The sequence below is a fragment of the Triticum urartu genome, chromosome 3A (assembly GCF_056163025.1).
Source record: "Triticum urartu cultivar PI428250 chromosome 3A, HENAU_Tu73, whole genome shotgun sequence".
NCBI classification, from domain to species: Eukaryota; Viridiplantae; Streptophyta; class Magnoliopsida; order Poales; family Poaceae; genus Triticum; species Triticum urartu.
The window spans coordinates 655,344,687-655,488,865 of NC_141875.1; the positions used below are offsets into that span (position 1 = coordinate 655,344,687).

Consider the following 144,179-nt stretch of genomic DNA (forward strand, 5'->3'; position numbering starts at 1 on the left):
AATAAAAGTGCAGCAAGGTATTTTTGTGTTTTTATATATGATAAAATTAGACCCGGGGGCCATAGATTTCACTAGAGGCTTCTCTCTCACGCACATAACATACGGTGGGTGAAAAAATTACTGTTGGGTAACTGATAGAAAAGAGCATAGTTATGATGACATTCAAGGCAATGATCGTGTATATAGGCATCACATCCGAGACAAGTAGACTGACTACTGCCTGCATCTACTACTATTACTCCACCCATCGACCGTTATCCATCAATGCATCTAGGGTATTAAGTATAAAACAGAGTAACGCCTTAAGCAAGATGACATGATGTAAACAAAGTAAACCCAAACAAGATGAATAAAACCCATCTTTTAATCCTTATTATGGAACCAATACAAATATGTGTCCTTTCTCTTTCTGTCGCTGGGATGGAGCACCGCAAGATTGAACCCATCACAAATCACCTCTCCCATTGCAAGATAAATCAATCTAGTTGGCCAAACCAAACCGATAGATTGGAGAGAAATACAAAGCTATAACAATCATGCATAAAAGAATTCAGAAGAAACTCAACTAATATTCATGAATAATCTGATTATAAACCCACAATTCATCGGATCCCAACAAACACACCGCACAAGAAGATTACATCGGATAGATCATTGTACTGAAGATCGAGGAGAACATTGTATTGAAGATCAAATAGAGAGAGAAGAAGCCATCTAGCTACTAGCTATGGACCCGTAGGTCTATGGTGAACTAGTCATGCACCATCGGAAGGGCATCAAGGATTAATATGTAGTAGACATAACTACCAATGACCAAAGAAAAAGTCACGATAATATATGAGAAAATTGTTATACGAAGGACAAGGAGGATTTGAGGCTGAGAAATGACGAAAAATGGACGGCACCTAAAGTGGTGCTCGTTCAAAAGTACAATTGAAGTTTGAGATGAGAAACTCATATACATATATTTTTTGAATAATCACTCATATACATAATGAAAGCAAGATGCTTGAGTGTGGTACACATAGAACAAAAGATCGAGGTGGATTTCATTTAGAGTTACTTAATAGTCTATTTCTTATACCATATCTCTATCCCGTGAAATTCTCGAGCCAAAATATGGATGCTCACACCAGGTAAATCCTTAACCTTTCCTCCTCGTACTAATACTAAATAATGTTCTTGTAAATTATGGTCAATACCAGATATATAAGCAGTGATTTCAAATCCAGAGGTTAGTCATACTTTAGCAACTTTACGTAAGGTAGAGTTGGGTTTTGGGGGGCTGATAGTGGAAAAACCCACAAATTCTACCCCGCATTTCTAGCAAAATCTTTCGTCTTCGTTTTCGTCTCCGCTTGCTCGAGAATTGCCACAAGCGCAAATCCCTCTCGAACGTAGCTCGTCCTCTCTCTCTCTCTCTCTCTCTCTGCACAAGCAAAGAGCATCTAAAGATTTCAAACCAGTTTTAATTGTTGTTGATTTAGTATAAAGTATTGCGGTTGCAGATGTAAAGCAGATGATTAGAAAACGCAAGAATGAGAATTCATATGTGCCGTTTGGAACAGGATGAAAGTGCAAGGCAAAATAAGTAAGCTATTTCTTTTTACATATATAGTTTTACTAAAAGACTGTGATCACTATGGGTGCCTCATTCATCAAAACGACCATATTTGCTTCTCTACATGATTTAAAGTTGAATTAGATTCCACTGATGGATCCTTCTTGATTAAGGACGGCTCAGAAATTAGATTCTAGGAGGACAAATGGCTAGGAAATACCACACTCTGGGAACAATATCAGGCTCTATACAACATTTTATGTCACAAGGGTGATACTATCGCCACGGTAATGCAATCATTTCCGCCAAATATGACATTCAGAAGAGATTTAATTGGACGCGAACTCCAATCGTGGTACATCCTGCTCCAGCGGTTGTCCACGGTGCAATTGTCACATGGGTCTGATATATTTCAATGGAACCTACATGAGAATGGGCAATTCTTAGTGGAGTCTATGTATAGAGCGTTAATCCAGTCTGATGTGCCAGTTGATAATAACAAGAAGATTTGGAAGATGAAGATACCTCTTAAGAATAAAATCTTTGCGTGGTATCTTCGTCGCGGAGTCATTCTTACTAAAGATAATCTTATTAAGAGGAATTGGCATGGAAGTCCGCAATGTGTCTTTTGTCACCATGATGAGACAATAAAATATTTGTTCTTCCAATGCAAATTGGCTCGTTCTATATGGTCAGTCACCCAGATAGCTTCTGGCTTGTATCCTCCCTGTAGTGTTGCTAATGTATTTGGCAACTGGTTACATGGGATTGATCAGAGATTTAGAACTCTTCTTAGGGTGGGAGCACTTGCCATTATCTGGTCGCTTTAGTTATGTAGAAATGATAAGATTTTTAATGATAAAAGTACTTCTCTGATGCAGGTTATCTACAGATGTACTGGGACTCTTCGTTTATGGTCCGCTCTACAACACGTGGAGAATCGAGACTTGTTTACGGAGGTGTGTACACGATAGAAGGATACGGCGATGGATACTTTTGCCCAACATGGGTGGTAGCATGATCTTAGGATTGGCTCACCTCCATACATACTCTACATGTTTCTTTGTATTTCACCTTTTTATTTTTTATTTGTGCATGAGGACTTTGTTTGATTGTGTGCATCTTAGTTATGCAGAGACTGGGTGTAATGCTTAAACCTTTTAGGTAATAAGAGCAACTCCAATGGGGCGACCCATTTCGTCCGCGGCTATCCATTTGGGTCGGCGCGGACAGAAAAGGCGGCCCAACGCGCCGACCCAAACAGACGCGCGTTCGTTTTTCATCCGCGGGAGACCCATTCCCGACCCATTTTTAGTCTGATTTGCGTCGCCGCGGACACGCGACGGACGCGCACGCGGTCGCCTACTCCTGTCACCGGGCCCGCTGGTCTGTGGCACATTGGCCTCCCTCCGACCAACAAGCAACCCTCGCCCCCGCCTCCTCCGTCACCGACGCCGCCGCCCATTTTTGCAGCGACTCTTCCAGCGGCCGCCGCCTCCACATCCGCCCAGCAACGCCGCCCCTGCCCCTAGTCGCCCACCGCCGCCGTTTTGCCGCCGGGGAGCAAACTGGTTCCCGCCACCGCTTCCCCCACCGCATAGCCGCCCGCGACCAAGAAGACGCCTAGCCGCCCCCGCCACATACGACCGGCACGCTCGTCGAACGCCGTCACACTCGTCGGACGCTGCCAGGGCAGCTAGCTGGTCTGTGCGCACTGCGTCTCCCCTTGCCGGCTGTCTCCTTCTTCGACGCCCGCAAGTTGTTTGACAGTTTGCCAAGGTACGAAAATGGACTCCACCGACGAGTTCTTTTTCCACAATTTCATTTGTGACTACGACGATTCGTTTGTCCGATGACGAGGAGGAGATATTGGCTGCTGTGTTGGTCCATCACCACCTCAACAACCAGTGGCCGTTATTCCATGGCTCCATTCCGGGCCACCTTCCGGCGTTGAATCGTAACCGAGAGAGTGGGCATTTCCTTCTCTGGAAGGACTACTTTGATACAACAAACCCGTTGTTCAAACATCACAAATTCCGCCGCCGGTTCCGTATGAGTAGGCATGTTTTCAACCGTATTAGAGAGGGAGTGGTCGGCTATGATGACTACTTCGAGTGCAAAGAGGATGCCATCGGCAAGATTGGTTTCTCCTCTTATTAGAAATGCACTGCCGCCATCCGAATGCTTGTGTACGGAGTGCCTGGTGATCTCATTGACGAGTACGTCCGTATGAGCGAGTCTACATGCCTAGAGTCCCTGTATAAGTTCTGCAAGGCTGTGATTGCTGTGTTTGGCCCTGAGTACTTGAGAGAGCTGACAGCTGCAGATACAACCCGTTTGTTGGCGATGAATGCTAGCAGGGGGCTTCCCGAGGATGCTTGGCAGCATAGACCGCATGCACTGGGAGTGGAAGAACTGCCCTTCTGCTTGGCAAGGGCAGTATAAGGGACATGTCAGGGCTTGCACTGTCATACTAGAGGCCGTGGCGTCTCAAGATCTCTGGATCTGACACTCTTTCTTTGGCATGGCTGGATCACACAATGATATCAACGTGCTTCAGCGCTCGCCGGTGTTTGCTAGGCTTGCCGAAGGCAACAGCCCACCGGTGAACTTTACTGTCAACGGCTACAACTACGACAAAGGGTACTATTTGGATGACAGTATCTATCCTCAGTGGACCACTATTGTAAAGACAATACCCAACCCTGTTGGAGAGAAAAGGAAAAGATTTGCCCAAGAGCAAGAGAGTGCTAGAAAGGATGTCGAGCGTGCCTTTGGTGTTTTGCAATCTCGATGGGGCATCGTTCGGTATCCTGCTAATATTTGGAGCACGCAGAAACTATGGGAGATGATGACTGTTTGTGTGATCATGCACAATATGATCGTAGAAGACGAGCGCCCGGAACGTCTGTACGATCAAGGCTTTCAGTTTCAGGGTGAGAATATTGTGCCTGAGCATGGAGTAGCGGCAACATTTGAGCAGTTCACTCAGTTTCATGAAGACATGCGTGATTGGGAAACTCACGTGCAACTGCAAAATGATTTGGTTGAGCATATGTGGAATCATGTTGGCAACCAATAGATGTATCTTCTTTTATTCGTTTGCAAAACTATGTGAAACATTTTTATTTTTATTTGGCCTGTAAACTATACTATTTATTTGGGCGGACTAATTTGTTTGTTAAATTTTCATTTTATGTTGAATGCAATGCAAAATTGGGCGGCCAGTCGGCCACGCCTGCACATATGGATGGGCGTGTTGGACCTGCTGCCGACCCATATGAAAAAGAGGGCGGGGGCCGGGTGAGCGGGTGACCCAAACGGAAAAAAAGCGGACGAAATCGCCGTCCGTTTGGGTCGGCCCGTTGGAGTTGCTCTAAAGCGGGACCTTTTCGAAAAAGATTTCACTGACTTGTGGGCCTCGCGTGGCTGCACCTGCACGACGTTTGCTCCCATCCCACTAGTACGATGGGACGCAGGGCTGTGACGAGGGACGTCGCTTCCTGTCCAGGCCTCGGCCACTAGCTAGCACCAGCAAGGCGATGGCATCGCACGCAGCGACAAACTCCCAATCTGCAAACGCGACGAACCGGCACACGGGACATGGCGCCGCGGCCGGTGACTCATCGTACCACTCCTACTCCGCTGGCCAATGGTGCGTCGACACGACGACGCGCATTGCTCTTGGCTCGGGCCCGTGGTCAGAGCTGCCGACATGGTGCTTCCGGTACCCCACTCCCAGCTCCCAAAAGTGCAGTACAAAATGCGGCGCACCGCCGAGGCCTGCCTCTCCAGTTAGCCGGGAGCCAGCCAAATGGCGACGCGCGCCTCCACTCCGTTCGTCCAGGCGTCGCCGGCTGAGTGGTACGCAAAATATCTACCGTCTCTGTTGTTGATTTTTTTTGGAGATCGAGACCTGTGTTCTTGCATCGTCGCCGCCATCGGTCCGTCGCCTTGCTGGTCTCTCTAGATGCAGCAAAATTAGGTTGCCGCATCAGGTGTAGGCCGATTTAGGTAGTGCGTACAGTAATACAGATCTCATAAATAATGTAGATCGTGCATGCGTGCGCTGGGGGCGATGAGCTCGATCTGGTCGTAGCCTCGCGGCGGGTCGTCGTTGGTTCACCGCCGGCCCGTCCGTGGAGAGGGTGCAGTGCGGTGACCACCGTGTTTATTCGGCCGTGCCCACTAGGAGTAACGCCGGCGCGCTGGCCAGAACCACGGCGTTGGGCGCCAGCCGCGGACGCACGCACGCGCGCTCCGGCAGGAAGAAGCAGAGCACCGCCGCGCGCGAAGCACAGAGACAGAGACGTACGTCCGCGCGCTCAGGTTCGCCCGCACCACGCATGCAGATCGATCAGCCGTGTTGTCCACAGACCACAGTCACCGCTAATTAAGCTCGCTGACGCTGCTTTCGTCCCGTTACGAATTCGTTCTTTGCTTCCCTTTTTCGAGTCGAGTCACACACATGCATGGCTGCCCCTGTATGCCAACTTGCCAAGATTCGTGCGGCGTCTCCCTTTGCCTGTACTACTACATTCAATACTACATGTCCAGTCAGTCCAAGTAGTAGCTGCTTGCTTGACCCGGGGCACAGCCCAAGGGGCAACCCGCCGCCGTCGATAGTTTGCCTTTTTGGTGAAAGGCCTGTCGGCGGGAGGACATGCCCGATATGGAAGGGACGTCGCACAGTGACCCCGGGGCATATGACGCATATGTCCCTGGCAGGCAGCGTGACTCGACTCTCTGCCCGGTCGAAACGTATGCCTCTACCAGCGCCCGACGTTTCAACCGCGGAGACCCGCCACGCGACAAGGCGCGCGTGGGCACGGACCGGCGCCAGGCCCCAAGCTGCTGCCTGTTTATTACGACGCGGCTTCCTTCCTTGGCCTGGAGCTGCTATCTATCTTTGCCTCCTTCCCCCTTCTCTCCCCGTCCATTTGCTGCTGCTTCTTCTCGACTTTCTCCTCTCCCGCCCTTCAGTCTCTTTGCTGCTCGAGTTCTCTGCTGCTTTGGTTGATGTTGTTGCTCGTCTCATGGACAAGTGCTGTTGTTGATTTTTCATGATATGCACGAGCGGGGGTTTGATTTCCATCGCCGCGGCATGAGATGAAGGGTTCGTCCACAAAGCTCAACCTTTTCACGCGCGTCGATCTTCTGTGGATTTACCGTATGACACAGACTATATGTTGCGATGCAGTAGAGCGCACGTGAGCGAGGGCGTCCTTGCCCGAGGCCAAGAGGAAGGAAGGAAGGAGGACGGCGCGGCGCATCCACGGTTCGGTCCCGTCCCGGCGAGGCAATCGGTGCAGCGACCGCACCGTACGTGGTCGAGCTCGCAGATGGGCGTGCCGCCATTGCCGGCGCCGGCACCGTGTCAGGTGTGTTTTGCTCGCCCGTATTATTCCATTCCCCGATGTTCACACGGCCGATCTGTACACTTCGAAATGTTTTCTTACTCGGCCGGTTTTACAAATTAATTAAAGCACATCCACGAAAATATTTACAGTGTTACTAAAAATTGTTCATCTAGTGTAAAAAATGAACTGCTTGTGTTATTAAAAATTGTTCATCTAGTGAAAAAAATAAACTGCTTGTTTTTAGAGCTTAGAAAAATAAATATCTGCACAAATCTCAGTGTCAGATGGAAGGTACTCGAATTCTAGGTCAATTAAGAATTAGCAAATCTGTGAAATAAATTGCCAACTCTATGCATTATTCTTTTTTTCACAAATCCACGCACAACTTCTACGGAAAACTTACATGCTGCGAGAGAACCAGTAACCACCTGAAAAAAAACTAGGGAATAACTGACAGCAAATGGGACCAGTCCGTATGATTTTTGTACAACTAGTGTATAAGAATAACGTTGCTCTTTCCCTCAAAAAAGGGAAGAATGGCATTGCTCATATTTCTTCGGGATTAAAGCTGAACTTTGTTGTCTTGCCTCAACGCACTAGATAAACGAAAACATGCTTTCTGCATAACATGTCCATCGAGATTCAGCAAAACACTAATATCAAGAGGCCCAGCCCAAAGCCCAATCTGGTAGACCCAAAGAGAAAAGAACAAAGAGGCTGCAAATTCTGGAGCGGCAAATGCAACAGAAGGTAGGTCCACATCTCATCATCCAGGAAGGCTACTACCTTTTTTGACGGATTGCAAGGCTCCCACTTATTTCATCTTCTTTTTTTCGGGGAACCACTTATTTCATCTCACATCAGCATTATGGGATCACAAACCAGCCTTCACTTACTGACACAAATAAGTGCATTAGGTTATATATAAGGTGCATCCACATAAACTGATTTCCCATTCAGTTCCATACGACAGGAATAGCGAAGGATGACAACAGACTGATAGGTTCACATAAATATCACATATAGCTCGAACAAGGCACAAGGTAAAACAACCCACTAGCCTTTTATTGAATTTGCCCTTACTGCCATACACGTTACAAGCAGCAGCTCTGACAACTCTTTCATACCCAACTGGGGAAGAGTGTTGCATCAGGAAACAGAGCATTGCTTGTACCAAATGCAGATACATCACATGACTGCTCTCAGGTCCTTCCTCGCTTCTTCTGTCCCCTAGGACCGTTGGAGTTCTCACCACCCCTCGTGCTTGCGCCGCTATTTTGTTGCACCAACATCTGCACTCCAGCCAAATAAGAAAGCAAAGCTTGTAAATAATCTTGGTACATGGATACAGAGGATCTATTCTGATGTCTCCATTTTGTCTTTGTTTTTAGTTTGTACACTAAATTGCCTTGTAAATAGTCTCTGTATTGATTTAACGCTCCAACCAGGTTCTGTTTCAAAACTTAGTTTCCTATTTGCTGGTAACTGACAGGGATCTATTCTGATGTCTCCATTTTGTTCTGTCATTTCAGGCAGCCTGCAATGCAAACCGGCTTACTAATGCTACGGAATAACCTAGACAATTCTCAGATAAATGGAAAAGGAACCCACTTGTCACTGGCTTACGGTAAACTTCAAGAGTATCCTGATTCCAGTATAGCCAGAAGATATTTTGGCATCTGCTGTTTTGACATCACATGAATGTTCATACTTAACTTAGTCCTACCAAACAAAGCTTGCTCACAAGGTTTTCATTATCTTTGGCACGAGGTCAGATTTCTTTATGCATATGTGTGTCTGTTGCTTGGATCATATCCACAAGTACAGTTCTACTCAATCAAGGGCAGCACACAAACCTTTATGCCCTGTTTGGCATGGATACACTGATTTGAGCTAAATACCGATGCCATACATCCATTCCAAACAGGTTCTTATGCTGAATTTAGAAAATCTACTAGCAGTTGACTCCTTTTGAGTTACGATGAAACTATCAAAGGCAGTCACATCCATAGTGAAGTATCCAGTGAGCTTATTTTGCTCTACCTATCATTTACCAACACATAGGCTCTAATATAGCACACACATTCAGCCCATTATCTCAAGATCTAAGTACTTTATTTAACTTTGCTATAGTAGAATTGATAATAAAAATGGAAACTGCATACCCTACATCAGTAGATAATAACATTATATGTTCAGCAGGAATTAAGTTATGTCTAGTTAGGGCATCAAGAGCAAGACTGGAAACCAAGATAGTGATAAAGCTGTGAGCTACTGAATTAGTGAAAATAGCTGAAAACAGAGCCATTTTTCTGATGGAGCAAACCAACAGGAACCAGAGACTTGATGCATTGACACAAAACCTGATTACAGGTGTCAATAGAGCCATTGAAGTGTACCTTCTTGGATTTTGTATTCCTCAAAGCATCTGTCAGGAGTTTCTCCAGTTTCTCTAGCTTATTAGCATCTGAGACATCAGCATTGTTTTGAATAGACCTGCAGGATTGCACACAATCAGTTTGTGTAAAAACACAGTAAATAACATACTAGAAGAGATTATGAAAGGTCTCAAGGGCTACCAGGAAGCGATCTCTTTAAGCGTTGACTGTATGTTTGAAGGATCACCATCCTGGTCCCGAACCAAAATATTGTGTCAGAGATATGTAAGTATATAAACAATCATATAATTTGGATAACATGGATTCAAAATGGTGTAATTACAATTATAGTCTTAGGTTATAGAATATAAATGGCTTATTTGGATAAACTAGTAGCTACCCAAAAAACCTATATTTGTATTCATTTTGCTGGTCCTTGATTATAAACACTTCATCATAGGTGACATAATCCTTGATCACAGACACTTCATCATGCACATCATACTTCCATGGCAAATTCAGAAATATAGACTGATAGAATCCATGATACTTGACAGTTGCATATTCCACACCTAAACAAGCTCTAAGATATGCAATAAGAAAAGCTATAGATTATTTTACATTGTTGCTACTTGCATCGCCTCCATTCACATTCGTTCCAGCTCCTGCAAATCTCTGATAGCGATCATATGTACCTTCGATGCTGAAAACAAATGTACCACATTAACGTTTGGAAACTCACTGTACTAAAGCTGTAAGACTCTGACAGGCGATTTCAAACAAAAATATCTAAGTACTCAGGAGAAACAGTAAAATATGATTAATCTCTTTCTCTTTTATAATTTGGTGAAGACTGCATATAGGTCTTTCAAATAAAAATTTGGTGAAGACCTGCATGTAAGACTGACAGGCGACTTCAAACAAAAAAACTAAGTACTGAGGGCAAAAAGTAAAATAGAATTCATCTCTTTCTCTTTTAGAATTTGGTGAAGACTGCATATATGCCTTTCCAACAAAAAATTGGTGAAGACCTGCATGTAAGACTCTGAAAGGCGATTTAAAAAAAAATTGTAAGTACTGAGGAGAAACAGTAAAATAGAATTCAACTCTTTCTCTTTTATAATTTGGTGAAGACCTGCATGTAGTTTCATCATATCTCAACCTGTGCAAACAATAGCTACATAGTGTAAATTTAGAAACTTTTGTACCACTTTTCTCTTATAAAAGCCCCCTCCTTGGGCCCGAGTAAACCTGATGATGGACAGCCCAGCCCAATGACCCAGCCCGAGCCCGACCCAAAAAAATGGGCTGGGCCGGTCAGGCTTTGCCTTTTTGGCCGGGTTTGGGTTCATTTTACCGGCCAAAAGAGTATTTGGGATGGGCTTGGGCTTCCATTTTCGCGATTATCAGGCCGGGCTTGCACGTGCGTAGGCTAAACAATAGTGTTCAGTCAGGACTTTCGGCTTCACGCAACTTTTTGGGCCGGGCTCGGGTTTGAGAAAAGATATATTTTCGGGCTCTGGGCTAGGCTAAGGCTTGTAGTTTAAGGATCAGGCTTTGGCAAACCCGGCCTTAAACCCGGCCCGATATATGATTAGGTTTAGGCCCGAAGGCTGTTTGCCTCCCGGAAGACGTTTTCCCCTCGGCATTCTCCAAGTCTTCGCCCAAGAGTTTGGGCTTTTGGGAAAGATGTTTGACCTAGAGTACAATACCCAACATGTATGGTATTACTTGCCCCCGTCGGCTAAAACTTCTATCAAGTTTGTAGCTACGAACCATTATATGGATAAGATTAGTAAGGATGTTCATAAATACCTTCTAAGCATGTAGGTAAGAACACATATAAGAAGAGAAATTAAACCACATATACATTCCTTTCGAACAATATTATTGTCTCCCTTTTAGACTTTAGAGTGTGTCATCTTCACAAGCCCTCGCTCAATGTTTTTCTTTGGTTCCATAACGTTTGCATCATCCTTGGAGAAGGGCTAGAACAACTACAAGAAAACTAGGACCCTCAATAAGACCGACCTCTTAGCCACGTAAGATTTAGTTGATCTGGTGAGGTTGACTCTAAGAAGTTCAAGATATTTTCTTAGCCACCTAAGAGAAGTCACTTTTCCCAATAGAAGCATAATCGATAATATAGGGCTTCAAGCATTCCCTCGTAGAACTATCAAAATTGTAACAAACATAGGTTGTCAATCTACCCACTCCATTCGCCGTGGGTGCAATGCGGTGAGCTCAAGATGGTGGTAGGCAATTCGAGCAAAAGGGGGGCATCTATCTTCATAGTGGGTGGGGTTTCTATACTCCGAGGCGGATCGGGCACCAAACTTAGCTTAGATCTCCAGGAAAGCCCCTACATAGCTCAAGAAATAGTCCTACATGATGACCATTGTCAGTCGAAATGGATGGTACAACTTCAAGATGCATCACATTAAAAATGCAGTCGAATATGTTGATATCCTCAATATTCCTACTTCAGTATGACGCACAACAAATATGCTATCAAACACATCTACATCACCATAATGACTCTAGACTTATTGGGCACCTTGTTCATGAGGCAAGCTTGTGGAGTCTAGCATACCTGCCTAGGTCATGCACACCAACATCGTGTGGTGCACCACGAGGGTTTGAACAACCACTGTATTTGCAACTCTCATATGAAGTCCATGCACTTGATATGGTAAGGGTTCCTAACTCCAAGAAATGTTAATGACTACAAGCATACCTTCTTGTGAAAGCGCCCTAAAAGATCCATGGTGAAGTAATATTTAAGTCATTAACTTGCCCCGAAGAAACTTCTCACCCTATAACAAGTAGAGATGGGAGAAGTCCCCTGGTATACCCCAAAAGGAGTTTTACATGGATAAGCTATGTGATTGGTAATTCCACACTTCAGAGGTCACCAGTAACACTAAATGAGTCTTGAAGCGACCATCAAGTAATATGAGTTCCTATACATGCAGGAAATCATATTGGAAGAGGCTAGGCGAACTTGTGGTAACAATTGCATCAGAGTATGTTTTAGATAAAACCACCGTCAAGAGTTGATTGAAAGAAATGTTTCATTCGAGCTACTTTCTAAGATTCGCGGGAGGTAAGAAGCCATGGGAACTACCCCAACATTCTCATAACGTTGAAGATCCTCCAAGGGGAAGTCTCTCAAAGGATCATCCTATAAACTATTGAGGCTATTGAAGTAAAAAAGTTGAAGAAATGGTAAGCCACCATGTTGGGTTTCCCTGACGTTTATGAGCATGCCACAATAGTTTGTCTATGTCGTGAGCTCGATGTTGGGTAATCTCCCCTTCGTTTCTCTTATTGGTACCTCCTGTGTTGGACAGTCCCTCGAAATGAGCTGAAAGGATTCACCTTTTATAAATGTCTGCATGTCTTGTGTTGACAATGAACATGGAAGCCTCCCTAGGTTTTGAGACTTGCCTAGAGAAATCACTTTGCACTCACAAAGTCCGAGTAAGACTGCCTGAAAGGTGTAAAAGGGTTGGTGCATGAGCTTGGCCTTTGATGTGTACAGTCCACAACACAAGAAAACTATTGGATACCACTGCATCAGATGTGGTTGACTCATGAGATTGTTCTATGTCACTCATTTGTGCAAATCCGGGATGGATGTGAGCCACAAGAAAAGCAAACCCATGTGGAGATACTTTAACCACTCAGGAAGGACTCGTGATTGTATTGCCCCTATGAGGGAAGCATCGTTGTCAACGAAGCATGCTGTCAAGGGAGAGTCTTTGAGAACACCCCAAAAGGAGTCTTAAAGGGACAAGTTATGTGACTGATTCCACACTTAAGAGGTCACTAGTGACACTAAATTAATGTTGAAGTGACCATCAAACTACGCGTAGTTCCTATGCATGCATCACTAGCTTAATTATATTGGAGAAGGCAAGTGAACTTGTGGGAATAATTGCATTGGAGTATGTTTTGGACCAACCACCATCAAGAGCTAATTGGAAGAAACATTTGATTGAAACACTTCTAAGATTAGTAGGTGGTAAGAAGCCATAGCTAGTATTTCGCCACCCATCATAAAGTTGAAGATCCTCCAAAGGAAAGCCTCTCAAAGAATCATCGTTCAAACTATTGATGTTATTGTAAGATTAGGAGAAAATTTGAAGAAATGAGAAGCAACCAAGTTGGATTTGCCCGAAAGTTTATGAGCATGCCACAATATCTTCTCTGTGTCGTGAGATCGATTTCCATCTAAAATAGAGGGTAACCTTCCCTTATTATGTCTTGTTGGTACCTCCTATGTTCGGAAAGCTCTTGAAATGAGCAGTGAGTTCGCCTTTTTCAAGCATCCGCAATAGGATCCAACATAAATCTTCATCCTTGGGTTATCATTATTAACACAAAAGAAGCTTGGAACAACCTTTGAACTGAGATAGGCTCGATCTACCACTCTTCACTGTGACCTTTTGGAACACATACCACCATCAACTTTCTCTTCAACCTAGATGATTACAATATCATAAGCGTAGTATGAGAACAATAACATACCATGCTAGAAAACATGAGCCCATGCCTTAAAATCTCCAATGCAAGGGGGCTACGTTATTCAAGAAGCCTCGATTCCCATATGACCATACCATGATTCAGTGGACAAGAGCTACGATGACATTAAAATCCCCTCACAAAAACATTAGGACCCTTTGATTGTTTATTAGATGGCAACAAGGCATGATTGTGGGGAGCGCTTGCACGAATGTGGTGATGTATTAATTGGACTTATGCTATCAAGGGATCCCATGTAACGAGCATCGCGGTGGTCCAATTATTTTACAAGTGGCCACCATTATTGCTAGTAGATTGTCTCTACTACATATCCATCAGTATAAGAGTGTATGTCTGATAAATTGAAGGTTATGCTTAATGTGACCCCCCCTTGAATGGAATGGTGCAATTTTCATGCTCTGTCTCCATACCCAGAGGTGAGCAACAAATTTAAGTGCCTTTTGACCCTCTTGATATGAACTTTAGAGCCCTTTGGCTCAGAGACACCTCATAGTACGAATCTTAATATCAAGGAGTGACATCGAGGTGCATCGCAAATGTCAAGGCCAATAATGGGAAATGGGATGTATTTAGGCATGTGATGCCATACTTGGGTTAGCACCTCATGTCATTTAGATAGATGAAAATACTAATGCTCTATTAGTTTCTAGTGTTTCACAACCTTAGGGCTTCACCCGAGGGGCCAACCAGATAAATGCAATTCCCATAACCAATCAGGAGATGAAGAATCGTCATGTTTAGCTTCAGGATTAGGATGTCCATGTTTTTCTGTTGGAGGGCCTTACTGGTAGCAGTCCAATCCTTGTCGCTCTTCATTCGTGGCCCCACCAGGGGTCTCTAGCATGCTTGGCTACAGTTGGACATATGCAGGAGAAAAAGGATGAAGAAAGTTTGTCCTAAAAGATAAATGCCAGCACATGAGAAAATACACGAAAAGTGCATCTAAGCTAGCTAATGAGTTTTCATGATTAATGGTGAGACAACCAAGGGGACTTACTATTTTGTTGAGTCTATTTTTGTGGGATTAGAAAGGCATACCGGTTAGTCGACCCCGATTACACTGGTGGTGCTTCTATCTAGACAGAGTCGAGCACATCCTCCTCTAGGTCGAGCACCTTTCTGATATGGGCACGGGCCACCTGGTGTAGCAGTAGTGGGCCATGGGCCACTCATTCAACACCCCCTCAAGACGGGCTATACATATCTATCATTCCCATCCTGTCACACGCCAAATTGCATTCTTTAGTTCCTTATCCTTTTGTGAAGCAGTCTACATTATGTTGCCCTGAACTCACATGCTCTATCTTGATGATCCCAGCATCTAGTTTTTCTTTGATGAAGAATTTGTCTAGTTCCACATGCTTAGTTGTATCATGCTGCACTGGACTCTTTGTTATGTTGATTGCCGATTTGTTATCACACCACACATTCGCACAACTAGTCTTTAATATCTTTAGTTCTTCTAATAAATTTATGTTCCACAACATCTCACTTAGCCCTTGAGCAATAGCTCTATATTCAGCCTTGGTAGTTGACCTAGACAAACCAACTTGTTCCTTCTTCATGATACTAAGTTCCAACCAACACGGAAACAAAATCCCAAGGTTGATCTACATTCATCTATGCAACTTGCCCATGTTGAAGTGTATATGTAGTTGCCTTGCCTTCTCCATCAGTTCAGACTTTTGGTTGTGTTGGCTGCATGAAGCTTAACATGGTATCATAGCCTAAGGTCTTGGGCTCAAGTCCTCACTTTTGTTATTTATCCAAAAATTGTTGTCACCCCCGCTTTGTCTAAGTATATGCCTCTTGAGCCATATCTTTGAGTCTATTCACATGTTAACTTCCTGTGTCACACGCGAGGAGGTGTTGAAGTATATATGTGGATTGCCTAGTCCTTCCATCAGTTCGCACTTTTGGTTGCGTTGGCTAGTGCATGAAACTTACCAACCCAATCTGCATCACAGTACCTATCCACAACAAGATGCTTGTTACCCTCAAAGAACAATCCCGTTCAAGTACGTCATAATCATGTGCACTGCTTAAAGATGATCACTCCTAGGTTCACCCATGCATCTGCTTACCACTTCCGCAGCAACGTCGGGGCGTGTATGGCATAAGTACAACAACCTCCCAACCAATCTTTGATACCTCTCCTTATCCACTAGCTCTCTTGACTAAGCCATCACTTTGTGGTTTTGATCAATTGGAGTTGAGGAGAGCCGACATCTTAGCATTCCTACATCGCTTAGGAGATCTAAAGTATACTTCCTTCGAGATAACACAATCCCCTTGCTAGACCTGGTGACCTCTGTGCCCAGGAAGTATTTGAGTCGGCCCAGATCTGTGACTTCAAGACTTATCCAAACACTCTTTCAGCCTTGCTATTTCTTCTTTTTCATCCCCTGTGATAATAATATCATCCACATATAAAACAAGTATAGTGATTTTCCCTTTTCATCTCTGTAGAACAGTGTATGATCATCATTTCTCTTCCCATGCACCATATTATTGACAACACATCTGAACTTGTCTAACCATACTCTCGGAGACTATTTTAGACCATAAAGAGCTTTCTTTAACCTGCATACCCTGCAAGTAGTCTCAGAAGTAGAGAGCCCAGGTGGGATCTCCATGTATACCTCCTCCTGCAGGTCCCCATGCAAGAAAGCATTCTTCACATCAAGTTGATGTAAAGACCACCCTGCACGAAGACCAAACCCTCACATTGTTCATCTTTGCTAATGGGGCAAATGTCTCGTCATAGTCAATGTCGTAGGTCTGGTTGTACCCCCTTGCCATAAGACTTGCTTTGTACCTTTTCACTTCCTTCTGCATTTTGCTTTACAGTGTATACCCACTTGCAACTAATTGCCTTCTTTTCTATTGCAAGAGGTATTAGTACACATGTCTTGTTCTGAGTTAATGCCTCCATCTCCTCTATCATAGTTGCTCGCCACTTTCGATCTGCTTTTGCTACCTTACAATCAGTTGGAAGAGACACTTGCTGAAGAGAAGCAACACATGTTCCTGATGGGTTGGCAAGTTTGCCCATATCAACGCTTGCCTCTCCTCCCTCCCCATGTTCCTGATGGGTTTCTATCTACTCTCTGGAGGGACTCACACGAGTTTTGACAAGCATAGGGGTGCCTTCTATTGGAATTTGGCTGATAACAAGCGCAAGTATAGGTTGGTGAAGTGGAACCTTATTTGCAGACCCAAGAGCCTTGGGGGCTGGGCATCATTGATACATCGATTATGAACAAGTACCTTATCATCAAGTGGTGGTGGAAAATCATGACTGCCCCAGAGCACCCTTTGTGGCTTAGTATTCTCAAAGCTAAATATTTTCCTGTGTCTAGCCCCATGCCTGCTCCTTCGGCGGGTGGCTCTCAATTTTGGAAAGATCTCATCAAAGTGCGCCCGTGTTTCAATCCTTGGTTAAATTTGTCGTCCGTAATGGCAAATCTACCTGATTTTGGTTGGATTGGTGGTATGGGGAGTCCACTCTTGCGGTGGCGTTTCTGGTTCTTTTTTCTTATTGTCCGGACCCGAAGATCTCTATCTCTGAGCTCTTCGAGAATAATTGGGACCTGGCCCTTCGACGCTCTCTGTGTCCTGAAGAGTTGGATGACTGGCAGTGCCTTGTTGCCCACTTCCCTTTGCTCTCGGAGGGGGAGGACTCGGTGGTCTGGCCCCATTCTGCCGCTGGCCGCTTCTCTGTGAACTCCCTGTATGCTAAACTAGTCTGAGGCTCTCCTACTACTAAATTTAAGTCGATTTGGCACTCACGGATCCCTCCTAAGATAGAAATCTTCCTCTGGCAAGCGTTTAGAGGAAGGCTGCCTGCAGCTGATCAGATTCGTAAACGGAACGACCCTGGTTCTGACAGATGTGCTTTGTGTTGTGCGCTCGAAGACACGGGTCATATCTTCTTTCAGTGTGCCCTGGCCAAATTCGTATGGTGTTGCATCAGGACCTGGCTTCACGTGTCTTGGAACCCCTCCTCTTTCGCGGATCTTAGGGCCTAGCCAATGGCCTTTCGGGGACCTCTAAACGGGTTTTCTGGGTGGGGTTTGCTGTGATCTGTTGGTCGCTGTGGACTACTAGAAACAAGTTTACTATTGAACACACCTTCCCGGCTAAACCTTTTGACTGCTTATTTAAAACTTGCATGTTCTTGCAGCAATGGAGATTATTGACTAAGGAGGTCGACCACAGGGCTTTTGATGTGATGACTTCGAAGATTCGGGCTACTGCTTCTTCCTTGTCGCAACACAAACCCGGAGGAGAGTGAAACTTGTAGGTCCCCTCTGCTGGCGTGCTTTTCTTATTCTGGCCTGCGTGCCATGTTTTGGCTTGGGAGCCATGTACCAGTACTGCTGCTGTTATTGTTCGTCTGCTTGTTTGGAGAACACTGCGTGCTGGCTTTATTTATAAAGTCGGGCCGATGCCTTTCATCTAAAAAGAGAAGCAACACATGCTTTGTGTTAGGAATAAACAACTTGTATTCCCATGACGCCATAGGCCGATATATATATACATGTACAGGTGTGGAACATATGCAGGAAACCCCTCATACAACGGGATAAATACAAAAGGGGTACATGACTTATATTATAACTCTAACACCCCCCCTCAAACTCATGGTGGATGAACAACACTGAGTTTGGAGAGATAAAAGCCATGTTGTGCTCTAGTCTGAGCCTTCGTCAGGAAATCCGCCAACTGTAACTCGGAAGGCACATACTGAAGAGCAATAACCTGATCCTGCACAGCAGCGCGCACATAGAAAGCATCAACACCAATATGCTTGGTGAGCTCATGCTTCACAGGATCGCGTGCAATGCTGATAGCACCTGTACTGTCAGATAAAAGCAGAGTCGGTGTAGTGACAGAAACACCAAAATCCTGAAGTAACCACCGTAACCAAGTCACCTCTGCCGTCAAAAGAGCCATTGCTCGCAACTCAGCCTCGGCACTCGAACGGGAAACTGTAAGCTGTTTCTTCGTCTTCCAGGCAATGAGAGAACCACCAAGAAAAACACAGTAAGCAGAAAGTGAACGGCGATCGGAAGGATCACTAGCCCACGTAGCATCCGAATAGGCCTGGAGCTGTAAAGAACTGGAGCGAGGAAAGAATAGACGGTGAGAGATCGTGCCTCGAAGATATCGAAGAACACGAAGGAGATGACTATAGTGAACCGAGGTGGGGGCAGAGACAAACTGACTCAGAATATGAACCGGATAAGAGATGTCCGGACGAGTGACAGCTAGATAGACAAGACTGCCAACAAGATGACGATAACGCGTCGGGTCAGGGAGAGGATCACCATCAGTAGCACGGAGGTGAACATTGAGCTCCATAGGAGTCTCAACAACGCGCTCGTCAGTAAGAGCAGCACGAGCAAGAAGATCCAGGATATACTTTTCCTGGGATATAAAAAAGCCATCAGAGGTAGAAGAGACTTCAATCCCAAGAAAGTAGCGAAGGGGTCCAAGATCAGACATAAGAAACTTCTCACTAAGACGGGCCTTTACAAAGGCAATATACTCGGGGTCATCCCCCGTGATGATCATGTCATCAACATAAAGAAGAAGAAGAGTCCGACCACGAGGAGAAAGGTGAATAAACAATGCTGGATCATGAGCACTTGCTAGAAAACCAGCAGCAGTGATCACAGAGGCAAAGCGCTCAAACCAGGCGCGGGGGGCTTGCTTAAGGCCATAGAGAGAGCGACGAAGACGACATGCCATGCCATCAGGAACAAAATACCCAGGTGGTGGCTGCATGTACACCTCCTCACGCAGCTCACCATTAAGAAAGGCATTCTTGACATCAAGCTGAGATATAGACCAGTGGCGTGCAGAGGCAACGGCAAGAAGTGTACGAACAGTGGTCATATGAGCCACAGGAGCAAAAGTCTCGTCATAATCACGACCATGCTCCTGCTGAAAACCACGAGCCACAAGACGAGCTTTGTGACGCTCAAGAGAACCATCAGAGCGAGTCTTAACCTTGTAGACCCACTTACAAGTGATCGGACGGACTCCGGGAGGAAGAGAAACAAGATCCCAGGTACCAGTGCGTTCAAGAGCAGCAATCTCCTCTGCCATCGCAAACTGCCATTCAGGATGAACAACAGCCTGACGGTAAGAAGTCGGCTCAAGAACAGCAGCACCAGCGGTGGGAAATCCAAAGCGATCAACAGGCGGACGAGGACGAGAACGCAAGCCATAAGTAGGCTGAGAGGAAGATGACGACCCATTCACAGAGGCATCGACTGGTCGTGGACGACGAGTGTAATGCTGAGGAAGAGATGGAATAATAGAAGGAGGAATCGGCAAGGTAGAATCAGGGGGTGGCGACGAAGAAGTCACCGGAGATGAAGGTGTAGAATCCGGTGACAGACTGGGAGAGGAGACCGGGGAGGAAGTCACCGGAGATGAAGGTGGAGAACCCGGTGACATGCTAGGCGAGGAGACCGGGGAGGATGGTGGCGGCAAATCAACTAGATGTGGAGAAGGAGAGGAAGTGGAACGGAGAGGTACAGTGTCGGCGGGGGTGATAGGTGAGTTAGGAAAAGTGAGGAAAGAGATATCCTGCACTGAAAAAGTCGAGGAAGATGGGCGTGGGTAGAAGGGACGAGACTCTTCAAAAGTCACATCTCGAGAGATACGCATCCGACGACCAATAGGATCCCAACAACGATAGCCCTTATGCTCATCACTGTAGCCTAAGAAGACACACTCAACAGACTGAGCGGTCAGTTTGGTGCGTTCGCGAGGGGCAAGAAGAACATAGCAAACACAACCAAACAAGCGAAGCATCGAATAATCAGGAGAACGATCAAAAAGTCGCTCGAAAGGAACACCACCCTGTAGAGCAGCGGAAGGCTGTATATTGATAAGATAGGTGGATGTGGAGACGGCCTCAGCCCAAAAATGAGGCGGGAGAGAGGCAGCAATCATCAATGCATGAGCCGTCTCAAGAAGATGTCGATGCTTTCGCTCAGCCACACCATTCTGAGCATGAGCACCAGGACAAGAAAATTGAGAGAGAGTCCCGTGCTCAGCAAGAACACCACGCAACATCTTAGAGATATACTCGCCAGCGGAGTCAGCACGAAAAACACGAATGGGTGAAGAGAACTGAGTATGAACCATGGCAGCAAAACGCTTATAAATAGACAACACCTCAGAACGAGAAGTCATGAAATAAAGCCATGTGTAACGAGAGAAATCATCTATGAAAATAATATAGTATTTATGACCACCTTTCAAAGCGAAAGGGGCCGGACCCCATACATCAGAATGGACTAAATCGAAAGGACGCTTAGACACTGACTCACTATGTGAATATGGTAACTGAATCTGCTTGCCAAGACGACAACCCTGACACTCTAAAGAGACATCTCCTGAGACAGACCCCAGAAGGCCTCGACGAACTAAAGAAGACAACCGAGAACCACACAGATGACCAAGTCGATGATGCCACTGCTGGAAGGAACCAGTGACAGAGGCAACAGAAGCGGAAGAACTGGCGATGGTGGTGGCAGCAGAAGGAACATGAAGCCAGTCCAACTCCCAAAGACCCTGAGAATCACGGCGGCGAGGGCCAGCCCCAACCAGAGTGTGCGTGTGACGGTCCTGGACAGAACAAGAGTCAACGTCGAGGATGACGCGACAACCAAAATCCGTAAGTTGACCAGCAGAAAACAAATTCATGGTAAGTCGAGGAACATGAGCAACATCAGGAACAGAATAAGAAGGAGTAGTAAGATTGCCTCTACTAGCAACAGAAAGTGGAGTACCATCAGCAGTGAAGACATGAATAGGAGAATCCAGTGATCGAAGAGAGGACAAAGTGGAGGAATGAGAAGACATATGAAAAGAAGCTCCAGAGTCGAGAACCCATGGGGATGTACCTGACTGTGTAGAGGGTGATTGCTCAGTGCGGGAAGCATCAGTCACAGAACCGGCAGTACCCGTCGAGGAAGAACCTGAAGCCGCGAGCAGACGCTTAAGTCTCAGAATATCCTGCTCAGTCAAAGCAATGGCTGAAGCTGTCGAGGTAGATGACGAAGTCCCTGAAGATGATGATCGAGCCTTGCGCAGGTGTTTCTTCTTCGTGTAGCACTGAGACTCAAGATGACCATCATTGTTGCAATAGGCGCAATGTGGACGGGGGCGACCTGAGCCTCCAGAAGGAGTGGGCAAGAGCGGCGGAGCACTCGAGCGAGAAGTGGTCGATGGAGCAGGTGGCGTAGGAGCACGAGTAGCAAGCACAGAGGGAACCTCCAGCAAACCAGCACCACGTAAGCGAGTCTCCTCAGCACGAATCTCAGAAAGCGCCTCCATGAGAGAAATACGGCCACGAGCAAACAACTGAGCACGCCGGGGCTCAAACTCCTTACGGAGCCGAGACAAGAACTCATAGACGCGATGAAACTCCAAATTGGCCTGGACAGCCTGGCAACAGGGGCAGGTACGACACCCAGCACTACGGAGAGAATCAAGCTGGCGCCAGATAGCAGAACTCTGTGCATAGAAGTCATCAACAGTAGAGTCACCCTGCTGAAGGGCATGCTCCTGACGGATCACAGAGAGGTATAAGGCATCACCAGAGGGCTGATAGCGCTCACGAAGACGGGTCCACATCTCAAAGACAGTAGGAAGACCCAGAAATTCAGAAGCAAACTGAGGCAGAACACTAGCAGTGAGAACAGCTGCAGCACGAGCATCATCATCAAGCCACTGGGTGTAAACAGACAGAGCACCATGATACGTCTGAAGAGCCTCCTCATAAGCCAAAACCCTCTCATCATAAGCATGATCAGCAGCCTCATCAGCAAGCTTAGCCGCATCCTTGGCGGCCTGATTAGCATCCGTAGGAAGAACCGATGGAGTTGGCGGAGTAGGGGCCACCGAAGGAACTGGACGTGGCGGACAGCAGACCTCGCCAGAAAGAACACCCCAAAGACGGATGCCACGCATGTGAATGCGCATGAAGCCAGTAAACTCGGTGTAGTTAGTACCATCAAAGATCACCGGACAGCGAGGGACAGCAACATAGCCCGATGCAGCAGACATTTTTTTAGAACCGACTAGACTTGGCGAAGTGCGCGGGGCTGGCGAGCGGGGCTTGGCGAACGACGGCTGTAGCGCGCGGGGCTAGCGATGTTGTGCACGAAGTGCAAAGCTAGCTAGACCAAACCTGATGGATTCTCAAGCAACAAACACGTAGACGTAGATGACGTATACGTGAATTTACTTGGCCGGCTGCCGGATCGGACGGGGCTAGCGGCGGCTGTGGCGCGCGATGGATAGAACGGAGTAGCTTGGGCGGGAGGGCGCCGGCGATTGGTGGAAACGGGCGACCGGATCGGGCGGGCGGCCGTCCGCTGGAGATAACGTCGGCGACTGGATCAGAACCAGGGAAATCAGCACGAGCGACGGAGAACAGAGCGACGGCCACAGAGGACGGTGGCGTCGCGAGGCGGATCAATCAGCACGAGTTGCGGCGTGCAAAAAAAAAATGACCTAGCTCTAATACCATGTTAGGAATAAGCAACTTGTATTCCCATGAGGCCATAGGCCGATATATATATACATGTACAGGTGTGGAACATATGCAGGAAACCCCTCATACAACGGGATAAATACAAAAGGGGTACATGACTTATATTATAAGTCTAACACTTTGTAGGTTGGACATAATGCTTCATAGGAGACATAATTTCAAATATCAATGACATAAAAACCCTACCATTCCTCTAGTGTCCCTACTTTTGCTTGAATACCTTTTCTCAAAGCAATTGGCAAATGAATTGACCCTTTTGTAGTCACTAACTCATGTTCAGCCTGATCCCCATCAGAGGAGATTCAAATCACATCGTACTATCCCGTTATTCTGTCTATGGCTAATCTAGTTCCCCCCTGATGTGCAACATCATCACCTCGCCTCTGGAATACAACTTTAGTTCTGGATGATCTAGTTGCCCCCCTTATGTGCAACACCATCACCTCGCTTCCGTGAATACACCTTTAGTTGCTCATGTTGGCTCTGATATCCACCTTGGTAAACTACCGATCCGGGTGGGAGCATCGCCTACCCCAGCATCCCATCAGTCACAACTGGTCCCCACTCGGTTGTATTATCAGTTGTTGAGATTGCTGCTCGCTTCGCTATATTGAAATATCACTATCAATTGGTTGATGCATCACTGAATCGGCACCACCACAACTACCACCACTCTCCCCCTCTTGACCTATCACATGAGACAGGGTATAGTCAAGACTGTCAAACAAGCGACTAACATCAATTTTCTCGGCGTAAAATGGTTCAAATTCCCTAAAGATGACATCCATGCTCACAAAGGTCCTCCATCCAGAAGGAGTCCAACACTTGTAGCCTCGCTGCCCAGAAAACTACCCAATGAAGATACACATGACTACCCGTGGATCCAATTTGTCCACAGATGGCATGTGATCCCTGACAAAGAAGAAACAACCAAACAGCTTGGGAGTAACCACAAAATCATTCTTTCCAGGAAGTAACTCAGAAGGTGACTACCCAATACTCTTGATGATGTGCGATTGATCTGGTATGCCGTAGTCATCACAACATCACTCCACAAGAATTTCGGCACATTCATATTAAACACCGGTGATTGGGAACCTCCAGAATATGTCAATTCTTCCTTTCTTCCACTCCACTTCTGAGGAGGAGTGTCCGGACATGAGGATTGATGCAAAATCCATTGCTCTGCTATGAAAGTCCCAAACACATTGTTCACGTTACTCAACATCATTATCAGTTCTTATCACTTGTATCTGAACATTGAAGTTATTTTTCGCATAGGCATAAAAATTCTTGAAGCATTGGAAAGTTTCATCGTTGTTATGCATCAAATCGATCACATACGTGAATGGCAGTCAATAAAGGTCACACAATACTTTACAACACTAACCGACACCACATGACTTGTCCACGCATCTGAGTGAATACACATGAATTGGGATATACATTTAAGTCCCTTACATAAGACGTCCTCGTGTGTTTTGCTATCACACAATTCACACTTTAGCTTGTTCTTGTCTACTCCATTCATTACATCAAGAAACAACTTATGCATTTCACCAAAGGATACATGCGCCATTCTGAAGTGATGTTTTTATCATTGAGGACCCTCTTTCTTCCACAACTGCCGCAAACACCAAGCTTCCCATCTGATAAAGCTCTCACGGTACATGTACAACAGTCCCATACGCCTTATTCCAGTCCCAATCCTCCTTCTAGTCGAGCTGTCACGAATCTAGCACATTCCTTTGTCAAGTGTACTTCTGGTTGATTAGAGCACTTAGAGACACCAAATTGACTGAGAAGGCTAGCACATGTAGGACTGCAGGTCACATAATTTTAGGTGTACATTGAACTATCCTAATAGCCTTAATAGTCTGCAATGTCCTGTCACCTGTACATAGGGTGTTACTTGGAGAGGGAGTTTGCTGATCATATGACTAAAATTCTGTGAAGTCACCTGCAACATGTTGAGATGCACCAAAGTCTAGTATCCATTCCAGATTTCTGTCAACAACAATTGTGGCCTTTTCAGTGTTGCCCTCATTTGTACATATAAAATGAGCCAAACTTGGAGGACTAGTATCCTCTTGACTATCATGTTGTTCAATATCGCATGTATCCTCTAATGTCTGCAACACTTCGCCAAGGGAAAGTAGCAAAGCGCACACTTACGTCCACATACTTGTTGCACATGTCCATAGCAAACCAACGCCAATTGTCGTCGCCTCCTATGCCTCGCACAACTCACACCGGTTCGTCACATGTAACCTCTTACGGTCATGGTCTCCTCCTATCCTTTCATCTCCTTTATGCCTTCCTCCTTTCTCTGCACCACACGAACATCCATCATCCGGCCACACTGAATCCATGATTTTGGTCTCCTCCGCCAAGTCGTTTGACATATCCACAACATAACCACCTGCCATGTTCCTCCAATGTAGCCCCGCATAACAACTAGCCTTCCTCCTTGAATAGCCGCACGCAATAGCAACACCACCAGCTCCTACTCTACACTCCAAGACAACAACATAAACTCTCACAACAGTCACTGCCTCCTGCTCCCCTCCAATCAGCAGCAACTCTTCGTCGCCTCCAGCACCACAGTAACACCACCTCTCGCTCCTCTGCCAAGTCGCGGAGAGCCCGAAACCTGGAGCGGCAAGAACCATCAAGAGGAAATCGGGAAAATCCTCAATACTAAGCACCGCCATCGCCGTGTCTCTGCACAATCTCGCCACAGTGCACGTAACTCGCGTGGACTCGCCCCTCCTCGACACTGCACCCTGCCGCCTCGCCAGATCCAACACCACCGTCACCGCCTTCTCCACAAGCCACACGCTCTGATACCACGTGGGATTGGAGGAGAGACATATCAGTCAATCAAGCTCAATTGCACTGGCGGCGCTTCTATCCAGACAGGGTCGAGTACATCCTCCTCTTAGGTCGAGACATCTCTTATATGGGTCTGGGCCAGCAGTACATGAGCCATGGTCCACTCATTCAACAATTTCATATTATGTCACCATGCTAAGTCGAAAAAAATTGGTGACTACAAAAATGAATTTTGCCTAGTGCTCAATAGTTAGTAATACTCTCGTATTTTAGTGGATCCAAGATTCCACTTGAATCTAAGGACAACCGTACTATCTATAGAGGCACACCCATTAGAACTACGAATGAGCACATACACTATCTTGAAGCAACCTCTCGCGTTTTTCCGCTCTTATTATCTCATTTCAACCACTTTCCTGGTACCATCGGACCAATTGGTTTAAACTATCAAGCCTAGTGATTTGAGAGAGTTGTTGAGCGAAGTAGTTGTTTCCACATTTTCTTTTCGGAACTACTTAGTCTTATCCATAACTACTAGGGACCACATCATTTAGGCATATCTCTTTTTAGGCCTGGTACCTCCAAGGGTTTTCCATGTCTGGAACTTCTGAGCTAGTAAGTTTTTCCAACCAGTGTAGTTCCACTATAGCTCTGGCACATTTGAGTGATGTTTTTTGGAATCTCCGGTCTGTGACCTATTCGTTTTCCACCAAGCCATTTTCAGAGGATGAACTGTTAGGTAAATACCTTTGAGCAAGAGTTATTTTGAACATCTGACACCTATGAATGATCTTCATCCGGCACCTCCATGTAGTTGGCTTCCAAAGGTGATTTCGGACCATCTGGTACCTGCAAGTGCTATGGACACTTTCGGAGTTGTCCCCCCATGACTATTCAACTTTTGAACTTGTTTGGTACTTTTAGTGTGATGTTCAGAACTTCCAAGCCTTTTTTCTTTTTTTGGCATCCAACGGTCATATTTATGGGTTTCCATAAATATGACCCCTAGCCCTTGAGTTGGGTGATGAAAATTGTGAAAGCAAAGCCCCTTGCTGCGAGAGCCCCTTTGTATTGCGCTTCACCTATCTTTCTCCAAATTTACCCTTTTGGTCCTCAAGAGAGACAAGAGCGATTCTATGTGTTGTTGAGATTCGCTTATTGCACAATTGGAGAAGAGAGGGGGAACCTTGACGAGATGGGAAGCTACAACTTAGGGAACTCTTCACCTTATTATACGAAGCGCCATTGTGGATCCCTTGAGCATCGAAGGATGGGATATTAAAATACAAGAACTAGAACAAAAATAGGACTGCGGCCAAACTAGGTGACTTGAGAAGAAGGGAACCATGCTTGACATGGATGACTACACTCGGGTATATCTGGCCATGGGCCGGGCCGGGCCGGGCTTGGGCCGGGCCTAAAAAAGCCCATGGCAGAAAACTGAGGCCCAGGCCCTCCCAGGCCCTACCAACGGGCCTACTTTTCAAGCCCAAGCCTGGCCCATCTCATAAAAAGCCCTGAAAAGCCCTTAGGGCTTAGGGCCATGGGCCGGGCCTCTTCCTTAAAATGCCAATATGCCAAGCCCAAGCCCGTCCAGGCCCTGTTGATGGGCTCAAAACTCAGGCCCAAGCCCGGCCCACGAACAAGCCCATCGGGCCTAGGTCCTGGATTTTAGGGCCGGGCCTGGGTGGGCCGACAGGGCCGGGCCTGAGATGGCCAGGACTACACTCGGGTGATTAGAGGTGGTTTCAACATAGATATTTTTGGATGCCACAATCATCACCAATAGCGAAGGTTATAGTGTTAGGAATAGGAGAGCATTCGAGAGGAAATGAATGAGAACACAAAAATGAGATGTGACAATGGGTTCTGCTTATAGATAAAATTATTTGGTAGAGGGGTTGCGTGTAAGAACGAATTTAGCCATAAGGTACAATTTGAACTAAATAACCTAGATCAAGATATGAGTTTAACTGAAACTACAATATATATGTCAAACTAACAACCTAAATCAAGACATGAGTTAAATGACCAAAAGTACACCTTTTTAAACATCATAATGTCTCGTTAAATTACAACATGAGTTTGGATGAAATTCTACACTAAATTATATGAAAATATTTTGATACCATAGCTAAGGAATACTATAGCATTTCACCAAAACATATATCGTAAAAGAGAAATTTATCCTCATAAAAGACTAAAGTTAGCTTTAAACATGTAGGCTTGGTGGCCAAACTTAATAAAAGCTTTGTCCATGCAAATCAATAGATTCTATATATTTATAAATTCATAAAAATACATGAAATATTCGACATTTATTTATATTAAACAGAAATTTGATAAGGAAATGAACATTAGTGCACCAGCATATATTCTCTTTTATATGATGACTATTTCGTTATATCTTATTAGAAATTTGTTTTATGGTCATCTTTAAAAAACATAGATACACTTTGATGACTCTTTAAAAGATGTAGAATAATGATTTTTTTGTATGTATCACTAAAGTTACTTTCAACCAAGTAAAAAGAAAAGCTTTCAAAAGGTAGCAATATTCAAGTGATATGCAAGCTTAGAAAAGAACAATGGCTAAATAAATTGAAGTATCTGTATAAACAATCATGCGAACAAATAATATTGGTAAAACATAATAATATGTATATCATTGTAGGCACCATCACCACCATAGAAAGCAAAGTTCTTGTAAATCCAGTTGTTGTAGCTATTCCCACTTGAGAGAATATTTATCGAGGTAGAATTTCCTATGACACCTTTTAAAACCAAGTCAGGCCGAGAAATGCAAATGAACCATCAAACTTTAGAAATAGAAAATACCATAGAAATCACCAAGCAGCAATCACATCATGACATGGTATTATAATACACTCTTTGCCCAAGACATTACTTTTCAATAAAATCCAACAAAGTTTGTGAAAAAGACTCCAAAGTGACATTCTATAAAATAATAAGTTACTAAAGGTCAAATAGTTACTGATATATTTCCTTAATCTCAATTCATAATGTAAAGTTTACTTGATACAAATTATGTACTAAATTTGCAACTCTTTCTTTCAAGTATTTAATAGAACAATTCTAAATTTTTATGTATTTTTTTGCGGGTGAAATTTGTATGTATGAGCATGCACAATTTTATTAAAAAAATATTCATCTCACATGAACCAAAACATTTTGCAATATATATTATAATGTATGACAAAAACATTTAATTATCATAGCATCATCTATGCATTTGTTCAAATGGCAAGCGCAAAACTTATAACACCTAGTACATAGAAATAGTACCCCTAGTGCAAACTTCTTATACGTAAACACCGTTTTATTGAGCTTAGGTGGATCTAATTGGATGATAGTAATGATATATGTACCACCTTGCATGTCTATACAATATCTATGATAAGATGCGACATCATCCTATCGTTATTAATTACGCGATACGTAGACACTTTTAATATAGAGGTAAAGTGACAACGCCAAAGGTGAAGCATCATCAACTTTCCTCATCGGTTATGCCTACATAGAGACAAAAATGTTGTAAAAGCCAAAACATAGTGCCAAAGGTAGGGCACAAAGAGAGACCTTGTCTTGACACACTATAGCTAGCTCATGCCTTTTTCTAATGCTAAATATTCCCCATAGACTAAATTTTCTTGCGATGAGTAATTGGCATAATTGTGTTTGATAGATCTATTATTATTTATTTATTATTATTATTATCAACTTTTGGAATTGGTGCAAGGAGAATTTTAAGCTGGGAGCATATGCTCATGTGAAAGCTTAATGCATATGGGTTACATTCTTGAAGGAGATTAAAATGATTAGCTAAGGTTATGACTATGAACTCATATAGCAATGTCGTTAGCTTCTTGGGTAATCATATGATGGAGTTATTGTATTTTAACAAAATGGGTTACACAAGCATGCACTAATTAATTGCATGAAGTGCTTGATTAATGATGTTAATGTATTCATACTATCGCTTTTTTGTTGGAAATGTTGTATGTATAAGGATATACTAGTTGGCATGCTTGTTATGACGGGATGCTGGATCAAACAACAATTGGTGTTGACTTTGTGGATACTGAAGTTGGAACTTATGTCTACTCACCTGACATACCTAACTTTTCTTTGCGATTGATTATAAAATTTGTAGCATTGCATAACATATGTCTGTGGTAAACTTGAGTGTTATGTGGATGATATGTTAGAATATGCCATAGAGACAATCATAGAGATGATTACATTTCATTGTATCCATGATTTATTAAATGTTGCTTGCATAACATCATTTGTATAGATTGGAAAATATGTGTCTTGTTTGTAATACTCTATGCTTAAATGATTGTTCTAAATTAGTCCCTAGTCAAAATTCATGTGAAGATACATATTAGCATTAGACTAGCACATGTATTGTTTGATGACCCTCCTTCGCGGTCATGGACATAGAGATGTCGAACCAATAATATGAACACATGTTAGGGAACATGGGGTTGGAAAAGCCCAACTTGATACAATGGGAGTGCTTTCTAGTTGTCTCTTTCAGTGAGTACGCTATGCCCTTAGACCTGATATTGTAGCATGTACTTGTGATGTTTAGTGACTTACTTAGAGACTAAAACACTAATCCATAACTGAGTAGTTATAGAGGTTGCTTTTCTTGTTTGTCACATAGCATGTTGTGAGGCATGGTCAATCAAGATGAGATTTTTTGCTGTCTACAATGAGAGAGATAGCTGGCCCCTCGAGTCAATGAATTCCAAAATTCACGGTCGTGCTACTTAAGATTAAAATGCTAACCTAGTAATGGATTTTTAGTCACATGATCAAGAAAGAGCGGTCGAGCCCGAGCTTGACCAATATCGGGAGATAAAGGGAGTAGCAACTACGAAACATTGTGAAGGTTTGTTCGATATGATCTTTATGTGCGATTTTGGGAGTTTGTGCGGTTTTGGGAGTTGGCACACCGTGATAGGAGCATTAGATCATGTCCAAACATGCACGAATAGGGTCGCACACTTAAGGGTTGGAGCCTTACTTGGATTAGGATCTGAATTAGATTGGAAATTGAGTCTTTATGGGCCTCCAATGTAGAAGTCCATTATGGGGACATCTACATAAGGAGAAGGGGCAAATGTTTTAGAGTTAGCCAAATCTTGACTTTTTGAAACCAAGCTGCCACTTCTCGAACGCCAGAAGTCACCAGAGGCATTCCTCCCTGAATGTGTAGATGCCTTGGAGGTGTTGCAAATCTGACACTTGGACGAACCTTACGAGGAAACTGCGAGAAGAAGATACTAAGTCGAGTACACCGCATCGACACGTTACATGGACTCTACTTACGATACGGGCTAGCGCGTCTAGTGGTAAATTCGTGATCTATAATTACATCTTGTTCGGTTTGCGCAGTGGCATGTTTGGTACGAGATTATGCAGGCTACCCCGTTTTCCTACAATGGTCTTATAGAGTCAATGTTGTTAAGTTTTGGATTTGGGTATATAACACTATTTGTATTGGCCGATGTAGTAAATTATACATGATGTCCGTGGATGGATTAGAGGTCCGGTATCCGTGATACTAAATTATGTTTGTGACTCTATATAGTCGCACTAGTTGGATTGGCCATCGATGTAAACTACGAAACGTAAATTCAATTAGTGCACATGAAGATCGACATGTTTGGTCGAATCTGAACAAGATCAGACTAGCTTATGGATTTGTCAGCAATGTATAGTGATCATGTGATTGGGCTCTAAGTTGATTCCCAAGGGTCTTAGTTGGTTTTAAACAACATAGCTAGTTGCATGCAAAGTCAATTGAATGGTCGAATCAAACAATAATCGATATATGATGAAATAAATAAATATGATTCACCAAGTGAAGATAGGCATGGTCGATGGGATTTGTCATTTTCTTTGAGGTTTTGAGCGTTACCACCCACAATGTGCTTTGCCTCGTCAAACCCCGCCAATCGACAATCAGCGGTTAGGATGCCGCAAGGGAGGGCACTACCCCTTCAACCTTTGCAAGGACTAATGCCCCTCTGAACACCTTTTGAAAGCACCCTTTATACCATAGGACATTCTAAAGAGTTGTGGATTCACTTAATACAATATAATGCGATTCTATCTATAACTTGTTTTTGCAGGATTATTGTGTATAGTATAGCCCATTATATATGTGATGCGTGTATGTAATTTTCCATGGCCTATGAGTCATGAGTATGTGACCCAGACTGGAGCCAATGAGCTATCATTAATTGTATTAACGACCTGCGTGTCGGCTTGTAATGATTCCATAATGCTATGTAATTTATTACTAACTGGTAGGAGAAACAAATTATATTAATAGTTGGTGGCACATTGTAGATGGACCATGAAGATGGAGATCATCATGGATAACAGAACCATGGCGATGGAGATCACCATAAGGGTGCCATACTATATATCACAATCATGTGGATGTGGTGGATTTTATTCTTGTTATTTTACTCCTATGCACCCTCACATAGTATCAAGTAAAACTCATGCCCTCCCAATTAAAAGTTACGTTGCACATCTCCTCTAAATTAATGGTGGGTCTACAAATGTAGGGTGCCATTAACTTTCCTTGATTAGATGTGTTCATGTTGAAATACACCCATAGCATTTGTTAACTTGACAAGGTCATCATAATAGTTAAGGACGTTGAGACATTAAGGTTGGCGTTGAGGCATAGAGATGCCACCTAGTAAAACGAGTCATATAGGGATATGATTAGCAAGGTGTTTCTTACCAATTCAATTGTCTTTTAGTAGTGGCGCAAAAGGTCACCAGTAGACTAGTTAATTGTAGGTCTTGAGTTACTCTATCAATAGAGGAATATTGATTTTAGTGGGAGTACATTCAATTAAATTTTCTTAACACCATTGACTATTTGATGGATTTATGTCTGTCAATGATTAATACGTCGACATCTTACAATCGACTGTAGGTCGTGGAAGACAGTAGGGAGAAAGGTGGTGCCGAAGGGATCTCATCTACGATGAAGGTGGCATGGTGGTTTTACCCAGGTTCAAGCCTCCAGATGGATAAAAGTCCTACATCTTGCCTACTAAGCTTTATTGATCAATGAGGGGATTAAAATGATGTATATCTACTTTACGAAAAACTAGATTACATGCAAGTTTCTCCTGGAGTATGATGATCTTTGATGAAGGGACACTCGCCCCCTTTATAGGTTACGGGCGATGGTAATAGCTGTCATTGAGGGATACGATAAGATAATGTGATCCCGCTGTTATAGGGAGTGTATCTCTCATAACTGCCAAAATCTCTAGCTTAGTGCACACATCCTTATCCCTTTGAAGTGTCAGCTCGGTCACAACGAGGTGCAAGACATTGGAATCTTCAGACACCCTTTTGGTTACTTGGTACGCAGGCCATTGAGGCATCCTACTTAGACTAGGTACATGTAGTCAACGAGTAACCCCACCAGTACATGAAATGAATCTATTGTTATGCTTAGTGGATGCGGTGGGGAAAGTATTTTCCACTCCCACTTGCGGAATCTTCCCGTTTGGCTCGACAGAGTGGGAGCCTCAATCTATGTAGTTCCCTTCACCCTTTGTGGTTCAACACGTACCCCCAATCATAATTTTGCTCCAATATTAAGACCAATGTATGGAGACGATATTTGAGGTTGGAAAACGAAGAGTTCTTCACCAAGGAACGGTGTTCATTCAAACTGCTTCCGTTTGCTAGCGCGAATTTTGGGTAGTGGCCTTGGTGTATTTCGATCTAAACCATCACCGGTGCAGGGAGGGCTATAAGAAACCACGAGAGGTTGCTTGCCGAGACTCTTTTCCCTTAGGTTTATCCACCCCCTTTTCTCCTCGCCCCTCTGCCAGAGTGGTAAGTGGCCCATGGACAATGTCGACTCTTGAGCAAGAGGTAGCTACATGAGTTGGTGGACGGTCACCTCCTGAAGGAGCAGAAGGCCATACACTAGTGCTCTACCCTTAGGGAGCCTTCTACTCAGAATAACCCTGACAAATTGGTCATATTTGAAAGATTCTGCCAGTTGGGCCTTTTGATCCCGCCATATGCCTTCATGGGTATCTTGGCCTGGTAACAAATCAAGCTTACCCACCTCAGCCCATTGTCCTTGGCGCTGCTCGCCTTTTTCATGCACCTTTGTAAAGCTTGACTTAGGGTAAGGCCAAACCTCGACATGTGGCGGTACTTCTTCCAGCTCCAGAAGGCCGAAAAAATCATCGCAGATAGGGTGTCTGACACCGCATCATTCCATGTTTGCATGGAGCAACATAGAGATTACATCACCAGACGTTGCCCCCCACTGCCAAATTAGTGGTCAATGTCATTTTATTGTCGGGGCGAATTCAGGGAGGCTCCTTGACCGAGATTCCCGAGTAGAGTTCCAGGCCTACCTCCCTAGGGCAGCTATGTTCTATCGCCCCACTATTGCTAGTAAAGATCTTCATGCCAAGGATGTAACCCGAGACTTCTTGGGGCGCCACATTTTCCTTCGATGTTTGAGGTCTTAAGCTTCATGCACTAGCCAATGCAACTAGGCAACCACATATACACTTCAACACCCTCTCACGTGTGACACGGGAAGTCGACATGTGGATAGACTCACATGTATGGCCCATGAGGCCTATACATGGACACAAAGGGGGCAACAACAATTTTTGGATAAACTACGAAAGCCAGGACTTGAACTAAAGACCTTAGGCTCTGATACCAGGTTAAGCTTTTTGCACTAACCAACACAACCAAAAGTCCGAACTAATGAAAAGGGTTAGAAAATCCACATATACACTTCAACATGAGGATTGCGTAGTTCTCCGATGAAGAAGTGATATCCATTATGATTGATAAGGTTTTACTTGCCTCAACCAAGCGTCATCATACCGAGTGATCCACTTTTAGTCGACCCTTCACTACAGCAAGTTGTACGCACATCTGATCATTCAGATAAGCGTGGAGTTCCCTCCATGTTTGGCCCGATGGCTGGAGCATATCGGGCGCACAACTGCCACCACTTGGCACTGGCCGAAACCAAGGAGAAATTTCTCACTGGGAGCTTAGGGGTTCTGAGGCTAGAAACCCCTAACTCGGAAATGAGGAAGAGGAGGGATGAGCCTAACCCCACGAAGCTCCCTCTGAAGCACCCTTGCAGTGGTAGAAAAGGGATAATCCAACTAACGGTGATCCCCCTTTTTGGGTTAATGCTCTTTCACTGGTGGACTTCGGTCTTATTTTTCCTATGGAGCCCTGGTTCCAGTGGATAGCATTTTGGAGGCGATGACATTGTGATCCCTCCCACAATCCAACGGTGACCCGATCAATAAGGTCTGACTCGGATAGCTGGGAGGCTCATCAAGGCTAGATGAGGACGAGCTCCGGTTATAGGATTTACATGCGGGTCTTCCCACCAAGGTGGATGATACAAATGGCTTGCCATCCTTACCATGTGCTAGGGTGATACTTTTCTTGGCTAGTTAAACATTAACCTCCTCGTATGTACAACTGTCTCTGTTGGGGTCTCGCAAGTCAAGGCGAGATGGGGCCGACCTAAGGGGTGTCAGATTTGAAGGCCAAGTAGCTTTTCTGAGAGCAAGATAATGTTTGGCTTGGCTCGCACACCCAACTCATGGAGCGTCGATTGGCCATTGTGTGGTAAAAAGCGTCGCGTTGCGTTGGTCCAGGAGGCACATTAGGAAAGGGAAAACATTGGTACGGTAGAGATTGTCTTTTCCCCTAAGAGGTCCTTGGTGGCGACTGACCTGTCACTACGGTCCGTGTATGAAGACTATGGCAACTTCTTGTCTCGAGCGGGGTTGCAAATGATGCCCCGAGGGACCTTAATGACATTGGGAATCCATGATAGATTTACGACTCTTGTGTTGCCTTCATGTGCGAGATGGTGACACGGGAAGTGAGTTTGGGAAACAAGAAAGCAGTCGCTGAAGTTTTGTCCTACATCACCGACAGCTTCCTTGTGGTTAATCCATCAACGATATGGGACCTTTCCTAAGGGTTTTGAGTAATTGCTACTTCCTTTGTGGGGAGACTTGACCCCTGACAACCATGGAGGATGTTCCGGCCTCTGGGCGGCTCAAGTTTATAGGCTCTTCACCTATAACACCAAACATACATCACAAAAACTAGGGGAAACAACACCAAATTTCCTCTGCTTTCTAAGTCTTGAGTTGACCGTTGACACCTTTCTAGCTCTAGGACGCTTAGCTTAAAGGTGGAGTCCTTTTAGGGTTGACGGTTGCTTGTTGATTTTTAGATTTATGAACACGTTGCAATGTCCAAGTCGACTCCTAGGTCGCAACAGGGCTCTCATATCTGCTTGTTATACTTAGTTTGGTCTTTACAATGAGCTTCCATGCAATACATCTTACCGTGTCACTATTGGATACCTAGGGATACCACTTTTCTAAGTGAAGGCAACAACGAGGAATAATGGTAGGGTACCACAAGGACTTTCTATTCCTTCCTGAATCCCAAGCAATGGTGAGGCCACAACAACCTTAATGTTTGCAAAAAAGCTTATCATGGCAATGCCCTAAGCAATTTTACAAAGGCTAAAGCAGGTCTGGATTTAATGGGAAGTGCAAAGATCATGACTAGGATACTTGGGTGTTTTGTCCAATGGACCAAATCTGAGGAAATGGAGACGAAGGGCTAACAGTGGAGGTTCAAGAAGTCCCTTGTGACGCGAATTCCCCTTTGCCATATGGATTCCCTATGAACCTAGTTACGCACGAGGCAGTTCATCATGGTTCTCCTGTCGAGGAAAGATGTCCTTGTGTTAAGACAAGTGTCGTTGCAAGTGTTGAAGTGTGGATTACCTAACCCTTTCCATCAGTTCAGACTTTATGTTGCATTAGCTATTGCATGAAGCTTACCATGGTATCAGAGCCGTAGGTCTCAAGTTCGAGTCCTGGCTTTCATAATTTATTGAAAAATTTGATGTTCCCCCCTTTGTGTCCATGTAAAGGGCTCTTGAGCCATACCTCTGAGTATATTCACGTGTTGACTTCCCGCGTCACATGTGAGAGGGGGTGTTGAAGTGTATATGTGGATTTCCTAGCCATTTCCATCAGTTCAAACTTTTGGTTGCGTTGATAGTGCATGAAGCTTAACAAGTACTAGGGTGGGATGAGGTGCATTCCATAAGAGGGGCAGGTGAGAACTTTTTTTGGCTGGCGGGGCCTAAGGTCTTACATCACGTGAATTGTTAAGGGGGGATGATGTCTAATGCCTTAGTTTTCCTAAGGGTGCTCCCACTTTTATTACCTCTACCCTAAGGTCTTCAAGTCTTCTTTTTCATCAAAGTCGACTCGGGCTCAAGTTTGGGTGTTGGGGTGATTCCCCAAGGTCCGCCTGAGTCGACATTGAGACACACCACCCATTCTTCAAGTATATTGCCATCCTTGGTCGCCACACCAAGGTTCTTATGGCAACAACCGGCAGCCTCCATGCATCCCTAGAGCATGATGGCCCCCTTCGGCATAGGAATCTTGCGACGAGCGTGCGCATAGTTTGACATGACAATTAATTTCAGTAGTGTCAGCCATCAAAGTATGGCCTTGAATGTTGTCTTGTAGTCCATACCCTCAAAGAAATGGACAAGGTAACATGTCTAATAGTCTGGGCAGAAGATCTGCAGACTTACATGGAAGAATTGCCTAATTGACTTGATTGACGTCCTTGGGATTTACAGATCGTCACATGCTTAAGTGATGAAGATGCTAAGTAAACTCCCTATGTCTACGAGCACCAGGGTGACGCTCTAGTTAGCGAGCACTGGGGTGAGAAACTAAAGGGAAACACCCGAGCTGAGTTAAGTCCCAGGCTGTCCTCTTGGTCGAAGGTGATGGTGGTGTCCGACCATTAGTAGCTGCTTTTGGGATGGGGATGATGGCCAACAGTTGCCTTTCGACAACCTTGTACAACTTTCTAAACATGTCGAACATGGAGTTACCAAATATATGGTCCAGAATGCATTCTAGGAAGGGGTCAGTGCCACCAGTTCATGTGAACTTTTTCTCTACCGAGTGGTCATTGTGGTGTGATCCCAACCTAGACGAGCCCAAGCGCTTTCCGATGATGAGTTTATGGCCTCTTTGGCATCCACGTCCTTCCATGCCCACTTGAGGAAGGAATTCATCGATTATGGCCTAGCCTTGGTTAGGTTGGCATTGTAGGCGGTGGAAGCTAACCACCCCTCTGAATCCGTAGATAAACGAGTAATCAAGAATCCATGGGATAGTATGGCGGGTGCTGAAAAAACATTGGATGAAGTCCCACAGTGGATCCTCATCTCCATGTTGGACATATGACATAGTTTGTTCCACGAGTAGATTTATCATCGAGGGAGGTGCGTCAACTAATCTCTAACGGTCCCCTTAAGGATTGCCACAAAGGTATTTTGACATCACCACCACCAGCTGCTTCAATAATTGTGGTGTAAGTCTTAAGAAACTCTTTTATGATTGGTAGTTCCATCGAAACGCTTGACGGTGTAGACGCAGAAACCCTTCGTCTGTAGGACAACCCAAAGTTCTTCCGTCGGGGCTAGGCATCCGTGAATTTTCCACCTTAGTGATCGACCACGCCTCAAGGAGTCTGAACTGCTAGAGCTTCCCATAGAGCGATGAGAGGATGATGACATGCAAAGCCTCCCACACGAATATTCGAGATAGGTGAAGGGACTCACATGAGCTCCTCTGTGTGTTGGCTTAGGGGGTGTAACAGGTGACCTCATGGCGATCGCGTGTTCCCAACTTAGCTTTCAACGAATAGATGAATGGACATGCTTGTTTGTTCCTCACTAGAGAGCGAGAACTCGACCTTCAAACATGTCACAAACAAAACATCACTTGGTGAATTTTGGCATGTGAATCTACCTCCTGGCTTTTTCCTTTTTGAATGCATTGACTTTATTGGATTTTATTTGGATATTGGGTGAATGACTTGGTAATTTGGCAAGCTCTCTCCATGGAACCATGAACTTTTCTCAGACCATTTTGATCTCAAGCAAATTATTAGGGTGTATCTTTAAACCCTAATGCCACCATATTAAAACCATGATTCCATTTCTGACCATTACAAAGAAAACTTCTTTTCCTTTGCTCCTATGATTCTCCAATCACTAGCATAGCCTATATGATATATAGAAAGCCCACTCCCACAAAAATATTGATGTCATTTTGCAATATTTCTCATTATTAAATATCCCTTTCATGTCCATTATCGCTTCCTAAATTTAAAGTATATTTCTATGCCTTAAAAAATTATTAGGCCAACTCCAGCGCGCGACCCCATCCTGTCCGGGTGCGTCCGTTTCGAGCAAAACGGACATACTAGACGGCCCAGCGTGCGGACACAAATGGACTTTTGTCCGTTTTCTGTCCGTTTTCGACCCATCCCTAGCCCAAGTTTGGGCCGACTTTGAGGTGAAACGGACAGCGCGCGGACGGGCAGGACGCGTGCGCTTGTCCTCCCCTGGCCCGCCCGTCGGTGGCACAAGCCTCCCCTTTTCTATCCACTCCCCATTCCCCCTCCGCCGAGCGCTCCAGCCGCACCCCCGCCACTCTTGTCCCTCGCTGCCGCCGCTGCTGCCATTGTCGTTTGTGCAGCTCGGACGCGCGCTCGCCCAGCCCCCTTTCCCTCGACACCCCCGAGCTACCCAATCACGGCCACCTGATTTGCACACTCGGTGGTCGGATTTGGAGCGGATCCGGCCGGGCTTGAGCTCACCCTGCCATGGGAGGCCGCGTCGTGCCATGGACTGGTCGGGCACCGGGTCGGAAGGCCCCGACAAGGCTGCAAGGCTGCATGCAGGTACTGACTCCGCCTCTAGCCGCTCGGATCTACACTGCGGCGGTTTGTCGACAGATACACGAACGGCCATCGGCCGGGCTCGTTGCTAGCCCAAAAGCTCGTCAGCGCACCGTTGCCACTCATTAAGTGCGACGACTGCCCAAAGAAGGTCTTGCGCCGCGTGTCTACAACGCCACAACATCCCGAATGAGTGTTCATCAAGTAGTCAACCGATGGGGCATGTGCTACTTAGCTTCAGTTGTGCTCTCGGATTTGACTAGTTGTGCTAATTTGAATTTTTATTGTGTAGAATGGATGCAACTTTTGGTATTGGGAAGAAGAGTACATCGATATCTTGATAGAGCTCAATTTAGTAGATGTTCATGCACTTTTAGCTAGAATAGAGGCTAGACATGAGACTAAATGCGAGGAAGCAACGTCTACTTCTTTAGACTCGAAGAAGAAAGAAGCACGCAAGATCGAGCCTCCGCAGATCAACAATGAATGCATCGAGAAGGCACCAATCCAACTTAAGGGAGCAGTTATGGAAGTTGGTTATCTTCTAAAATGTCTTCTTGTGGTTCTTGTTTTCTTTGGTCTTGCTTTTCTAGTCAAAATTTGGTGATGTAGTTCCATGTATCAAGAATCAATGATGAAAATAAAAGATATGTGCTTGAAAAGAAAAATGTATGCGGACGGGATGCGGCCGAAATGCGACCATGTGTTGGGCGCACGGTCGGCATATCCCAGGAAAGGCCCGGACACGACCCCATTGCCCTACCCAAACAGACAGAATCCGGGCAAAATGGACGTTTGTTTGGGGTCGTGTGCTGGAGTTGGCCTTAAACATTATGGACATGATCTTTATCCCCACATTGTCATCTAGTAAAATTCTCAACTTCATTTGAGCTGGGAAAATATCGTTTTTCCTATTTTTGTAAACGCCTATTTGATAACCCTTCCAAAGCAACTACCCTTCCTATTGCTTGGAAAATTTTGAGATTATCCTTGGACCCTATCGTAGTCATATGATGCCTAGATCCACCAAGCATGACCCGACCTTGCTTTAATTTTGAGCAGAGCATCCAAAAATTCCTCTCCGGCCTAATTAGCACCTTGTGAAGGAAGTGCCTTTGCCTATGATGCCTTTGGCCTAAGATTTTTACACAATGATAACCTTCCCAAATGGTTCACCTGAGAGGAAGATTGGATCCAAGACTAGGCAAGCGTATGATTTTCCTATGAATATTTTCTTTGACTCTTACAATTGGGTTCTTTTCCCGATTGGATTACTCTGACACACTCTTTTTGACCAATGAGGCAGACATGTTGCGACTAAGTTTGGAAACAAAGAGAGAGTCTTATTGATCCAATCGGCTTACTTGAACTTTTTAGATAAGAAAGAAAGAAAGACAAGTGAAGGATTTGCACCCACTGGGTTGAACATTGGAGGTAACACCGGCAACAACTTTAGTGCAAATTAACATCAAGTGAACTGCAATCGGATCAAAGGGGAAAATCCTCGAGCGAGGTGTGGCATCCGAGTATGGTGTAGCCCCTGAATGCGGCTTGAATCGACGGATGGAGTAGCCCTCGAGTGCGGCATAATCTCGAGTCCCAAGTGAAGAACACTACTTTGATTTTCTTTTGCATGAATACCAAAAAACACTTAGTTGAAATAATTCGGAGACAATAAATACAAAACTTAACGTTTTATTCATCAAGACAGACTAGGCACAAGTTTGTGAAACAAAAATTATGTACAACTTAAGTAAAGAAACGGCAGAGGAGATCAACATTCCACACCCTTGGTTCTCCAGTCTTCCTATTAAGGTGATACGATCGGTAAGCACCATTCTTCAACACCTTGGAGATGATGGATGGCCCTTCCCATAGAGGGGCTACCTTCTGTTCCATTTGAGGATCCAATCGGAGGACGAGATCACCTTCACTTAATGCACGCCCATGCACCTGCTGCCTGTGATATCGACATAGGTTATGCTGGTAGACATGGATTGGACAAGGGCTAGCTCGCGTTCCTCCTCGGGGATATCGAGGCCATCCTATTGCGCTACTTTAGCTTCCGGTTCATTATAAAATTTCACCTAGGGTGAATCATGAATAAGATAACTCGTCATATCTGCTTCGCTCCGTAGAGCATGCAAAACGAAGTTACTTTGGTGGAACGATTGGGAGTAGTTCTTAGGCCCCATAAAACATATGGTAATTCTATGACCCAAGCGCCTACTCAATGTTCCAAGTCTCTCAACAATCGTGGCTTCAAGCCTTTGAGTATCATTCCACTGGATCAGTTCAACTTTTCCATTAGTCTGCGGGTGCGCTATTGAAGCAAAGTCAACCCGAGTGCCTTGGGACCAACAAAATTCTTTAAATTCATCTGAGTCAAAATTAATACATCATTTTTTTATGATGTTGTGAGGTATACCGAGGCAATAAATCATCTCTTTCATAAACTTGATGGATGTCTTGGATTCCAGTTTCTTGATAGGCATAGCTTCAATCCACTTGGTAAATTTGTTGACTGCCACCAATAAATGACTAAAGCCACCTTATGCCATTCTCAGCGGCCCAGTCATGTCTAGATACCAAACTGCAAACGACCAAGTAAGCCAAATGGTCTTCAGCTCGGAAGCTAGCTTATGAGGCTTGTTGGTGTGAAACTGGCAATCTGTGCACTTCTCCACTATGTCTTGAGCATCAACATGAGCAGTTAACCTGAAGAAACCAGCTCGGTATGCTTTTGTTACCAAGGCCCGAGAGGGCGCGTCGTGATCTCATGTACCCGAGTAGATTTCTTCCAGGATTTGTCTTGCTTCTTCTAGGGGACACAACGCTGATGCACTCATGTAACACTTTCTTTATATAGTTCACCATTCATAACAGTATAAGCCTTGGAGCGACGCACAATCTGCGGTACATAATGCAACTCTAGCCCTTCAATTTTTTTCTCAAGCTTCCTGACTGCAGTGCAATATGTTGCCATTGAGGGGCTACGAACATCCCAATCTTTCATCACCTGGTTAACAACTAGGTCTAAGTCCCCATAAACCAGCAAACGGTCGATACTAAGTGAAATAGCCATGCGTCGACCATACATCAAAGCTTCATACTCGGCCTCGTTGTTTGAGGGTGTAAACGGACTTTGGGGCACGCAACTGAGTTTATTGCCTTTTCGGGAAATCAAAACCACTTCAACCCCCATGCCAGCTAACATCTTGGAACCATCGAAAAAACATGATCCCTTGATCCGACTGGATTTGGGCGAGTGGGTGCTGGGCTTCATTCCAGCCGGCAGCGAAATTTGCAAGGGCTAGATTTAATTGCTTTCTTAGCTTCAAATTTGATGTCGTGAGGCAACAATTCTATGGCCCACTTCGTCACTCAGACTGTCGCATCCCGGTTGTTTAAGATTTCTGACAATGGTGCATCGCTTACGATTGTGATCGAGTGCTCTTGGAAGTAATGAACCAACTTCTTTGCAGCAAGGAAAACACCATATACAAGCTTCTGATAATGCAGGTACACTGCTTGGAAGGGGTTAAAAAACTTCATAGTAACGGGCCTTTGAACTTTCAGAGCATTTCCTTCCTCTTCATGCTTGACTGTAAGCACGATGCTAACTACCTGATTGGTTGCTGCAATGTATAAGAGCAGAGGCTCTTTTTCACTCGACACGGCTAATACTGGTCTAGTGTACAATAACTTCTTCAAATCTTTGAAAGTTGCCTGAGCTTCATCTGTCCAATTGAATTTATCAAATTTCTTCATCAGTCGATACAGAGGCAAAGCTCTCTCATCGAGTCTGGAAATGAACCAACTGAGGGCCGCGAGACAACTAACCAACTTCTAGAAGTCATGAATCTTTACCTTGCGTTTGTCTCGCGAGTATGCACTATAGTGAGGATGAAGCCAAGCTATTTCTTCGTCAACTGACTTGCATTAATCTTCGGAGAAATGACGCGGGTATTCCTGACGGGTTTAGCCTTCATATCCAAATGAAGCTTGTGCTGAGAAAGTTTCTTTTGAATACCAAGCATGTCAGAAGGTTGTCATGCGAAGATGTCCCAGTTCTCATAGAGGAACTGGATGAGCTCGTCTTCCTATCTCTTATCTATGCCCTTCGCCACATTTACGGTCTTGGTTGCGTCAGTCGGATGAACTTGCAACTTCTGGGTATCATGGGAGACTGAAAGGCGGCCTCTGACATTGGCTTCTTGGTAGATAAGTCACTAGGATCGGCTAATTTCTATATTCATCGAGTTCTACCTCTGCCATCTACTCATCCACAATGACAAAAACCGCGCTGCATGCAATTTTCAGCTCTCTTCCTATCCCCAATGATGGTTATAACTCTGTTCGAACCAGGCATCTTTAATTGAGATAAACATAGCATGGCTTGGCCATGAACCTCGCATACGCTGGCTGACCAAGAATCACAAGATGGACACATTGGAAATCCACCACTTCAAAAATCATAATTTCTTTCCGAAAGTTTTGGGGTTGCCAAACACCACTTCCAGGGAAATTTGTCCGAGTGATTGGGCCTCCTTTCCTGGGATGACACACGAACTCACATCTGACTAACGCTGACAAATGAATGCCCATCTGCTGCAAGGTGCTAGTGTATATGATATTCTGGCGGTTGCTGCCGTCCATGAGGACGTTTATCAGTTGATACCCATTAACAAGTGGACTGAAAATCAATGCCTGTCGACCCGAAGTCGGGACATGAGCTGGATGATCCGACTAGTCAAATATAATGGCGTTTTCGACCAGTTCAAGTACTTGGGTAGTGCTGGCTTAACTGCATTGACCTCTCCCGTTTGACGCACTTGAGCACCCGCTTGCACTCGGATCTGCAAAGATCAAGAGTACACCATGCTCTCTTGGAAATCCACCTACTAGAGCTACGTCATCGTCATCCTCCTCCTTTTCTTTGCTCTCCGATGGCATTAACTTGTTAGACAACATTTTAATCAGCACCAGCACTGCTGAGTGGTGTGCTTGGGAAGAACAAGGTTTCCTTCTGCATCCTTAGTGACACGAATCTGACATGGTTTGTCCAATATTTCTTCGTCTGAATCTTCCTTCTTACTAGGCACCCACTCTTTCTTTTGACCCTTGCCCTTGTTCTGATTAGTAAAGGCAACAAACTCAATGCTTGCACTTATTATTGTTATGATTATTGTTGTCATTACCACGATTCTGGCTCGAGTGGTTGTTGTTGTCACTAGCTCATCCTTTATTATTGTTGTCATTATTATTGTTGTCACTCTTCTCGACCAAATTGGGCGCACACAGCATCCGCAAATGGCCCCCAATCGCGAAAATGCAAGTGTGCCTTGCTCGACTGTAACCAAGACAGGGCTCCATCGATGAAGTACATCGTGGCACAGCTAACCCAAGTATCCGGACTCAAAGTGCACACACGAAAATAAGCCTCGCACTTAAGCTGCCAAGCTCTAGGCCCATCACCATCGAACAATGGAAAATCAAAACGAGGTGGTGGTGGAAACCGATGATACCCAAAACTCCTGTCTGCCATGAATGAACTCTCTCCGATGTGGAGCTGAGAATCGAGCGTACCCGTGACCGGAGGTGCCCTAGGGGTTTGTTCCCTCGGTGACATCCCCCGGTGATCTGAAGTCCTGCCGTGGCCAGTAGGCCCGTGGCCGTCGCCACCGCGAACCAAAAGGTGGTCGCTGGGTCGGGGAAGGCGCGCGTCCGCCACTTGTGGAAGCAGGGAAGGCAGGTCGGCGGTTGCTGGAAGGAGAGGAGGCAAATCCGCGAGGCGGACCGGCTGCACCAGATCCTTCTCCCGTGCCGGTGCCGGGTCTTGCGCCAGCGTGGGGGCCGGCCGCATCTCCTTGAGTTTCTGCCGCAATTCGCCCACCTCGGCGCGCAGATCGCCCACCGATCGCTCAATTGCCGGTCTCCACCCTTGGAGTTCGAGAACCACCGGGTGGATCTCGCTGATCTGAGCTGACATAGCGCTGATGGCCGCCGTCAGATCCGCCGGAGCTTTGTTGGTTTCCTCCATGGTTGTTGCCTTGCCGTGGCGAGTCTGGATAATGGAGGGAAATTGGCCTGCCAGTGTTTGGTGGTGGGTGGGAAAGGCTGCTGATACCAAATGTTACGCTCTCGATCTAAGGTTCAGGATAATTCCTCGATTACAGACTGAATTTCCGGATACAAGCTAGGGTTCTAGGGAAGAAGGAAGGGGAATTGGGGGTAGAAGGAAGCCAGCCGCCGCCTGTGTCTTGTTCCAGCCTGCCTCCCTCTCCACGCTCGCAGGTACATAACCCTCTCGATCAGCGAGTGACCCAGCTATGGGCCGGGTACCGCTCACTCCCCTTGCGAGCCCGCGTCGGTCGGCCATGGGCCTCAATCTCAGCCTGGGCCTTGGTCGTAGAAGTAGCAGCGCCTGGTGTAGCTGATGTAGTAGGAGGGGCCATAACATGATGGCTATAAATGACATGGCAATTACTTATAGCCATCAGCTGGCTATATTATTAACCATGCTCTAATTGCTGCAAGGAATCTATATATCCTCGCCTTCGGGTCATTTGAGGGGCTTGTAAGTGGCAAAATATCAAGTACATGCTTGGTCGCTTCCCTTCGGGTTCTCCATGAGATCAGAGGCCGACATGCGCATTAATAGCTATGCTTGCATGTTTATGATAACCTACGAATTATCAGTTATGATGATTATGAATAGTAAGCCAGTTCGCTCTGAACTGAGGCGATATGGCCTGCCGCGTATCAAGAACCTGGCATGTGCAAGTCACTTTTTTGCCTATCACTCCGCTGGATTCAGCATGTCTCTTAGAGCAAGTACAATAAGGTGACATAAGCAGGCTATAATGAATAGAATATTATATCTTTGCTTAGTTGAAGAAGAGAGAGAAAAGAAGCGGGCTCTTGGTTAGTAGCCGACTACAACACGAGACCCAAGACACTTTGTGAGGATATGAGGTGGGCCAACTATTAATAAAGTAGTACACATTTAAAACTTACTATTGTACATGTCGGCTATGAGTTTGGCTCTAGATGACATGGCAACTCCTTGTAGCCGACCGTTGGCTGTATTATTAACCATGCTCTTAGGCTTTCTCTCGCCAGGAGTGGGAGCTGGCGAGCTATGTATAGCTAGCACGGCTCAGTTCGTCAATGCCACCTGGCCCACCACCCTATCCTCTGACGGGCCCACGTGGGTAGCACCGACTAGGTCGCCCAAGATCGTTTGTGGCATGCTTTCCAGCAAGGTATTGCGGTGCCCCCCTATCCCCCTCCCCCCGTCCTATATAAGGGGAGGACCAAGGCCGTGCAAAAGGTTCGCAACTTTGAAGAAGATAGAAGAGTAGTTCATAAATGAGGAGAGGGAGAGAGAGAGAAAGAGAGAAAGAGAGCTCATCATGTAATCCATGATACATAAAAGGAAAAACTCAAGTAGGGCATAGGGTAGTACACCATTTTGGTGGCCTGAACCTGGGTACAAAAAACTTTGTGTCTTGGTTTGAAAACTTTCGGAGTGTTTTAGCCCCTGAACAAACAGAAATGGGGATCCCCACGATATTTGGCATCGACGCATCCAACCTCGACAGGACCATACTATTCATCAAACAATGTTTTTTAATATAGTTTTGCTTTTGTCATTTTTGCCACAAATACCACAAATGTCATTTCTTCATTAAACTTCATACACAAGTATATAGGTTGACTATGTATGTTACAAAAAAAAGTAAATTTATATTGTATCTAGTTTTTCTTTTTGAATTTAATATTCATAAAAAGTGTGTGGAACCATGTTTACCAAATCAGCGTCCAAATTTGTATCACAACTACGGTCTTCAATTAGTGTTTTGAGGGTGCATGCGCATAAGCATCTACCTTATGTTCGGTGTTTCTATCTATTACTCTCTCTGCCCCATAATATAAGATATTTTTGCAAGCTAACATAGCTTGTAAAATTGTCTTATATTGTGGGACGGAGGGAGTAAAAAATAAAATAGTTGTTGTCTGTCTTACTTCAAGTAATGATTTTCAGTTAAACTCAACAGTATAGGCCCGACGTTTAACTTCTGGTGATTCGACTCTAGGCATCTGGCGACCGCGAAATTCGTCTCCTTTCAAGGAGGACGCGCAAACAAAAATCATAATCACCATGCGGGATTGCGGGCGGCATGCGCTGGTTGACCATGCAGGAGCCAACAAAAGGCAACAGGCTCAAGCGTCGTAGGCGGAAGAATACGAACACGCGGTCCACGCCATTGGAGAAGCTTCCCCGGGTCAGTACAAGACCACGCTTTTCTCTCCAACGAAGCAAAAGCAGAACACCTGCCCCTGCTCATGCTCATGCAAGGTGGTGGTACCAATACTAGCAATGCACAGATAAGAAACCAGGATGCTAAGCAGGTCCGTGCAAGGTGGAAAGCCTGCGGGAGATTGTCTCGAGCATCTGGCGTGCGCGCGCAGAGCAGCCGTATGCTGCGCTACTACGAGAGGCTAAGGGGAAAACAGATTGAAATCGGAGCAAATCTACCGAGCGCACGCCGCGGATTCTGTCGGGCGAATTGGAGCACTAGCGTGGCGTAAATGAGTGCAGAGGAGTAAGTAATTTGAGCAGGTAAATAAGAGCGCGGTGGCGAGGGGAGAGCATGCACCTGGAGGAGGCGTACTCGTAGAGCTTCCCGGCGGGGGAGAAGACGAGCAGCGCGACCTCGGCGTCGCAGAGGACCACGAGCTCGAACGCCTTCTTGAAGAGCCCCGCGCGGCGCTTGGAGAATCGCACCTGCCGGCTCGTCCGGTCCTCGATCCGCCGCAGCTCCACACGCCCGCGCCGCGCCATCCCACCAGTCTCCTCTCCTCCGGCCGCCGCTCGTCTCTCGCTCTGTTTTTGTATCTCGGTGGTTGCTAGGGGTAACGGAGTGTGACGGGGCGGTGCGAGGCGGGGAGGGGAACTCTGACTCGGGTCCGCCACCGTGGGGGAGGAGGGGTGAACGGGACGGGTCGCGGGGGTGAGTGACGTGGGGTAAAAATGTGCTTGACGGGTCGCTGTACATCCTGTGCTCCCAAGCAGCTGCATACCCCCACCAATGGGAATCGAGAACGTCGGTATCCCCTGGGGCTTTTTGCTACGCCTACGCGCACACAGTAACATTTTATTCAGTTCCTTCGCGTGGCATGACTGGCTAATTATTTTTCTAATAATATAATATAATGGGATTCCCGACGAATATACACTTGTCCCACTTTTTAATCCACCCACTCATGTGGGTGGTGTGCGTGTCAAGCAGAAAAAGACGCTGCAAGGTGGGTCTAGATCCCTGGGAGATCCAATAGACGATGATTCTCTTATAAAGCTCATCAATCAATGAAATGGAGAGCGCACCGCACCCACCGGACCAGGTAACCTTAGTAAAACTCCCGATTAGGAATGCGGGGGATGAACCTGACCGTTGGCTTTTGAAACAGGGACGCGCGGTACATATCCACTGCTGACTGTTCCCGTCCTCATCCACCCGGCTCCACGCTGTAAAAGAGACAGTGACTCACTGCTTGCAGTTGCAGTGCTCCGAGCCAGGCTGGAGCGTGTGGCCGCGGAGGGCTCCAGCTAGGACGTACGGCGCCTGCCTGCCTGCCCAAATATCTGCACCGATCCTGGTGAGGCCCAATTAGCCGAAAGTAGTTAAAATTCGCGAGGATAAGGATGCCGCGGAGGGCAAGGATTTGTTGTGGCTCGCGTGGTCCACAGCTTTTTCGTTTCTTTCCCTGTTGTCGCTGGGTGCGACTGCGACTGAGGGCATCTCCAGCCGTTGGCCCCTCAGGGGCGCCTAAAATCGCCGCCTGGGGATGAGCCGGCGCAAAAATTGGGCCTGGGGCGAATTAGTCCCCAGCCGCCGGCCCTAGGGCCGCCCCAGGTATGTTTTAAAATAAAAGAAATTCGGCGAAGTTCGGCTTAAACACGATAAAATTCGGTTAAACACGATAAATTTCGACCAAACACGATAAATTTCGGCACATTTCGGCGAAGTTCGTGGATTTTTATTACATAGCACATATACATAAACTAATCTAAAGGAAAAACTGGCTGAAGTCGCCGCCATCGTCGTCGTCGGCCTTCTCCTCCTTGACGCGGGCGCCCCTGCTGGACCCCTGCCCGGCGTCGCCATGGCGGACTGGTGGCGGCGCATCGTCGTCGTCGTCGTCGTTGTCGCAGATGACGACGACTCCGCCTTCGTCGCGGCCGAGTCGACGCTCCACGAAGCAAAGCAGGGCGGCGCGCTGGCGCTCCTTCGCCTTCTCCAGGCGCTCCTTCTTCATCGCTATGGAGTCCCTGCGTGCCCATTCCAGGACCGCGTCGTCGTCGTCGAGCTCCGTCGTCACCGGCGCGGCCGGCTCCTTCTTCACCGGCGCGAGCCCTGGCTCCGTCTTTGGCTTGACGAAGCGCGGAGGAGGAGCCGACGAGTAGGCGCGCCAGCCGCCCTCGTTGATGACGATGCCGGCGCTGCGAGTGCGCCGGCCGAGCGGCGTCTCCGCCGCGGGCTCGGCCTTGATGCCGAGCAGGGCCGGAGAGCCGGAGCAGTGCGATGAAGATCGGGAGGAGGAAGAAGAGGAGGAGGACCCGAACCTCCTTGGCGCCCATGGCCCGGCGCGTCGGTGCTGCGCCGGGGCGGCCGCCCTCGCCGGGTACGCCAACGGCGGGTCGTTGTCGCCCTCGAGGTACGTCAGCACGCCCTCGAGTGTGCGGCCGGGGACGCCCCACCACAGGTGGCGCCCCTCGCTGTTCTGCCGGCCGCCAACCACCGGCGCCGTTGATGGACGCCAAGCGCTGCTGCTGGCGGCGCTCGAAATACGCCGCCCAAGCAGCGTGATTGTCGGCGGCGTACTGGGGGAGGGAGAGTTGGGCGTCGGTGAGGGAGGCGCGCACAACCTCGACTTCCTCGGCAAAGTACTTCGGTTTCGCCACGGCGTCGGGCAACGGGGAAATGAGCACTCCCCCGGCGCTGAGCCTCCACCCCGTCTGCCCGGCGCGCATGTCCGGCGGCGCCGGGATGTTCGCCTGGAACAGGAGCCAGGACTCCTGTTCGCGGAGCGAACGACGGCCGAAGCCGTTGGCCGCCGCCTCATCTCCGGGGTAGCGTTCCGCCATGGCGACGGGCTCGGGAGAGGTAGAGAGATAGAGGGAGGGGTTGGGCGGCGGCGCTCGGGAGAGGTAGGGAGAGGGAGGAGGTGGGCGGCGGCGAGGGACGGGGCTGGTGTGGGCACAGGCGAGTGCAGGCCACCGGCTATATAGCCGCACCGCACCCGTGTGTACGCGTGCGAGGGAGGGGAGGCGTCGGCGCGTCGTCCCGTGACGCGCCGCCCGTGAGGAATTAATGGCAAGGCTGACCGGTGGCAGCCTTGGCATTGATTCCCCGCGGGAACCGAGGCCGTTGGGGGAAGACGAGGCGCCGTGTCGCTGACGCGGCGGGCCCGCGGCTGTTTCGCGCCAAAACAGTTCGCCCCGGCGCCCCCGGGCGCCCCCCAGCGCGCCGGGTTCGGCCTGAGTCCACCGGCGCTGTTTTCGGCCCAGGCCGGCGAAAATCGGGCTCCTGGGAACGCGACTGGGCCGTTTTTTTGGCGCTGGCACGAAAAAATCGCCTGGGGAGGCCTTTCTGGGGATGCGGCTGGAGATGCCCTGAAAGCATGGCGAATTTGCCTTGCTGTGTTTTTTTTACGGGTGCCTTGCTGTGTTGATAGCGAGGCAGGAGAAATTTGCCTGTACTACGTATGGCGACTCAAAATCCTATTCACCGTTGGTTGATCGATCCGTCCCTTCCTCGACCGTTGGATTGCGCGTGAGACTCAGTCATCGTCTTCCTCTTGCCATCCCCTCGCGCCTGCACGTCCTCTCCGAACTCGTGCCTGGCATGAGACTCGCCGTGGTAGCACAAGACTTCAGCAACGCTGTCGCTCTGAATCATATCGTTGACCGGTGTCGTTGCGGCACCGGTTGTGCCCGTTCTTAGCGTGATGCTGCTGACCGTCACCGCACATACCGCCTCGCCCCGCGCTCATAACTCTGTTGTAACATCCCTGGGTAATACCCTAACCAAAATAATTAATTGTTGTTTTATTTTGCAACCATCATGTCCTGATGCATCACTTCACTCCACAATATTTTGAAATAAATGACAAAAGTGTCAAACCTCCAAAACTAAATTGTTTTCCAAATTAATATTCTTAGGGTTTTATTAACAAAAATGTAGGGCGGCGCCCTGACGGTGGGAGACGTGGCATTTGTGGCGGAGTGTGCATCTCAGGTGCGGGCGGACAACTATGGCCACGCGGCTGACTTGGTTGCGGGTGGTTGACAGAGTTAGGGTACAACGGAGGGTTGTGAGGGTCGGAGTACATCACTTGCCCAGTCCTTGTATTGGCTGACAGTGGCGGTGTCCGTTGACATCATATCCTTCCTGAAGGCTCTCGCGCGGCGTTCTCACTCCTTTTGTCATGCTCCGGGTGAAAACTTGATCTACGTGATCGGGCAATGGCTACTATCCGTGGTCGTAACCTTCTGGAAGGCACCGTTTTGGAGTCCTGGCTTCGCTGTTGTCCGTCTCACCTCTCCGTTGTGGATTCTCATGGTGGAGGTCTCCGTCGGCTCCAAACAGTCTTCTTCGCACATCTATAGTTTGCTTGGTAGTCGGTGGTGTGGTTTGTCGATGCCAGGCGCCTTTGTATATTGCCTTGGGTGTGTGTTGTGTGAGGTGGTGGCGTCTGTTTGTATTGATATGCTCGAATGTAATGCTGTGATGGTTGCTTTATAATATAAAGCGAGGGAAGCCTCTTTTCATCATTACGCTGAGCTTGTGCGGTAAATCAATAAGATCACTAAAAAAGTAAAAAAAATGCAGAGGAACACATGTCAGCACATGGAGAGCCCCACCCTACAGCGGGAGGCGTGGCGTTCGTTGGCGAAGTGTGCGTCTCAGGTGCGGGCAGGCATCCATGCCCATGTGGCTGGCTTGGTTGTGTTGGGAAACGAAGTAGACAACAAAAGAATTTCGCACCTACGATCACCAAGATCAATATGAAGATGCCTAACGAGTTGGGATCAACAACCGTTACCAACTCCAGAGTGCAGCGGAAGAAGAAGAGTCGGTGTAGATCGTGCTTGATATGTCTCCAACGTATTTATAATTTTTGATTGTTCCATGCTGTTATATTATCATTCTTGGATATTTTACAATCGTTTTATAGCAACTTTATATCTTTTTTTGGGACTAATCTATTGACATAGTGCCCAGTGCCATTTGCTGTTTTTTACTTCGCAGAAAATCAATACCAAACGAAGTCCAAATGCAACAAAACTTTTTGGAGAATTTTTCTGGGCCAAAAGACACATGATGGGCCAAAGAAGTACTAGAGGGGTGCCCCGAGGGGGCATAACCCACCTGGGTGCGCCTAGGGGCCCAGGTGCGCCCTGGTGGGTTGTGCCCACCTCAGTGGCCTCCCGCACCGCTTCTTTACTCTATAAATACCCAATATTCCAGAAACCCTAGGGGTAGCCCGGTGCATGTAGCTCCCGATTGCGCAGGGTCCGGGGACGGGTCCGACCACTTTGGGTCCTTTGTACGCAGCCTTTCCCTACATTTCTGCAAAGAGGTTGTTTCCAAGACTCGAACCCTTGACCTCATGGTCACAAGGCAGTGGCCTCCCGCACCACCTCATTGCTCTATAAATACCCACAATATTCCAGAAACCCTAGGGAAGTCGACGAAAAACAATTCCAGCCGCCGCAAGTTCCAGAAAGCACAGATCCAATCTTTAGACACCTGTAACGCCCACAATGCGGCTATGTCTCCCACGTGTCGAGGCACGACTTAGAGGCATAACCGCATGGTGGTTTTTGTCGCAAGAGGGGTAATCTTCACACAATCCCATGTACTGAATAAGAAAGGGATAAAGAGTTGGTTTACAATCGCCACTTCACACAAATAACAAGTTAAACATACATCATCCAGAGTACAATCAAGGTCCTACTACGGAACCAAAATAAAAGAAGACAACCCCAAATGCTAGATCCCTGATCGTCCCAACTGGGCTCCACTACTGATCAACCGGGAAAGACACATAATATCGACCAAGATCATCATCGAACTCCCTCTTGAGCTCGGTTGCGTCACCTACACTGGTATCATCGGCACCTGCAACTGTTTTGGAAGTATCCGTGAGTCAGAGGACTCAGCAATCTCACACCCGCGAGATCAAGACTATTTAAGCTTATGGGTAGGATGTGGTAATGAGGTGGAGTTGCAGCAAGCGCTAAACAAATATGGTGGCTAGCATATGCAAATAAGAGTAAGATGAGAAGCTACGCAACGGTCGTGAAGCTAGAAGTGATCCTGAAACTACTCATGTTCAAACATAACACAAACCATGTTCACTTCCCGGACTCTGCCGAAAAGAGACCATCACGGCTACACATGCGGTTGATTCGTTTTAATTAAGTCAAGTGTCAAGTTCTCTACAACCGGATATTAACAAATTCCCATCTGCCACATAACCACAGGCACGGCTCTCGAAAGTTTAAACCCTGCAGGGGTGTCCCAACTTAGCCCATCACAAGCTCTCACGATCAACGAAGGACATTCCTTCTCCCGGAAAGACCCGATCAGTCTCGGAATCCCGGTTACAAGACATTTCGACAATGGTAAAACAAGACTAGCAAGACCGCCCGATGTGCCGACAAATCCCGATAGGAGCTGCACATATCTCGTTCTCAGGGCACACCGGATGAACACTACGTACAGCAACCGAAGACCCCATGTGAAGGGGTGGCACCACAAGTGGCTCTAGGTTGGACCAACACCCAGAGGAGCACCGGCCCGGGGGTTAAAATAAAGATGACCCTCGGGTCTGCAGAACCCAAGGGAAAAGGGTTAGGTAGGAAAATGTAAAACCAAGGTTGGGCCTTGCTGGAGGAGTTTTATTCAAGGCAAACTGTCAAGGGGGTCCCATAACCCCAACCGCGTAAGGAATGCAAAATCAAGGAACATAACACTGGTATGACGGAAACTAGGGCGGCAAGAGTGGAACAAAACACCAGGCATAAGGTCGAGCCTTCCACCCTTTACCAAGTATATAGATGCATTAATTAAAATAAGAGATATAGTGATATCCCAACATATCCATGTTCCAACATGGAACAACCTGCAAGGCACCTGCAACTAGCAACGCTATAAGAGGGGCTGAGCAAAAACAGTAACATAGCCAAACAATGGTTTGCTAGGAAGGTTGGTCGGAGACTTGACATGGCAACATGGGAGGCATGATAAACAAGTAATAGGTAGCGCGACATAGCGATAGAGCGACAACTAGCAAGAAAAGATAGAAGTGATATCGAGGGTATGGTCATTGTCGTGGGTTTGTCACGGCAGATGTCCTCATGAAAGGACTTAGTCATGGAGCCATCGCAATGGGTTAGCTTAAAGGGGTTAAACCGGACAAGGGGACACGGGAGTTTATACTAGTTCGGCCCTTTCGATGAAGGTAAAAGCCTACATCTAGTTGTGATTGGTATTGCTAGGGTTTCGAAGACCAGGGAGCGAATCCGCTTTGTCTGGCTCTCGAGTTGTTGTTGTCCGTCTCTAAACCGCGGCCGGGTCGTCCCTTTATATACATAGGTTGACGCCCGCTGGGCTACAGAGTCCCGAAGCCGGATCATAAACGTGTCCGGTTCGGTCTCTACTCTTCCTATCTTACTATACAAGTTATATGACTAGGTCGGTTGTAACCCTCCTTTGGGACTTCCTTAAAGCACCATTATCTTACATCTTCATGGGCTTCTAATCTTCAAAGAGTCAACCTGGCTACATAAGGCCGGTTTACATCCAGTAGTAATATCCCCAACATGAGGCCCCAGATTGGTTTGAACTTGTTCATGTCAATCTTCCACACTTAGAAAAAATCTTCTCTCCTATCTTCACTTTTGATCTTGTAAACCGCCGTGACGTCATACTTCAAAATTATGATAAACCGCCCTAATGTCATCCATCCGTTGATGTCGGAGATTACCTTCATTTAATATATATTCAGTCATTGAGGCGACACCTTTATTAACTTATCCATTTTTTGGGCTCCTCTATTCCCGTACTTGCTGTTTTATCGCTTCGCCTTATAAATAGGACCGAGGGGTCATTTTCACCTTCCCCCCCCCCGTGCCTCTTGCGTCGTCTTCCTTGCGCCGCTCAGCCTCTGGAGCTCCGCCGCCACCGTCGACCGTCGCCTCTGCTCCGACCCTGGCCGCTGCATCACCCTGAACGCACCAGAATACTGCGGCGCCTTTCCGCTTCCTCACCAGCTCCAGTAAGTTCTCTGCTTTTTTCGCCACAGATCTGTTCTAGGGTTTCGACGTTCTTTGCAGTTCTTCCGAAGTTCATCAGTGCTGTTCTTCCCTGTTCTTCCTTTAGTATGTAGATGGACACTTCATGCTTGACATATCTCTTGCCGTAGCTAACCTACCATGGTCATCACAAATCCTTATGCGCAAAGAACTGATCTAGTCTGTCATAAATTGCTTCAGTTATGCACCCCTTCAAGATCCAATTATTTTTGCTTTTCTGTCTTATCTTAGATCCGAAAGCTTTATATATCACTGTGAGATCTGTTTCTATGTTCCTGTGAGATCCGTTTCTCCTCGCACCAATATAGGCGGTTTGACCTTGTATAAGCAGTCTATGCCATTAGCCCTCTGATAAACCGGAGGAGCATTTTACCTTCATAATTATGCTCCGGTTTAACAGTGTCTGAGTAATCCTTCACTAGTATTACCTTTTTCTCTTATTGCATTGGTCTCCGGGTTGTACCATTTCACATATCAGTATGTTTCTTACTCCCTTGTCTCTTGTATATAATCATGCGTAATTTATAAACCGGCCTTTCATTCTCAGTTTGTTCGCTTTGCAATGGCCAAAAAATTCACTGCCTGCAACTGGGCTCGTTCCCGGGTTATTGAGGCTCAGTTGAATGAGATGGTTAGCATTGGCTCTCTGCCTAAGAAAACTGAGATCAAATGGCGAGTTCCAGGAACAGAAAATCCTCCGACCCCGAGGCAGGGCGAGGTGGTGGTCTTTGTTGACCATATAGGCCATGGTTTCAAACCGCCAGGGTCAAAGTTTTATCGAGATGTGCTTGCCAGCTTCCAACTGCATCCACAAGATATTGGTCCCAACTCAGTTTCCAACTTATGCAACTTCCAAGTTTTCTGTGAAGTATATTTACAAGAAGAACCAACTGCATAATTGTTCCGAGATTTCTTTTACTTAAACCGGCGCACAGAGTTTGTAAATGGCCCGAACACAGAGCTTGGTGGTGTCTCGATTCAAAAGCGGAAAGAAGTGGAATTTCCTCATGCCAAACATCATAGCCACCCAAAGGAATGGAACCAAACATGGTTTTATTGCAGAGACACTTCGCCTGAGGATGAAAATCCCCTCCCCGGCTTTTGTGATCACAGACTATCCAATACTCACCCAATGCCACAACGCCTGAGCTCTTCAGAAAGGGAGAAATACGCTCCTCAACTCGCCAAGCTCCGGGCCTTTATGGCAAACGGTTTAACAGGCGTGGACTTTGTGCGCTGCTGGATATCCTGGAGTATCTTGCCGCTAAGCCGGCGTCCCGGTTTAATGTGCGAATATACCGGTGAGGTTGACGACCCTCAACGCCATTGCAACATCCAATTATCTGAGGAAGAAGTTACTGAAGGTGTAAAGAAGATTCTGAATGAATCGGAACTGGTCTGTAGTCAAACCGGTATGAGTCCCTTCTATGTCAAGAACAAACCGCCTGCTGTAAGCATTATACTCCCTCTTTATCTCTAATATCTTGAACTTATGCAACCTGTAACCCTTCTTCTTTATATGTATAGGGCGATGACCCCTTCTGGAAATGGAAATCCATAGAAAAAGTGGCAAAGCCTACTGGAGACAAAGCGGTCAAGCCATCCCCCCCGAAGACCAAAGCCGTAAAACGGACGTCAAAGCGGAAAACGGCTGACCGAATTAATATGGAGCTTGATGATGATACTGATGATCCAGAAGCTGAGGTAGAACTTGACTCACTTGGCTCTCTTTTTATGCATCTTGTTAACAATGATCTTCCTCAGGAGGATGCAGAAGCTAGTCAAGCTGATGACGTAGAGGTAATTACCCTTTCCTCTGGTTCAGACTCTATGCCAACACAAAAAACTCGCCAAGCAATCCGGAAAGTAAGCTTTTCTCATCCTGTTGCTCACTTGGATCCAACATTTATTTTGAAGACTCAACAGCATGAAGCTCGCCGGACAACCCGACACAGTGGCCAACATGTCACTTCAGCCGGTTTACCTGACACTCCGGTTCGGAAGTGCCGGTCTGAGGTCTCTCCTACTTCTGACCATTCTTACCCCAAGGCAGGTTATTTCAGACAGCCTCTTAATCCGTCCGATTCAAATTATCAGATGACACCTCCTTCCTCTTCTGGTGAATCGACAGCAACTCAACTCCCCCCTTTGAAAACTGTGGCCGGGTGAGTTGTAAAAACCTTTCCTTTCAATGCGCCCTAAATCCTTTGAATAGGATGTTAATCCTTTTTTATTCTGTTTGCAGGGCCAAAGCCAGACCCAACAAGAAAGCTCGGGTCACCAATCCGCCAGAAGACCCTGTCGCCGAAGAAGAAGAACCAAGAGGTGAACCAGAACAGACTGGTGAACCGGAAGGCCCCCATCCTGAAGCTACTTTTGATGATCTGCCCCTTGAAGGCCAACATACCGACGAACCAACAGATGCTGAGCCTGCCGCACTCAATACTGAACCGGCAGAACCAAACCGGGCTAGTCCGGTGAAAGACACTGAAATTCCAGCATCATCCACCAAAAATCCTGAAAGCCAAGGTGATGATGTTATTATTACTGGAATAGGCCACAGCTCTCCTGGCCATCCCGTCATTTTAGCTCAGCATAGTGCCAAAGAAGAGAAAATTGCCGGGGATAAAGGTAAATGGAGCAGCGACTTATCAAACTATGCTCATCTTAACGCCGATGAGCTTCATTCCGGCTTCTTGAACCGTCTGCACTCAAACCGGGATTATGAAGCCGGTTTGGTGAACTTGATGAAAGAGCGATATGAGGTAAATTCTTCTCCCTTTGTATATTGATTTATAGCTGAAACACTATCCCAAGTAGCCCCCAAGGGCCGTTTTATGATTGTTAATCACAAACCGGGTCTTTGTAACACTTCAAGCATCCCATCATTGATCCTTGCAATGGCGTGTCACCAATAATAGATAAGACTCATCTTGAAAAAAATAGATAACTTTCTGCAGCATAGCCCCCAAAGGCCGGTTTAACTTGGCAAGTTAATCCGGTTTTTAATTCACACAGCCATTTTAGAACAGACGCACATTAGCCCCCAAGTGTCAAGGATAATGCTTGGATTGTTCTGGAGACTTGTATAGAGTGTAGTATTTGAGAGCAAATAGGCATTAGCCCCCAAGTATGAAGTGTATAACTTGTTATATGCTTTATACTTAATGCATAAATATGTTGTTTGTTGAATAGACCTTCAATGTTGCAGGTTGAACTAAGAAGCAAAGATGCCCGAAATTCTAACTTGCAAGAAAATGTGAAGTCTCAACAAGCCAAAGCTGCAAAATCCAAATAGGAGCTGACCCAGGCCCTGGCCGGAATGGAAAAGCTGAAAGAATCCTTCAACCAAGAGCGTGCTGAATGGGAAACCGAAAAAGCCGATTTAACCAAAAGAGCTGTAGACGCCGAGGCAGCCCTGAAACCAGTGGTTGAAGAACTAGCCGGTTTGAAACGCCAAATCAATGTGATGACCTCTGTTATCTTTGGTAAGTGTCTGCTTATGTATGTTGCGCCAGTCAATGAATCTTAAAACTGACCAAAATGTTGATAAAATCTTTGGCAGGCACTCGGATCGCTCATCTTGGTGCAGATATGCGGATGAAGCTCAAAGCGGCATATACATTGGTTGAGCAGCTATACTCTGGGTCTCAGCGGGCCATTAGTACGGCGGCTTATAACAAACCGGCTCCAACTTTGATTAAGGAGACCCTTGATAAGCTGGGCATGTTGCCAGCCCATATTGCCGAGTTGAAGAGAGCCGCTGCCAGGGCAGGAGCTTTAACCGCCCTTATACGAGCCAAGGCCTGGATTCCAGACCTTGAAGCGGAGGATATCATTAAAGGATACCCAGGCGTTAAAGAAGACGGTTCAAACTTCGACAATGATGATCTTCGGCGGCTGACCAAATAGATGCGGCCAGCGGCCAGCAAGTTGGCTGAGGATACCGGTTTGTCCCATTTTCAACCGTTTTATGATGCAGAAGGGAAAAGACAGCCGATCGACATCCATGAAGTCGAAGAACTTGTGCCTCCGATTTGTAAGCACACTTACGCCCCTGATATTAACCCTTCCAATCTTATCCATGAGGAAGCAGTGTTCCAAGCTTTAACCGGAATCGATTGGTCAACGGCTGATTTCCAGCGTCTGGGGAGGGATGAAGAAGTGCCTACATCAACTGATCCACAACCGTCAAACCGTCGCGATGAAGAGTCCTGATCCGGTCGCCGGTTTATATGGCTACTGTGAAAAACAATGGCACTGTTTGAGCCGCTTTGAAGCTTCATGTAATAGGATAGCTGAAACTCTGTTTATCTGCCATGCCATCGAGCATGTTTCGTAATGCTTTGTGACAATCTGTGCCGCCCTTCGGGATATATTTATGCATAACCCATGATGAATTGCCTTCCTGGGTACAAAAACTTAAAAGTGTCTAGCGGTTTACCGCTAGACGTGTTATAATATCCAAGAAGTATATAGTACTTGGATGAATAATCAAGTGTTTGTACAAAAAGTAATGTACAGAACATACCTCATTGATTGACCAAACGTGTATACGGCAAAGGTGTCAACACCAATCTGGGACATTTGATAATTTCATCTTCATAATGCTGGTCTATATATTAAACCGGACCGGTATAACTACCAGATTTTCTTTATAACACTGGTGATTTAGTCAAACCAGACCGGGTCAATGAACACCGGTTTATAATTGATCATGTGCCAACAACTGGTAGTTGAAAAGCAAGCTGGGTCAAGGACGCTGGTTTATCAAAAAATACTTATGATTTTCAATAAACAAAATTCAAATAGGAAAATATGCGAGGCTTTTTACGAGCTGCCAGGCTCCAAATCGAGGCTTTTCATGGGCTGCCAGGCCTCTGAGTTAAACCATTTAACAAAGCCTTTTAAGATGGGCCTCCAATTAACCAATCATCATTTTAACTGTGACAAGTTCAGGGTCTGTAAAAGATTGACTTGTCAAACGTTCGATGGGTCATACCAGGATTACCTGGACAGGAGTGGCTTACTTGATGAAGGCAGGCTAACCCGGGTTTTTAGGTGAATACACCAGGCTTCCAAGCCGTGGCTTGATAGCCAATTATGAGGGTCCTTTCAAACTCTTTGTTGCTTTGCAAAAAAGAGCCCCCAAGTAACTTTGTGAGCGATGCTCAGTGTGCGCCTATGTTTGAGTCTGTACTGTGTACAACACTCTCTTTGGCTCCACAAAATTTTCCTTTTGTGGCTGAAATGCCCATCAAGAGGTGTAGCTGTGGTTCAAACATGACCAAGCCCCCTAGTGATTTTCTTTATCTCTATGCAGCTGCTAAAGCCGGTTTAACAAAGACTCCGCTTTTTCAGTTAACTTGTAAAAGCACACAAATGATATAAGAAAGAACAGATACCCCGCTTATAACGGAGGCTCCGGTTTATTATATGATATATACACTGTCATAAATATGTACAGATGAAGAGCCTATGGCTTCAAGTATAGTAAGGCCGAAGGAGAGCTATGTTCCATGGCCACTTTGTCTCCTCCTCCGATTGACGTGAGTCTTCATGCTCTCGAACATCAATGAGGTAGTAAGATCCGTTGTGCAGATTTTTGCTGACCACAAAGGGTCCTTCCCAAGGGGGGGGGGATAACTTGTGCATATCAGTCAGATCCTGGATGAGCCGAAGCACCAAATCACCTTCTTGAAAGGTTCTAGTTTTAACCCGGCGGCTGTGATAACGTCGAAGATCTGGTTGATAAATCGCCGAACGTGCTGCTGCAAGATCACGCTCTTCATCCAACAGGTACAGAGAATCCTGACGTGCCTTCTCATTATCAGCTTCAACATAAGCTGCCACACGGGGCGAATCGTGACGGATGTCACTAGGAAGAACTGCCTCCGCTCCATAAACCATGAAGAAAGGTGTGTAACCCGTAGACCTATTGGGTGTGGTGTTGATGCTCCATAACACAGAAGGTAGCTCCTCAACCCAACAACCCGGCGTCCCCTTTAAGGGAACCATAAGCCTTGGTTTGATACCCCGTAGAATTTCTTGATTTTCCCTTTCCGCTTGACCATTAGATTGGGGGTGAGCCACTGATGCTAGATCAAGCCGGATGTGCTCACGTTGACAGAATTCTTCCATCTCCCCTTTTGATAGATTAGTACCATTATCTGTTATAATGCTGTGTGGAAAGCCAAACCGGAATATCACCTTTTTGATGAATTGAACCGCCGTGGCTGCATCACACTTGCTGACTGGCTCTGCCTCCACCCATTTAGTGAATTTATCAACTGCTACTAACAGGTGGGTCTTCTTATCCTTAGAGCGCTTGAAGGGTCCAACCATATCAAGCCCCCAAGTTGCAAATGGCCACGTAATTGGAATCATCCGCAACTCTTGAGCCGGAACATGCGCACGGCGGGAATTTTTTTAACATCCATCACATCTCTTGACTAAATCCTCCGCATCAGCATGTGCTGTCAACCAGTAAAAACCGTGGTGAAAAGCTTTGGCAACCAACGACTTTGAACCGGCGTGGTGACCGCAATCCCCTTCATGGATTTCTCGCAAAATCTCACGACCTTCTTGAGGAGAAACGCATCGCTGAATTGCTCCTGAAACACTGTAACGATGTAACTCCCTGTTGAGTATGGTCATGGACTTGGAACGCCAGATTATCTGTCGAGCCAACGTTTCCTCATCTGGTAACTTGCCCCGGTTCATGTAATCCAAATATGGGATCGTCCAATCCGGTATGGCATGCAGAGCTGCCACCAACTGAGCCTCCGGATCAGGAATAGCCAAATCTTCTTTGGTTGGTATTTTGACTGACGGATTGTGCAACACATCAAGAAAGACATTGGGCGGAACCGGTTTACATTGACCAAGACGACTTAAAGCGTCCGCCGCTTCATTCTTCCGCCGGTCTATATGGTCCACCTGATAACCTTTAAAGTGACCAGCCACTGCGTCCACCTCTCGCTGATATGCAGCCATGAGTGGGTCCTTAGAATCCCAAGTGCCAGACACCTGCTGAGCCACTAGATCTGAATCACCGAAGCACTTAACCCGGCTCAAATTCATCTCTTTAGCCATCCGAAGGCCGTGGAGTAAAGCCTCATATTCAGCTACATTGTTAGTACAAGGGAACATTAAACGGAGGACATAACAAAACTTGTCACCTCGTGGGGAAGTTAATACGACTCCAGCCCCCGAGCCCTCCAACTGTCTGGACCCATCAAAATGAATAGTCCAATATGTATTATCTGGTTTCTCTTTAGGTGCCTGTAACTCCGTCCAATCGTTGATGAAATCCACGAGTGCTTGGGACTTGATCGCCGTGCGGGGTATATATTTGAGCCCATGAGGTCCAAGCTCAATGGCCCACTTGGCAACCCGGCCAGTTGCCTCTCTGTTTTGAATGATGTCGCCCAGAGGAGCTGAACTGACCACTGTGATAGGATGGCCCTGAAAATAGTGTTTAAGCTTCCGGCTTGCCATAACCACCCCATACACCAGTTTCTGCCAATGTGGATACCTCTGCTTTGACTCAATGAGCACCTCGCTGATATAATAAACCGGCCGTTGAACTAGATACTCCTTGCCAGGCTCCTTGCGCTCTACCACAATGGCTACACTAATAGCCCGGCCATTAGCAGCCACATATAATAATAATGGCTCTTTATCGATCGGCGCTGCAAGCACGGGCGGTTCAGCTAGCTGCCTCACTCCAGACAAAGTTATCTATTTTCTTGAGCATCTGATATAAGGGGATGGCCTTCTCTCCAAGGCGGCTGATAAACCGGCTCAAGGCTGTAATCCGGCCGGCCAGACATTTAACATCATTAATACACGCCGGTTTAGCCAAGGATGTAATTGCTGCAATCTTTTCCGGATTAGCCTCAATGCCTCTGTTTGAAACCAGAAAGCCTAAGAGCTTGCCTGCCGGGACACCGAAAACACACTTCTCCGGATTGAGCATCATCTTGTAAACCCGGAGATTGTCAAAGGTTTCCCGTAGATCATCTATCAATGTCCCCTCCTTTCTGGATTTGACCACAATATCATCCACATATGCATGAACATTGCGCCCAATTTGTTTATGAAGGCAATTCTAAACACATCGTTGGTAAGTCGCCTGGGCACTCTTGAGTCCAAAGGGCATGGAAACATAGCAGAAGGCTCCAAAGGGAGTTATGAAGGCTGTCTTCTCCTGGTCCTTAACCGCCATTTTGATCTGATGATAACCAGAGTAAGCATCCAGAAAACACAAACGGTCACAACCCGCCGTAGCATCAATTATCTGACCAATGCGAGGGAGAGCAAAGGGGTCTGCAGGGCAAGCCTTGTTTAAATCTGTGTAGTCCACACACATGCGCCAAGTGCCGTTTTTCTTAAGAACCAGCACCGGATTGGCTAACCACTCTGGATGAAAAACTTCGACAATAAACCCAGCAGCCAACAGACGGGCTACCTCTTCACCTATCCTTGCGTCTCTCCTCGTTGAAACGGCGGAGGAACTGCCGGACCGGTTTGAACTTAGGACCAATGTTGAGTGTGTGCTCAGCGAGTTCCCTTGATACACCTGGCATGTCAGAAGGTTTCCATGCGAAGATGTCCCGATTCTCACGCATGAACTCGATGAGCATGCTTTCCTATTTGGGATCCAGGTTAGCGCTGATGCTGAATTGTTTGGATGAATCGCCAGGAACAAAGTCAACCATCTTAGTGTCTGTCGCCAATTTGAACTTCAACGCTGGATCATGCTCCGTAGTTGGCTTTTTTAAAGAGGTCATGTCTGCCGGATAAACTTGCTCCTTATAGAATTTTAACTCCTCCGTGGCACAAACCGACTCAACATAAGCCACATCGCCTTCTTCACACTCCAAAGAAATCTTTCTACTTCCATGTACTGTGATAGTCCCATTATGACCTGGCATTTTAAGCTGTGGATAAACATAACTGTTGGGGAACGTAGCAGAAATTCAAAATTTTCCTACATGTCACCAAGATCTATCTATGGAGAAACCAGCAATGAGGGGAAGGAGAGTGCATCTACATACCCTTGTAGATCGCTAAGCGGAAGCGTTCAATAGAACGGGGTTGAAGGAGTCGTACTCGTCGTGATCCAAATCACCGGAGATCCTAGTGCCGAACGGACGGCACCTCCGTGTTCAACACACATACAGCCCGGTGACGTCTCCCATTCCTTGATCCAGCAAGGAGAGAGGGAGAGGTTGAGGAAGACTCCATCCAGCAGCAGCACAACGGCGTGGTGGTGGTGGAGGAGCGTGGTACTCCAGCAGGGCTTCGCCAAGCACCGCAAGAGACGAGGAGGAGAGAGGTAGGGATGCGCCAGGGAGAGATCAAATCGTGTGTCTTGCAGCCCCCAATACCTCAAGTATATATAGGGGAAGGGGAGGGGCTGTGCCCCCATCTAGGGTTGCCTCCCTAGGGGTGGCGGCTGCCCCCAAACCCATCTAGGGTTGCGGCCAAGGGGGAGAGAGGGGGGGGCGCACCTAGGGTGGGCCTTAAGGCCCATCTGCCCTAGGGTTTGCCCCCTCCCCTCTAGGAGGCGCCTTGGGCCTTGGTGGGAGTCACCCCAGCCCACCTAGGGGCTGGTCCCTTCCCACTATTGGCCCATGTAAGCCTCTGAGGCCCGTGGCCCCTCCCGGTGGACCCCCGGACCCCTCCGGTGGTCCCGGTACACTACCGGTGATGCCCGGAACACTTCCGGTGGCCAAAACCATACTTCCTATATATCAATCTTTACCTCCGGAGCATTCCGGAACTCCTCGTGACGTCCGGGATCTCATCCGGGACTCCGAACAACATTCGGTAACCACATACAAACTTCCTTTATAACCCTAGCGTCATCGAACCTTAAGTGTGTAGACCCTATGGGTTTGGGAACCATGCAGACATGACCGAGACGTTCTCCCGTCAATAACCAAAAGCGGGATCTGGATACCCATGTTGGTTCCCACATGTTCCACGATGATCTCATCGGATGAACCACGATGTCGAGGATTTGATCAATCCCGTATACAATTCCCTTTGTCTAGCGGTATTGTACTTGTCCGAGATTCGATCGTCGGTATCCCGATACCTTGTTCAATCTCGTTACCGGCAAGTCTCTTTACTCATTCCGTAACACATCATCCCGTGATCAACTCCTTGGTCACTTTGTGCACATTATGATGATGTCCTACCGAGTGGGCCCAGAGATACCTCTCCGTTTACACGGAGTGACAAATCCCAGTCTCGATTCGTGCCAACCCAACAGACACTTTCGGAGATACCTGTAGTGTACCTTTATTGCCACCCAGTTACATTGTGACGTTTGGCACACCCAAAGTATTCGTACGGTATCTGGGAGTTGCACAATCTCATGGTCTAAGGAAAGGATACTTGACATAAGAAAAGCTTTAGCATACGAACTACACGATCTTTGTGCTAGGCTTAGAATTGGGTCTTGTCCATCACATCATTCTCCTAATGATGTGATCCCGTTATCAACGACATCCAATGTCCATGGTCAGGAAACCGCAACCATCTATTGATTAACGAGCTAGTCAACTAGAGGCTTACTAGGGACATGGTGTTGTCTATGTATCCACACATGTATCTGAGTTTCCCATCAATACAATTCTAGCATGGATAATAAACGATTATCATGAACAAGGAAATACAATAATAATCAATTTATTATTGCCTCTAGGGCATATTTCCAACAGTCTCCCACTTGCACTAGAGTTAATAATCTAGTTCACATCGCCATGTGATTAACACTCACAGGTCACATCGCCATGTGACCAACATCCAAAGAGTTTACTAGTGTCACTAAACTAGTTCACATCATCATGTGATTAATACTCAATGAGTTCTGGGTTTGATCATGTTTTGCTTGTGAGAGAGGTTTTAGTCAACGGGTCTGCAACATTCAGATCCGTATGTACTTCGCAAATCTCTAGGTCATATTATAAATGCTGCTTCCATGCTCCACTTGGAGCTATTCCAAATGGTTGCTCCACTATACGTATCCGGTTTGCTACTCAGAGTCATTCGGATAGGTGTTAAAGCTTGCATCGATGTAACCCTTTACGCCGAACTCTTTATCATCTCCATAATCGAGAAACATGTCCTTATTACTCCAAGGACAATTTTGACCGCTATCTAGTGATCCACTCCTGGATCACCTTTGTACCCTCTTGCCAGACATGTGGCAAGGCACACATCAGGCGTGGTACTCAGCATGGCATATCGTATAGAGCCTATGACAAAAGCATAGGGAACGACATTCGTCCTTTCTCTTTCTTCTGCCGTGGTCGAGCTTTAAGTCTTAACTTCATACCTTACAACTCAGGCAAGAACTCCTTCTTTGGCTGATCCATCTTGAACACCTTCAAGATCATGTCAAGGTATGTGCTCATTTAAAAGTACCATTAAGCGTTTTTGATCTATCCTTATAGATCTTGATGCTTAATGTTCAAGTAGCTTAATCCAGGTTTTGCATTGAAAAACACCTTTCAAATGACCCTATATGCTTTCCAGAAATTCTACCTCATTTCTGATCAACAATATGTCAACAACATATATTCATCGGAAATTCTATAGTGCTCCCACTCACTTCTTTGGAAATACAAGTTTCTCATAAGCTTTGTATACACCCAAAATCTTTGATCATCTCATCAAAGCATACATTCCAACTCCGAGATGCTTACTCCAGTCCTTAGAAGGATTACTGGAGCTTTGCATACTTATTAGCATCTTTCAGGATTGACAAAATCTTCCGGTTGTATCACATACAACCTTTCCTCAAGAAAATCATCGAGGAAACAATGTTTTGACATCCTATCTGCAAGATTTCATAAATAATGCAGTAATCGCTAATATAATTCCAACAGACTCTTAGCATCGCTACGAGTGAGAAAGTCTCATCATAGTCAACTCCTTGAACTTGTCGGAAAACATCTTAACGACAAGTCGAGCTTTCTTAATGGTGATACTTACCATCATTGTCCGTCTTCCTTTTAAAATCCATATGTACCTAATAGCCTTACGACCATCAAGTAGTTCTTCCAAAGTCTACACTTTGTTTTCATACATGGATCCTTTCTCGGATTTTATGGCCTCGAGCCATTTATCGGAATTCAGGCCCACCATTGCTTCTCCATAGCTCGTAGGTTCATTTTTGTCTAGCAACATGACTTCCAAGACAGGATTACGTACCATTCTGAAGTAGTACGCATCCTTGTCATCCCACGAGGTTTGTTAGTGACTTGATCTGAAGTTTCATGATCACTATCATAAGCTTCCACTTAAATTGGTGTAGGTGCCACAGGAACAACTTCCTGTGCCCTGCCACACACTAGTTGAAGAGACGGTTCAATAACCTCATCAAGTCTCCACCATCCTCCCACTCAATTCTTTCGAGAGAAACTTTTCCTCGAGAAAGGACCCGATTCTAGAAACAACCCCTTATTGCTTTCGGATCTGAGATAGGAGGTATACCCAACTGTTTTGGGTGTCCTATGAAGATGCATTTATCCGCTTTGGGTTCGAGCTTATCAGCCTGAAACTTTTTCACATAAGCGTCGCAGCCCCAAACTTTTAAGAAATGACAGCTTAGGTTTCTCTAAACCATAGTTCATACGGTGTCATCTCATCGGAATTACGTGGTGCCCTATTTAAAGTGAATGTGGTTGTCTCTAATGCCTAACCCATAAACTATCGTGGTAATTCGATAAGAGACATCATGGTATGCATTATATCCAATAGGGTGCAGTTATGATGTTCGGACACACCATCACACTATGGTGTTCCAGGCTGTATTAGTTGTGAAACAATTTCCACAATGTCTTAATTCTATGCCAAACTCGTAATTCAGACATTCATCTCTATGATCATATCATAGATATTTTATCCTCTTGTCACGACGATCTTTCAACTTCACCCTGAAATTACTTGAACCTTTCAATAATTCAGACTCATGATTCATCAAGTAAATGTACTCAACATCTACTCAAATCATCTGTGAAGTACGAACATAATGATATCCACTACATGCCTCATCACTCATTGGACTGCACACATCAAAATGTATTACTTCCAACAAGTTGCTTTCTAGTTCCATTTTACTGAAAACGAGGCTTTCAGTCATCTTGCCCATGTGGTATGATTTGCATGTCTCAAGTGATTCAAAATCAAGTGAGTCCAAACGGTCCATTTGCATGGAGTTTCTTCATGCATATACACCAATAGACATGGTTTGCATGTCTCAAACTTTTCAAAAACGAGTGAGCCCAAAGATCCATCAACATGGAGCTTCTTCATGCATTTTATACCGATATGACTTACGTGGCAGTGCCACAAGTAGGTGGTACTATCATTACTATCTTATATCTTTTGGCATGAACATGTGTATCACTACGATCGAGATTCAATAAACCATTCATTTTAGGTGCAAGACCATTGAAGGTATTATTCAAATATACAGAGTAACCATTATTCTCCTTAAATGAATAACCGTATTGTGATAGACATAATACAATCATGTCTATGCTCAACGCAAACACCAATCTTGATGGTAGAGGGAGCGTACGATATTTGATCAACCTTGGAAATACTTCCAACACATATCGTCATCTCACCTTTAGCTAGTCTCCGTTTATTCCGTAGCTTTTATTTCGAGTTACTAACACTTAGCAACCGAACCGGTATCTAATACCCTGGTGCTACTAGGAGTACTAGTAAAGTACACATTAACATAATGTATATCCAATATACTTCTATCGACATCCTTCTCATCTACCAAGTATCTAGGGTAATTCTGCTCCAGTGGCTGTTCCCCTTATTACAGAAGCACTTAGTCTCGGGTTTGGGTTCAACCTTGGGTTTCTTCACTAGAGCAGCAGCTGATTTGCCATTTCATGAAGCATCCCTTTTGCCCTTGCCCTTCTTGAAACTAGTGGTTTCACTAACCATCAACAATTGATGCTCCTTCTTGATTTCTACTTTCGCGGTGTCAAACATTGCGAGTATTTCAAGGATCATCATATCTATCCCTGATATGTTATAGTTCATCACGAAGCTCTAGAAGCTTGGTGGCAATGACTTTGGAGAAACATCACTATCTCTGGAAGATCAACTCCCACTCGATTCGAGTGATTGTGGCACTCAGACAATCTGAGCACAAGCTCAACGATTGAGCTTTTCTCCCTTAGTTTGCAGGCTAAGAAAAATCGTTGGAGGTCTCATACTTCCTGACGTGGGCACGAGCCTGAAATCCCAATTTCAGCCCTCGAAACATCTGATATGTTCCGCGATGTTTCGAAAAACGTCTTTGGTGCCTCAACTCTAAACCATTTAACTGAACTATCATGTAGTTATCTAAATGTGTATGTTTGATGTTCGTAACATCCACAAACGACGTTTGGGGTTCAGCACACTGAGCGGTGCATTAAGGACTTAAGCTTTCTACTATCCGCATAATTGCTACTGTCAACTTTCAACTATATTTTCTCTAGGAACATATCTAAACAGTAGAACTAAAGCGCGAGCCACGACATAATTTGCGAAGACCTTTTGACTATGTTCAGGATAATTAAGTTCATCTTATGAACTCCCACTCAGATAGACATCCCTCTAGTCATCTAAGTGATTACATGATCCGCGTCAACTAGGCCGTGTCCGATCATCACGTGAGACGGACTAGTCATCATCGGTGAACATCTTCATGTTGATCGTATCTACCATACAACTCATGCTCGACCTTTCGGTCTCTTGTGTTCCGAGTCCATGTCTGTACATGCTAGGCTCGTCAAGTCAACCTAAGTGTTTCGCGTGTGTAAATCTGTCTTACACCCGTTGTATGTGAATGTTAGAATCTATCACACCCGATCATCACGTGGTGCTTCGAAACAACGAACTGTCGCAACGGTGCACAGTTAGGGGGAACACTTTCTTGAAATTATTATGAGGGATCATCTTATTTACTACCGTCGTTCTAAGTAAACAAGATGCAAAAACATGATAAACATCACATGCAATCAAATAATAGTGACATGATATGGCCAATATCATATAGCTCCTTTGATCTCCATCTTGGGGCTCCATGATCATCTTGTCACCGGCATGACACCATGATCTCCATCATCATGATCTCCATCTTCGTGTATCCATGAAGTTGCTCACCAACTACTACTTCTACTACTATGGCTACCGGTTAGCAATAAAGTAAAGTAATTACATGGCGTTGTTCAATGACACGCAGGTCATACAATAAATAAAGACAACTCCTATGGCTCCTGCCGGTTGTCATACTCATCGACATGCAAGTCGTGATTCCTATTACAAGAACATGATCAATCTCATACATCACATATATCATTCATCACATCCTTTTGGCCATATCACATCACATAGCATACCCTGCAAAAACAAGTTAGACGTCCTCTAATTGTTGTTTGCATGTTTTACGTGGCTGCTATGGGTTTCTAGCAAGAACGTTTCTTACCTACGCAAAAACCACAACGTGATATGCCAATTGCTATTTACCCTTCATAAGGAACCTTTTCATCGAATCCGATCCAACTAAAGTGGGAGAGACAGACACCCGCTAGCCACCTTATGCAACTAGTGCATGTCAGACGGTGGAACCAGTCTCACGTAAGAGTACGTGTAAGGTCGGTCCGGGCTGCTTCATCCCACAATGCCGCCGAATCAAGATTGGACTAGTAACGATAAGCATATTGAACAAAATCAACGCCCACAACTACTTTGTGTTCTACTCGTGCATAGAATCTACGCAATAGACCTAGCTCATGATGCCACTATTGGGGAACGTAGCAGAAATTCAAAATTTTCCTACGTGTCACCAAGATCTATCTATGGAGAAACCAGCAATGAGGGGAAGGAGAGTGCATCTACATACCCTTGTAGATCGCTAAGCGGAAGCGTTCAATAGAACGGGGTTGAAGGAGTCGTACTCATCGTGATCCAAATCACCGGAGATCCTAGTGCCGAACAGACGGCACCTCCGCGTTCAACACACATACAGCCCGGTGACGTCTCCCATGCCTTGATCCAGCAAGGAGAGAGGGAGAGGTTGAGGAAGACTCCATCCAGCAGCAGCACAACGGCGTGGTGGTGGTGGAGGAGCGTGATACTCCAGCAGGGCTTCGCCAAGCACCGCAAGAGACGAGGAGGAGAGAGGTAGGGCTGCGCCAGGGAGAGATCAAATCGTGTGTCTTGCAGCCCCCAATACCTCAAGTATATATAGGGGAAGGGGAGGGGATGTGCCCCCATCTAGGTTTGCCTCCCTAGGGGTGGCGGCTGCCCCCAAACCCATCTAGGGTTGCGGCCAAGGGGGAGAGAGGGGGGCGCACCTAGGGTGGGCCTTAAGGCCCATCTGCCCTAGGGTTTGCCCCCCTCCCCTCTAGGAGGCGCCTTGGGCCTTGGTGGGAGGCGCCCCAGCCCACCTAGGGGCTGGTCCCTTCCCACTATTGGCCCATGTATGCCTCTAGGCCCGTGGCCCCTCCCGGTGGACCCCCGGACCCCTCCGGTGGTCCCGATACACTACCGGTGATGCCCGGAACACTTCTGGTGGCCAAAACCATACTTCCTATATATCAACCTTTACCTCCGGATCATTCCGGAACTCCTCGTGACATCCGGGATCTCATCCGGGACTCCGAACAACATTCGGTAACCACATACAAACTTCCTTTATAACCCTAGCGTCATCGAACCTTAAGTGTGTAGACCCTACGGGTTCGGGAACCATGCAGACATGACCGAGACGTTCTTCGGTCAATAACCAACAGTGGGATCTGGATACCCATGTTGGTTCCCACATGTTCCACGATGATCTCATCGGATGAACCACGATGTCGAGGATTCGATCAATCCCGTATACAATTCCCTTTGTCTAGCGGTATTGTACTTGCCCGAGATTCGATCGTTGGTATCCCGATACCTTGTTCAATCTCATTACCGGCATGTCTCTTTACTCGTTCCGTAACACATCATCCCGTGATCAACTCCTTGGTCACTCTGTGCACATTATGATGATGTCCTACCGAGTGGGCCCAGAGATACCTCTCCGTTTACACGGAGTGACAAATCCCAGTCTCGATTCGTGCCAACCCAACAGACACTTTCGGAGATACCTGTAGTGTACCTTTATAGCCACCTAGTTACGTTGTGACGTTTGGCACACCCAAAGTATTCCTACGGTATCCGGGAGTTGCACAATCTCATGGTCTAAGGAAACGATACTTGACATTAGAAAAGCTTTAGCATACGAACTACACGATCTTTGTGCTAGGCTTAGGATTGGGTCTTGTCCATCACATCATTCTCCTAATGATGTGATCCCGTTATCAACGACATCCAATGTCCATGGTTAGGAAACCGCAACCATCTATTGATCAACGAGCTAGTCAACTAGAGGCTTACTAGGGACATGGTGTTGTGTATGTATCCACACATGTATCTGAGTTTCCCATCAATACAATTCTAGCATGGATAATAAACGATTATCATGAACAAGGAAATATAATAATAATCAATTTATTATTACCTCTAGGGCATATTTCCAACAATAACATGGCCTTGCCATAAACTTAGCATAAACCGTCCGCCCAAACAAGGCGTGGTACGGACTTTTGATCTTTACCACCTCAAACGTCAATGTTTCTGACCTTGAATCGTAGTCATCTCCAAAAGCTACCTCCAAAGCTATCTTGCCAACAGGATATGCAGACTTACCAGGCACCACACCATGAAAGACCATATTTGATGGTTTAAGATCCTTATCTGTCAACCCCATACGGCGGAATGTATCATAATTCAAAATATTAATACTACTTCCCCCATCCATGAGCACTTTAGTGAACTTGTATCCCCCAACTTGAGGGGCTACCAGCAGGGCCAAATGACCTGGATTATCAACCCGAGGGGGGGTGATCATCTCTACTCCACAAGATAGGTTGCTCAGACCAACATAAATACTGAGGTACTGCCGGCTCAACAGAATTTACTGCCCTTTTGTGAAGCTTCTGATCACGTTTGCACAAACTAGTAGTGAAGACATGATATTGCCCACTGTTCAGCTGCTTGGGATTGCTGTGATAACCCGACTGCTGCTGCTGCTGCTGCTGACTCCCCTGATGGTTGTAATCTCCCTGGTTGCCTTGGTGCCCTTGATTGATGTGTCCGGTTTGGTTGCCTGGAAACCCTGAACCGGAACCACCACCTCTGTAACCCGGCCCGTGGAAACCTCCTCCTGAACCACTGGGCGGGCCGTTGTCATATTGGAACATATTGGAATTCTTGAAATCCCGCATGATATAACAGTCTTTCTAAAGATGCGATGCCGGCTTCTCCTTCGATCCATGCTTTGGACAGGGCTGATTTAACAAGCGCTCCAAATTGTTGCCTGAACCTCCACCCCTCTGGGGCTGCTTGCCTTTACGGTGCTGGCCATTCTCCTGCGTGTTGGTATTTGCAACAAAGTCCAAGCTACTGTCGGCCTTGCGCTTACCACCGTTTCCATGGCCTGCCGGATTATGTTGTTGACCTTTGGCATTGCCGTTCTTCTTACCTTTCTCCGGTTTGTCCTCCTCTGAATCCGGATCCTTGGTATTATCTGAATCGACATATTTAACCAAAGCGGCCATGAGTGTTGACATGTCATTGCAGTGACGTTTGAGCCTTCCCAACTTCTATTTTAACAGTTTGAAACGGCAATTGCCCTCTAATGTTAACACTGCAGTGTCTGCATTGATACGATCTGATGAATGCAAAATCGTCGAGACCCGTTTGACCAAATGGGTCGTGGACTCCCCTTCCTCTTGGACACAAGCGGCCAGATCTATGATTGACATTGGCTGCTTACACGTATCCTTGAAGTTCTGGATAAACTGGTGCTTCAATTCGGCCCATGATCCAATAGAGTTGGTCGGCAAGCTCTTCAACCAAGTGCGAGATGTGCCTTCCAACATCATGGTGAAATATTTAGCACACACTGCCTCATCCACATCTAACATCTCCATTTCCATCTCATAGCTCTCCACCCATGCCTCTGGTTGCAAATCGGCGGTGTAATTTGGTACCTTACAAGGTCCCTTGAAATCCTTGGGCAGTCTCACATTACGCAAAGCGGGAGTTAAACACGACACCCCTAAGGAACTGAACATCACCCCTGGCTCCACGGAGGCCGTGGGGTGAACCGGAGTATGCTGTCATGCTCCGTGTCGAGCTATCAACTCGGCCTCCCGACGTGCGTGGCCATGGTCCACAACATCTTGCGCATTAGCACTTCCCCCGGCCGGGTTGTTCCCTCGTGGTGAATTTCGGTGACGTGCACTACTGGACACGGCCGGTTCATCCTCCACGTGTCTGCTATAACTCCGGCTTGGACGGGGAGTGGAATGAATCCTCTCACGACTGTGTGAATACGCTTGCTGTTGATTTAGTGTTGTTTGAAGGAGATCCCTGGCCCGACGTGCTTCCACTGCAACTGGTGACTCGCCGTTGGTTGGGAGGGCCGCCAGGCGTGAAGCGGCAACCACAATGTTGTCCAATGGGTTGGAATAATGCCCGGGCGTCGTCGATGGCACAACGTTGTTCTGGCGAGGCGGGTCCGTCGTGCGTGGCTGAACCGACGCTCCTGTTCCCGGCGCCCCCGCCCGGTTTAGCGTGGGTTGGTTACCAGCTCCTGCACCTGGTGTGTTGAAAAGATTCTGCGGCTCATAAACCGATGGGAGACATGATCGATACCTTCTTCTCATGACTTCCTCTGAAGCATTCTGATCCAGTCTAATCCGGTAGGCCCGTGCTTCCAATTCAGCCTGCTCTGTAGCCATCCTAGCATTCTCTGTTGCCAGGTCCGCTTTAGCCTGGGCTATCTGATCTTTCACCTTTGCAATCTCCGCATTGTGCTGATCCCTGGCTGCTGCATCCACCTCCATGGACATCAACGCTGCCGAAGCGTCGAACAAATCAGACAAGACTTGGGCCGGAGGCGGCGCCGAGCTTCCTGCCCCTGCTGGTGTGGCCGTCGTTGAACCGGAGAGCATTGTTGCGGTGGTAGATGAATGAGGCGCCGACTGTGTGCCGGCCATGAAGATGGTGGCCCGGTTTGGTAATCCAGGGGAATCCGGAATACTGTTGCCCTCGGATCCTCCCTCAATCCGGCCGTCCTGCAACTGGTAAAGTGATTCGGTCTCTCCAGAAGACTCGTCATCAGAACAGACTACGGTTTCACCATCGGACACCGGTCCACCCTCGTACCTCGATCCATGGATGACACCTACGAAAACATGCCTTGCCTCGGGCTGAACCGGCAAAGAACTTGCACGCCGAGCCATTTCGATGATGCCAGTGTAGATGTCCGGCTCAGGGGCCGGTTCGCCGATCTTTCCGATGAAGACGTGAATCCCACCAAAGGGGACCCGGTACCCGTATTCGATTGAATCGGCCTCGGGACCCCATCCTGCGTTGTCGATGTAGAGCTTGCCGCGATGACTCTTCGTCATCCGGCCCACAGCGTATCCCTTAAGTCCATCGAAGCTGCCCTTTAGGAACTCAAAACCATCATGCGATAGCCCCACAGTGGGCGCCAACCGTCGTGGGTTTTTCACGGCAGATGTCCTCATGAAAGTACTTAGTCGTGGAGCCATCGCAACGGGTTAGCTTAAAGGGGTTAAACCGGACAAGGGGACATGGGAGTTTATACTAGTTCGGCCCCTTCGATGAAGGTAAAAGCCTACGTCTAGTTGTGATTGGTATTGCTAGGGTTTCGAAGACCAGGGAGCGAATCCGCTTTGTCTGGCTCTCGAGTTGTTGTTGTCCGTCTCTAAATCGCGACCGGGTCGTCCCTTTATATACATAGGTTGACGCCCGCCGGGCTACAGAGTCCCGAAGCCGGATCATAAACGTGTCAGGTTCGGTCTCTACTCTTCCTATCTTACTATACAAGTTATATGACCGGGTCGGTTTACATTTACAGGCTGTAACCCGCCTTTGGGCCTTCCTTAAAGCGCCATTATCCTTACATCTTCATGGGCTTCTAATCTTCAAAGAGTTAACCCGGCTACATAAGGCCGGTTTACCTCCAGTAGTAATATCCCCAACAGTCATCTTGCCTGAGATCCTGCAAGGAAGAAGAACGAGTCCATGAAGAAGACAAACGGATGTAGTCAAACAAATCCTCACAACTCCGGAACGCAACCGAAGCTAACGAGAGAAGCAAAACGGAAAGAATCAAGCAACATGGTAAACAACCAAGCATAATCATGGCATGATGCATAACCAAGGATGATGCATGTCTAGTTTAAATATGCATGGCATGGCAAAATGCACAAACAATACTACAAGTTAAGTGGAGCTCAATATGCAACGAGTTGCATATTGATGGAACTCCACAACAATTAATTAGTTTTCTCTTATTTATGTACCCAGCAATATTAAATGTTGTTAAGCATGGCAAGAGGTGAAAACATGATAAAACTACCTATCTAGGCAAGTTTAAATGAGGCCGGAATAAAAAATAACAATTCCGGAAAATCCCCATATGAATATTATGAATTTGGTACTGTTCTACCCTAAACCATATTTTAGAGTTGTTAAACATGCAAAGTAATGCCACCAAGTTAATCTATGCATTTTCTACCCCGTTTACATAGAAAGAACATTTAATTTGGAGCTACGGTTAATTAGTTATGAATTAAATTATTTTAACCTGACAAATATGTAAATTATATGCAAACATTATTTTAAAAATTTCAAACATGGATGAAAATTGCATATTATGAAACTAGAAGAAATTCTAAGCATATTACATATAAAGTTTAATTAATTCCGATGCATGGTTATTTAATTATGAGCAATGCAAGAAAATGGCATTTTTGTAATTATGCAATTTAGTGGAAAAAGACAATTTCACAGAGATGGAAAAAACGTAGTGTGCCGAATCTGGTGGAAGTTGGGCCAACTGAAAAAAAACAAAGCAGGCGCCGCTAGGGGTCTCACCGTGGGCCAAGGCCCAGTTTGGTGGGGAGGAGGAGCGTTGGGCCTCGCGATCTAGCAGCCGGGCCTTGGGAAAGCAGGCAGCGTTTATGGTCGTCTCGCTCGACCACGGGCGAAATAGAGGATGGCAGAGGCGTGATGCAGGGGCAGGGGGGCGTGAACTCCGGCACCTCGACGCGAAGGTCACCGCCGGCGACGGAGCTTGGCGAGGCAGTGACCGAGGCGACGAACTACAGGTGCGGCGGCCTGGAGCGGCACCGATCGAGTCAACGTGGCGGGTCTCCTCCCGCTCGAAGCACAGGAGGCCGTCCATGGAGGTTGAGGCCACGACGGCGGTGGACACAGGAGGCATCAGGCGGCGAGGAGGATCGGTCTCGACGGACTGGTGGCGGAGGTCGCTGGATCTGAACGTAGACGGCGGCTTGGACGAGAGGTGCGACTAGTCTGGCGGACTAGCGTGGTGGAGCTGCTCGGCCTCGAGGTGCTACTCGATGTGGCCGACGCGTTGTGGGGGGAAACAGAGGCCGGCGGGAGAGGTTCAAGGCGGCAGCGTCGTGGAGGAAGACCGGCGAGGACTTGAAGCGGGGCTCCGGCAGCTCGGCGTGGTTCAGCAAGTTAGGGGACGGCCGGCTCCGGCCACGGGACACTGGTTCCCGGCAACGGCGAGGCGAACTGGAGCTCGGGGGGTGTCGGTGTCAAAACCGGCGGATCTCGGGTAGGGGGGTCCCGAACTGTGCCTCTAAGGTCGATGGTAACAGGAGACAGGGGACACAATGTTTTACCCAGGTTCGGGCCCTCTCTATTGAGGTAATACCCTACGTCCTGCTTGATTGATTTTATGAATATGAGTATTACAAGAGTTGATCTACCATGAGATCGTAATGGCTAAACCCTAGAGGTCTAGCTTGTATGGCTATGGTAACGTATGTCCTCCAGACTAAGTCGTCTGGTTTATATAGACACCGGGAGGACCTAGGTTACACAAGGTCGGTTACAAAGAAAGAAATCTACATATTTGGTCGCCAGGCTTGCCTTCCACGCCAAGGAGAGTCCCATCCGGACACGGGTGCGGTCTTCGGTCTTCATATGTTCACAGCCCATCATTCCGGCCCATGGCTAACAGGCCAGACGCCCGAGGACCCCTTAGTCCAGGACTCCCTCAGTAGCCCCTGAACCTGGCTTCAATGACAATGTATCCGGCGCGTAGATCTATCTTCGGCATTGCAAGGCAGGTTCCTCCCTCCGAACTTGAAGATAGTCTTCGGACGTATTTGAACGTGTCCGGACCTATAACACAACACCACACACACAACCGTAGAGAGAATATAATATTCCACGAGTCCCATCCGCTGACAACTTTTTTACAACATGACATCACGTCTGCCCGGTCACTATATCGAACCGTTTTGTCTGCCATCCCATGTTTCGAGATGCGATTTCCATTAGCACGTCTTGTCAATGCAGAGATTGTGTCCCCTTATTGCGGGATCCTCATCAATACGGGCATGGGTAACCCAACCGTGCCGTTTACACAGCCCTTGGGAGTAGGCGAGTTTTAAGGCGAGTAGGAAGGCGTTTGACATTCGCGGCCTTTATAAGGGGATAAGGATTCGTCCTCATTCACCCACGCCTTCTCCTTCCTCTGCCCATCCATTCTTGAGCTCCAGCACCCAAGCTCTAGCTTCCCCCGCTGGAGAAAGCGCTCCAACCATGTCTGGATCCGGAGCTGGAGGCAAGTGGATGGCATCCTCTATTAAGAAGAAAGAGATCAAGGAGCTTCGAGAAGCCGGATATCTGGCCAAGGAGATCGTTCACCGTCTCCCGGCCAAGGGACAGATCGTCCCTACCCCAGAGTCCCATGAGAGGGTTGTGTTTCTCACACATTTCGTCCGCGGGCTGGGATTCCCTCTCCACCCATTTTTCTACGAACTGATGTTTTACTACAGGCTGGACTTCCATGATCTAGCCCACAACTTTATCCTCAACATCTCGGCATTTATAGTCATTTGCGAGGCCTTTCTCCATATCCCACCTCACTTCGGCCTACGGCTGAAGACCTTTAATGTAAAGATGAAGGTGGTGAGAGGCCAACAAGAAGAGTGCGGAGGCGCCATGGTGGGCAAGATGCCCAATGTCACATGGCCCGAAGGCTCCTTTGTGGAGACGGTGAAGGGGTGGCAATCGGGGTGGTTCTACATCACCGAGCCACGTGACACCAACTTGGCGGTGGCCCCCGAATTCCGATCCGGAGTTCCGATGCGGCTCACCTCCTGGCAAGAGAAGGGTCTAACATGGGGTTCTTCGAACGAGCTAACTGGGCTCCAGACGTGCGTCCAGAACATGATAACCAAAAGAATCAAACTTGTCAACATGATCCAGGTTATGCTCATTCGCCAGATCCTTCTGTGCCAACGCTGGACTTGCTATTTGTGGGAGTTCGATCCGGCCAAGCACCAGACACTGCTAGAGCTCTTCGGCACGACGCACGAAGACATCTGGAAAGTGCTCTTCCAGGCCGGGGAGACACCACCGCCTACGATCGAGGATCACGGTCTTAGCTTAAAACGCCAGGCTAATTCAGTAAGTTCTTTCATGTTTTCAAGGTATAGCCTTTACCGGCATATTTTGAGAAGGAGTCTAAGCCTTCCTATCAATTTTTTAGGCCTGGATCTACATAGCGGGGCAGATTAACTGTCCGGCTGCGCTGCCCGAAGACCAAGAAACCCCACTTCTGACGAAGATGCTGTTTCTGGCGCCTTATGATGTGCCGGAGAAGAAGGCCAAGAAAATGGCCAAGGGGGCCCGGAGTGGCCTTCGCCGAAAAGGCGCTTCGGACGTGACGTCCGAAGACGAGACTCACTCTTCGGCCGCCGAAGACGAGGAGGAGGAGGAGGAAGAAAGCGAGTCCCCCCTGGGGGGGAAGGAAGAAAAGGGGGCCTCCCCAAATTTGGAGGTGAAGGCGCCCAAGAGGAGGAAAGGCTCCCTTGTGGATAACTCCGCGTGGGATGTCAATAGCAGTCCGGAGCGAATGCCTCGGACCAAGCCTCGGACAGTCTCATAAGTACCAAAACCTTATGGACATCCAAATGCCTGGCCTTTACATTTTGTAATATTAATATGTTTAAATTATGCCATCGCAGTCCGGCCCGCGACAGCTCCCCGTGATCCTCGACAAAGGGTTCACTAGATTCAAAGGAGATGGCTAGCATGTCACCGCCGCCTGCTCACTCTATCTTGGCCAAGGCTGATGACGAGGTGGTGTCCCAAAGGACCTTCCCAGACTGGGGGGAGGTTCCGGAGATCATCGGGGTGGCGCCCAAGGATGACTCCTCGGCCGCCAGACACATGGGGGAAAAGCCCCCGTGGGGACTGGTGATGGGGGCCAAATCCCATTCGGCCCCCAGCCGGATACCATTCCGGAGACCTACACGGTTCCGGAGTCCGGCGAATGGCCTTCCCCGAAAGGAGGAGGTGTGCCTGTTCCACCGGTGACCTCTGTCCAACCAGAGGCACCGAATAATCTACTAGAAGCGTTGCGAGGCGCTTCTTGTTGGGGGACGTAGTAATTTCAAAATTTTCCTACACACACACAAGATCATGGTGATGCATAGCAACGAGAGGGGAGAGTATTTTCCATGTACCCTCATAGACCGAAAGCGTAAGCGTTAGCACAACGCGGTTGATGTAGTCGTACGTCTTCACGATCCGACCGATCAAGTACCGAACGTACGGCACCTCCGAGTTCAGCACATGTTCAGCCTGATGACGTCCCACGAATTCCGATCCAGCCGACTGTTGAGGGAGAGTTTCGTCAGCACGATGGCGTGGTGATGATGATGATGTTCTTCCGATGGAGGGCTTCGCCTAAGCACCGCTACAGTATTATTGAGGTGGACTATGGTGGAGGGGGGCATCACGCACGGCTAAAAGATCAAACGATCAATTGTTGTGTCTCTAGGGTGCCCCTGTATATAAAGGAGCAAGGGGGGAGGTGCGGACGGCCAAGAGGGGCGCGCCAGGAGGAGTCCTACTCCTACTGGGAGTAGGACTCCCTCCCTTTTCCTTGTTGGATTAGGAGAAGAGGGGAAAGCGGTGGAGGAGAAGAAGGAAAGGGGGGCGCCGCCCCCCTCTCCTTGTCCTATTCGGACTAGGGGGAGGGGCGCACGACCATTTCCCTGGCCGCCTCTCCTCTTCTCCACTAAGGCCCACTATGGCCCATTAACCCCCGAGGGGTTCCGGTAACCCCTCCGGTACTCTGGTAAAATCCCGATTTCACCCGGAACACTTCCGATATCCAAATATAGGCTTCCAATATATCAATCTTCATGTCTCGACCATTTTGAGACTCCTCGTCATGTCCGTGATCATATCCGGGACTCTGAACCACCTTCGGTACATCAAAACATATAAACTCATAATATAACTGTCATCGAAACGTTAAGCGTGCGGACCCTACGGGTTCGAGAACTATGTAGACATGACCGAGACACGTCTCTGGTCAATAACCAATAGCGGAACCTGGATGCTCATATTGCCCCCCACATATTCTACGAAGATCTTTATCGGTCAGACCGCATAACAACATATGTTGTTCCCTTTGTCATCGGTATGTTACTTGCCCAAGATTCGATCGTCGGTATCTCATTACCTAGTTCAATCTCGTTACCGGCAAGTCTCTTTACTCGTTCTGTAATACATCATCCCGCAACTAACTCAATAATTGCAATGCTTGCAAGGCTTAAGTGATGTGTATTACCGAGAGGGCCCAGAGATACCTCTCCGACAATGGGAGTGACAAATCCTAATCTCGAAATATGCCAACCCAACAAGTACCTTTGGAGACACCTGTAGAGTACCTTTATAATCACCCAGTTACGTTGTGACGTTTGGTAGCACACAAAGTGTTCCTCCGGTAAACGGGAGTTGCATAATCTCATAGTCATAGGAACATGTATAAGTCATGAAGAAAGCAATAGCAACATACTAAACGATCGAGTGCTAAGCTAACGGAATGGGTCAAGTCAATCACATCATTCTCCTAATGATGTGACCCCGTTAATCAAATAACAACTCATGTCAATGGCTAGGAAACATAACCATCTTTGATTAACGAGCTAGTCAAGTAGAGGCATACTAGTGACACTCTGTTTGTCTATGTATTCACGCATGTATTACGTTTCCGGTTAATACAATTCTAGCATGAATAATAAACATTTATCATGAGAATAAGGAAATAAATAATAACTTTATTATTGCCTCTAGGGCATATTTCCTTCAGTCTCCCACTTGCACTAGAGTCAATAATCTAGATTACACAGTAATGATTCTAACACCCATGGAGCCTTGGTGCCGATCATGTTTTGCTTGTGGAAGAGGCTTAGTAAATGGGTCTGCAACATTCAGATCCGTATGTATCTTGCAAATCTCAATGTCTCCCACCTGGACTAGATCCCGGATGGAATTGAAGCGTCTCTTGATGTGCTTGGTTCTCTTGTGAAATCTGGATTCCTTCGCCAAGGCAATTGCACCAGTATTATCACAAAAGATTTTCATTGGACCCGATGCACTAGGTATGACACCTAGATCGGATATGAACTCCTTCATCCAGACTCCTTCATTTGCTGCTTCCGAAGCAGCTATGTCCTCCGCTTCACACGTAGATCCCGCCACAATGCTTTGTTTAGAACTACACCAACTGGCAGCTCCATCGTTCAATGTAAACACGCATCCGGTTTGCGATTTAGAATCGTCCGGATCAGTGTCAAAGCTTGCATCGACATAACCATTTACGACTAGCTCTTTGTCACCTCCATAAAAGAGAAACATATCCTTAGTCCTTTTCAGGTATTTCAAGATGTTCTTGACTGTTGTCCAGTGATCCACTCCTGGATTACTTTGGTACCTCCCTGCTAGACTTATAACAAGGCACACATCAGGTCTGGTACACAACATTGCATACATGATAGAGCCTATGGCTGAAGCATAGGGAACATCTTTCATTTTCTCTCTATCTTCTGCAGTGGTTGGGCATTGAGTCTTACTCAACTTTACACCTTGTAACATAGGCAAGAACCCTTTCTTTGCTTGATCCATTTTGAACTTCTTCAAAACTTTGTCAAGGTATGTGCTTTGTGAAAGTCCAATTAAGCGTCTTGATCTATCTCTATAGATCTTGATGCCCAATATATAAGCAGCTTCACCGAGGTCTTTCATTGAAAAACTTTTATTCAAGTATCCCTTTATGCTATCCAGAAATTCCATATCATTTCCAATCAACAATATGACATCCACATATAATATCAGAAATGCTACAGATCTCCCACTCACTTTCTTGTAAATACAGGCTTCTCCAAAAGTCTGTACAAAACCAAATGCTTTGATCACACTATCAAAGCATTTATTCCAACTCCGATAGGCTTGCACCAGTCCATAAATGGATCGCTGGAGCTTGCACACTTTGTTAGCTCCCTTTGGATCAACAAAACCTTCCAGTTGCATCGTATACAACTCTTCTTCCAGAAATCCATTCAGGAATGCAGTTTTGACATCCATTTGCCAAATTTCATAATCATAAAATGCGGCAATTGCTAACATGATTCGGACAGACTTAAGCATCACTACGGGTGAGAAAGTCTCATCGTAGTCAATCCCTTGAACTTGTCGAAAACCTTTTGCAACAAGTCGAGCTTTATAGACAGTAACATTACCGTCAACGTCAGTCTTCTTCTTGAAGATCCATTTATTCTCAATGGCTTTCCGATCATCGAGCAAGTCAACCAAAGTCCACACTTTGTTCTCATACATGGATCCCATCTCATATTTCATGGCCTCAAGCCATTTTGCAGAATCTGGGCTCAGCATCGCTTCTTCATAGTTCGTAGGTTCGTCATGGTCTAGTAACATAACCTCCAGAACAGGATTACCGTACCACTCTGGTGCGGATCTTACTCTGGTTGACCTATGAGGTTTAGTAACAACTTGATCTGAAGTTTCATGATCATCATCATTAACTTCCTCACTAATTGATGTAGGCGTCACAGGAACCGGTTTCTGTGATTAACTACTTTCCAATAAAGGAGCAGGTACAGTTACCTCATCAAGTTCTACTTTCCTCCCACTCACTTCTTTCGAGAGAAACTCCTCCTCCAGAAATGATCCATTCTTAGCAACGAATGTCTTGCCTTCGGATCTGTGATGGAAGGTGTACCCAACAGTCTCCTTTGGGTATCCTATGAAGACACATTTCTCCGATTTGGGTTCGAGCTTATCAGGTTGAAGCTTTTTCACATAAGCATCGTAGCCCCAAACTTTAAGAAACGGCAACTTTGGTTTCTTGCCAAACCAGAGTTCATAAGGTGTCGTCTCAACGGATTTCGATGGTGCCCTATTTAACGTGAATGCAGCCGTCTCTAAAGCATAACCCCAAAACGATAGTGGTAAATTAGTAAGAGGCATCATAGATCGCACCATATCTAGTAAAGTACGATTACGACGTTCGGACACGCCATTACGCTGTGGTGTTCCGGGTGGCGTGAGTTGCGAAGCTATTCCGCATTGTTTCAAATGTAGACCAAACTCGTAACTCAAATATTCTCCTCCACGATCAGATCGTAGAAACTTTATTTTCTTGTTATGATGATTTTCAACTTCACTCTGAAATTCTTTGAACTTTTCAAATGTTTCAGACTTATGTTTCATTAAGTAGATATACCCATATCTGCTCAAATCATCTGTGAAGGTGAGAAAATAACGATATCCGTCGCGAGCCTCAACATTCATCGGACCACATACATCTATATGTACGATTTCTAACAAATCTGTTGCTCTCTCCATAGTACCGGAGAACAGCGTTTTAGTCATCTTGCCCATGAGGCACAGTTTGCAAGTACCAAGTGATTCATAATCAAGTGGTTCCAAAAGTCCATCAGTATGGAGTTTCTTCATGCGCTTTACACCGATATGACCTAAACGGCAGTGCCACAAATAAGTTGCACTATCATTATCAATTGTACATCTTTTGGTTTCAACATTATGAATATGTGTATCACTACTATCGAGATTCATCAAAAAATAGACCACTCTTCAAGGGTGCATGACCATAAAAGATATTACTCATATAAATAGAACAACCATTATTCTCTGATTTAAATGAATAACCGTCTTGCATCAAACAAGATCCAGATATAATGTTCATGCTCAACGCTGGCACCAAATAACAATTATTTAGGTCTAATACTAATCCCGAAGGTAGATGTAGAGGTAGCGTGCCGACGGCGATCACATCGACTTTGGAACCGTTTCCCATGCGCATCGTCACCTCGTCCTTGGCCAGTGTTTGCTTAATCCGTAGTCCCTGTTTTGAGTTGCAAATATTAGCAACAAAACCAGTATCAAATACCCAGGTGCTACTGTGAGCTCTGGTAAGGTACACATCAATAACATGTATATCACATATACCTTTGTTCACCTTGCCATCCTTCTTTTCCGCCAAATAATTGGGGCAGTTCCGCTTCCAGTGACTAGTTTGTTTGCAGCAGAAGCACTCAGTCTCAGGCTTAGGTCCAGAATTGGGTTTCTTCTCTTGAGCAGCAACTTGCTTGCTGTTCTTCTTGAAGTTCCCCTTCTTCCCTTTGCCATTTTTCTTGAAACTGGTGGTCTTATTGACCATCAACACTTGATGCTCCTTCTTGATTTCTACCTCCGCAGCCTTTAGCATTGCGAAGAGCTCGGGAATCGTCTTATCCATCCCTTGCATGTTATAGTTCATCACGAAGCTCTTGTAGCTTGGTGGCAGTGATTGAAGAATTCTATCAATGACGCTATCATCTGGAAGATTAACTCCCAGTTGAATCAAGTGATTGTTATACCTAGACATTTTGAGTATATGCTCACTGATAGAACTATTCTCCTCCATCTTGCAGCTGTAGAACTTACTGGAGACTTCATATCTCTCAATCCGGTCATTTGCTTGAAATATCAACTTCAACTCCTGGAACATCTCATATGCTCCATGACGTTCAAAACGTCGTTGAAGTCCCGGTTCTAAGCCGTAAAGCATGGCACACCGAACTATCGAGTAGTCATCAGCTTTGCTTTGCCAGACGTTCTTAACGTCGCCAGTTGAATCTACAGCAGGCCTGGCACCCAGCGGTGCTTCTAGGACGTAATTCTTCTGTGCAGCAATGAGGATAATCCTCAAGTTACGGACCCAGTCCGTGTAATTGCTACCATCATCTTTCAACTTTGCTTTCTCAAGGAACACACTAAAATTCAACGGAACAACAGCACGGGCCATCTATCTACAATCAACATAGACAAGCAAGATACTATCAGGTACTAAGTTCATGATAAATTTAAGTTCAATTAATCATATTACTTAAGAACTCCCACTTAGATAGACATCCCTCTAATCCTCTAAGTTATCACGTGATCCAAATCAACTAAACCATAACCGATTATCACGTGAAATGGAGTAGTTTTCAATGGTGAACATCACTATGTTGATCATATCTACTATATGATTCACGCTCGACCTTTCGGTCTCAGTGTTCCGAGGCCATATCTGCATATGCTAGGCTCGTCAAGTTTAACCTGAGTATTCTGCGTGTGCAAAACTGGCTTGCACCCGTTGTAGATGGATGTAGTGCTTATCACACCCGATCATCACCTGGTGTCTGGGCATGACGAACTTTGGCAACAGTGCATAGTCAGGGAGAACACTTTTATCTTGAAATTTAGTGAGAGATCATCTTATAATGCTACCGTCAATCAAAGCAAGATAAGATGCATAAAAGATAAAAATCACATGCAATCAATATAAGTGATATGATATGGCCATCATCATCTTGTGCTTGTGATCTCCATCTCCGAAGCACCGTCATGATCACCATCGTCACTGGCGCGACACCTTGATCTCCATCGTACCATCGTTGTCGTCTCGCCAATCTTATGCTTCTACGACTATCGCTACCGCTTAGTGATAAAGTAAAGCATTACAGGGCGATTGCATTGCATACAATAAAGCGACAACCATATGGCTCCTACCAGTTGCCGATAACTTGGTTACAAAACATGATCATCTCATACAATAAAATTTAGCATCATGTCTTGACCATATCACATCACAACATGCCCTGCAAAAACAAGTTAGACGTCCTCTACTTTGTTGCATGTTTTACGTGGCTGCTACTGGGCTTAGCAAGAACCGTTCTTACCTACGCATCAAAACCACAATGATAGTTTGTCAAGTTGGTGCTGTTTTAACCTTCGCAAGGACCGGGCGTAGCCACACTCGGTTCAACTAAAGTTGGAGAAACTGACACCCGCCAGCCACCTGTGTGCAAAGCACGTCGGTAGAACCAGTCTCGCGTAAGCGTACGCGTAATGTCGGTCCGGGCCGCTTCATCCAACAATACCGTCGAACAAAAGTATGACATGCTGGTAAGCAGTATGACTTATATCACCCACAACTCACTTGTGTTCTACTCGTGCATATGACATCTACGCATAATAGCTGGCTCAGATGCCACTGTTGGGGAACGTAGTAATTTCAAAATTTTCCTACGCACATGCAAGGTCATGGTGATGCATAGCAACGAGAGGGGAGAGTATTGTCCACGTACCCTCGTAGACCGAAAGAGGAAGCGTTAACACAACGCGGTTGATGTAGTCGTACGTCTTCACGATCCGACCGATCAAGTACCGAACGTACGGCACCTCCGAGTTTAGCACACGTTCAGCCCGATGACGTCCCTCGAACTCCGATCCAACCGAGTGTTGAGGGAGAGTTTCGTCAGCACGATGGCGTGGTGACGGTGACGATGTTCTTCCAACACAGGGCTTCGCCTAAGCACCGCTACAGTATTATTGAGGTGGACTATGGTGGAGGGGGGGGGCACCGCGCACGGCTAAAAGATCAAACGATCAATTGTTGTGTCTCTAGGGTGCCCCCTGCCCCTGTATATAAAGGAGCAAGGGGGGAGGTGCGGCCGACCAGGAGGGGCGCGCCAGGAGAAGTCTGATGACCCACAAGTATGGGGGATCTATCATAGTCCTTTCGATAAGTAAGAGTGTCGAACCCAACGAGGAGCAGAAGGAAATGATAAGCGGTTTTCAGCAAAGTATTCTCTGCAAGTACTGAAATAAGTGGTAACAGATAGTTTTGTGACAAGATAAATTGTAACGAGCAACAAGTAACAAAAGTAAATAAAGTGCAGCAAGGTGGCCCAATCCTTTTTATAGCAAAGGACAAGCCGGAACAAACTCTTATAATAGGAAAAGCGCTCCCGAGGACACATGGGAATATCGTCAAGCTAATTTTCATCACGTTCGTATGATTCGCATTCGGTACTTTGATAATTTGATATGTGGGTGGACCGGTGCTTGGGTGTTGTTCTTACTTGAACAAGCATCCCACCTATGATTAACCTCTATTGCAAGCATCCGCAACTACAACAAAAGTATTAAGGTAAACCTAACCATAACATGAAACATATGGATCCAAATCAACCCCTTACGAACAACACATAAACTAGGGTTTAACCTTCTGTCACTCTAGCAACTCATCATCTACTTATTACTTCCCAATGCCTTCCTCTAGGCCCAAATAATGGTGAAGTGATATGTAGTCGACGTTCACATAACATCACTAGAGGCTCGACAACATACATCTTATCAAAATATCAAACGAATACCAAATTCACATGACTACTAATAGCAAGACTTCTCCCTTGTTGTAGCGACCAGACCTCAAACAGTCTGATCTCTGTGCTCCGGTGTCATCCCTGGATCAGTAATGCTGACACCACACAGTACTCGGAGGATTTATAGCAGAGTAGCAATCACACACTTATTACATCGAGTGTCTGAAAAGAGAACTTATTACAATAAATATGGCTTAAGGCCATCTAATAACTATAACAGCGGAAGGCTTGGAAGATAAGTGAATCCATCAACTCCAACGGCATCACTGAGTATAGAACCACGACCTAAAAAACTCCTTAATCGTCGTCTGAAAATTCTGCAACATTAACGTTGCAGCCCGAAACGGGTCAGCACATGGAATATGCTGGCAATGTAACACATAGAGAGTAATGGAATTAAACAGCTATACTATATGCATATTTGGCTGGTGGAAATCTCTATGGTTACAGTTTTGCGTAAAGCCAATTTTTCCCTACTTCAAAGGAATAAATTTATTTAACTATCTTGGTAGTTGTTAAACATTGAGAATGGTTGACAGCATTCTCAATCCCAATTAAGCATCATCATTAAACATAACCCAACAAAATTAATTTAGAGTAACATGTTGAGATTCACAAGAAAATCCAGGCACTAGATACTCAAGATGTCCATAAACCGGGACACGGCTAATCATGATTAGTTTATTACACTCTGCAGAGGTTTGCGCACTTTTCCCCACAAGACTCGATCGCCTCCGTTTGTTTTCTCGCACTACATGGTGTTTGAGAAGACGGATGACCGAGACATAGTCTTTCAAAAGCGCTAGCACCTTACGATCGGGTAGACCGTACCACCTACATCCCCTACATCTGCTAGCCTACCACTGTAAGAGTTCGCACAACTTAGTCAACTATGCCCATAATAGCTTGTGGCTGCACACGGAAGTTTCTAGTATGAATAGTCTCATGATCCCTTTGAGCCTGGGTGGCGGTCCAAAAGAAAACAGACAAGTCCTGGAATACCCAGGTGCCTCAATCCACCCAGATGTGTGTTTAAGTTGCCACCTTAGATAAACCATTAATTAACAATCTCACATCTGTCATGGATTTCACTCACCCAATCCACGTCTACTAGCATAGCATGGCATAATAAGCAAACGTAGAAGTAACTCCCAAAGGTTTGATAATAAACAGGTAATAGGTACTACCTCATCTACTTCCCATCCCACAATTTAGTTAGATCCTAATCATGCAATGTGTGAGGTTTGATCTAATGCAATAAAACTGGGTAGTAGAAAAGGTATGATCAAAGTGTTACTTGCCTTGCTGATGATCCGGGAAACCTAACGATTCGAAGTAACAGGCGGCGCACTCCGGATACTCTATCGCAAACAACAAACGAGCATGCAATAAGTACTCATCTAATGCACGTGTAAAACTCAAATAAGAGATCTAACCAGAAGGTTCAACTTAAGAACTCTGGTTGGCAAAAAGAATCAAATCGAACGAAGCAACGGAAGTCAAATGGCGAAAGAAAACAACTTCGTTCTAGTAATCTGGTTCTAGGGCAAATTTTAAAGTAGCAAAATCTTGTTTAAGTTGGTTAAACGGATAGAGAGTTTTGAGACGAAACTCTAGGCGCTTGAATCGCCTGATTCCGATAAACGAGCGAAAAGTTATACTAAAACGAAAAATCGGATCAGGAATCGTGATCAGAAAATAACCGCAGAAAATCCGAGAAAAAGAGAAACGACGAACGGATTAACGAATGAACGTTCGTTATCCAGATCTAAATGATTAATGTGTTCGTTTAAACGAACAAACGAGCGAACGCTCGCTATTTAACCTAAACCGAAAAAAACCGATCTAATAAAAAACCGAAGTCTAAAAAAAACCGAAAAAAAACCGACGGAAAACCGATCAGTTTTCTAAAAAAACCGGGCGGCTTGGATTATGAGGCGACGGCGAAGCTCGGCGAGCGTGCGGGCGGGGCGGCGGCTCCGGCGGGCGGCGCAGCGGGGCGGTGGCGCGGCGACGGCGGGCGGCGAGCGGCTGGCGGGGCGGCGGCGGCGCGGGTGCGGGGCGGGGCGCAGGGCTAGGGTTCCCCCCGGGTGGGCCGGCTTATAAAGCCCCTACGGGCCGGGAGTCCTAGTCGGACACGGCCCGTAGGTCGGTTCCCCCCCTTTAAAAAAAATAATTACGCTCGGAAGAAAAATAAAAAGAAATACTAAACGGACTCCAAAAATCACGAAGTAAATTTTCCCGGGCTTCTAAAATCAAGCCCGACAAAGTGAACATTTATTTGGACCTTGAATTTAATTTTGAAAAACACATTTTTTTCCTAAATTCAAATAAAACACCGAAAAACTCCGGAATAAAATCTTATTTGATTTTATTATTAAATCCTCAATATTTCTTTATTTTGGGAAAGTCATTTTATCCCCTCTCTCATATTTTTGTAATAGAAATAATTGATGATAAAATAAATAAAATCAAATGATCCTATTCTCAAAATTTGAGAAAACTCAAATATGAAAATAACGAAATCCCCAACTCTCTCCGTGGGTCATTGAGTTGCGTAGAATTTCTAGGATCAACCAAAATGCGAATAAAATATGATATGCATGATGATCTAATGTATAACATTCCAAATTGAAAATTTGGGATGTTACACTTGTCCTCAGGAACAAACGTAATTACTCACAAAGCATATTCATGTTCATAATCAGAGGGGTAATAATATGCATATAGGATCTGAACATACGATCTTCCACCAAATAAACCAACGAGCATCAACTACAAGGAGTAATCAACACTACTAGCGACCTACTAGCACCAATCCCGGACTTTGAGACAAGAATTGGATACAAGAGATGAACTAGGGTTTGGAGATGAGATGGTGCTGTCGAAGATGTTGATGGAGATTGCCCTCTCCCGATGAGAGGAGCGTTGGTGATGACGATGGTGATGATTTCCCCCTCCCGGAGGGAATTATCCCCGGCAGAACAGCTCTGCTGGAGCTCTATATTGGTTCCGCCAAGGTTCCGCCTCGTGGCGGCGGAGTCTCGTCCCGAAAGGTTTCCTCTGATTTTTTTTCTCATCGAAAGACTTCATATAGCAGAAGATGGATGTCTGAGAGCCACCAGGGGGCCCACGAGGTAGGGGGCGCGCCCTAGGGGGGGGGGGTGCCCCCACCCTCGTGAGCAGGGTGTGGGCCCCCTGGCCTTCATCTTGGCGAGGATTTTTCTTTATTTATTTTATGATGTTCCATGGAGTTTTAGGACTTTTGGAGTTGCGCAGAATAGGTCTCTAATATTTGCTCCTTTTCCAGCCCAGAATTCCAGCTGCCGGCATTCTCCCTCCTTACGTAAACCTTGTAAAATAAGAGAGAATAGCCATAAGTATTGTGACATAAAGTGAAATAACAGTCCATAATGCAACAAATATCGATATAAAAGCATGATGCAAAATGGACGTATCAACTCCCCCAAGCTTAGACCTCGCTTGTCCTCAAGCGAAAAGCCGATAACAATAAATATGTCCTCATGTTTAGAGGTAGAGGCGGCGATAAAAATAAAATACGGACATGAAGGCATCATGATTATTCTCATAACAACAACATATATAGATTTTGTCATATGATTACTTATGTTCAAGTGATGATCTATTCACAATGCAAAAGTATAAATCATAAACCTTATTGGGCTCCGACAAACTATAATCTCAGTCATTGAAGCAATTGCAATCTATCATAACATCGGAAAGAGTCTATGTCAAAGCTAAAAAGCAAGTCCACATACTCAACCATCATTTAGTCCTTCATAGTTGCTAACACACACAATACTTGTGGTTATGAAGTTTTAATCGGACACAGAGAAAGATAGGGGCTTATAGTTTTGCCCAACAACCTTTTACCTCAAGGGTAATGTCAACAGTAATAATTCATGCTCCCCTACATCCAATTAGATATATATATCATGTTCTTTCCAACATGCTTAGCTTGCCAAAGGATAAAATGAAAAAGGAAAGGTGAAGATCACCGTGACTCTTGCATAAGGTAGAAGATAATAATAAAAGATAGGCCCTTCGCACAGGGAAGCAGAGGTTGCCATGCGCTTTTATAGCTGAATGCACAAAATCTCAATGCGAAAGAACGTCACTTTATATTGCCCCTTGTGATATGAACCTTTATTATATAGTCCGTTGCTTTTATTACTTCCACATCACAAGATCGTATAAAGCTTATTTCTCCCACACCAATCAATCATACATATTTAGAGCAATTTTTATTGCTTTGCACCGATGACAACTTACTTGAAGGATCTTACTCAATCCATAGGTAGATATGGTGTGCTCTCATGGCAAAACTGGTTTAAGGGTATTTGGAAGCACAAGTAGTATTTCTACTTGTTGCTGAGAATTTGGCTAGCATGAGGGGGAAAGGAAAGCTCAACAAGTTAGAGGATCCATGACAACATACTTTATCTCAGATATAAGAAAGACATAACTCATTACGTTGTCTTCCTTGTCCAACATCAACTCTTTAGCATGTCATATTTTAGTGAGTGCTCCCAATCATAAAAGATGTCAATGATAATATATCTATATGTGAAAACCCCTCTTTCCTTATTACTTCCTATTAATTGCAACAATGACCAAAGCTATGTCTGCCAACTCCCAACAACTTTTAATCATCATACTCTTTCTATGTGAAGTCATTACTCCCAATAAGACCAATATGAACTTTTTGTTTCTTCTTATTCTTTTTCTCTTTTCTTTTATTCACCCAAGATCATGGCAAAATAATCAAGCCCTTGACTCAACACTAATCTTTATTATATATAACTCACGGACTCGATTACATAGAGATCAAAAAGCAAAACTCAAAACTAGATCATGCCATAAACTTTATTCTACTAGATCAAGATACTACTAATAGGATCGAACTAAGAAAAACGATAAATATAGGAGTTGTGATGGTGATACGATGCAGGGGCACCTCCCCCAAGCTTGGCAGTTGCCAAGGGGAGTGCCCATACCCATGTGATTATATCTCCTTCTTTGTTGTCGGTGTAATATTCTTGGCGATGATTCCCCTCAGGATGCGGTTCTCCTCCTCAAGATTATTGACTTGCTGTTTGAGGTCCATTATTTACTTACGAAGCTTTCCTGTGACAGCTAAAGCTCCTTGCACCCAAGGGTGTTGCATAACTGCGGGAGAACAAGTGACACTCCTCTTCATATTTTCATATGAAAGAAATCTAACATTAGAAGGGATAACCGAATTTGGAATAGCTGAGCTTTGTAGTTCCCGCATCATGAACCCAGCTCGGAGGCGAGAGGTGACTTCTTCATCCTCCATGGCATCTACTCTCATCAAGTTAGCCTCCATCTCTTCCTCCATTGCTGGCCCAAAGTGGTCAGCGTCGCTGTTTGCCCTTGGTTCCGGTGCCGGAATAGATACCCGGCTCTCCCCGATTGACTCTTGAGAAGACATCTTGTTCTAATCTGCAGCAGCAACAGCTCGAAAACAAAAACAGAGGAGATTTGCGTGATATGGGAGTCAAAACCGTCGGGAGAATATATATTGAATTTTTACCGACCAAAATACGTAACGTGCAAGGAAACGAAGTTCGGAAGGCACACGAGGTGCTCACGAGGTAGGGGGGCGCGCCCAGAGGGGTAGGGCGTGCCCACCAGCCTCGTGGGGCCCTCGTGTCCTTCCCGGACTTCTACTTATTTTTCTATTTTTCTAAATATTCCAAAACGGAGAAATATTGCCTTAAAAATTGTTTTGGAGTCGGTTTACTTACCGTACCACATACCTATTCCTTTTCGGAGTCTGAAACGTTCCGGAAAGTGTCCCTTATGTATTCCTCCGGGGTTACGGTTTCAATAATATTGGTTTCAACATTTATGGGATTACCTAAGATATAATGTTTAATTCTTTGACCGTTTACCACCTTCGGATTTGTGCCTTCAAAGTTGTTGATTTTTATGGCACCAGAACGATAGACCTCCTCGATAACATAGGGGCCTTCCCATTTAGAGAGAAGTTTTCCTACAAAAAATCTTAAACGAGAGTTGTATAGCAATACATAATCACCTACATTAAACTCAGGCTTTTGTATCCTTTTGTCATGCCATCTTTTAACTTTTTCTTTAAACAACTTGGCATTTTCATAAGCTTGGGTTCTCCATTCATCAAGTGAGCTAATATCAAATAACCTCTTCTCACCGGCAAGTTTAAAATCATAGTTGAGCTCTTTAATTGCCCAATATGCCTTATGTTCTAGTTCGAGAGGTAAGTGACATGCTTCTACACAATCATCATCAAAGACAAATGGTATATCTTTTTGCAATTAATTAGTCAGAGGCCGAGAAATTTTTGAGAAGTCCTTAATGAACCTCCTGTAAAATCCGGCGTGACCAAGGAAACTTCTTATACCTTTGATGTCCTTGGGACATGGCATCTTTTCAATAGCATCGACCTTGGCTTTATCAACTTCAATACCTCTTTCAAAAACTTTATGCCCCAAGAAAATACCTTCATTAACCATAAAGTGGCACTTTTCCCAATTCAAGACAAGATTAGTTTCTTCACATCTCTGCAAAACTCGATCAAGATTGCTCAAGCAATCATCAAAAGAGGAACCATAGGCGGAAAAATCGTCCATGAAAACCTCACAAATCTTTTCACAAAAGTCAGAGAATATAGCCATCATGCATCTTTGAAAGGTAGCAGGTGCATTACATAAACCAAAAGGCATGCGTCTATAAGCAAAAGTACCAAAAGGGCATGTAAAAGTAGTCTTTGATTGATCTCTAGCCGACACTGGTATTTGAGCGAAACCAGAATAACCATCTAGAAAGCAATAGTGTGTATGTTTGCATAATCTTTCTAGCATTTGATCAATAAAAGGTAAGTGGTAATGATCTTTCTTAGTAGCTTTATTTAATTTGCGGAAATCAATTACCATCCTATAACCTGTGATAATTCTTTGTGGAATCAATTCATCTTTATCATTAGGAACAACAGTAATACCTCCCTTCTTAGGGACACAATGGACATGACTTACCCACTGACTATCAGCAACGGGATAAATTATACCTGCCTCCAGAAGCTTGAGTATTTCTTTTCTTACCACTTCTTTCATTTTAGGATTCAAACGTCGTTGAGGATCACGAACTGGTTTGGCATCTGCTTCCAAATTTATTTTATGTTGACATAGAGTGGGACTAATGCCCTTAAGATCATCAAGAGTATATCCAATAGCAGCACGATGCTTCCTCAGAGTTTTTAATAATCTTTCTTCTTCATGCTCTGAAAGGTTAGCACTAATAATAACATGTTATATCTTATTTTCATCAAGATAAGCATATTTAAGATTATCAGGCAACGGTTTAAGCTCGAACACGGGATCACCCTTGGGTGGAGTTGGATCCCCTAAAATTTCAACAGGCAAATTGTGTTGCATAATAGGTTCCTGTTTAAAGAATACTTCATCTATTTCCCTTCTTTCATTCATGAACATATCATTTTCATGGTCTAGCAAATAGTGTTCTAAAGGATCACTAGGAGGTACGACAATAGAAGCAAGACCAATAATTTCATCCTTACTAGGTAATTCTTCCTCACGATGTTGTTTACTAAATTTAGAGAAATTAAACTCATGAACCATATCATCCGAGCCAATAGTAACAACATTCTTTTCGCAATCTATCCTAGCATTAACAGTGTTCAAGAAGGGTCTACCAAATATAATGGGACAAAAGCTATCTTGCGGAGAAGTAAGAACAAGAAAATCAGCAGGATATTTAGTTTTCCCACACAAGACTTCAACATCTCTAACAATTCCAATTGGTGAAATAGTATCTCTATTAGCAAGTTTAATTGTGACATCAATACCTTCTAACTCAGCAGGTGCAATTTCATTCTTAATTTCTTCGTATAAAGTATGCAGTATAACACTAGCACTCGCACCCATATCACATAAGCCATGATAACAATGATCTCCTATTTTAACAGAAATAACAGGCACGCCTACCACAGGTCTATGTTTATCTTTAGCACAAGGTTTAGCAATTCTAGCAGTTTCACCTTCGAACTGAATAACATGCCCATCAATATTATCAGACAAGAGATCTTTAACAATAGCAATATTAGGTTCTACTTTAACTTGCTCAGGAGGTGTATAAGTTCTAATATTGCTTTTACGAACAACAGTTGAAGCTTTAGCATGATCCTTTATTCTAATAGGGAAAGGTGGTTTCTCAACATAAGAAGTAGGAACAATAGGATCATTATAAGTGACAGTCTTTTCTTCAACTTTAATAGGTGCAGCTACTTTTACTTCTATGGGAGGATGATATTTAAACCACTTCTCCTTAGGGAGATCAACATAAGTAGCAAAAGATTCACAGAAAGAAGCTACTATCTCAGAGTCAAGTCCATATTTAGTGCTAAACTTACGGAAAATATCGGTATCCATAAAAGATTTAACACAATCAAACCTAGGTGTTATACCTGACTCCTTACCTTCGTTGAGGTCCCAATATTTAGAGTTGCGTTTAATTCTATCCAATAAATTCCATCTGAATTCAATAGTCTTCATCATAAAAGAGCCAGCACAAGAAGTATCGAGCATAAAAACTTTGCATAATTATTTCTCTCGAGAGCTCATGATTGGGGCATGAATATAACATTGATTTAAGCCTCCCCCAAGCTTGAGCGATGCTTTCTCCTTCGCGAGGCCAGAAATTATATATATAATTGCGATCACGATGAACAAGATGCATAGGGTAATACTTTTGATGAAATTCCAATTTCAATCTTTTATAGTTCCATGATCTCATATCATCACATAGCCTATACCATATCAATGCGTCTCCCTTCAAAGATAAATGGAAGACCTTCTTCTGAGAAACATCATCGGGTATACCTGCAAGCTTAAATAATCCACAAACTTCATCCACATATATGAAGTGCTCATCACGATGCTTTGTTCCATCTCCTGTAAAAGGGTTAGCTAGCAGTTTTTCCATCATACCTGAAGGAAATTCAAAAGGAGTTTCATTTTAAATAGGTTTAGTAGGTTGAGAAGAAACTCTTTGCTCTACTGGACGGGGTGAAGATACCCCGAACAAGCCCCTCAGAGAATTACTTTCCATCGTAGCAAGTGACAGTAAATTTCAGCACACTATATAAATTTTTCCTTACCAAATTCCACCTACCAAAGGCGCTACACTCCCCGGCAACGGCGCTAGAAAAGAGTCTTGATGACCCACAAGTATAGGGGATCTATTGTAGTCCTTTCGATAAGTAAGAGTGTCGAACCCAACGAGGAGCAGAAGGAAATGATAAGCGGTTTTCAGCAAGGTATTCTCTGCAAGTACTGAAATAAGTGGTAATAGATAGTTTTTTGACAAGATAAATTGTAACGAGAAACAAGTAACAAAAGTAAATAAAGTGCAGCATGGTGGCCCAATCCGTTTTATAGCAAAGGACAAGCCGGAACAAACTCTTATAATAGGAAAAGCGCTCCCGAGGACACATGGGAATATCGTCAAGCTAGTTTTCATCACGTTCGTATGATTCGCATTTGGTACTTTGATAATTTGATATGTGGGTGGACCAGTGCTTGGGTGCTGTTCTTACTTGAACAAGCATCCCACTTATGATTAACCTCTATTGCAAGCATCCGCAACTACAACAAAAGTATTAAGGTAAACCTAACCATAGCATGAAACATATGGATCCAAATCAGCCCCTTACGAAGGAACGCATAAATTAGGGTTTAAGCTTCTGTCACTCTAGCAACCCATCATCTACTTATTACTTCCTAATGCATTCCTCTAGGCCCAAATAATGGTGAAGTGTTATGTAGTCGACGTTCACATAACACCACTAGAGGCTAGACAACATACATCTGATCAAAATATCGAATACCAAATTCACATGACTACTAATAGCAAGACTTCTCCCTTGTCCTCAGGAACAAACGTAATTACTCACAAAGCATATTCATGTTCATAACCAGAGGGGTAATAATATGCATATAGGATCTGAACATATGATCTTCCACCAAATAAACCAACTAGCATCAACTACAAGGAGTAATCAACACTACTAGCACCAATCCCAGACTTTGAGACAAGAATTGGATACAAGAGATGAACTAGGGTTTGGAGATGAGATGGTGCTGGTGAAGATGTTGATGGAGATTGCCTTCTCCCGATGAGAGGAGCGTTGGTGATGACGATGGTGCTGATTTCCCCCTCCAGGAGGGAAGTATCCCCGGCAGAACAGCTCTGCCGGAGCTCTAGATTGGTTCCGCCAAGGTTTCGCCTCGTGGCGGCGGAGTCTCGTCCCAAAAGGTTCCCTCTGATTTTTTCTCATCGAAATACTTCATATAGCAGAAGATGGACGTCTGAGAGACACCAGGGGGCCCATGAGGTAGGGGGGCACACCCTAGGGCGGGGCGCGCCCCCACCCTCGTGAGCAGGGTGTGGGCCCCCTGGTCTTCATCTTTGGCGAGGATTTTTCTTTATTTATTTTAAGATGTTCCATGGAGTTTCAGGACTTTTGGAGTTGCACAGAATAGGTCTCTAATATTTGCTCCTTTTCCAGCCCAGAATTCCAGCTGCCGGCATTCTCCCTCCTTATGTAAACCTTGTAAAATAAGAGAGAATAGCCATAAGTATTGTGACATAAAGTGAAATAACAGTCCATAATGCAATAAATATCGATATAAAAGCATGATGCAAAATGGACGTATCAGAGTCCTACTCCTATCGGGAGTAGGACTCCCTCCCTTTTCCTTGTTGGATTAGGAGAGAGGGGAAAGAGGTGGAGGAGAAGAAGGAAAGGGGGGGGGGGCGCCACCCCCTCTCCTTGTCCTATTCGGACTAGGGGGAGGGGCGCGCGGCCCTTTCCCTGGCCACCTCTCCTCTTCTCCACTAAGGCCCACTATGGCCCATTAACCCCCGGGGGGTTCCGGTAACCCCTCCGGTACTCCGGTAAAATCCCGATGTCACCCGGAACACTTCCGATATCCAAATATAGGCTTCCAATATATCAATCTTCATGTCTCGACCATTTCGAGACTCCTCGTCATGTTCGTGATCATATCCGGGACTCCGAACAACCTTCGGTACATCAAGACATATAAACTCATAATATAACTGTCATCGAAACGTTAAGCGTGCAGACCCTACGAGTTCGAGAACTATGTAGACATGACCGAGACACGTCTCCAGTCAATAACCAATAGCGGAACCTGGATGCTCATATTGGCTCCCACATATTCTATGAAGATCTTTATCGGTCAGACCGCATAACAACATACGTTGTTCTCTTTGTCATCGGTATGTTACTTGCCCGAGATTCGATCGTCGGTATCTCAATACCTAGTTCAATATCGTTACCGGCAAGTCTCTTTACTCGTTCTATAATACATCATCCCGCAACTAACTCATTAGTTGCAATGCTTGCAAGGCTTAAGTGATGTGTATTACCGAGAGGGCCCAGAGATACCTCTCCGACAATCGGAGTGACAAATCCTAATCTCAAAATACGCCAACCCAACAAGTACCTTCGGAGACACCTGTAGAGTACCTTTATAATCACCCAGTTATGTTGTGACGTTTGGTAGCACACAAAGTGTTCCTCCGGTAAACGGGAGTTGCATAATCTCATAGTCATAGGAACATGTAAAAGTCATGAAGAAAGCAATAGCAACATACTAAACGCTCGAGAGCTAAGCTAACGGAATGGGTCAAGTCAATCACATCATTCTCCTAATGATGTGACCCCGTTAATCAAATAACAACTCATGTCAATGGCTAGGAAACATAACCATATTTGATTAATGAGCTAGTCAAGTAGAGGCATACTAGTGACACTCTGTTTGTCTATGTATTCACACATGTATTACGTTTCCGGTTAATACAATTCTAGCATGAATAATAAACATTTATCATGAGAATAAGGAAATAAATAATAACTTTATTATTGCCTCTAGGGCATATTTCCTTCACTTCCATTGTGGATGAACACCGTGTCCTTATGAGTACGGTGATCGAGAAGGTTCAGTCCGCCAAAAGAGGACTGACTGAAGCCTGCGCTAGCTGATACGTCTCCAACGTATCTATAATTTTTGGTTGCTCCATGCTATATTATCTACTGTTTTGGACTATATTGGGCTTTATTTTCCACTTTTATATTATTTTTGGGACTAACCTATTAACCGGAGGCCCAGCCCAGAATTGTTGTTTTTTTGCCTATTTCAGTGTTTCGAAGAAACGGAATATCAAACGGAGTCCAAACGGAATAAACCTTTTTGGAACGTGATTTTATTCCCGAATATGACCCAGGAGACTTGGACCCTACGCCAAGGAAGCTTCAAGGTGGGCACGAGGTAGGGGGGCACGCCCTATACCCCCAGGCGCGCCCCCACCCTCGTGGGCCCGCCGAAGCTCCATGGGCATACTTCTTCCTCCTATATATACCTACGTACCCCCAAACGAACAGATACGGAGCCAAAAACCTAATTCCACCGCCGCAACTTTCTGTATCCACGAGATTCCATCTTGGGGCCTATTCCAGAGCTCCGCCGGAGAGGGCCGTCATCACGGAGGGCTTCTACATCATCATAGCCTCTCCGATGAAGTGTGAGTAGTTTACCTCAGACCTTCGGGTCCATAGTTATTAGCTAGATGGCTTCTTCTCTCTTTTTGGGTCTCAATACAAAGTTCTCCCCCTCTCTCGTGGAGATATATTTGATGTAATCTTCTTCTTTTTGCGGTGTGTTTGTTGAGACCGATGAACTGTGGGTTTATGATCAAGTCTATGTATGAATAATATTTGAATCTTCACTGAATTCTGATGTCTACTACACAACCTTCTTCTTGTAGACGTTGTTGGGACTCCAAGTGCAGAGGTTTGTAGGACAGTAGAAAATTTCCCTCAAGTGGATGACCTAAGGTTTATCAATCCGTGGGAGGCGTAGGATGAAGATGGTCTCTCTCAAGCAACCCTGCAACCAAATAACAAAGAGTCTCTTGTGTCCCCAACACACCCAATACAATGGTAAATTGTATAGGTGCACTAGTTCGGCGAAGAGATGGTGATACAAGTGCAATATGGATGGTAGATAAAGGTATTTGTAATCTGAAATTATAAAAACATCAAGGTAACTAATGATAAAAGTGAGCGTAAACGGTATTGCAATGTGTTGAAACAAGGTCTAGGGTTCATACTTTCGCTAGTGCAAGTTCCCTCAACAATAATATCATAATTGGATCACATCACTATCCCTAAACATGCAACAAAGAGTCACTCCAAAGTCACTAATAGCGGGGAATGAACGAAAAGATTATGGTAGGGTACGAAACCACCTCAAAGTTATTCTTTCCAATCAATCTGTTGGGCTATTCCTATAGGTGTCACAAACAGCCCTAGAGTTCGTACTAGAATAACACCTTAAGACACAAATCAACCAAAACCCTAATGTCACCTAGATACTCCAGTGTCACCTCAAGTATCCGTTGCTATGATTATACGATATGCATCACACAATCTCAGATTCATCTATTCAACCAACGCAAAGGACCTCAAAGAGTGCCCCAAAGTTCTACCGGAGAATCACGACGAAAACGTGTGCCAACCCCTATGCATAAGTTCATGGGCGGAACCCGCAAGTTGATCACCAAAACATACATAGAGTGAATCACGTGATATCCCATTCTCACCACAGATATCCATAGCAAGACATACATCAAGTGTTCTCAAATCTTTAAAGACTCAATCCGATAAGATTACTTCAAAGGGGAAACTCAATTCATTACAAGAGAGTAGAGGGGGGAAGAAACATCATAGGATCCAAATATAATAGCAAAGTTCGCGATACATCAAGATCGTATCATCTCAAGAACACGAGAGAGAGAGAGAGATCAAACACATAGCTACTGGTACATACCCTCAGCCCCAAGGGAGAACTACTCCCTCCTCGTCATGGAGAGCACCGGGATGATGAAGATGGCCACCGGAGAGGGATTCCCCCTTCGGCAGGGCGCCGAAACGGGTCTAGATTGGTTTTCGGTGGCTACGGAGGCTTCTGGCAGAACTCCCGATCTATTGTGCTCACGGATGTTTTTAGGGTATATGGAGATATATAGGCGGAAGAAGTACTTCAGGGGGGCCACGAGGGGCTCACGAGGGTGGAGGGCGCGCCCAGGGGGTGGGTGCGCCCCCCTGCCTCGTGACCTCCTTGCAGAGCCCCTGACGTGCAATCCAAGTCTTCTGGGCTTCTTTCCTTCCAAAAATGAGTTCCGTGAAGTTTCAGGTCAATTGGACTCCGTTTGATTTTCCTTTTCTTCGAAACCCTAAAACAGGGTAAAAACAGAAACTGGCACTGGGCTCTGGGTTAATAGGTTAGTCCCAAAAATGATATAAAAGTGTATAATAAAGCCCATAAACATTCAAACCATAGATAATATAGCATGGAGCAATCAAAAATTATAGATACGTTGGAGACGTATCAGCATCCCCAAGCTTAATTCCTGCTCGTCCTCGAGTAGGTAAATGATAAAAACAGAATTTTTGATGCGGAGTGCTACTTGGCATAATTTTAATGTAATTCTTCTTAATTGTGGTATAAATATTCAGATCCAAAATATTCAAGACAAAAGTTCATATTGACATACAAATGATAATACTTCAAGCATACTAACTAAGCAATCATGTCTTCTCAAAATAACATGGCCAAAGAAAGTTATCCCTACAAAATCATATAGTTTGGCTATGCTCTATCTTCACCACACAAAATATTTAAATCATGCACAACCCCGATGACAAGCCAAGCAATTGTTTCATACTTTTAATGTTCAAAAACTTTTTCAATCTTCACGCAATACATGAGCGTGAGCCATGGACATAACACTATAGGTGGAATAGAATGGTGGTTGTGGAGAAGACAAAAAGGGAGAAGATAGTCTCACATCAACTAGGTGTATCAACGGGCTATGGAGATGCCCATTAATAGATATCAATATGAGTGAGTAGGGATTGCCATGCAACGGATGCACTAGAGCTATAAGTGTATGAAAGCTCAACAAAAGAAACTAGTGGGTGTGCATCCAACTCGCTTGCTCACGAAGACCTAGGGCATTTTGAGGAAGCCCATCATTGGAATATACAAGCCAAGTTCTATAATGAAAGATTCCCACTAGTATATGAAAGTGACAACATAGGAGACTCTCTATCATGAAGATCATGGTGCTCCTTTGAAGCACAAGTGTGGTAAAAGGATAGTAGCATTGTCCCTTCTCTCTTTTTATCTCATTTTTATTATTTTTTATTTGGGCCTTTTCTCTTTTTATGGCCTCTTTTCTTTCTTTTTTTGGGCTTCTTTGGCCTCTTTTATTTATTTTTCGTCCGGAGTCTCATCCCGACTTGTGGGGGAACCATAGTCTCCATCATCCTTTCCTCACTGGGACAATGCTCTAATAATGATGATCATCACACTTTTATTTACTTACAACTCAAGAATTACAACTCGATACTTAGAACAAGATATGGCTCTATATGAATGCCTCCGGCGGTGTACCGGGATGTGCAATGACTCATGAGTGACATGTATGAAAGAATTATCAATGGTGGCTTTGCCACAAATACGATGTCAACTACATGATCATGCTAAGCAATATGACAATGATGAAGCGTGTCATAATAAATGGAACGGTGGAAAGTTGCATGGCAATATATCTCGGAATGGCTATGGAAATGCCATAATAGGTAGGCATGGTGGCTGTTTTAAGGAAGGATATGGTGGGTGTATGATACCGGCGAAAGGTGTGCGGTACTAGAGAGGCTAGCAAAGGTGGAAGGGTGAGAGTGCGTATAATCCATGGACTCAACATTAGTCATAAAGAACTCATATACTTATTGCAAAAATCTACAAGTTATCAAAGCAAAGTATTACGCGCATGCTCCTAGGGGGATAGATTGGTAGGAAAAAGACCATCGCTCGTCCCCGACCGCCACTCATAAGAAAGGCAATCAATAAATAAATCATGCTCCGACTTCATCACATAGCGGTTCACCATACGTGCATGCTACGGGAATCACAAACTTCAACACAAGTATTTCTAAAATTCACAACTACTCAACTAGCATGACTCTAATATTACCATCCTCATATCTCAAAACAATTATCAATTATCAAACTTCTTATAGTATTCAACACACTCATAAGAGAATTTTATTATTCTTGAATACCTAGCGTATTAGGGTTTTAAGCAAATTACCATGCTATGAAGACTCTCAAAATAATCTAAGTGAAGCATGAGAGATCAATAGTTTCTATAAAACGAATCCACCGCCGTGCTCTAAAAGATATAAGTGAAGTACTAGAGCAAACAACAAACTACTCCGAAGGATATAAGTGAAGATCAATGAGTAGTCGAATAATTATGCAACTATGTGAAGACTCTCTAACATTTAATAATTTCAGATCTTGGTACTTTATTCAAACAGCAAGCAAAGGAAAATAAAATGACATTCTAAGAATGGCAAACATCATGTGAAGAAGCAAAAACTTAGGATCAACCAAAACTAACCGATAGTTGTTGAAGAAGAAAGGTGGGATGCTAACCGGGGCATCCCCAATCTTAGATGCTCGAGACTTCTTGAAATATTATCTTGGGATGCCTTGGGAATCCCCAATCTTGAGCTTTTGTGTCTCCTTAATTCCTCTCATATCACGGTCTCCCTAAATCTCAAAAGCTTCATCCACACAGAACTCAACAAGGACTCGTGAGATAAGTTAGTATAAACCATTGTCAAAACCTTATCATACTCTACTGTAGAAAATCACTAAAATTGTTATTCAACATTGCATACTAAATGCCTCTGCATATTTAATAGTCCTATCCTCAAATAGAATCATTAAAGAAGCAAACATATGCAAACATAACAGCAATCTGCCTAAACAGGATAGTCTGTAAAGAATGATGCAACGTCCATACTTCCCTAGCTCCAAAAATTATGAAAGAAAATTCCCACTGTAGTAAATTTATCAGAGCTTAATATGCAAAAGGTTTCAACATTTTATCACATTCTGACTTTCCTAGGGAATTATTGCAACAGCGGTAAACTTTCTGTTTTCAAACAGCAACATGTGGACTTCTAAAATAGGCATAGTAAAGGCTATCAATGCCACTTTTATTGAAATAAAAGATGCAAAATATTATTCTAAATATCAGAAAGCAAATCCTAACAAAATAAATTTACGCTCCAAGCAAAACACATATCATGTGGTGAATAAAAATATAGCTCCAAGTAAAGTTACCGATGAACGAAGACGAAAGAGGGGATGCCTTCCGGGGCATCCCCAAGCTTAGGCTCTTGGCTGTCCTTGAATATTACCTGGGGGTGACTTGGGCATCCCCAATCTTAGGCTCTTGCCACTCCTTATTCCATAGTCCATCGAATCCTTACCCAAAACTTGAAAACTTCACAACACAAAACTTAATCGAAAACTCGTAAGCTCCGTTAGTATAAGAAAATAAATGACCACTTAGGTACTGTAATGAACTCATTATTTATTTATATTGGTGTTAAACTTACTGTATTCCAACTTCTCTATGGTTTATAAACTATTTTACTAGCCATAGATTCATCAAAATAAGTAAACAACACATGAAAAACAGAATCTGTCAAAAACAGAACAGTCTGTAGTAATCTGGATCAAACGTATCCTTCTGGAACCCCAAAAATTCTAAAATAAATTTCCGGACCTGAGTAATTTATCTATTAATAATGTGCAAAAATAATTAACTAAATATCACTCTCCAAATAAAAATGGCAGCAATTATCGTGAGTGCTAAAGTTTCTGTTTTTTTACAGCATGATCAACAAGACTTTCCCCAAGTCTTCCCAACGGTTCTACTTGGCACAAACACTAATTAAAACATAGAAACTACATCTAAACAGAGGCTAGATGAATTATTTATTACTAAACAGGAACAAAAAGCAAGTAATAAAAATAAAATTGGGTTGCCTCCCAACAAGCGCTATCGTTTAACGCCCCTAGCTAGGCACGATGATTTTAATGATGCTCACATAAAGGATAAGAATTGAAACATAAAGAGAGAACAATGAAGAATATGACTAACACATTTAAGTCTAACATACTTCCTATGCATAGGGATTTTGTGAGCAAACAACTTGTGGGAACAAGAATCAACTTGCATAGGAAGGTAAAACAAGGATAACTTCAAAATTTTAAGCACATAGAGAGGAAACTTGATATTATTGCAATTCCTACAAGCATATATTCCTCCCTCATAATAATTTTCAGTAGCATCATGAATGAATTCAAAAATATAACCAGAACCTAAAGCATTATTTTCATGATCTACAAGCATAGAAAATTTACTACTCTCCACATAAGCAAAATTCTTCTCATGAATAATAGTGGGAGCAAACTCAACAAAATAACTATCATGTGATTGAAAATTAAGATCAAGATGACAAGTTTCATGGTTATCATTATTATTTAAAGCATATGTGTCATCACAATAATCATCATAGATAGGAGGCATGCTTTCATCATAATAAATTTGCTCATCAAAACTTGGGGGACAAAAATATCATCTTCATCAAACATAGCTTCCCCAAGCTTGTGGCTTTGCATATCATTAGCATCATGGATATTCAAGGAATTCATACTAACAACATTGCAATCATGCTCATCATTCAAATATCTAGTGCCAAACATTTTATATATTTCTTCTTCTAGCACTTGAGCACAATTATCCTTTCCATCATACTCACGAAAGATATTAAAAAGGTGATGCGTATGAAACAAACTCAATTCCATTTTTTTATAGTTTTGTTTTATAAACTAAACTAGTGATAAAACAAGAAACTAAAAGACTCGATTGCAAGATCTAAAGATATACCTTCAAGCGCTAACCTCCCTGGCAACGGCGCCAGGAAAGAGCTTGATGTCTACTACACAACCTTCTTCTTGTAGACGTTGTTGGGCCTCCAAGTGCAGAGGTTTGTAGGACAATAGCAAATTTCCCTCAAGTGGATTACCTAAGGTTTATCAATCCGTGGGAGGTGTAGGATGAAGATGGTCTCTCTCAAGCAACCCTGCAACCAAATAACAAAGAGTCTCTTCTGTCCCGAACACACCCGATACAATGGTAAATTGTATAGGTGCACTAGTTCGGCGAAGAGATGGTGATACAAGTGCAATATGGATGGTAGATAAAGGTATTTGTAATCTGAAATTATAAAAACAACAAGGTAACTAATGATAAAAGTGAGCGTAAACGGTATTGTAATGTGTTGAAACAAGGCCTAGGGTTCATACTTTCTCTAGTGCAAGTTCCCTCAACAATAATATCATAATTGGATCACATCACTATCCCTCAACATGCAACAAAGAGTCACTCCAAAGTCACTAATAGAAGAGAACAAACGAAGAGATTATGGTAGGGTACGAAACCACCTCAAAGTTATTCTTTCCAATCAATCCGTTGGGCTATTCCTATAGGTGTCACAAACAGCCCTAGAGTTCGTACTAGAATAACACCTTAAGACACAAATAAACCAAAACCCTAATGTCACCTAGATACTCCAATGTCACCTCAAGTATCCGTGGCTATGATTATACGATATGCATCACACAATCTCAAATTCATCTATTCAACCAACACAAAGGACCTCAAAGAGTGCCCCAAAGTTCTACCGGAGAATCACGACGAAAACGTGTGCCAACCCCTATGCATAGGTTCATGGGCGGAACCCGCAAGTTGATCACCAAAACATACATCAAGTGAATCACGTGATATCCCATTGTCACCACAGATATCCACGGCAAGACATACATCAAGTGTTCTCAAATCTTTAAAGACTCAATCCGATAAGATTACTTCAAAGGGGAAACTCAATTCATTACAAGAGAGTAGAGGGGGGAAGAAACATCATAGGATCCAAATATAATAGCAAAGCTCGCGATACATCAAGATCGTATCATCTCAAGAACACGAGAGAGAGAGAGAGAGATCAAACACATAGCTACTGGTACATACCCTCAGCCCCGAGGAAGAACTACTCCCTCCTCGTCATGGAGAGCACTGGGATGATGAAGATGGCCACCGGAGAGGGATTCCACCTCCGGCAGGGTGCCGGAACGGGTCTAGATTGGTTTTCGGTGGCTATAGAGGCTTCTGGCGGCGGAACTCCCGATCTATTGTGCTCACGGATGTTTTTAGGGTATATGGAGATATATAGGCGGAAGAAGTATGTCAGGGGGCCACGAGGGGCTCACGAGGGTGGAGGGCACGCCCAAGGGGGGTGGGCGCGCCCCCTTGCCTCGTGACCTCCTCGCAGAGCCCCCGACGTGCACTCCAAGTCTTCTGGGCTTCTTTCCTTCCAAAAATGAGTTCCGTGAAGTTTCAGGTCAATTGGACTCCATTTGATTTTCCTTTTCTTCGAAACCCTAAAATAGGGTAAAAACAGAAGCTGGCACTGGGCTCTGGGTTAATAGGTTAGTCCCAAAAATGATATAAAAGTGTATAATAAATCCCATAAACATTCAAAACAGTAGATAATATAGCATTGAGCAATCAAAAAATATAGATACATTAGAGACGTATCAAATTCTTTTATGTATGATTGGTTATCTTTGCATGTCTCTTCGAATTACCCGTTTGGTTTGGCCAACTAGATTGGTAGTTCTTGCTGAGGGAGTCCTGGATTAGGGGGTGTTCGGATAGCCGGACTATACCTTCAGCCGGACTCCTGGGCTATGAAGATACAAGATTGAAGACTCCGTCCCGTGTCCGGAAGGGACTTTCTTGGCGTGGAAGGCAAGCTTGGCGATACGGATATGAAGATCTCCTACCATTATAACTGACTCTATGTAACCCTAACCCTATCCGGTGTCTATATAAACCGAAGGGTTTTAGTCCGTAGGACAACATACAGATCAACAATCATACCATAGGCTAGCTTCTAGGGTTTAGCCTCTTCGATCTCGTGGTAGATCTACTCTTGTACTACCCATATCATCAATATTAATCAAGCAGGACGTAGGTTTTTACCTCCATCGAGAGGGCCCGAACCTAGGTAAAACTTCGTGTCCCTTGCCTCCTGTTACCATCCGGCCTAGACGCACAGTTCGGGACCCCCTACCCGAGATCCACCGGTTTTGACACCGACATTGGTGCTTTCATTGAGAGTTCCTCTATGTCGTTGCCGTCAGGCTCGATGGCTCCTACGATCACCAATAACAATGCAGTACTGGGTGAGACCTTCCTCCCCGGACAGATCTTCGTCTTCGGCGGCTTCGCACTGCGGGCCAATTCACTTGGCCATCTGGAGCAGATCGAAAGATATGCCCCCGGCCATCAGGTCAGATTTGGAAGTTTAAACTACACGGCTGACATCCGCGGGGACTTGATCTTCGACGGATTCGAGCCACTGCCGAGCGCGCCGCACTGTCCCGACGAGCATGATCTAGCTCTACCGCCGAACAGTGCCCTGGAGGCCGCACCTGCATCGGCTTCGACCCTTAATTCGGAGCCAACTGCGCCGATCGAGGATGGGTGGTTGGACGCCGCCTCGGGGGCTGCGATCCCAACGGCGATTGAGCCGAACACCAGCCCCGCACTCCGCGAGACTCGTGACTCCAAGGAGCCGGACTCCTCTCCGGACCCCGAACCCTCCGCGCCCCTGCCGATCGAATCCGATTGGGCGCCGATCATGGAGTTTACTACCGCAAACATCTTCCAGCACTTGCCTTTCGGCGATATTCTGAAGACACTAAAGTCTCTCTCTTTATCAGGAGAGCCCTGGCCGAACTACGGTCAGCAAGGTTGGGGTACGGACGATGAAGAAATTCAAAGCCCACCCACCACCCACTTTGTAGCCACTGTCGGCGATTTAACCGACATGCTCAACCTCGACTCCGAAGACATCGACGGTATGGACGCCGATGAAGGAGACGATGAAGAACCAGCGCCCATTGGGCCCTAGAACGCCACCTCGTCATATGACGTATACATGGTGGACGCACCAAAAGATGACGACGAGGAGCGGAAGGATGCACCGAAGGCTTGTTCCCTCGGAAAGCAGTCAAAGCGGCGACGCAAGCGCCGCCCCAAATCCTGCCTCGACAGAAATAGCGATCACACAGACCCAGCGCTGGAGCAGGGCGAACCGCTGCCACACAACGGCAATCCGGATAATCAAACCGAACAAACAAATCCTATCAAGGATAATGGTCTGGACAACATAACGCCGGACAGGTACCCGGAGCAGAGACTTCCCGTAAAAGGCTTGTTGCCACCGCGAGGAGTCTGAAAAAACAGAAGCAAAGGCTCAAGGCCGCGCAAGACGCACTCCAAATCAGATGGAGTAAAATACTCAACACAGCAGCAAGGTACGGCGACAATCGCCCCTACAAGAGCTACCCAAAGCGGAAGCTGCTACCCGAATTCGATGAGGAGGCCTTAGACCCCCCACAACCAAATATCAAAGCAGCTAGCTGGTCGGATAGACGACCCCTCTACCAACACAGAGCGGCATACAACGCCGCTCACCATACAACACGCAACCAATGCAAGGGCTTGCACCCAAAGGACGGTGCAACAAGATCCACCTATGGACCACGCAAGCGCGCCTCAGCATACAATGCAACACAACAAACATCCGAACAACGCGGTACACCCAGCTACAGGGGTGTCGCACACCCCCTACGTTTCACCAATGAGGTGCTGGACCACGAATTTCCAGAGGGATTCAAGCCCGTAAACATAGAGGCATACGATGGAACAACATACACTGGGGTCTGGATTGAGGACTACATCCTTCATATTCATATGGCTTGAGGAGATGATCTCCACGCCATCAAGTACCTACCCCTCAAGCTCAAAGGGCCAGCTCGTCACTGGCTCAAAGACCTCCCCGAAAGCTCCATTGGAAGTTGGGAAGAGCTCGAAGACGCCTTTCAGGCAAATTTTCAAGGGACGTATGTCCGACCTCCGGATGCGGACGATTTGAGTCATATAACTCAATAGCCCGGAGAGTCAGCCCGAAAGCTTTGGAACAGGTTTCTTACTAAAAAGAACCAGATTGTCGACTGTCCGGACGCCGAAGCCTTAGCAGCTTTCAAGCATAGCGTCAGTGACGAATGGCTCGCCAGACACCTCAGCCAAAATAAGCCGAGAACGATGGCCGCATTAACAAACCTCATGACCCGCTTTTGCGTGGGGGAGGACAGCTGGCTAGCCAGATGCAGCACTAGCGACCCCAGTACATCTGAAGTTAGAGATGGAAACGGGAAATCTCGGCGCAACAGCAATAACAAACGCCGGAATAAAGAAGACAACACGAAAGGCACGACAGTAAATGCCGGATTCAAAGGCTCTCGGCCAGGCCAAAAGCCGCCCCCTAAAGGCACCAGGGACGAACTATCCAGCCTCAATAAAATTCTGGACCAAGTATGTCAGATTCATAGTACCCCTGGTAAACCTGCTAATCATACCCACAGAGAATGTTGGGTCTTCAAGCAGTCCGGCAAGCTCAACGCCGTACACAAGGGGGAGGATACACCAAGTGAAGACGAGGACGAGCCCCCCAAGCAAGACACGGGGGAACAAAAGCAATTTCCACCAGAAGTCAAAACAGTAAACGTGTTACACGTAATCAAGGGAAAAAACAATGCGGCACTCCCAGGAAAGTATACCCAAGTGCCTATCACCACGAAGTCCTACCACTGGTCATCTCAACCGATCACTTTCGACCATCGCGATTACTCATCAAGTATCCGACACCCAGGATGGGCTCCCCTGGTATTAGACCCAGTAATTGGCGGATATCACTTCACAAAGGTCTTGATGGATGGCGGCAGTAGCCTAAACCTAATATACCAGGATACAATCCGCGGGATGGGGCTAGACCCAACACAAATTCGCCATAGCAATACTACCTTTAAAGGAGTAACGCCAGGCCCAGGGCCTTGTTGTACGGGCTCCCTCCTACTACAAGTTACATTCGGCTCCCCCGATAACTTCCGTCGCGAGCATTTAACTTTCCATATCGCTCCATTTCAAAGTGGCTATCAAGCACTGCTCAGACGCGAAGCTTTCGCTCACTTTAACGCAATACCACACCACGCCTCCCTCACACTCAAGATGCCCGGTCCACGTGGCATCATTACAGTACACAGAAATATCAAGCGATCTCTGCGCGCCGAAGAGAGTGAGGCTGCCTTGGCCACCGCACACTAAAGGCGCCCGGACAAACGAAAGCATCCAATAGGTCGTCAAGACCTCAGATACAACTAATCAAGTCCGGCGCCGCTATTTATACGGAAATAAGTGGTCACACCCCTATTTGTCAATACAAGGGGCTCAACGCGCGCAGACAAGTGGCAATTTCTTATCATCTTGAATTATACATGGTTTCTTTAAAAACTATCCTTTTGCACGACAACTTTTTCACTTAACTTCCTCTCTTTTATAGATGATCATCGTGCTACACCCGTCCAGGACACGGCACAACGGAGACACAGGCGCAGACGTGCAGCAGGGACCCGCTCCAAGGATTCTTTTTAGATTAAGACCCTGCGTAAACCTTTTTTACTGTCTCTTGTTGATACATATCCACCGTTGAGAAGGATGCTGACGTCTTGGCATGTGGCCACGCCAGAACAATGCACGTACCTGGACACACGGGGCTTCTTACAAAGGCCACTATTTAGGCCCGGTTTATACCACAAAAACCGAATACCTTAGGGAGTGTTCGGCATCGCGAGTTTGGACCTATATGCATCAGCTCCGAATCATTGTCTTTGGTCAAATGTTGGGTTTGCCCGGCTCCTGTGTTTTGGTGCCTTACGTTCCGCTTTGCCGGCTAAGGTAGCACCAGGAGAACTACTGCGATTGTGCCCCGGTTCATCCGGACGAGCACCTCAGTAGAGAAAGCCGAAAACTGACTGTCATGATATGGCGTGAGACTGGTCAACCACTCGATGACCTGTGGGAATGTTAGAATTCCTCCGCCTTAACGAAGGGCCGTTTTCCGGCCAGGCATGTACGCACCTCGGAATCGGGATAGTGCGGTGCCACCAGGGGCTATCTAGTAGCCCCACTGTGAAACTCCTATGGCTAAGTGAAAGTGCTAAAGCATTATAGTCCGGTTGCCTCGCTCGCTCCGCTATCACCTCCTTAATAGGACCAAGACGTTGGGTTAAGTGTGAACGCGTGTTTTTGCGAGCACCTCCGCATTATATGCGTGGGGGTTGAAGCCAACGACTGTAATCTTTTAGGTTATACGCATGTATACATAAACGGCCGCCCATGAGGCATCATATTACTTTCAGGCAAAAGTATAAAAATAGCCTTCTAAAAATTCATAAAAGCATTTCGCTTACAATGAGATTACATGTCACTCAAACATAATATTTTTTGAGCACTGGGTCTCTATCAAGCGGGCACCCTCAAGAACTTCTTCAAAGTAGTGCTCAGCAGCCTTTCGACCTATAGCCGAATCCCACGCTGCAACATTGGTAGCATCCATCTCCGCCCAGTATGCCTTAACACGGGCAAAGGCCATCCGTGCGCCCTCTATGCACGCCGACCTCCTCATCGCATCAATGCGCGGCACCACGTCAAGGACCTGCTGCACCAAGCCGAAATAGCTGCTCGGTTTTGACCTTTCTGGCCATAGCTGATCCACAACAGACCTCATGGAGAGTCCGGACAACCTATTTAGTTCGGCCCATTCGGCTAATTGGTCAGTCAATGAAAGTGGACGCTCGGGAGAATGGAATTGTCTCCAAAACAGCTGGTCTACTTCACGGTCCGTCTGACCCTGGAAGTACCTGGCCGCATCGGCAGCGCTTGCCGTCAAATCCATATACACATCCTCCGAACTCCACAGCCGATCCAGAGGGGCATACCGTGGATCTCCGAATTTCCTCCACAACATAAAGGATTTCCCAGCTACAATATCCCCGGCTTCCCGCAGCTCCTCCTTCTTTGCCCTCATAGCAGAGCGGAGATCCTTTTTCGTCGCAGCAGCCTTCTGAAGGTCTGATGCCTTCGCTTGGTTTTCCTTTTCAAGAACCCGGCAACGGTCAACGGCAGCTTTTAATTCTATAGCCATCTTGGCCATCTTGTCTCAGGTCTCGCCATGCGCGGCCTTCTCGGCTTGCAACTCTTCGGCCGCCTTCATAGCAGCCGCATTACCCAACCTCGCTTGTTCCTTGGCTCGGGCAAGTTCTGCCCGTAAGGCTTCAACAGTGGCAGCTCCATCTGCAGTCACAACATATTAAAGATACTGGCATCATGCTGCTCTTCCTATGTGACGTTTACCAGATAATGACACTTAACCTGCGCCTCGTCAAGCCTTTTGTTAACAAGCTCGATGTCAGCGTCTGCCGCATCCAACTGCCGTTCTAAATGGGCAAACTCGCTAGTCCGGCTAGCCACCGGAGCTTCCATCACCTGCACATAGATGCAGTATGGTTATTACCTGGGAATATGATCCTCTATTCGTCGTCGTTTTCGACGACAACCAGAGTCTCAGGGGCTACTATCTACACAGGGCACACCTAGCATGTGCAGGACTATCATACATTCTTTTACGTACCTCAAAGCCTGTCAGTTGACTTATAAAAGATTCATGCAATCCGCTTTCGGCGGACGATATTCTCTCCATCACCGTGTTCATCGGCACACGGTGTTCATCTGAGATGGCCGCTCGCCCCACCAACTCCCTTAGAACATCCGATCGCACACCAGACGGTGCCGGACTCTTTTGTCTGCTCTCTTCGGGAGCCGGACACTGGGAGCTTCGGGGGTCAATGGGATTACCTTCTGGCCTCACCGGACTCGGAGAGGCCCTCCACGATGACACTTCAGGGTCGCCCACCTCTGGTGCGGAGGAGTTCGGAGGAGGCGTTTCGCTCTCCATCATCTCTGGAAGAAGATCCCCCGAAGACGAGCTCATTTGAGAGGGGCTAAGGACCGAACTGCAAAAATATATGCGGTGGTTATTTTCTCAGAAGAAAAAGATGGCATATCTGTACCATTAAAAGTATTTCGGGTCACTTACGACTCGCGGGAGAATTGACCCCCCCGCGGACTTTGTGCGGCAACAACGCCCCCCGATGTAGGACCCTCTGTGGGAGACTTCTTCTCCCGTTTGGGAGCTTCGGCTTCCGAATCCTCGGGTGCAGTCCTTTTCCTCTTCTGGTCGCCTCCCTTGATGGAGACGCTCGCTCCCTCGGCTAGAGTGGGCAGCGTTGGGGGCCCGCGTCCGCCCGCATTATCCTCCACAGTGTCTTCCTTCAAGGGCGCCGGGCAAGGTGCGGTCTGGAGCATCTTTTCCAATACCGGATTTTCCAAACCCTCTGGGAGGGGGGCCGAGCACTGAATCAACTTCGCCTTTGTTAGCCAGCCCTGGTCAAAAAGCAAACTTTCAGAAATAACTTCGTAACGAAGAGAGATGTTCGGCCGGAAGATGCCTTACCTCATCGGCGGCGCGGTTACTACTCAGGCCCATGTCCTCGGTGATCTTCGGACACTCCACTTGAGGTCCGAAGAATGACTTGTACATCTCCTCGTGCGTCAGACCGAGGAAATTTTGAATGGCACGCGGTCCCTCGGGATTGAACTCCCAAAGGCGAAGAGGCCGGCATTTGCAAGGCTGGGCTTGACGGACCAGCATAACCTGTATTACCGCAACCAAACTGAAATCTCCATTGAAGAGATGTCGAATGCGACTTTGCAGTATAGGCACGTCCTTGGCTGGCCCCCAGCTCAGACCTCTGTTGATCCATGACATCAGCTATTGTGGGGGGCCCAGGCGGAAAACAGGGGGAGCCGCCCACTTGGCACTTCTAGGAGCCGTGACGTAGATCCACTCTTGCTGCCACAATTCAGACACCTCTGGGATGGAACCTTTGGGCCACTGAGCTCCCGTCATCTTGCGTATTGAGGCACCTCCATACGCTGCATGTTGCCCCTCGATCATCTTCGGCTTCACTTCAAAGGTCTTGAGCCATAGGCCAAAGTGAGGGGTAACCCGGAGGAAGGCCTCACACACAACAATAAATGTCGTGATATGAAGAAAGGAGTTCAGAGCTAGATCATGAAAGTCTAGCCCATAGTAAAACATCAAACCCCTTACGAAAGGATCCAGAGCGAGGCCCAGGCCTCGGAGGAAGTGGGAGACGAACACGACGTTTTCGTTAGGTTCGAGGGTGGGGACGGCCTGCCCTCGGGGAGGCAGCTGATGCAAAATCTCGGCGGTCAGATATCTAGCCTCCCTCAACCTTTTGATGTCTTCTTCAGTGACGGAGGAAGGCACCCATCGGCCTTGAAGGCTAGATCTGGACATGATTGAAGTTTGGAGCACCTGACCTGAACTTCGGGCGTTTTGAGCATGAGGTGGGGGAAGGATTCGATTGAGCACGGGAGGGAAAAATAAAGGCCTTGTCCCCTTTATAAAGAGGGTGAATATCAAGCGTCCTCTCCGTGTCCGTTTGGACTTGCCTATAATCTAGGAGTCCTAGAAGCGGTTGGGTTACCCACGCCCGTATTGATGAGAATCCCGGAATAAGGGGACACGATCTCTGCTTTAACAAGACGTGCCAAGGAAGCCGCCTCGCACGACGCGCCGAGGTGGAATAATGAAACGACTCGGATAAAGGCTTGGCCGTGGTGTGTCACGCTATGGAATACGTCAGCAGATTAGATTGGTGTAAATATTATTCTCTCTATGGCAATATGTGGAAACTTATTTTACAGAGCCGGACACTATCTTTGTGTTCAAAGTCTTCTATGAAGTACTTGGAGGAGGAACCCACCTTGCAATGCCGAAGACAATCTGCGCGCCAGACTCGTCATCATTGAGGCCTGGTTCAGGGGCTACTGAGGGAGTCTTGGATTAGGGGGTGTTCGGATAGCCGGACTATACCTTCAGCCGGACTCCTGGGCTATGAAGATACAAGATTGAAGACTCCGTCCCGTGTCCGGAAGGGACTTTCCTTGGCGTGGAAGGCAAGCTTGGCGATATGGATATGAAGATCTCCTACCATTATAACCGACTCTATGTAACCCTAACCCTATCCGGTGTCTATATAAACCGGAGGGTTTTAGTCCGTAGGACAACATACACATCAACAATCATACCATAGGCTAGCTTCTAGGGTTTAGCCTCTTCGATCTCGTGGTAGATCTACTCTTGTACTACCCATATGATCAATATTAATCAAGCAGGACGTAGGGTTTTACCTCCATCGAGAGGGCCCAAACCTGGGTAAAACTTCGTGTCCCTTGCCTCCTGTTACCATCCGGCCTAGACGCACAGTTCGGGACCCCCTACCCGAGATCCTCCAGTTTTGACACCGACACTTGCCATGGGAGAAGTGCTTAGCTTTGGGTTCGATCTTGCAGTGTCCTTTCCCAGTGACAGAAGGGGCAGCAAGGCACGTATTGCATCGTTGCCATCGAGGATAACAAGATGGGGTTTATTTCATATTGCATGAATTTATCTCTCTACATCATGTCATCTTGCTTAAAGTGTTACTCTGTTTTTAACTTAATACTCTAGATGCATGCTGGATAGCGGTCGATGAGTGGAGTAATAGTAGTAGATGCAGAATCGTTTCGGTCTACTTGTCACGGACGTGATGCCTATATACATGATCATGCCTAGATATTCACATAACTATGCTCAATTCTGTCAGTTGCTCAACATTAATTTGTTCACCCACCGTAGAATACTTATGCTCTTGAGAGAAGCCACTAGTGAAACCTATGGCCCCCGGGTCTATTCTCATCATATCAATCTCCATCACTTTGATCTTGCTTTGCTTTTTTACTTTGCCTTTTACTTTTCACTTTGCATCTCTATACCAAAAATACCAAAAATATTATATCTATCAGATCTCACTCCCGTAAGTGACTGTGAAGGGATTGACAACCCCTAATCACGTTGGATGCAAGTAGCTATCGTTTTGTGCAGGTACGAGGGACTTGAGCGTGGCCTCCTACTTGATTGATTCCTTGGTTCTCAAAAACTGAGGGAAATACTTACGCTACTCTGCTGCATTATCCCTTCCTCTTCGGGGAAATCCAACGCAAGCTCAAGAGGTAGCAAGAAGAATTTCTGGTGCCGTTGCCGGGGAGTCTACGCAAAAAGTCAACATACCAAGTACCCATCACAATCCCTATCTCTCGCATTACATTAGTTGCCATTTGCCTCTCATTTTCCTCTCCCCCACTTCACCCTTGCCGTTTTATTCGCCCTCTCTTTCCCAATCTCCTTCTCCTTCTCCGCCTCTCTTTTCTGTTTGCCTTTTTCTCGCTTGCCTTTTTGTTTGCTCGTGTGTTGGATTGCTTATTTGTCGCGATGGCTCAAGATACTACCAAATTATGTGACTTCACCAATACCAATAATAATGATTTCCTTAGCACTCCGATTGCTCCTCTTGCCAATACTGAATCTTGTGAAATCAATACTGCTTTGCTGAATCTTGTTATGAAAGATCAATTTGCTAGCCTTCCTAGTGAAGATGCCGCTACTCATCTAAGTAGCTTCGTTGATTTATGTGATATGCAAAAGAAAAAAGATGTCGATAATGATGTCGTTAAATTGAAGCTATCTCCTTTTTCGCTTAGAGATCGTGCTAAAGCTTGGTTTTCGTCTTTTCCTAAAAATAGTATTGATTCTTGGAACAAGTGCAAAGATGCTTTTATCTCTGAGTATTTCCCTCCCGCTAAGATCATCTCCCTTAGAAACGATATTATGAACTTTAAGCAACTTGATCATGAACATGTTGCACAAGCATGGGAGAGAATGAAATTAATGATACGTAATTGCCCTACTCATGGTTTGAATTTGTGGATGATTATACAAAAATTGTATGCTGGATTTAATTTTGCTTCTAGAAATCTTTTAGATTCGGCCGCGGGAGTCACTTTTATGGAAATCACTTTATGATATGCTACTAAACTCCTAGATAATATTATGGTTAATTATTCTCAATGGCATACTGAAATATCTTCTAATGAAAAAGTGCATGAGATAGAAGAAATCAATGTTTTGAGTGGAAAGATGGATGAACTTATGAAATTATTTGCTACTAAGAGTGTTTCTTCTGATCCTGATGATATGCCTTTGTCTACTTTGATTGAGAATAACAATGAATCTACGGATGTGAATTTTGTTGGTAGGAATAATTTTGGTAACAACGCTTATAGAGGGAATTTTAATCCTAGGCCATATCCTAGTAATCCTTCTAATAATTATGGGAATTCCTACAACAACTCTTATGGAAATTATAATAAGATGCACTCTGAATTTGAGAATAGTGTTAAAGATTTTATGAATTCACAAAAGAATTTTAATGCTTTGCTTGAAGAGAAATTGCTTAAAGTTGATGATTTGGCTAGGAACGTTGATAGAATTTCTCTTGAGGTTGATTCTTTAAAGATTAGATCTATTCCTCCTAAGCATGACATCAATGAGTCTCTCAAAGCCATGAGAATTTCCATTGATGAGTGCAAGGAAAGAACCGCTAGGATGCGTGCTTCCAAAGATGCCTTTATTAAAGCGTGTTCTTCCAATTCCTATGAAAATCAAGATGAGGATCTAAAAGTTATTGATGTGTCTCCTATTAAATCTTTTTTTGCAATATGAATCTTGATGAAACTGAATATGATCTTCCTTTACCTAGAAGGTGTTCTAAAAATTCGGAGTATTTAGATCTTTATGACGAAATTGATGAAAGTGGGATTGAAAGAAATAAAAATCTAGATGTTGCTAAACCCACTATATTGGATTTCAAGGAATTTAATTATGAAAGTTGCTCTTTAATTGATTGTATTTCCTTGTTGCAATCCGTGCTAAATTCTCCACATGCTTATAGTCAAAAGAAAGCCTTCACCGAACATATTGTTGATGCCTTGATGCAATCTTATGAAGAAAAACTTGAGTTGAAAGTTTCTATCCCTAGAAAACTCTATGATGAGTGGGAACCAACTATTAAAATTAAAACTAAAGATCATGAGTTTTATGCTTTGTGTGATTTGGGTGCTAGTGTCTCCACTATCCCCAAAACTTTGTGTGATTTGCTAGATTTCCGCGATTTTGATGATTGCTCTCTAAACTTGCATCTTGTGGATTCTACTATTAAGAAACCTATGGGAAGGATTAATGATGTTCTTACTGTTGAAAATAGGAATTATGTGCCCATAGATTTCATTGTTCTTGATATAGATTGCAATCCTTCTTGCCCTATTATTCTTGGTAGACCTTTCCTTAGAAAGGTTGGTGCGATTATTGATATGAATGAAGGGAATATTAGATTTCAATTTCCATTAAAAAAGGGCATGGAACACTTTCCAATAAAGAAAATAAAATTTCCATATGAAACTATCATGAGAGCCACTTATGGATTGCCTACCAAAGATGGCAATACCTAGATCTATCCTCGCTTTTATGCCTAGCTAGGGGCGTTAAACGATAGCGCTTGTTGGGAGGCAACCAAATTTTATTTTTATTCCTTGCTTTTTTCCTATGTTTAGTAATAAATAATTTATTTAGCCTGTGTTTTGGTTGTGTTTAATTAGTGTTTGTGCCAAGTAGAACCGTTGGGAAGACTTGGGGAAAGTCTTGTTGAACTTGCTGTAAAAAACAGAAACTTTAGCGCTCATGAGAACTGCTGTCATTTTTATTTGGAGAGTGATATTTAGTTAATTATTTTTGCAGATGATTAATAGATAAACTCCTCACGTCCAGCAATTTATTTTAGAATTTTTGGGGTTCCAGATCTTGCGCTAGCTACAGATTACTACAGACTGTTCTGTTTTTGACAGATTCTGTTTTTCATGTGTTGTTTGCTTATTTTGATGAAGCTATGGCAAGTAAAATAGTTTATAATCCATAGAGAAGTTGGAATACAGTAGGTTTAACACCAATATAAATAAAGAATGAGTTCATTACAGTACCTTGAAGTGGTCTTTTGTTTTCTTTCTCTAACGGAGCTCACGAGATTTCTATTGAGTTTTGTGTTGTGAAGTTTTCAAGTTTTGGGTGAATTCTTTTGATGGATTATGGAACAAGGAGTGGAAAGAGCCTAAGCTTGGGGATTCCCATGGCACCCCCAAGATAATCCAAGGACACCAAAAAGTCAAAGCTTGGGGATGCCCCGGAAGGCATCCCCTCTTTCGTCCACTTCCATCGGTAATTTACTTGGAGCTATATTTTTATTCACCAGCATGATATGTGTTTTGCTTGGAGTGTCTTCTATTATTTGTGTCTTTTTGTTTTAGTGTGCCACAATCATCCTTGCTGTACACACCTTTTGAGAGAGCCATACATGAATTATAATTTGATAGAATACTCTATGTGCTTCACTTATATCTTTTGAGCTATGTAGTTTTGCTCTATGTGCTTCACTTATATCTTTTGAGCATTATAATTTTGCTCTATGTGCTTCACTTATATCTTTTGAGCTATGTAATTTTTCTCTGTGTGCTTCACTTATATCTTTTGAGCTATGTAGTTTTGCTCTATGTGCTTCACTTATATCTTTTGAGCGTTATAATTTTGCTCTATGTGCTTCACTTAGATCTTTTAAGAGCACGGTGGTGGATTTGTTTTAAAGAAACTATTGATCTCTCATGCTTCACTTAAATTATTTTGAGAGTCTCTCAATAGCATGGTAATTTGCTTAATAATAATATGCTTGGTATTCAAGATTTGTGAAACTTTCTTTTGAGTGCATTGAATACTAAGAAAAGATTGAAGCATGATAATTGTTTTGAGATATGTAGGTGATAATATTAGAGTCATGCTAGTTGAGTAGTTGTGAATTTAAAGAATACTTGTGTTAAAGTTTGTGATTCCCGTAGCATGCACGTATGGTGAACGATGTTAATGTCGGAGCATGATTTATTTATTGATTGTCTTCCTTATGAGTGGCGGTCGGGGACGAGCGATGGTCTTTTCCTACCAATCTACCCCCCTAGGAGCATGCGCGTAATACTTTGCTTTGATAAATTCTAGATTTTTGCAATAAGTATATGAGTTCTTTATGAATAATGTTGAGTCCATGGATTATATGCACTTTTCCCATCCTTCCACCATTGCTAGCCTCTCTAATACCGCGCACTTTTCGCCGGTATCATACACCTACCATATACCTTCCTCAAAACAGCCACCATACCTACCTATTATGGCATTTCCATAGCCATTCCGAGATATATTGCCATGCAACTTTCCACCGTTCTGTTTATTATGGCACGCTCCATCATTGTCATATTGCTAGCATGATCATGTAGTTGACATCGTATTTGTGGCAAAGCCACCATTCATAATTCTTTCATACATATCACTCTTGATTCATTGCATATCCCGGTACACCACTGGAGGCTTTCATATAGTCATATTTTGTTCTAAGTATCGAGTTGTTGAGTTGTAAGAAAAATAAAAGTGTGATGATCATCATTTTTAGAGCATTGTCCCAAGTGATTAAAGAATGATGAAGACTATGATTCCCCCATAGGTCGGGATGAGACTTCGGACAAAAAAAAGCCATAAAAAAGAGAAAAGGCCCAAATAAATAAAAAGATGAGAGAAAAAGAGAGAAGGGACAATGTTACTATCCTTTTACCACACTTGTGCTTCAAAGTAGCACCATGATCTTCATGATAGAGAGTCTCTCGTTATGTCACTTTCATATACTAGTGGGAATTTTACATTATAGAACTTGGCTTGTATATTCCAATGATGGGCTTCCTCAAAATGCCCTAGGCCGGTCTTTGTGAGAAAGCAAGTTGGATGCACACCCACTTAGTTTCTTTTGATGAGCTTTCATATACTTATAGCTCTAGTGCATCCGTTGCATGGCAATCCCTACTCACTCACATTGATATCTATTGATGGGCATCTCCATAACCCGTTGATATGCCTAGTTGATGTGAGACTATCATCCCCTCTTTTTGTCTTCTCCACAACCACCATTCTATTCCACATATAGTGTTATATCCATGGCTCACGCTCATGTATTGCATGAAGATTGAAAAAGTTTTGAAAAAGTTAGAGTCTGAAACAATTGCTTGGCTTGTCATCGGGGTTGTGCATGATTTAAATACTTTGTGTGGTGAAGATAGAGCATAGCCAGACTATATGATTTTGTAGGGATAACTTTCTATGGCCATGTTATTTTGAGAAGACATAATTGCTTTGTTAGTATGCTTGAAGTATTATTATTTTTATGTCAACATAAACTTTTGTCTTGAATCTTTCGGATTTGAATATTCATACCACAATTAAGAAGAATTGCATTGAAATTATGCCAAGTAGCACTCCACATCAAAAATTCTCTTTTTATCATTTACCTACTCGAGGACGAGCAGGAATTATGCTTGGGATGCCTGATACGTCTCCAACGTATCTATAATTTTTGATTGCTCCATGCTATATTATCTACTGTTTTGGACTATATTGGGCTTTATTTTCCAGTTTTATATTATTTTTGGGACTAACCTATTAACCGGAGGCCCATCCCAGAATTGCTGTTTTTTGCCTATTTCAGTGTTTCGAAGAAACGGAATATCAAACGGAGTCCAAACGGAATAAACCTTTCTTGAATGTGATTTTCTTCCCGAATATGACCCAGGAGACTTGGACCCTATGCCAAGGAAGCTTCGAGGCGGGCACGAGGTAGGGGGGCGCGCCCTATACCCCTAGGCGCGCCCCCACCCTCGTGGGCCCACCGAAGCTCCACCGACGTACTTCTTCCTCCTATATATACCTACGTACCCCCAGACGAACAGATACAGAGCCAAAAACCTAATTCCACCACCGCAACTTTCTGTATCCATGAGATCCCATCTTGGGGCCTGTTCCGGAGCTCCGCCGGAGAGGGCCATTGTCGGTGTCAAAACCGGCGGATCTCGGGTACGGGGTCCAGAACTGTGCGTCTAGGCCGGATGGTAACAGGAGACAAGGGACACAATGTTTTACCCAAGTTCGGGGTCCGGAGAGGAGTCCGGCTCCTTGGAGTCACGAGTCTCGCGGAGTGCGGGGCTGGTGTTCGGCTCAATCGCCGTTAGTACAAGAGTAGATCTACCATGAGATCGAGGAGGCTAAACCCTAAAAGCTAGCCTATGGTATGATTGTTGTATGATGAAGTTGTCCTACGGACTAAAACCCTCCGGTTTATATAGACACCGGAGAGGGTTAGGGTTACACAAAATCGGTTACAATGGTAGGAGATCTTGAATATCCGCATCGCCAAGCTTGCCTTCCACGCCAAGGAAAGTCCCATCCGGACACGGGACGGAGTCTTCAATTTTGTATCTTCATAGTCCTGGAGTCCAGCTGAAGGTATAGTCCGGCTACCCGGACACCCCCTAATCCAGGACTCCCTCAGTAGCCCCCGAACCAGGCTTCAATGACGACGAGTCCGGCGCGCGGATTGTCTTCGGCATTGCAAGGCGGGTTCTCCTCCAAATTCCGTGTACCTGCTGAATAATGTCCGATTTTCGTAATGTAGCGCACCTTGGCTTCCACGCCCAATAATGGCCGTCTTCCACGTGTCAAACGAATGTGAAAAGTCAGGGTGTTTTTACATTTACACCCCTAGCCGCATAAACGAGCCACCTATTTAAGGGGATGGGGATTCAGATCCAAACCACACCTTCTCCTCTCCGCGAGTAATCATTAGAGCGCCTCCAGCAAAGGTTCATTCCAACATGGCCAGCCGTCGCAGCTCCTCCTCTCGCCCTTCCAGTCCTAAACCTGGAGACTGGGAGAGGTGCTCCATCCCGCACAGCGAGCTAGTGTCGCTCCAGGCCAAGGGATTTCTCCCTCAGGCCTATATGGTCCCGGTCCGAGCCGGACTCGCCACCTATAATGGCGGAGAGCAAGCGGAGAGCACCCCCAGTCCCTCCAAAGGAGAGCGGGTGTGCCTCGTCCCTTATCTAGTAAGAGGACTTGGATTTCCAATCCATCCATTTCTCCGTGGGCTTCTGGAGTTCTACGGCCTCCAGCTGCACGATCTCACGCCCGCCTCTATATTGCATATCGCGGGCTTCATCGCTCTTTGCGAGCTGTTCTTGGGTGTTGAGGCTCATTTCGCCCTGTGGAAGAGATTATTCTGTCTGGTGCCCTGCTCTCAAGAGGGGTCTATATATCAAGTGGGTGGAGCCGAAGTGTGGCGTATCGCCGGGACCGGATATCTATCCGGAACCCCAAAGAAGGCGTCCGAGGACTGGCCTTCGGAATGGTTTTATATAGATGATGTCCCGCTACCGGACCCTATCCGGGTCGGTCTCCCCGAATTCAACAGTGATCCCTTAAAGAAACGCCTAAGCTGGCGTCCGCGGAGTTCTCAGAGAGAAAGCGACAGGGACGTCCTTCACCTGATGGGCCTGATAAGACTATTGGCTCATTCCGGACTAACCATGATTGGAGTCATGGCCGCATGCATTATGCGGGGGGGTGCAGCCGCTTCAATACAGAGGTCACCCCATGTGGGATTTTAACGGGGAGGATGACGCCACCCGTTACGGTCGTAAGGGGCCAGCCTCAGCTGCCGCTCTAGTAAAGATCTTATCCTCTTTGTACAAGGGAGAAGAGGAGGAATTCCTCCGCGTCAACCCGCAGGGCTGATTTAGTATGTACAACCCCCCGAGTTGGGTAAGTGAACAATTGTGCCTACCCATCCGCTTTATATTCCCATGATTAAATATGTAGTCCAATGATTTCAACGCAGGAACTGCGTCAGGAAGTAAAGGATATAAACAGCCGTCCCCCACAACCCGAGGATCCAGAACGGTCCCTCGATCTGGACTCCGAAGAGGATCCGGATATATTGGTGGAGTTTATTGACGGGGTGTTTCATCAGTTAAGCAAGGACAATACCTTGGTGGCCATTACGGCTGATTACCCAGGGTTAATCCTGGCCTCCTAGGTAACAGAGAGCGGAGTCTCATCCCTTTTAGAAGGAATCCATTCTCATGCATTTCAGTTTTCCTGACAACGACCGTGTTTTGCAGGGGAGGTTTCCAAGGCGGGAGGCCGAACCTGCGGCGGCTAGCCAACGAGGGGCCGCAGGGCCCCGTGGGGCAAAAAGGAATGTAGTCCGGACTGGGACGCCGGCGCAAAGGTATAGCGCATCCTCTTTTTCCCTGGTGTTATTTCCTCAGGGCATATTAACGTTCGTGCTATCTTCAGGACGAAGAGACCTCGCCGGACTACATCCGGAGAGGTTGCCAACCGCGCCTCCGCCAGCCAGGCTCCAACGCCTGGCCCGGAAGCGGGAGCGAACACGAGGCGCGCACCGGACGCTCCTCCGACAGAGGATGCGGACAGGCTGTCTGCCACCAATTCCGAGGTGGAGAGTGCCATGAATCACAGGCGTCGCCGGATAGTTCTTCGAAACGCTTGTTTCTCCCGAGAGGCATTAGATGCCTTCAATTTGGGAGATGCGTACCTCTGTGCCGCTCAAAATGGTTTAACCAGAGCCACGGAGCAATATGTAAAAGACATACGGGTAAGAAAATTTTGGTAAATATATATGTATATACCAGTAGCCCCCGAGACTTGAAACAGTTAGAGTAACTGGTTTAAGGATCATTTGTTATGCAGGTTCTTACAGAGAAGAATACTGTACTGTCCCAGGAGTTGAAAGAGTGCAAAGCCCAACTGGAGGCCGCACTTGCTGCGGCAGGGGAGCCTAAAGAGACCCCCTCTGGTAAGATACACTTCGAAAGATTAATATCTTGCGAAGTGCGGCGTGGGTATGAATCTGCCAAATCATATTGCAGATGGCGCCGGACTGGATCCGGAGAGGCAACAACTCTTACGCCGGCTAAAGGCGGGTGAGAGTATGTTGACAAGGGTGAGGCAGGAGAAGAATGAGCTTCAGGTTGCCAACACCAAGCTGGACGTTGAACTTAAAGATGTTCGTGGCCAGCTGTCGGACTCTACTAAGGAGAATCGGCGGCTTCGACGTGGCATATTTAGTAAGTGCTTAAGCGAATCTTTGAAAGAAAAGAGTTCGGCGAGGAAGTCGACTAACAGAGTAATGTCTGTAGGTATGCTAACGGGTCGTCCTGCAGAGGAGATGCCCGGTTCTACGGGTGATCTTCTTCCCGAGCTCTCGCAACTGCACGAGCGAGTTCGGCAGGCGATGCGAGGCGTTGCCCAAGAATTATGGCCTTCCCACTCCATGCCCGAGGGCCTTGGAGAGCTTTCGGAGAAGCTTAAGGGAGCTCGGCGGTGCTTCCGATTGTGGAAGATATCGGCCTGCCGACAAGGCACTAGGGAGGCCTGGGCCATGGTGAGGACGCGGTACACGAAGTCTGACCCAAACCACATGGCCGAGGTCGGACCTGTGGGGCCTGACGGGAAGGAGATCCATGTAAGCTTAGTGTACGACCAAGTAGAATTGGCCGCAAAGTATTCCCAGCAGGACTGTAAGTTAGACAACCTGTTAGATGGTATTGAAGAGGAATACAATCAGTTAGAGTGACTATGTAATTTTTAATTGACATGTGTAATGCCTTCTAGCCGGATTGTAGATCGTTTGTCGTTGCCGACCTTTTCGCTTCAACCTCAGGACCTGATGGTCCGGAGTGTATCCGAATACCCTACCGGTTATGTAAGAACCGGGGTATGCATGGAGACCAGGCATAGGGGTCATTAGTGCTTTATCAGACAAGTGCCCAACTAGTTATGTTATATTACATGGTTAGTAAGAGACATCTTCCAGAGAGAATAGTTCCGTTAGGGGTTCCTTTCTCTGGGAGGCATGCCCTAAAGTGCATGTCCGGACTGCAAACGCAGGAAAATCATCTGGCGGCATATACATAAATAAGTAAAAAAGGTCATCTTTTAGTTCACCGACCGAATATTCCCTTAAGAACGCTAGCTTTCGGCTTCACCTAGTCTGAGGTACACATCCGGCTGATCCGGCAGTAACAATCGCAGAGGTGCTCCCTTTACCACCTAGCCGAACAATCGGGAACGTAGGGGTAAGCACAGGAGCCAGGCAACCCAGCTTGGCCAAAACTTAAGTCATATCGATGCATACAATGGTGAAGAAAAGGTTCATGCGGAAGTTTGACACATGTGGTGGGCGTGAAGCCCGTATAAATAAGCTTCTGTTAAAGAAGCCCCCAGGTTTAATAAGCGCGAGTAGCACTTCACTTGAGGAGCCTTTAAGGGCTATAAAAGAGGAGAGGGGAAGGAGAGAAATTTAAGACAGAAAATGTAAAAAATGGACAGAGGAAGGAGACAAACACAGAGTCCGGCGCTAGGCATAGAATCTTCGGAGACGGGCTGCGTTCCATGGGTTCGGCTCGAGTCGGTTATCCGACGCATCTCGCAGGCAGTATGCTCCACCAGTCAGGACTTGGTCGATTATGAAGGGACCTTCCCACTTGGGCTTCAGCTTGTCCTTTTTCTTGTCCGGCAGGCGTAGAACTAATTCGCCAACGTTGTAGCTTTTGGCCCGCACTTCTCTGCTTTGATATCTTCGAGCCTGCTGTCGATAGAATGCAGAACGGGCTTTTGCCACGTCGTGCTCCTCCTCTAAGGCGTCCAAACTGTCCTACCGATCAAGCTCGGCCTCCCTTTCTTCGTACATGCACACTCGAGGTGAGTCATGAATTATGTCGCAGGGCAAGACTGCCTCTGCGCCGTACACCATAAAAAATGGTGTGTATCCGGTGGTGCGGTTCGGCGTGGTCTGCAGCCCCCAGAGTACGGAGTCGAGCTCCTCTACCCAGTGCGTGTTAGATTCCTTGAGGGACCCCACTAATCTGGGTTTGATGCCGCTCATGATGAGACCATTTGCACGTTCGACCTGACCATTAGTTTGTGGGTGATAGACGGAAGCATAATCGAGCTTGATGCCCATGTTTTTGCACCAGAGTTTTACCTCATCGGCCGTAAAGTTCATGACGTTATCGGTGATGATGCTGTGGGGGACGCCATAACGGTGTACGACCCCGGATATAAAGTCTATCATAGGTCCGGATTCGGCCGTCTTAACAGGCTTCGCTTCTGTCCATTTGGTGAACTTATCCACCATGAACAGTAAGTATTTTTTCTTGTGGGTTCCGCCTTTAAGGGGTCCCACCCTGTCAAGCCCCCAGACCGCGAAAGGCCAAGTGATGGGGATAGTTTGGAGGGCAGTGGGTGGCATATGGCTTTGGTTTGCAAAAAGCTGGCAACCGACACATTTATGGACCAAGTCCTGAGCGTCCGCCCGGGCCGTCGGCCAATAAAAGCATGTACGGAAAGCCTTGCTTACAAGGGACCGGGCTGCGGCGTGATGGCCACCGAGTCCGGCATGAATTTCAGCCAGCAGGTTCCGCCCTTCCTCTTCAGAGATGCACCTTTGAAGGACTCCGGTAGTGCTTTTCTTGTAAAGTTCTCCCTCATGGACTTTATAGGATTTAGATTGCCGCACTATACAGCGTGCCTCGTTTTGGTCCTCTGGGAGTTCCTGCCTAGTAAGGTAGGCTAGGAATGGTTCTGTCCACGGGGCGATAACGGCCATTAGTACGTGGGCTGAGGTTGTTATTTCATTGGCAGAGCCTCCGATTATGTCAGATTGTTCGGCGTCGGATAGTGCGGTTGGGTCCGGACTAATATTGCCATGTTCCCCTTCCCATACTACGGATGGCTTGAATAGCCTTTCCAGGAAGATGTTGGGGGGGGGGACCGCATCGCGTTTTGCGTCGATGCGTGCCAGGACGTCTGCCGCCTGATTGTTTTCTCGGGCTATATGGTGAAATTCAAGCCCTTCAAATCGAGCTGACATTTTGAGGACGGCGTTGCGGTAAGCTGCCATTTTTGGATCCTTGGCATCGAAGTCTCCATTTATTTGGGATATCGCGAGGTTCGAATCCCCGCGCACCTCTAGGCGTTGAATGCCCATGGATACTGCCATCCGGAGACCATGTAAAAGGGCCTCATATTCGGCTGCATTGTTGGAGTCCGTGTACATAATCTGGAGTACATATTGAACTGTGTCTCCTGGGGGGGACGTCAAAACGACGCCAGCCCCTAGTCCGGCCAACATTTTGGAACCGTCGAAGTGCATGATCCAGTTTGAATATGTGCCGTACTCTTTAGGGAGTTCGGCCTCCGTCCATTCTGCGACGAAGTCGGCCAAAACTTGCGACTTGATAGCTTGTCGTGGCCTATAAGTTATGTCGAACGGGAGGAGCTCGATGGCCCATTTTGCAATCCGGCCCATTGCGTCACGGTTGTTTATAATATCATTGAGTGGTACTTCTGATGCTACTGTGATTGAACACTCTTGAAAGTAGTGTCGTAGCTTCCGGGATGCCATGAATACCGCATATGCAATCTTTTGATAATGTGGGTACCGTGATTTGCATGGGGTGAGGACAGTGGACACATAGTAAACCGGCTTTTGAAGGGGGAATTTGTGTCCGTCCGTTTCCCGCTTGACGACGAGTACTGCGCTGACAACTTGATGGGTTGCTGCAATGTACAATAGCATTGGTTCGCTGATGTTTGGCGCGGCCAGGACGGGGTTTGTTGCCAATATGGCTTTTATTTCCTCGAGTCCGGCCGTGGCGGCGTCCGTCCACTCGAAGTGTTCGGTGTGCCGAAGGAGGCGATAGAGGGGTAGCGCCTTTTCTCCCAACCGGGAGATAAAGCGGCTTAGAGCCGCCATGCATCCGGTTAATTTTTGTATTTGTTTGAGGTCCTTTGGGATATCCAATTGTGACAAAGCTCGGATCTTGGCTGGATTTGCTTCGATTCCCCTACCGGATACAATGAAGCCCAAGAGCTTTCCGGCTGGAACGCCGAAAACGCATTTTTCCGGATTTAGCTTGATGTCATATGCTCGGAGGTTGTCAAATGTAAGCCTCAAGTCGTCTACTAGAGATTCGACATGTCTTGTTTTTACGACCACATCATCCACATATGCCTCTACTGTTTTGCCGATCTGGTTTGCCAGACATGTCTGAATCATGCGCTGATATGTTGCGCCGGCGTTTTTGAGCCCGAAAGGCATTGTGTTGAAGCAGAATGTTGTTGCGGCGTTTTTGGGCTATATGGGGTGATGAATGTTGTTGCGGCTTGGTCTGACTTGGCCATCTTGATTTGATGGTAACCGGAGTATGCGTCGAGGAAGCACAACGAATCGTGTCCTGCAGTGGCGTCGATAATTTGATCGATGCGGGGGAGGGGGAAGGGATCCTTTGGGCAGGCCTTGTTGAGGTCTTTGAAGTCAACGCACAGGCGCCAGGATTTGTCCTTCTTTGGTACCATCACCAAGTTTGCTAGCTAGTCCGGATGTTTTATATCTCTGATGAATCCGGCCTCCAATAGTTTGGCTAGCTCCTCTCCCATTGCCTGTCTCTTAGGTTCAGAGAAACGCCGAAGGGCTTGTTTGACAAGTTTGAATCCTTTTAGGATATTTAAGCTGTGTTCGGCCAGCCTGCGTGGTATTCCTGGCATGTCCGAAGGGTGCCATGCAAAAATGTCCCAGTTCTCCCATAGGAATTCTCGCAGTGCGGCGTCTACATCGGGATTTAATTATGCCCCGATGGAAGCTGTTTTATTGGGGTCCGTTGGATGGACCTGGTGTTTGACTATTTCATCCGCTGGTTTAAAGGAGGTGAACTTGGATCTTTTGTCGAGTATCACATCGTCCCTGTTTACTGTGGAGCGCAACGTAGTCAGTTCCTCAGCCGCTAGGGCTTCGGACAGTGCCTCAAGGGCCAGTGCGGCTGTCTTGTTTTTGGCGCAGAGTGCTATGTCCGGATCACTAGCGAGAGTGATGATTCCGTTCGGCCCGGGCATCTTGAGCTTCATGTACCCGTAATGGGGTATTGCTTGGAAGATTGTAAACGCTTCCCGCCCCAGCAGAGCGTGGTATCTGCTGCTGAACGGGGCCACTTGGAATGTGACCTCTTCGGACCTATAATTATCCGGCGTGCCGAACACCACATCTAGTGTGATTTTTCCTGTACAGTGTGCTTCCCGACTGGGGATTATTCCTCTAAAGGTTGTGCTGCTTCGCTCAATGCGGTTCCAGTCTATTTCCATTTTTTGAAGGGTTTCCTCATAAATGAGGTTATCCGCTGCCTCCATCCATGAGTACCTTGGTGAGGCGAAAGCCGTCCACTATAGGACTGAGTACCAATGCGGCTGGTGCTCGAGCTGTTCGGAATTTAGGTTCGTCGCTGGCATTAAAGGTAATAGCCGTGTCACTCCATGGGTTAATTGTTGCTACTTGATAGACTTCGGTGAAGCTGTGGAGTGTTCTTTTTCGCATTTTAATTGATGCGAAAGTCTCGAAGACTGTTAAAATTGTACTGGAGTCCCTGCGGTGGCTTTCTGCGGCCTTCGGAATTAGGAGATCTTCGCCCCTTTTGGCCACCTGCCGGAGTATCCAACATGCTCTAAGGCTATGAGTTGGTGTGGCATCCTCTGTACTATGAATTTTACAGGGTCCATTAAGCCATCCCTCCAGTACGGTTCCATGCCCTGTAGAGGGTTTTGGTTTTTTGGTTTTTAACCCGGGTGCCTGATGATGATGCACCCTTTTGTTTCAGACGAGGTTTCTATTCAGGGACGGATTGTCCCAAAATTTAGTTTCGGTTTTCCGGGCGCTTTCCATCACACAGTACTTTTGTACTATGGACGCCAAGTCAGCGAAGCGTGTAAGATCACGATGACCTGTGGCGTTGAGGATTCCCTTGTCCGTGCAATTATTGCAGAAGATTGAGATTGCGTTTTCCTCGCGGCAGTCCTTTATCCTGTTCATAACCAGGAGGAACCTTGCCCAGTAATGATGTACTGTTTCTTCGGGCTTTTGCCTGATTTGGGATAGATCCCTTATGTTCGGGCGGGTGGGTGGGATTAAATCCGGAACTTCACCCAATCTAAGACTCAGAGGCCAAGGAGTTTCCGAACTCTGAGGTTTGGATTCTTGGATGTTGTCCAGTGAATCTAGCCCGTTGCCTGATTCTAAGTTCAGGTCTTGAGTTACGTCCTCCCCTCCGCGGGTATCTGGCTTGGAGGGATCTGGAATCCGGACGTAACTAGTCCTTAAGATAGATGAAGAGTCGACGCATTGTGCCTCTACTACGGCAACGTGATGGGTGACTTGGGGAGAATTAATTTTCTATTAGATCGGGTTTAAGCCCAACCTGGTCATAATCCGTAGTGACCCCCAAGGCGGCGATGCGATCCAAGAGCTCGTTTACGGAAGAGAGCTCCATTGGATCTAACTGCTCGACGAGTTCCGAGCTGACGTGAAGATTGCTTTTGATGACCCGAGAGGTCACCGTCGGCGCAACGGCCGAACAGGCGGTCATGAGAAAACCGCCTAGCCGGAGAGTTTGGCCGACAGCCAAGGCTCCCTTAGTAACGGCGCTGTCTTTAAAGACGGGAAGAGGCATCCTTCCTAATTGCGACGACACAGAGGAACTCTCAATGAAAGCACCAATGTCGGTGTGAAAACCGGCGGATCTCGGGGAGGGGTCCCGAACTGTGTGTCTAGGCCGGATGGTAACAAGAGACAAGGGACACAATGTTTTACCCAGGTTCGGGCCCTCTTGATGGAGGTAAAACCCTACGTCCTGCTTGATTAATATTGATGATATGGGTAGTACAAGAGTAGATCTACCACGAGATCGAGGAGGCTAAACCCTAAAAGCTAGCCTATGGTGTGATTGTTATATGATGAAGTTGTCCTACGGACTAAAACCCTCCGGTTTATATAGACACCGGAGAGGGTTAGGGTTACACAAAGTCGGTTACAATGGTAGGAGATCTTGAATATCCGCATCGCCAAGCTTTCCTTCCACGCCAAGGAAAGTCCCATCCGGACACGGGACAGAGTCTTCAATTTTGTATCTTCATTGTCCTAGAGTCCGGCTGAAGGTATAGTCCGGCTACCCAGACACCCCCTAATCCAGGACTCCCTCAGCCATCATCACGGAGGGCTTCTACATCATCATAGCCTCTCCGATGAATTGTGAGTAGTTTACCTCAGACCTTCGGGTCCATAGTTATTAGCTAGATGGCTTCTTCTCTCTTTTTGGATCTCAATACAAAGTTCTCCCCCTCTCTCGTGGAGATCTATTCGATGTAATCTTCTTCTTTTTACGGTGTGTTTGTTGAGACCGATGAATTGTGGGTTTATGATCAAGTCTATATATGAATAATATTTGAATCTTCTCTGAATTCTTTTATGTATGATTGGTTATCTTTGCAAGTCTCTTCAAATTATCCGTTTGGTTTGGCCAACTAGATTGGTAGTTCTTGCCATGGGAGAAGTGCTTAGCTTTGGGTTCGATCTTGCGATGTCCTTTCCCAGTGACAGAAGGGGCAACAAGGCACGTATTGCATCGTTGCCATCGAGGATAACAAGATGGGGTTTATTTCATATTGCATGAATTTATCTCTCTACATCATGTCATCTTGCTTAAAGCGTTACTCTATTTTTAACTTAATACTCTAGATGCATGCTGGATAGCGGTCGATGAGTGGAGTAATAGTAGTAGATGCAGAATCGTTTCGGTCTACTTGTCACGGACGTGATGCCTATATACATGATCATGCCTAGATATTCTCATAACTATGCTCAATTCTGTTAATTGCTCAACGGTAATTTGTTCACCCATCGTAGACTACTTATGCTCTTGAGAGAAGCCACTAGTGAAACCTATGGCCCCCGAGTCTATTCTCATCATATCAATCTCCATCACTTTAATCTTGCTTTGCTTTTTTACTTTGCCTTTTACTTTTCACTTTGCATCTCTATACCAAAAATACCAAAAATATTATATCTATCAGATCTCACTCTCGTAAGTGACCGTGAAGGGATTGACAACCCCTAATCGCGTTGGTTTCGAGTAGCTATCGTTTTGTGCAGGTATAAGGGACTTGAGTGTGGCCTCCTACTGGATTGATACCTTGGTTCTCAAAAACTAAGGGAAATACTTACGTTACTCTGCTGCATCATCCCTTCCTCTTTGGGGAAATCCAACGCAATCTCAAGAGGTAGCACTAGCCTTTTAACAAGCTTTGAGGTAAGTAATGTAATTGTAGAAAGGATATCACAGTGTAGACAGTAGCCCCTGATGCTCTGTTCGGTGTTTGGAAAAAAGCCAAACAAAGGATCAAAATAATTTTCGCAGGAGTCTAACATAAGATGTCTATGTGAATAAGGAGGCGTCGCTGCTGGCTACTGCCACTCATACTGCGGAGGTCTCCGGCCTGAAGCAGAGCCTGGAGCAGTCCGAAGAAGAGCTCGGCCTCATGAAGAAGCAGCTGGAGGACAACCAAGGTATGTAGTGACCTGCGTGTATATTTAGGAAGGATGAATTTTTCATGCTGACTAAAGTGTCATGAATTTTATTAGGGGCCACGACCGAGGTGGTGGCCCTCAAGAAGGCGTTAGCCAAGGCTGTTGACAAAGCGGCCAAGGAGCGCGCCGCACGCGAGAAGCACGAGGCCCGGGTCAGCGAGGTCCAGCAAGAGCTCCAGGACGCCGTCAAGAAGTACGAGTCCTTGGAGCATGATTCTAAGACGCAAGCGTCCAAACTTGCGAAGGCCCGCCAGAGCGCACAAGAGGCTCGAGCTGAGGCTCAGAGCGCTCTTCAGGAAATCCTGTGCGGCCGTGTTGTATGAAATCTGAGGGTTGGCCAGTCGTCGGCTTCTGCCCCCACGTAGGTAGTACGGGGGTGTTCGGGATGGAATCTAAACAATCTTGATCCAATTATATGGTACTTGAAGGAGTTGGTTAGCGCAACGAACCAGGCAACCAGACTATGCGGCTTGAACGCCCTCACTTAGCCATAAGAGTTTTACAATAAAAACATGGGTGCTACCTCTTGAGCACTACGTTGGTTTTCCCTTGAAGAGGAAAGGGTGATGCAGCAAAGTAGCGTAAGTATTTCCCTCAGTTTTTGACAACAAAGGTATCAATCCAGTAGGAGGCTACGCGCGAGTCCCTCGCACCTGCACAAAACAAATAAATCCTCGCAACCAACGCGATAAGGGGTTGTTAATCCCTACACGGTCACTTACGAGAGTGAGATCTGATAGATATGATAAGATAATATTTTTGGTATTTTTATGATAAAGATGCAAAGTAAAATAAAAGGCAATGAAAATAACTAAGTATTGGAAGATTAATATGATGAAGATAGACCCGGGGGCCATAGGTTTCACTAGTGGCTTCTCTCAAGAGCATAAGTATTTTACGATGGGTGAACAAATTACTGTTGAGCAATTGACAGAATTGAGCATAGTTATGAGAATATCTAGGTATGATCATGTATATAGGCATCACATCCGAGACAAGTAGACCGACTCCTGCCTGCATCTACTACTATTACTCCACACATCGACCGCTATCCAGCATGCATCTAGAGTATTAAGTTCATAAGAACAGAGTAACGCCTTAAGCAAGATGACATGATGTAGAGGGATAAATTCATGCAATATGATAAAAACCCCATCTTGTTATCCTCGATGGCAACAATACAATACGTGCCTTGCTGCCCCTACTATCACTGGGAAAGGACACCGCAAGATTGAACCCAAAGCTAATCACTTCTCCCATTGCAAGAAAGATCAATCTAGTAGGCCAAACCAAACTGATAATTCGAAGAGACTTGCAAAGATAACAAATCATACATAAAAGAATTCAGAGAAGATTCAAATATTGTTCATAGATAAACTTGATCATAAACCCACAATTCATCGGTCTCAACAAACACACGACAAAAATAAGATTACATCGAATAGATCTCCACAAGAGAGGGGGAGAACTTTGTATTGAGATCCAAAAAGAGAGAAGAATCCATCTAGCTAATAACTATGGACCCATAGGTCTGAGGTAAACTACTCACACTTCATTGGAAGGGCTATGGTGTTGATGTAGAAGCCTTCCGTGATCGATGCCCCCTCTGGCGGAGCTCTAGAACAGGCCCTAAGATGGGATCTCGTGGATACAGAAAGTTACGGCGGTGGAAATAGGGTTTTGGCTCCGTATCTGATCGTTTGGGGGTACGTAGGTATATATAGGAGGAAGAAGTACGTCGGTGGAGCAACAGGGGGCCCACGAGGGTGGAGGGCGCGCCCCCTACCTCGTGCCCTCCCTGTTGGTTGCTTGACGTAGGGTCCAAGTCTCCTAGATCTTGTTCATTCCAAAAATCACGTCCCCGAAGGTTTCATTCCGTTTGGACTCCGTTTGATATTCCTTTTCTTCGAAACCCTAAAATAGGCAAAAAAACATCAATTCTGGGCTGGGCCTCCGGTTAATAGGTTAGTCCCAAAAATAATATGAAAGTGTATAATAAAGCCCAATAATGTCCAAAACAGTAGATAATATATCATGGAGCAATAAAAAATTATAGATACGTTGGAGACGTATCAAGCATCCCCAAGCTTAATTCCTGCTCGTCCTCGAGTAGGTAAATGATAAAAACAGAATTTTTGATGTGGAATGCTAGTAGGCATAATTTCAATGTAATTCTTCTTAATTGTGGCATGAATATTCAGATCCGAAAAATTCAAGATAAAAGTTTAATATTGACATAGAAATAATAATACTTCAAGCATACTAACTAAGCAATTATGTCTTCTCAAAATAACATGTCCAAAGAAAGTTCATCCCTACAAAATCATATAGTTTAGTCATGCTCCATTTTCGTCACCCAAGATTGCTCTCATCATGCACAACCCCGATGACAATACAAGCAATTGTTTCATACTTTAGTAATCTCAAACTTTATAAACCTTCATGCAATACATGAGCGTGAGCCATGGATATAGCACTATGGCTGGAATAGAATATAATGATGGGGGTTATGTGGAGCAGACAAAAGGAGAAAGTCTCACATCAATGAGGCTAATCAATGAGCTATGGAGATGCTCATCGATTGATGTTAATGCAAGGAGTAGGGATTGCCATGCAACAGATGCACTAGAGCTATAAATGTATGAAAGCTCAACAAAAGAAACTAGTGGGTGTGCATCCAACTTGCTTGCTCATGAAGACCTAGGGCACCTGAAGAGGCCCATTGTTGGAATATACAAGCCAAGTTCTATAATGAAAAATTCCCACTAGTATATGAAAGTGACAAAACAAGAGACTCTCTATCATGAAGATCATGGTGCTACTTTGAAGAACAAGTGTGGAAAAAAGTATAGTAGCATTATCCCTTTTCATTTCTCTTTTTTTGGGCCTTCCCTTTTTTGGCCTTTCTCTTTTTTATTTTTTTAATTGGGACAATCCTCTATTAAATGATGATCATCACAGTTCTATTTATTTACAACTAAATGATTAAAACTCGATACTAGAACAAGGTACGACTCTATATGAATGCCTCCGGCGGTGTACCAGGATATGCAATGAATCAAGTGTGACATGTATGAAATATTACGAACGGTGGCTTTGCCACAAATACGTTGTCAACTACATGATCATGCAAAGCAATATGACAATGATGAACATGTCATGATAAATAGGATGGTGGAAAGTTGCATGGCAATATATCTCGGAATGGCTATGGAAATGCCATAATAGGTAGGTATGGTGGCTGTTTTGAGGAAGATATAAGGAGGTTTATGTGTGAAATAGCGTATCATATCACGGGGTTTGGATGCACCGGCGAAGTTTGCACCAACTCTCAATGTGAGAAAGGGCAATGCACGGTACCGAAGAGGCTAGCAATGATGGAAGGGTGAGAGTGCGTATAATCCATGGACTCAACATTAGTCATAAAGAAATCACATACTTATTGCAAAAATCTACAAGTCTTCAAAAACCAAGCACTACGCGCATGCTCCTAGGGGGATGGATTGGTAGGAAAAGACCATCGCTCGTCCCCGACCGCCACTCATAAGGTGGACAATCAAAGAACACCTCATGTTTCAAATTTGTTACATAACGTTTACCATACGTGCATGATACAGGACTTGCAAACTTCAACACAAGTATTTCTCAATTTCACAACTACTCAACTAGAAAAACTTTAATATCATTACCTCCATATCTCAAAACAATCATCAAGCATCAAACTTCTCTTAGTATTCAAAACACTCAAAAGAAAGTTTTTACTAATCTTGAATACCTAGCATATTAGGATTATTTAAGCAAATTACCATGCTATTTAAGACTCTCAAAATAATCTAAGTGAAGCATGAGAGATCAATAGTTTCTATAAAACAATTCCACCACCGTGCTCTAAAAGATATAAGTGAAGTACTAGAGCAAAACTATATAACTCAAAAGATATAAGTGAAGCACATAGAGTATTCTAATAATTTACGAATCGTGTGTGTCTCTCTCAAAAGGTGTGTACACCAAAGATGATTGTGGTAAACTAAAAAGAAAAGACTCAAATCATACAATACACTCCAAGAAAAACACATATCATGTGGTGAATAAAAATATAGCTCCAAGTAAAGTTACCGATGGAAGTAGACGAAAGAGGGGATGGCTTCCGGGGCATCCCCAACTTTGGATTTTTGGTGTCCTTAGATTATCTTGGGGGTGCCATGGGCATCCCCAAGATTAGGCTCTTGCCACTCCTTGTTCCATAATCCATCAAATCCTTACCCAAAACTTGAAAACTTCACAACACAAAACTTAAAGTAGAAAATCTCGTGAGCTCCATTAGCGAAAGAAAAAAAAAGACCACTTCAAGGTACTGTAATGAACTCATTATTTATTTATATTGGTGTTAAACCTACTGTATTACAACTTATCTATGGTTTATAAACTATTTTACTAGCCATAGATTCATCAAAATAAGCAAAGAACACATGAAAAACAGAATCTGTCAAAAACAGAACAGTCTGTAGTATTCTGTAGCTAGCGCAAGATCTGGAGCTCCAAAAATTCTAAAATAAATTTGTGGACGTGAGGAATTTATCTATTAATCATATTCAAAAATAATTAACCAAGTATCTCTTTCCAAATAAAAATGGCAGCAGTTCTCGTGAGTGCTAAAGTTTCTGTTTTTTACAGCAAGATTAACAAGACTTTCCCCAAGTCTTCCCAACGGTTCTACTTGGCACAAACACTAATTAAACACAAAAAAACACAACCAAAACAGAGGCTAGATAAATTATTTATTTATTACTAAACAGGAGCAAAAATCAAGTAATAAAAATAAAATTGGGTTGCCTCCCAACAAGCGCAATCGTTTAACGCCCCTAGCTAGACATAACAAGCAAGGATAGATATAGGTATTGCCATCTTTGGTAGGCAGTCCATAAGTGTCTCTCATAATAGATTCATAAGGTAATTTAATTTTATTCCTAGGTAAGTGTTCCATGCCTTTCCTTAACGGAAATTGGAATCTAATATTTCCTTCCTTCATACCAATAATTGCACCAATCGTTCTAAGGAAAGGTCTACCAAGAATAATAGGACATGAAGGATTGCAATCTATGTCAAGAACGATAAAATCTACAGGCACAAAATTCCTATTTGCAACAATAAGAACATCATTAATTCTTCCCATAGGTTTCTTAATAGTGGAATCCGCAAGGTGCAAGTTTAAAGAGCAATCATCAAAATCACGAAAACCTAACAAATCACACAAAGTCTTTGGAATCGTGGAAACACTAGCACCCAAATCACACAAAGCATAGCATTCATGATCTTTAATTTTAATTTTAATAGTAGGTTCCCACTCATCATAAAGTTTTCTAGGGATAGAAACTTCCAACTCAAGTTTTTCTTCATAAGATTGCATCAAAGCATCAACGATATGTTTGGTAAAAGCTTTATTCTGGATAAAAGCATGAGGAGAATTTAGCACGGATTGCAACAAGAAAATACAATCTATCAAAGAACAATTGTCATAATTAAATTCCTTCAAATCCAAAATAGTGGGTTCATTAACATCTAGAGTTTTGATCTCTTCAATCCCACTTTTATCAAATTTAGCATCAAGATCTAAAAACTCCGAATTTTTGGAACGCCTTCTAGGTAAAGGTGGATTATATTCAGTCCCATTATTATCAAGATTCATTTTGCAAAACAAAGATTTAATAGGGGACACATCAATAACTTTTAGATCTTCATCTTTATTATCATGGAAACTAGAAGAACATGCTCTTATAAAGGAATCTTTCTTAGCACGCATCCTAGCGGTTCTTTCTTTGCACTTATTAATGGAAATTCTCATGGCTTTGAGAGACTCATTGATATCATGCTTAGGTGGAATAGATCTAAGTTTCAAAGAATCAACATCAAGAGAAATTCTATCAACGTTCCTAGCCAACTCATCAATCTAAAGCAATTTTTCTTCAATCAAAGCATTGAAATTCTTTTGCGAAGTAATAAATTCTTTAATATTAGATTAAAAATCAGGGGGCATCTTATTATAATTTCCATAGGAATTGTTGTAGGAATTATCATAATTATTAGAGGAATTAGTAGGATAAGGCCTAGGATTAAAGTTTCCTCTATACGCGTTGTTACCAAAATTGTTCCTACCAACAAAATTCACATCCATAGATTCATTATTATTCTCAATCAAAGTAGACAAAGGCATATCATTCGGATCAGAAGAAACACTTTTATTAGCAAATAATTTCATAAGTTCATCCATCTTTCCACTCAAAACATTAATTTCTTCGGTCGCATGCACTTTCTTATTAGTAGATCTTTCAGTGTGCCATTGAGAATAATTAACCATAATATTATCTAGGAGTTTAGTAGCTTCTTCTAAAGTGATTTCCATAAAAGTACCTCCCGCGGCCGAATCTAAAAGATTTCTAGAAGTAAAATTCAATCCGGCATACATTTTTTGTATAATCATCCACAAATTTAAACCATGCGTAGGGCAATTAC

General features: G+C 45.4%; 3 protein-coding genes, 1 long non-coding RNA gene and 1 pseudogene across 4 annotated transcripts; 2 read left to right on the forward strand and 3 right to left on the reverse strand.

Annotated features, from left to right (window-relative positions):
• Positions 1–3,348: 3,348 nt before the first annotated feature.
• LOC147981123 (uncharacterized) lies at positions 3,349–4,643 on the forward strand (annotated as a pseudogene).
• Positions 4,644–5,444: 801 nt separating this feature from the next.
• Positions 5,445–9,314, forward strand: LOC125549034 (uncharacterized). Its single transcript, XR_007301222.2, has 3 exons — positions 5,445–6,677; positions 6,762–6,942; positions 8,454–9,314. It is a non-coding gene; the product is annotated as an uncharacterized LOC125549034 (long non-coding RNA).
• On the reverse strand, positions 7,814–49,163 carry LOC125545783 (MADS-box transcription factor 51). Its single transcript, XM_048709818.2, has 5 exons — positions 48,813–49,163; positions 9,921–10,002; positions 9,501–9,550; positions 9,321–9,417; positions 7,814–8,213 (listed from the first exon to the last, which is right to left on the reverse strand). The coding sequence occupies exons 1-5, from the start codon at positions 48,995–48,997 to the stop codon at positions 8,124–8,126; spliced, it is 504 nt and encodes a 167-aa protein (XP_048565775.1). The 5' UTR covers positions 48,998–49,163; the 3' UTR covers positions 7,814–8,123.
• LOC147981124 (uncharacterized) lies at positions 21,316–28,937 on the reverse strand. The gene is made up of 2 exons (XM_087513818.1): positions 21,776–28,937; positions 21,316–21,497 (listed from the first exon to the last, which is right to left on the reverse strand). Exons 1-2 carry the CDS (start codon positions 22,938–22,940, stop codon positions 21,451–21,453), a joined length of 1,212 nt encoding a protein of 403 aa, XP_087369944.1. The 5' UTR covers positions 22,941–28,937; the 3' UTR covers positions 21,316–21,450.
• LOC147981125 (uncharacterized) lies at positions 29,048–48,806 on the reverse strand. Its single transcript, XM_087513819.1, has one exon. It carries the CDS (start codon positions 46,187–46,189, stop codon positions 45,419–45,421), a length of 771 nt encoding a protein of 256 aa, XP_087369945.1. The 5' UTR covers positions 46,190–48,806; the 3' UTR covers positions 29,048–45,418.
• Positions 49,164–144,179: the final 95,016 nt, after the last annotated feature.

What these genes read in the sequence shown, in the direction of transcription:
- LOC125545783 (XM_048709818.2), bottom strand. Translation starts at nt 48,997, where the DNA reads ATGGCGCGGCGCGGGCGTGTGGAGCTGCGGCGGATCGAGGACCGGACG. An exon ending in GCGATGCAAGTAGCAACAAT is followed by an intron (nt 9,551 to 9,920) that starts GTAAAATAATCT and finishes GTTCGGGACCAG; the next exon opens with GATGGTGATCCTTCAAACAT. An exon ending in GGAATACAAAATCCAAGAAG is followed by an intron (nt 8,214 to 9,320) that starts GTACACTTCAAT and finishes GCTGGAGTGCAG; the next exon opens with ATGTTGGTGCAACAAAATAG.
- LOC147981124 (XM_087513818.1), bottom strand. Translation starts at nt 22,940, where the DNA reads ATGTCTGCTGCATCGGGCTATGTTGCTGTCCCTCGCTGTCCGGTGATC. An exon ending in ATCACCCTCTACACAGTCAG is followed by an intron (nt 21,498 to 21,775) that starts GTACATCCCCAT and finishes TGTTCTGTCCAG; the next exon opens with GACCGTCACACGCACACTCT.
- LOC147981125 (XM_087513819.1), bottom strand. Translation starts at nt 46,189, where the DNA reads ATGGAGGAAACCAACAAAGCTCCGGCGGATCTGACGGCGGCCATCAGC.